The sequence below is a fragment of the Semicossyphus pulcher genome, unplaced genomic scaffold, assembly GCF_022749685.1.
Source record: "Semicossyphus pulcher isolate SPU_LCO1_2020_fin unplaced genomic scaffold, fSemPul1.0.p SCAF_23, whole genome shotgun sequence".
NCBI classification, from domain to species: domain Eukaryota; kingdom Metazoa; phylum Chordata; class Actinopteri; order Labriformes; family Labridae; genus Semicossyphus; species Semicossyphus pulcher.
The window spans coordinates 4,057,490-4,190,325 of NW_027211697.1; the positions used below are offsets into that span (position 1 = coordinate 4,057,490).

A 132,836-nucleotide genomic window follows, 5' to 3' on the forward strand; every position below is an offset into this window, starting at 1 on the left:
GATAGTGTGTCCCATTCCTGATTTTTATGCAGTTCTCAAACCCTCACGCACTGCATGTCTGACATCATTTAAGTCTGTGTGGGTTCAGCGCTTAGGCTTAAGTGTGGAGATTGGGATTGGGTCACTGAGTTGTTCAACAGCATGGACGCCACGTTGACTTGTACTTAGTAAATCCACTTGCTGTCTTCAGTTAAGGTTCTGTTGGCGTCTCCACCCCCAAAAATACTGAGCTATTAGAAATGTTCATGCAATAGTTCACAAGCTTCAGTCGCCCATCTAAACTTTATTTCTCCTTTTATTTACTCACCAGGTACAAGTGAAGTAAATTGAAGTTATTTATTTATTAGTAGCCTAATAAGTTATGAGTGAGTGTTGTTGAGAGCTGGGATGAACACACACAAACACACACACACACACACACACACACACACACGTTTTTTCAGTGGGAATTTTTAATGAGCTTTGAGGGCCAGTTCTGGAAACTAATGTCAAAATAATATATTTTTGCTTGGAGCAGGTCTAGTGAAGTGAATGTGGTGGAATATCTTAGACTGTATACATATTTGCATAGTGATTGAAGTGATTTGATTACTCTTTTGCCATTTTTTGTGTAGTAACTAAGCCTACTAATATCTTTTTTCAAAATTTTCTAAGTAGAATTAGTAGTCTCTTAGACAAATAACTTGAATGAATTGCCTTTGTAGGGAAATGTGCTATGTAAATCAATTCCATTGTGGGTAGCTGTAACATACGACCCGTTATTTAAACCATCTCAAATCATTGGCCTATAGCAGAGCACGTGGAAGATTAATCAGCTGTGTTGTACAGGCACTGTGGTAGTCACCTCAGTCTCCGGGTCCTTCGTTGGGGTGAAGAAAAATGGCGGCCTCCATGCTGTGCAGGAGGACGGCGGTGTTATGTGGGACTTTAAAAGGAATTTCATCTTCACAAACTTTACTTTCCGCGAGCTCTCAAAGTGGGCTGCTATTGCAGACGGCGTCCTATAACCCCAAGCCTTTAAAGCTGAACCTCCGAGAGCCCTTTATTCCAGACAAGTACAGTGAGAAGACGCCAGAGTGGCAGAAGACGGCCCGCTATGACAAGAAGCTGTTCGGTCGCTACGGCTCAGCTTCGGGCATCGACCCTGCTTCACTGTGGTCCAGCCACGAGCAGCTAGATCAGATCATTGCAGAGGAAAAAGAATGGCACCCTACGTTAGAGGTGATGCTGAAGAATATCGAAGTCAAGGAAATGCAGGAAACCCAAAAACGGCTAGCAAAGTAAGTAATGTTGAAGCGACTGGAGCTAACGTCATTGTGTCAATTATCGGACAGGCATTAGAATACTGTGGTCTGTTGACTCTCAGGACTGTGCAAGGCGAGGATGTGTTACATCTCTTGTATTACCTTCATGTAACAATTACTACATTAAATACAGGATTTTAGGGGCCACAAAATAAGACACAGGAGTAAATATTGAGCATCAAATCCAGGTAACATTAGATACTCTCTACCGCCTGACGGATTATGGATAAGGGCTCATATCAAGTAATACCGATTTATCTTGGTAATATCGACACTTACAGTGAAAAAAGAAAAAATAACCAAAAATTGTATTTAATTTAATTGAGAGACATTTCACTTTTGAGAAAAAGTAAAATCATATCAGGTATGCACGATATTGTGTGGAGTTTTTTTGCTGATATCCGATATGCCGATATTTTCCAACCCTTAATGCCGATTGCCAATTTCGATACCGATATATTAGGCGCATGTTTTTTTCCCCAACCTAATTGCAAAGAACATCAAGTCTCCTCTGTAGTGGAATTTATATCATGCCTACTCTTATTGTAGTGGCCCACTGGCAGATGCAGAAATAACATAATAAAGTGCTTTTCAAAATGTACACATTCACTGAGAAATATAAGAAAAATACTTAAACTAAGGTTATGTACAAAATACCATATTTATTTGTATGTAAATAAAAATGTCAAATAAAACTGTAATATTCATAAAACTTAAAGTTTAAGCTTGGATGATGAAATTTGCCCCCTCCTCACATGACCCATGCTGAGCAACCATTGCAAGTAGCAACTTTGCTGTCCGTTTCAGAACTTTAAAAAATCTGCCATACCGCAGACATCTTGCACCCTTCTTCACTTCTTCCTTTTAAAAAAAGCAGAATCCTATATTTTCTATAATGCAACTGGTTAGTATCTTAAAGATAATTTGACGCAATAAATCGACAATTAGATATACTTTTGCACTGTCATCACAGTGGTTTGATTAGTACGCACAAACACACAGCAAAATAGCTGTAACTATTTATTGTTGTTATTATTGTTGTTATTATTTTGTAATAAAAGATGTGAAAAATACTCATCACAATTTCCTAAAGCCAAAAGTGATGCCCTCAAATTCCTTCTTGTGTCCAACCAACACTCATAAATGATGAAGAAAAGTAGCAATTCCTGCATCAAAGAAGTTGGAACCGAAAATGTGACATTTCTACTTTAAAAAATGTGTGAAACAATTAATTGATTATCAAAATAGTTGGTCATTCATTTCTAGGTGTGACAGCTCTAATGATGCACGCATGTTTTGTTATATTTGTGATGTATCTTTTGTGATTTTAATATGATCCAAAGAATATGGACTGGGAGACAAGTCTTGAGATGGAAGAGACAGGGGACCATCAGTTATTACAAGGCTTACTGACTGGGAACAAACTACCAATTGTGTTGCAATCCATGAGACATAATGTGTTCTAATGTAGCCAATGTACAGCTTTTGACACATGCACCACATTAACATTTGTTACTCTAATTTTTTCCATTATCATTGCAGAGAGAAACTCATAGCAGCTAACATGGCCAAGATGCCAAAGATGGTCGCTGACTGGCGCAGAGAAAAGCGTGAAGCCAAGCAAAAGCAAAAGGAGGAGAAAGCTCGCCGGGAAAAGTTGCTTGCTCAGGCCAGGGAACGTTTTGGCTACGCAATGGACCCCCGCAACAAGCAGTTCTTGGAGATGGTTGCAGAAATAGAAAAGGAAGAGAAAAAGAAGCAGAAACTTATGAAACGAAGAATAAAAGAGGAGCAGGCGGCAGCTCCTACCACACCTCCTGCTGCCTCCGCGTAGTCTCGGACTGAGTCGTTTCAGACGTTCACTTCTGCTGGGACTTTGCAACAGGTGCAAGGTGTTCTGCGTAACACACTAAAGTGAGACAGTTCTTTCAGAGACTATGAATAAGTTAAAAGCTTGTTTTAGTTACTGAGTGCATCTGTAATACCTGGATGTCAGAAAACAATCTATTTTTTTCTCATCTGCAAAAAAGAACTTAATGTGCTGTTTTTTGCAATGTTTGAGCGTATGTCAGTTCTTCTCTACATATGTATTTAGTCCATACTGAAATAAATTTCTCTGTACATACTGCAATGTGTCTTTAATATTTTTAAATGACAATTAATATCATAGGAATCCATTGCAAATTTAGACCAATCACACTTACATCCCTTGTAATGAAAAACCCAAATCCCATGCAAGACTTGCATGGCTGCAAGACTGCAGATTTTTCTTCAGCTTTTAACATGATGCAGCCTCGTATTTTAATTGAGCGATAGCTTCTTTTCTTAAAGTGCTTAATCAGATCTTACTGTTGCTTTTAAACTTTTTAACTGACAGAATTCAGCAGGTCTTTGTGAATGGTCACGTGTCCAACGTCATTATCTCAAATACAGGTTCCCCTCAGGGCGGTGTCCTTTCGCCCCTGCTCTTTATCATGTACACAGACAGCTGTGGAACTTCCCAAGAGGGCACCTGTCTTGTAAAGTTCTCTGATGACACTGCCCTGCAGTCACTTCTTCAGGGCTCAATATCGGGTCATAGCAGTGCCTTATCAGCCTTTGTCCAATGGTGCGATGACAACTATCTTGACCTTAATGTGACAAAAACTTTAAGAATTAATAATTGATTTTAGGAAAAACTGTTAGTATCTAGAAACAGTGGTTGACTCTCAACTGAAGTCTGGTGAAAACAGAGTCAATTGTGGACAACAAAGACTTCATTTGATGCAGAAGCTGAACTCTTTTTGTGTCTCTGAAAGCATTTTATGTAGATTTGATCATTCTTTCATTGAAAGTCTTTTAACCCTTTCTTTTATCTGCTGGTTTAGTGGGTTGTCTGTAAAGGACTAACAGTCTTAACTACATTGTTTATGTCTGCTCCAAAATGATGTGACTTGAGCGCCCTCTGGAAGAAACGTGTGGACCAGAAAGCCAAAGGCATTATAAAACAATCCGACCATATTCTATCATCTGAATACTCTTTAATGCCCTCAGGCAGGCGCTATCTTGCCCCACCTAGGAGAACAAACAGATAATCCTTCTCTTATATTCCTTCTGCTATCAGGCTGCTTTTTGGAATGTTCCTGTAAACTTGTGTTTTAAACTGTTCTTATGATCTGTGCGACCCGTGTGTCTGCAGCAATGCTCTGGTTCACAATCCTTGACGTGTTGTTTATTTCTGAATGCTGCTGAGATTGCGTTTGTTTCGGTTTTGTTTTTATGTGACTCGGTAGGCTGTGAAACTGAATTGCCCTCTGGGATAAATGAAGTTGTCTCAAACTCAAACAAATGATTGCCAATTCTGTTGAACTTAAAGACAAAACACAGATATTAACATGTAGAATTTATTTGTGCTATAATAATATATAAAGTGCTTTCATAATGATGCACAAAAATTTAATTTTGACCATTACAAACACAAAGATGGTAAGAGTGAGTTAGTACAGCAGTTAGCAGTTGCTTCACCTATTCTGCATCCTTTAAGTGTGGCAATGCATGACTGAAGGTGCACAGAAAACTGGCTGCAGACTGTGGCTCACACGGTTCTTCAATCCAGTTAACTATTTTCGAAAACAGTGATGGATAAAAAATTTTTGCTGTTGTATTACAAATACCAAAAACATCTTTACACCTTAAATTGTCTTTATTCCAAAACAGCACAACATGCTGAATCTACTAAATGATGCAATAATCGCCTGGAACTCTTTAAAAATAGTGAAATTAAGTCATTAAAATACACTTCATTAAGTCATAAAATATCTGATATATAAAGTAGCTTTCAATCAAATGTTGATTAAAATTTAGTGTCTTTTAATTTTCAATGTAAACAATAAAAACAATTTCCATAAAATATAACTGTATATACACCGTACCTCAACTTAAGGTGTCAAACTCTTTAAAGTACTTAAAAGCCAGCCTGGGAAGAATGAGCTCTTGTAAATATTCCTCCATGTTATATATCATTTTCTTTTTACAATGCTACTGAAGACTGGTAAACAAAAATACCTCAAGAGGTAAACCTGAACACAGTGGTAAATTACCCATAATTCACCTGTTGAAAATGCATTATGGTTAAAAACTGTGCATCAAGTTAAAACAGGCACATCTGTGAGGGAACCAAAGAGTCCAGTGGATGGAGATTTTCCAGACGATGAGAAACGTCTTCCTACATATGAGTTTCATCTTCCTCGACGTGCTCAGCCTTGAGTTTGGCCAGGGCAGCGTGTACCCTGAACTGCGTACGGGACTCCATCGAGTATTCTTTGTAGTTGTGTCTACAAGGAAAAATAATGGAAAGCGTTAAAGCATGAAAAGTAACATCTAATTTCACCCCGGGGATTAATAAAGTAATGAATCCATCTATATGTCTTAAGGGGGCACTCCATCCTTTTCCAAAGTGTGAAATAGATAAGTTTTGGTGGTTTATAAATTATTATTATACTGAAAGGTTTCTCAACACCACCTACATATTTACTTTCATGAACACCTGCTGTTCTGCCTTCAAGAACCCAAATCATTCAGAGGATAGACATTTGTGTTTGGGACAGCCTTTCAGAACTCAATTCAACAGGCAGAGAACGCCCTCGTGTGTCTATCGAGTGTCTCTTCACCGAGTAATCACAGGGCAGAACCAGTACATTGTTGTATTACTATCCTGTCCAACAGTCCTGTAAGAAAATCTTGTGAAATAAAGAAAAATAATGGGTTTTATTTATATTTGTAACTTTAATTAAATATTGAATACATTTATACCATATAAATGAGAAAGAAATAGTTCAATCTCTGGGAAATATACTTACTGTTTCGCTTTCTAGCTGAGAGTTAGCTGAGAAGAATGATACCGCTCTCATGTCTCTGCGTTAATATGAAGCGTTAGCCAGTAGCCCCTTAGCTTAGCTTAACTTAGCTTACAGGGGTAAACAGCTAGCTTGACTTTGTCCAAAGCTAGTCTAACTAAAAACTCTTAGCACCTCACCTGCTAATTTCCCTACCAGGGATAAATAAAGTAAATAAAGTACTCTATCTGTCTATCCATCCAAGTCTAGTCAAATAATTTAATTAAGTAAAGTACAAATACTGCAATAAAAGTAACAACCCTAAATCCAAAAGCCTTCTTAAAGAGAAGTACTGATTCGCAAATGTAGGTCACATTTTTTGTTTTTTGTTATTTGTAATTTTTCTATTTCATTTTGTTCCCTTTATCCTTGATGCTTTGTGAAATATTGGATCCTTGAACAGTTATTAAAAAAACCATGTAAGCAGTGCAGAGGGGAAATGTACCTTTACTAACTCACAACTAAAATGTGACATGGACCAACAACCACACAATTTTTTTTGTAGGGGTTTGCATATTTTTTGTATTTGCATATGTTTTAAATGTAAATTCTTTTGAATTTCGTAAATATGCCAAGTAACGTGTAACTATAGCTGTCAAATGAATGTAGTGCTGTTAAAGGTAAAATATATCTCTGAAATAGAGTGGTGAAAGAATATAAAAGAAGTGTGAAATACAAGTAACTCAAAATAATATTATGTATTTGTTTTACAGTACTTTGGTTAAAGCACTTAGCTGCTAGCCACCGCTACAGCAGTATTGCAGTAATAAACCCAGTGTCTGCTTAAACCAACAACAGAGCTCTCATAAATGAGCTGTTTTGCAAGGTTAATTTTTATACCACCAGTGAGTGTTTTGTTAAAGTACATAAACGTGTACCCTTACAGTAATCCATGCAAACAAGGCCTGTCTCCAACAACTTCTCAACTCCAGTTACATCTCTGCTTTTCTGTATTAAATGCACATTTTCTATGGGCACAAGGATGAAAATGACATACAGTATATTCTAGTCTGTTCTTACTACATTTGTGTCTTTTGCGTGTTCATAGGAGTAACTTACTTGGCCTTGTGCAGCAGTTTAATGGCCTCGTCTCTTCTGCCTTGGTCTATGTATAGTAGACTGAGCTCTACCAGAGTGTTGGGCACCAGGTAGTGGTCAAACCTGATCTTCTTTTCACTTTGCACACACAGAAAGAAGGTGATATGTCTCTGTCATGTACAGTAACAATTTACACACATGTTAAATCAACACCCCATCCTTACATGGACATCCACAGTAATAATAAGAGTTTTTTCCCATGCAGATGGTCATTTAAATAGAAAATTAATGAAGAAATAAATGTTTTGCATGAGCTTGAATTAAGTTATTTCATCCTGTATTACAATGTAAACACTCATCGTATGACTTGATATTATCAGTACATGCAGGTAAGAGCTGCTATGAAACAGAAACTCTAATTACAGTTTTCACTCTTAAGTTAGGGAAAGGCAAAAAGTAAACCTTAACGCACTTTTAGGACAATTTCCATTGGTGCTCACCTGGACAACACTTTGTTAAAGCATTCCTGGGCTTCCCGGATGAGACCCTGGTTCTTCAAACAAAGCCCCTTCAGCAGGTGGATCACACAGCGGTCATCCAACGAATACTCATTTTCTGTAAAGAAGGGGCCAGATGTCATTAGCTCTGCAGAATTGTTTAATTTGTCGACAGTGGTGTTTACACTGAGGAGGTTTTGTTCAAACTCATGGTGCAGGATTAGCCGTATTACCGGGAGACTCCAGCAGGGTGCGCTCTGCTTCCACCAAAGTCTGCATCATGCCTTCAGTCAGCTCTGGTCGCTTGCTGATCATACTGAAACCGTTCCACATGTACATCATTTCCTGAAAAGACACAGAGAGTACTCTTGAAAGGCTCTGTGAGTCAAACGTTAGGCTCTTTGTGTGAGTGTGTGTTTTTGAGCAGAGTTTTACCAGCACAGGCACTGACAGCCTGACTGGGCTGGGAGCTTTGTAGCGTTTGGCTTTACGGATAGCAAACTTCTCAGTGGGAGGAGACTTCCCTGCTATCTTCTGCTTGAATGTGGGCACTTTTCTAAAGAGAAAGGAAATAACAAAGGCAAAACTTCTGATGTACTTGTTTTAAACAGCATCACTGCAAAACAGTTGCATATTAACACAGGCAGCAACATTTACATGGAGTCTTGTCGCTGTCCAGCTAATAAATTTAATTCCAATGTTCATTGTCCACTAAGCCTGAATATGGCGTCGGAATGATAAAAAAAAAAATACTTTGACTCGGACAAATTGCACAAAAGTTTCCCAAAGTCAGAACAACTTCTTGAAAAAGATATAGACATATTACCAAGCTGACAAACTTGATGTTGTGTTTGTTTCTAAAGTTTATCTGTTTTATATAATTCCATTCATGAATGTTGGAGGCTGTGTATTAGGATGAGAAGAGACAAACAATTTTGCCACTGTTGATTCTTACCAAAATCAAAGTCTTGCACCGATCAAGAATGTGTTTTTTTTGGTTCATTGACTTAGATGTTGAACTGTCCATGGTGTATGTGTGAAGTTTGACATGAGACATTTGAGATGTTTCTCTGTGCTTATCTTACATTTAACACGTGTCTGCACTTTATATATTTTATAACTAACTTTCACAGTAGGTTCACTCAAAGCAAGAGTACACAATGCTACTCACCTCACAGCTGCTTTTCAACATATACACATTGGTTAAACAATAGTATACCATGAGCTGTCGGAGAACAGCATTGTGTTTGAGTTAAAACATTGAACATTTAATGTGTGTTTACCTAAAGAGCTCAACCTCGTCCTCCCCAAAAGGTCTGGCCTCATCTTTTGGCAGCATGCTGAGGTAAGCAGCTTTCATGTAAATATACATAGCCTGACAGAAAAAATAAATGTCAGTCGTTTTTTCTCAAGATAAACGCACAGTTTTGAACCGACACATCATCATACCATCAAGCAGCTACATTCATTTTGAGATTCTCTGGCATGTGTGTTGTCTACCTTGGACCAGCGGCTCTCCTGGCTCAGCAGGTCGGCGTAGAAGTACGCCATCTTCCACGCACGCTTGTAGGTGAAGCACCACATCAGCTCCCAGTAGCACATGTGGTGGAACTGCTTCCACGCCTGCTGAGCCTTGCAGCCATCTTCAAAGAGTGCCACTGCCTGGAAGCCAAGCGATATTACGACATAAAGAATGTCAATAAGAATATCTAAAGTAACAGTAATGATGTATTTATAAGAATTTGCATATAAAATATTAACATTATTAACTGTAGCTCTCTGTAGCTCTGGCCAGTAATATTATAAGGGAAACAGAAGTATTTCCTGCTTCACTATTTTCAAGAAGGTATGCAATCACTTAAAATTCTGGAAGTTAGTGAGAAAAATTCCTAACATTAAATGTAAATGTAAATAAAACATTAATCGTCGATCTTTCTAGCCATCTTAATGACACATTTTACAAAACCCACCTCATCAATGTTTCCCTTTATCTCTTCAGTTCGGCCTGCAAAGAAGAGAAATATTGCTCCCTGGATAAAAGAGAAAAATACAATTTAAGCAATTAGATTTTAGCCTCTGGTATTGCAAAGTAACATATTTACATGCAGTATTACATGTAAATATACATCGTGTTCAATCCTTATATAACTGCACGCAGTCCTACTGTATGGTAATAACTCTTAGAAGTGTTTAGCCAAGACATTTCCATCTCTTGGTAGGGTACACATTGTGTCAGAGCTCTGAGTTTGTTCTCTGGGATGGGCTGCCATGTAGGTAAAAGGTGGAGTGGAAACAGGGGTTGTGAATTTACTGGGTCAGGTGAAGTGGAAGGAGTGATAGCATGAAGGTGTGGAAGCGCATTTAAAACAAAGGTAAGATGATGGATTTAGAGTGCAGGAGGGAGTGCGTGAGTGACAGGGGGAGTGAGTATCAAAAACTCAATGACGGTGTACAAACAAACATTAAGAGAATACAAGTTTGAATAAGAACAATGTTATATGTGTAATACAAACATTACAAACCAGTCTAAGTTCAATGGAACTATAACTACTACGATAACAACTACTATAATTTCTGTCAACTATAATACAATGTCCTTGCTGTTGACAATCAAACTTGCAATTGCGACAGGGCAGGGAAACAATCACACAATTTAATAATCTGTCATTGTACCAAAAAAAAAAGTGTCGCATAGAAATAGCTATTACAGTAGGTCAAAGTTGTGCTAGAAAGTTGTTGCTGTTTTGTTCATAATAATTCATTTAATCAATGTCTATTTAAACTGACAGAAAGTATGGCCACAACAACAGAAATTAAATCTACTGTTGTCATAAAAAAATCATCCTATAATGGTGTAGGCCTACTTCTGTGATATATTGTTGCATTACCATAAAGTTAGGGTTTTTGCAGGCACATAATAAAAACATGGTCAAAATTCTATTAGTCCCTAGAATGGATGAAGCCCCAAAAAATGCTGGCTCCTACATTTCCCATAATGCAACAAAAGCATTTTTAGAAACAAAGAACAATAACTGTTAATTGATGTTTAAAGTCATTGTAGTTGCCAATCTGTCCTCCATGTGTCCTCGTTTGATTTGTAAGCTAGCTGGTGAACTACCGGGGATTCCTTAAAAACACAGTATTTCATCTGGATGGTCGTGGCTTTGCAGGACATAACAGTGCACGTGCTGGCAAGCTCTGTGACCGTCAGCTGTCACAGCACTAACTGTTAGCAAGCTAACTTTCCTTTGAAACAAGCCTCACGTGCAGAGCGCTTGGTAACGTTTGCCCCATGGGGCTATAAAGAATGAAGTTACCTGAGGATATTGTTAACGTGGGTTAAATGCTACAACTTCAGCATTTTGTCAACAAATTGAAAGTGAATTGCACCTCATGTATGTGAATGGAGGCTTACTGCCTTACAAGCTCATTTGAGCTGGGCATTTATTGAAGCAAGATTCTACACTGACAGCAGAGTACATTTTTGTTGTAGTAATTTAGTTTAAATCGTAATGTCAATATATTTTAGCACTGTTTAGTTGTTCATATTTTCCAGTATAATGTTATTATGGTCAATTTGAGAATTTGTCAACAGGGTAAGGTAAAAGGGTAGGTAAAAGGTATTTGAAAATCTGCCGGGAAGTCTAGTCACGGTTGTAGCCGTGCCAGCAGTACAAACTAGAATTTAAGTGTATCTTCGTAAATCAATGATCACACCCCAGGGGGAAATACCTTGTTGTTAAGGAGTCCTGAACTACAGCTGTCGGGGTAACTGCTAACACGGTAGCCAGTAAACAAGCTAGCATGAGTCAGCTAGCAAGAGGAAAATTGGAAGATTTTCCAGTTTTTGTACGTGAAACTTGTTAAAACCACTACACCCAAATCACAGGAACTGCTAATGTTCAGGGCTTAATTTATGTTTTCGTGATAACTAATTTCTCTGAAAAACAGTACGTGTTGCAGATAATAAGAGCGTATGGTTAAGATATCGGTCTTTGAAGCCACATTTGCAGCTGAATAGCACACATAAGCACTAACACCTTTGACTGTGTAAACAGATAATGCTTATTGCCACCATAGACTGTATAAAAAGATGGACGACATGACAGCTCCCTAAAAGTGAAGCCAAAACATTTCGGGCGCCCCCCTGCTGACTGGCTGCAGTATAGGTCATAAAGCCTGCCTCCCCCATGTTAACAGGTGGGACATGGGTCAAACTATAAAATCAAAATACACGCTCGATACATTTTTCTGCTATAAGTTTCTGTCATTATAGCTAGTTATTACCATGCTGATTTACATCCAAGTGTTCATTTTTCTGACAAGTTTATTTTTAATTAGTTATTTGATGCTGTCAAAATGATGATTGACAGCTCTGTTGACAAATTCGGCTCCTGCAGCCAATCAGTTCCAGGTGAGCAGAGTAGAGGATGATCCGCAAGTGGAAATGTAACTAAAACAATCACTACAGTCATTGAAGTTTCCATACCTGTGAACGTTAACCTCAGACCAACACAGAGAAGCTGTTCTGCTGTTAAACACGCCGGCGTGCAGGATCCTTGCTGTTTTTTCTGTAAGTTAAGTGTGCGTTTGGGTTAGCTACCGCCACTTCACTCGCCGATCTCTACTGCGCAGACTCTGGCTCTGTATGACGTCACCATCACAAGATGGCAGCGCCTATCGCAGGGGCTATTTTGGCACCAATTACGTACAATGCGAGCAGATGGAGACGCATTGTCCATCTATATATACAGTCATTGATTGCCACTGACCCGGGGGTAGCGGAGCCGGAAAGGTTTCAGCAGGCTTTCAGCTTCAGCCACCTCTCCCTCACCCGTCCCTCAGAGGATAAAGCAGAGATATGATATGATTAATCATAAAGAAATAGTCCGACAGGCAAATAATATATGGAATATCAATGACAGGTCATTACACAATATACTGTAAAACATCAGATGTATATAAGGAGACAAATGAGTATTTCACTACCTAGTATGAATGTGAGAAAGGTGTAGTAGCAGAGCAGGAGCAAAGCGCACAGCATGGAGCGCAGATTCATCCCTGTTGCACCATCACGCAGCAGGGACAGGCCATATTCCTAAAACAGGACCATATGTAAAAAATATCCATGGGTGTGTCAGTTAACAAGTAATTCCTGACAAAGGAAGTTTATATATCACACCTTGTCTCCAGAGAAGCCGGCAAACTCCAAAAGTTTGAGTATCCGAGGGGGAAATAGAGAGAGTGTCTGTAAATAAAGATGATCTGATGAACTGTATATCACAAACACATACTCCACAACATAAAATTTAGTATTGGTGTATGAGGATACTTTCATGACGTACCAGATTAAACGCCCCAATTCCAAATGATATTCCTCCCTCTAAGTGTAAGTGGCTGGGTCCTTTGAGAAAGTTTTGAGATTTTGTGAAGGAATGCAGCTCTCTGGAAAATAAAGGGCAACTATGTCAATGGTTTAATGACACAAATCAGCATCTAAATACAATACTGTATATGTGAATTTTAAAAGATTAAAGGGGCACTCTAGCAACTCAACATTCACCTTATAAAAAGTTTGGAGAGTTGTAAGATTAAAACAAAACTAATTAAAATCTTTGGCACAGAGGCCAACATGTCCTGACTTTTACTTTCTTGTATAGGTCAAACTTCAAATTGACTTCATCCTAAATTTCCCACAATGCAACTCAACAGAATTCCTTTAAACCTCCCAAGTGCCACCTTGTTCAAACTCCACAATCTCAGTTTTTTTAAAAGGATTAATGGTGTTAAATTGACATTCCAAAAGAAGATAAAGATACCCCTGATGACATCATGAGGGTTAATTAATGAGTTTCACAAAATCTTCATAAGATATTGGACAACTATTTTCTTTGGCTTGATCATATTTCTCATGACTAGTAAACTTAATGTAAGTTTATTTGTAAAATTGGTGGAGTTCCCCTTTAATAAGAACAAGACAAACACTTTTAAAACAAGTACTGCCAGTTTGGCTTTGAAATAGACAGATTATGTATATACCATAACTGCGAATTGACAACACATGGCATTCAGTAAATAAAATGTTTATCTATATTACTTACTTGTAAATAAGGTAACTGTTCCGTACTTTGATTCCTCCTTTGATGAAACTCACCATGTTCTCATCCTACAAAATAAATAAATAAGTGAATTAATACTGGACACTTTTTCAGACTGTCTTGAAAACCTGGATAAGTTGGTGTGCTGTTAAGAAGGAAATACAGATATATATATATATATATACATTTTTTTTAGAAAAAGCTGACTAGCCTACTGTACCTGTAGGAAGGTGAGAGCAGCTCTTTGGAGTTGGCACTCTGCATAACACGCTTCCGCATGAAGCTGCTCTGGAAAACACATCCGTATATACACACATAATGTAATAAATAACACAATCATACTCTGCAAGCAATACAGCACAAATTCTGGCCTTGGATGTTAATATATTTGATTAGTAGAGAAGATAAGATACAAAATAACACGGAAAGAAAACACTTCTGTCTGAGTGGGCTTATTCCTGGTGTCCCACAGGGATTAGTGCAGGGACCACTGTTATTCATTTCCGCTTTTCCAAATATAACGTATAAGATGACAATGCTTAAATGTTTTTAGCTACACTAGCTGCATGGCTTCAGGGTTGTCAAAGTTGGTCTGTGGGTCAGAAGGTAAGTCTGAAATATCTCAATAATTGGATGGATTGCCATGCACATTTCTTTGCAAATAAATGTCCTGCCTCAAGATGTAGGCTATTGTAATTCTTTGGTCATCACCTGACTTTTTATTTGGAGCCATCATTAGTTTGGTTTTTGTATTTGCCTAGTACTTTGGGTTATAACCACATTGCCTTCATGAATAATGACACTCCTATTAGCCTCAGCAAATCTTGTTATGTGCTAATTGGCAATGCATGCTAATACGTTAAACTAAGATGATGAACTTGATTAATAATATTGGCTTAATGTCCATGTGAAAGCATTTTATTGTGGGCATGTTAGCAGGCTGATGCTAGCATTTAGCTTAAAACAGTGCTGTGCCTACATACATCCGTGGATTTTGAATATCAGGGTAAAACTGTAGGCCTGTTGGAAACAGAGAACTTAGCAATACCAAGGTAGTTAGCACTGACCTTTGCAACACCATTGCAAATGTACTTTATACATGACATCGTACACAATAAATTATATATTTTATCCCATTGAAAAAATGTAATTACAATGCCTTTTTTCTCATTTATACTGCATGGGCCATTTTTAAATTGGACATCCAACCCTTTTACCTTCAGTGAGTGATTCCCCTCCTGACTTGTTAGCCAAACCTGGGGATTTCCGTCGAAACCTGAACAAAAAACAAACAAGATTTCATAATACAGTAGACATTGTTTTGCTGACCACATCTTGAATGACAGAACATAGAAATGACACTGTCGAAGTAGCCACTTTTATGGCTCCTATCATGCAAACACAGTCAAATCGGTCATTTTGTCAGAAACAGCTCATGTAAATGCACTGATGTATATTTGCCTATTATGGTTCACGGACTGTTGAAGAAAGGTTAGCGGCACCTTAGAGAATAAAGTGAGATGTTTTGTCTGACCTCTGGCAGACTTCCTGAGCACTCTTCATGGTATTTCCTGCATTGCTGATGTCATCATGCTGGAAAGTCATCATAGCCTGCATTTCCAGCACTGTGGCGTAGATGAGAGCATGATACATACTCTCATTCACTCTACATAGGGAATAAGGAGTCCGGATCAACATCATACATATAAAACCACAAGCAAACAGACGTCATGCAAGAGGCAGAGCTACTGTCGAGAAGACATAAAGAGTAAATATCTTGTTCTCTTTATTATTTCTATCTTATCTACCATCCGTGCCTGTCTTGTGCACAGTGTTTGTTTTGCAGGGCTCCATTTCTGTCGGCTGTTGAATCAGTCAGACCTTGGGCGTCAGCTTCAGCAAACACCTCATATCCTGGAGAACTGAAGCCTACAAGTGCCACCCTGATGTCTTGGCTGACAGGAAGCACAATACTTGACAGTTCACACCACAGACGATTCTTGACATTGCCTGTGGCCAAACACTGCTGATATCATAATTTTACCACCATGAATGTGCTAAAAAAAAGCTTACAGTGCACTAAAAAGTGAACTCAGACAGTAACAGCCCGGTTGAAGCCCCTGTGGCTCAGGATTATTCTGTTACCTTGGACGCAGCCTCTCCAGGCTCTCACTGAAGTGGTTGTTAAGGAAGAGATCCAACGCCTCCATACACTCATCCAGGCACTCTTTCAGTGTCATCTGTGAGGAGCTGCCACACAAAATCAAACATGGATAGACAAATGCACACAGAAAATTCATATGCGCTTAACTGTGTGTGCTGAAGGGTTGTGTGAACTGATAAAAAGGCAGGATCCATGTGTGTCCATGTAAGAGGTTCACAGCAATGAGCAACTTTGAGTTACAGTGAAGGTCTCCCCAATATACCGACATAATCACAAAAAACACTGCAGCCTATGTGTTTGTCCTGAATATTATATCAAATAATAATCATTAACATATAAGCTGTGCCATGTTGTGTGGCAAAGAGTGAACTATGGTGGAAGTCAACAAGGAAACGAATAGGGTTTTTTTGTTTCCTGCGCAGGAGTGAGACACAAAGCCACAAAGATAGAGACGAAACAGGTTTTTCAGCCACATTAAGAATTGGGGAATCAAGTCAAACTTTAAGCGTCTCAATAATTTTCCAGTTTCCTGTACTCACTTTTGCTCAGCATTAGCGTCTTTCCCATTGGACATGATCTCCCTCCGGGCAGCGTGCCCCAAAACACCTGTTAGTAGCTCAGCAGGTCTCGCAGAAATTCAAGATGCATTCACGACTTCCACTGTGGGACCAGGCTTCCGCACGAGACCAGTTGCATAGAGGTTGTTGGCAGCTCACATAAACTCAGCGTTGGTTATTTTGAGTTAAAGTGCTCCGGAGTAAAGGCATGCGTACATCTGTGTTGATCCAACAGATTGAGTGAGCGCAGCAGACTCCTCCTCTGTGACATCACTGCCACGCACACATTAAAGAGCGTGAATCACAGGAGCAGGTGCGAGCTGCTCTCAGGTCAGTGCTCGAGTGGAGAGGATCAGGTTTCATATTTTGTCGATAGGCTACTATAAATTCATTGAAGTTTAAATAAAACAGTTCATATTTGGTGACATGCTGTCTTATGAACGTTTTATGTCTGTGCACAGCTTTCCAAACACTTCAGAGATCTGAACTGACTGATTTGTGTGATTCCAAATGGTTTTAAATCCAACTTAAGGTATGAACAAATAATGTAGCACAGTTCAGTAACTGTGCTACATTATTTGTTGTCAGATGGAACAAAACTGACAGAAAATGTAAATTTTGCCAAATTTTTTCTTCACTTTCTGAAGTTACCGCCTGTTTATGTCATTGGATATTATTTAACACTGTGGTTTATCCAATTGAGAGTTATTTGTTTTTCTCTTTTAAGAATAGCGTGGTATCAACTGCCAGTTGCAATATGTTTATTACCTTAACAAAAACTCAGATCCTTTGATGTACAAAATTAATAGAAAGTACCATAATTCTGTGACTAAAGGAGATACAGGGCAACATTCCCTGATCCTATATTAACTTGGAATCTTTTAGAGGTATTAAAGATAATCATTACCGTTTTTTTGTTTTTGTTTTTTTACCACAACCAAACGCCTTAAGTGACTGATAAAGAAATATATGCTCAATTGTATCAAAGGCTTTATAAAAGTCCAGTGTTTTTGAACAAACTGCATCTATGTAATCCAATAAATCCAGAATGAGTCTGATATTACAATCTATATATGTCCTGCTGAGACCAGCCTTGTTCTTTTGGCTGGGATCCATATCTATGATGTCAGCAGTATTTGTCAGCCTGCAATTTCAAGACCAAACAACCAATTTGACTGTGTTTGCATGAGAGGAGCCATTAAGGTGGCTGCTTTGATAATGTCATCTCTGTGATCTGTGTCATTAAAGATGAGCTTAGCAACACAACGTATTCTATATTATGAGGTATCGTTTGGGTTTATAAATATATTTTAGTGTATAAATATAAACCAAAGTATTAGGCAAATGAAATAAATGAACTGACGTTGGCGCCAAATAAAAAGTCAGATGATAACCAAACAATTACAATAGCCTACATGTTAGGGGAGGATCAGGAATGTGGACACAAACTTACATTGCATCTATAAGGGTTGAGATATTTCAGACTTACCGTCTGACCCACAGACCAACACTGACAACCCTGGAGCCATGCAGCTAGTGCGGCAGAAAACATGCATACGCATGGTCAGCATGTGATACATGGAAAAGCCAAGATCAGAAATGAAGAAGAGTGGTCCCTGCACTAATCCCTTTTGAACACCAGAGAGTCATATTTAGCAATGACTAGTTTGGGCTGTTAAAAATCTGGTTCAGTGTTTATTTTCGAAGTCAGTGAGATTGAGTGACAGATTTTCATGAACTAATCATTACCAAATAATTCATTGATAGGCTGGATCTGCCTGTCTCTGCAGTAACTCATCATTAACTACTAGAAAGTCCTCCATTAAGAATAACAAGGTATATCCTTATTAATGATTCATATTAATTTAGTTTCCCACTCATTTTCTAATCAACTCATTATTACCTTATCATTAGCTCAAGTTAATTAATTGGTACTCATTAACTAATTGTTTACTAGTACTTGATTTCTTCCACATTCACCCTTTTAAACTAAATGATTTGTTTACTGAATTATTTTAGGATCATCTTTGTTTTCTCTATTAAAAAATAAATACCCAAAGAAAACAATATATTAACTTATACTCAGTAACAGCGTTGGGATCTCTTTCTAAAGAATACACTGTATTAGGTTGGAGTTGCTGCCACCTAGCGTCACATTTGTTAATTGAACTGAGAGACAAGAGCCAGATAACTCAAGAACCTGCTCTAACACACTCCGAGTATGATTACAACCACTCTTTTTTTCAAAGATTGTTGGATGTGCCTCAACTATAACAACAGAAAATAATTCACAGAATGGGTGCCGTTAATAGATTTTTTTTCAAGATATCATCATTTACTGGTTTCAAATAGAACAAAGAACATTGAGTAAAGAAGATATGTCACTCTTTGCCCACTCTGTTTGTGAGTAACTGCGTAATTGTAATTGACCTTAAAAAAGCAAGACTATAATTGTAAAATGCATTTGTGAACCGAAAATAAAAGAGGATCATGAAAATTGTCCTGTCTGAAATGTCACAGCACAGTTACTGGTCACAGGGAAGACACGAGATAAGCTCAGGTCTGTCAACAGTGCTACAAATAAATAATCATATTTACTTTCTTTTCACAAAACTATCAAATACAAATTTGTTTGGCTGACAAAACCTGTTTCATATAGATAACCCAAGAAGAACAACAATATTTCAGTGTGATCCTCACAGATCTGATGAAACATTTGAAGGATTCATGAAGTTTCCGCGGCTTTGCTATGTGCCTAAACTACGGACTGCACTTGGTGACACGCGTATCGATCCTGCACTGACGTTAACTGACAGTTAGAGCTGTACATTTATAGAGTAAGATATGGACCAGATGTGTAGAAAACGGACGTTGAGGATTCCGCGGTTGCTATGGTTTGTCTCCAGTTTATCATAAAAACAAACGGTACCGGGCAGGGAGTTTTCGCAATTTTTCTTCAACGATAGAAACAGGTTTGATTAGCCTACTGTGACTTTAACTGCTTGAAGATGGAGGAGTCTCATCAAGATTATGAATCGGACATTCGAAACTATTTCAGCAACTTGAAGAAATTCCGGAGGTTCATCGGCAAGAATAAATTTACGCTTTCAAATTTGATGGCTGCTGCCCTGGGTCAGTTTTAACAAGGAAAACTAATGATGCTTACACCGCTTTTATTTGAGAACTAATAGTCCATGAGCCGGGGGTTGGTCGGGCTAATTTGGAGGGACCATGTCTCATAGTGATTTTTACAAAGGTCTATGTCCCTAGTGTTGGAAAATGTATGATAGCATTACAGCAATGGTAGCTTTCTATGTGCTTTCACTCCTTTTTTCATCCCTCCATCATTACAATTTTTTCATGTTCTTTTTACCATTTTTAACATAGAGCCAATATAAAAGAGGTTAACATACACAGAATATCATAAAGTCATATATCATTGTACTGACTCATGGACTAAGGTATCGTCGGCATTAGCTAAGCTAACAAAGAGTGATGTTACACTTAGGTTTATGCTAATTTTTCAGTGTGACCTAAATTGTGTTTAAGCGCAAGTGAATGACAAAAAGTTAGCTAATGCTATCTCAGCGAATTAACTGAATTATTTTTGTTAGACTTCAAATTCATAATTAGGAATGTAAAGAAAGGAAAGGGTAAAGGTATTGTTATAATAAGTTTGATAAGCTACAGTTCATCTGGGTTTAGTATAGTAATGACAATATTTCATGATGCCAAAGCAAAAGATTAGCATCTGTCAGTGATGACGTTGCCAGGGCAACGCATAAAGGTGATTGACATATATGGCGGCCAAAGTCTGTCCTCTTTTTGAATCTGTAAACATGCACGCGACGACAGGCAGGTGACACACAGACTCTGCATGTACAGAGGTCAGTTTAGTCTGTGCTCTCATTAAAAGCTGCACTATGAGATATCAGACGGACTTTTCCTGTTGTTCTATGTGTGGGAAACACTGCTGTGGGTGTTTAGTGGCTCATCAGCGTTTGGGGAAGTAAATCTCCCTCGCGTGTGTATGAAAACAAAAACGTTTGTGTTTATGCTAGTCTGCGGTAGCTTGCTAACATCAATTGCTAACGTTAATTAGCACTCGCGACAGAGCAGCGAGTAGCATGTAACGTGTTGTTGACAGCAGCAGCCAAAGCACCTGCAGTGATGCTGACATCGGACTGAGATTACCGCGGGATTCTGCGTAGAAAGTTATTCGTCCCGTTCTCCTTTGCCGAGATAATCCGTCCACCTCACAGGTGTGGCATATCAAGATGCTGATTAGACAGCATGATTATTGCACAGGTGTGCCTTAGGCTGGCCACAATAAAAGGCCACTCTAAAATGTGCAGTTTTACTGTATTGGGGGGTCCGGGGGAGTCAGAAAACCAGTCATTATCTGGTGTGACCACCATTGGAGGTGAAGATGCTGGATGTGGAGGTCCTGGGCTGGTGTGGTTACACGTAGTCTGCGGTTGTGAGGCCGGTTGGATGTACTGCCAAATTCTCTGAAATGGCTTTGGAGACGGCTTATGATAGAGAAATGAACATTCAATTCACGGGCAACAGCTCTGGTGGACATTCCTGCAGTCAGCATGCCAGTTGCATGCTCCCTCAAAACTTGTGACATCTGTGGCATTGTGCTGTGTGATAAAACTGCACTTAATCTCTATTTACAATGTAGAAATCTGTAGAATCTGTAGGCAGGGACGTGGATTTTAGGGAAGTGGTCTAGTTTCAGTTTCTACACGCTTGTAGCCCGAGTAATATTGACCAATCACATGTCAGCAGGCTGCGGCGTATGCAGGAAAAACAGTCTGCGTGGAGAGCAAAAGCAGGCGGATCCCATCAGCAGTCATCTGACAACCGTTGACCTTTTTATTAATCTCTATAAACAGATATCTGCATGTAAATTCAGCTAACAATCCGTTCTAGATCTAAAATTCAATATGAGATAAATTCCCTGATGCTGTGTCACAAAAGCATTTCAGATCTCCAGACTTCCTTGTTAAAACAGCAACAGCCTTGGCAACGACATTGACTGACATACTGTATACAGACAAATCAGTGTTGTAAGCATGATGCATTTCTTTAGTATTTCAATTGGTCAAAACCAGGACAGGGCCTGTTCAAAACCGGGACATATTAGTGTTTTATAGATATTTGTTGGGACTCGGGTCAGAGAGCTTGAAAACGGGACAATCCTGGTCAAATTGGGGGATTGGGGTTGGGGGAGTTGGGGCGTTGGGGTCTAGATGGGGGTTAAGGAGGGGTCAGAGGGATCAGGGTGAGGGTGAGGAGTTGTGAATGAGTTTCTTCCACCTCTGTGGTTTCCTCAACCCCAGAAAGTGTCTGAATCTCTTCCAAAATGACTTCTTTTTAGTCACTGGGACAACATCCTCCTGGTCATCCTCAGTCCGCTCTGCAGAGTCGTTGGTCCGTTCTGCAGAGTCCGCAATGGGAGGGACAACTCCTGACTCGAGGACTTGTCTTGAGAGTCTCCAACACTCTCCTCCTGCTGACATTGTTCCGTCTCATGCTTTTCCTCAAAGCTGGTGACATTTGTTTGAGGAGGCATATGCTTCTCTCTCTCAGCCTTAAGCTTGGTGGAAAGCTCAAGGTTGAGTGAGGTCTGGATGCTCAGCTGAGTTTTCAGCTCCTCCAGTTTTCTTGCATAAAATGCAAGAGATTCCACATACTCGCGTCATTGCATTGACTTTGTATGGAATCTCGCCGCTCATTCGCGTCTATTCGCGTTTGGTGAACGCACAGTAAGAGTGGATGTCGTTAGGATAGGCTAATGTTATGTCTATGTTAGGCATCTCCACGATTTCTGTTTGGGTTCAAATGTTGGAAAGAGATTTTGCAAACATGATGCAGGCATGTGAAGTGAACTAGATATAGGCCTACTAGCCTACTAAATATCTATGCACTATTTTCTCTGCCTATTTTGTACATCTGCCTTGAAAACTTGAATGTGTCTGTATATATCTATATATATTTACATCTATTAGGTTGTTTTATTTGTGAAATTATCTATATTATATTATAATATATTCAATGTTATTATATTATATCTTGTAGGCTATATTATAACTATATCTATCTATCTATCTATCTATCTATCTAGAACTGACTTTTTAGTCACTTCGGAGACATCTTGTTTTAGCAGTTATACTTTTGAAATTAAAAATTGAATTAGAATTTTTACAAATGATAATTTTTCTGCTATTTTCACACAGGGGTTATGTTCGGTTTGATTGTCAAGACCTGCTGGGATCTTTCAGAGATTGTCATAGACTGCATTGCCCTGCCTGGAGAAATCCTCAGTCGTCTGCTTCAGATGGTCACTGTACCTCTTCTTGTTTCAAGTGTTGTAATGGGTAAGCCAGATGTGTTTTTTTTACACTGTTTATCACGTTATTCAAGTTATACACACACAGCATAAAAGCAGCATTAAATGTAAATGGTGCCCAATTAAATTTTAATTGTAAATAACTTATAATGAAGGCTCCCTGTTGGGGTAACGATGTTGGAAAAAAAACTTCCTATCTTTTCCAATGTGGCAGACTCATACATCTGAATCTCCCTTTAAAAAATGTGTCAACTTGTATGACAACATGTTTAATGGACTTTAAACAACACATATTAGACACTTGTAATTCTTGAAATTATCAATGCAACATAGAAGTTTGTCCCCCAAACTAATCCGTTATTGTGCAGTGATGTTTACATTTAGTCATATATGACTTTAATGGTCCTCTAATCTTCAGTTTGTATCATGTTTTATATTTCTTTTTAGGAGTTTCTGGCCTGAGTGCTGGCACCTCCAGAAAAGTAGCAATGCGTGCAGCCGCATACTTTTTCTTGACCACTTTAAGGTCTGTGGCTACAGGTAAGAGAATAATAACATTACAGTAAATACATTCTGCTTACTGTCACCTTTTAATTTTGAACACATGACTGCAGTCAAGCCAGCGTCCACTTCGAATAACACAGTGAGCCACGTTGTTTTGGAGTGCGCGTATATGCTCGGCATTACGGTAAGCATTTTTTTAATATTGATCAAAAAGCATGTACAAAATTGCATCGAAATGTATGTAACATGTACAGAAATAAAAGGGTACAGGTGCAAATCCAAGACAAATAAAAGAATAAAACAATAATAACATATAATGAATATCCAAACATAAATGAAGTAAATAACTTAAAAGTTAGGGCTTTTGTCGTAAATTGCATTTCCATTTTTCATAACTTTAAGGGCCTTTGTGTAAGAAAGAAACTCATTAAAGAATATACAAAATTTGGGTACGACTTTTAAGTTCTTAGATTTGTGTATATGTATATTTTCCAAGGATGAGAATATTGTTCACAATAATAAGACCATATGAAATGTCCTTTAACAAAAATTGTTCTAGCTGGAAAATTCTGGGGTAAAGCCAGCCATGTACATCTTGCCAAAAAGCATCAGAGTTTTTACACTGAAAGAACAGATGAACAGTCTCAGCATCATCAAAGAATACACAATTGTTTGTATCAAAACCAAACTGCAGCAAGTCCCTGGATGGATATACACCATTCAAAATCCTAAAATAAATTTACTTTGCGTTTAGGGTTATGGGAAACTTTAGATATTTTGTACGTACAGTATGAATATCACTGTCAGAGTAAAACTGAGCGATAGGATTTCTGTAGGATTTTGTAGGGTATGAGATATTATTGAAAAGATTTCTAATTGTTTTATTGGGAAATTTAATTTCACTGTAGTTACAGCTTCCAATTTGGGAGTTGAGGGGTGTTCAAAGTGGAGTAAGTTAGAGTTTCTTTGATTAAACAGATAATGGAATTTAGGATGGCCTTTGTCCATCCAGTCCTTGTTGCACAGCGACCTGTCTCTGAGTGTAATATATCTGTTATTCTAAATAGGTGTATTATGGAGGGTGAAGTTATGATTGTATAAAAGTTTCTAAACAGGACATGCTGGTGAAAGAGAGATCATTTGTTTGGGAGTTTTTCAGTCATGAAGTCACATTTGAGCAAAAAATTCTATACCACCCACATTCAAAAAAGAAATTCTGGGATAATGGTACCAAAAGCTATTATTGTTCAATGGCTTTTAAGCTCCCTTCTTCATATTCTTTGGTTAATAAGGCTCTCTTGGTATAATGAACTTTTTTCCTCCAAATATCAACATTTTTTTGATTAATTTTTTTGATTGCCCTGTTAGAATTGCCATTGAAAATACAGGGCAGATACATCTTGATATACTCTCCATTTTAGTCAAAAAGATTCTACCTACTAAACTAATGTCCCTCAAGAACCATCAGTTAAGTTTAGATTGGCAATCATTGATTATTTCCCACATGTTCCGATTTTCACTTTCAACAGAATCTTTGGATATAGACTGAATATTTCCAAATACTTTACAGTGGATTTTATAGGAATGCTGTTGGCCTCCGTTAGATTAGTTTGATAAATTGACATTAGCTCACATTTGTTTAAATTAAGTTTCAAACCCGAGGCTTTAGAAGAAGTGTCAATCAATTGTAATATCAATTGTATATCAAGCTGACTGATTACTAATGGCATGCCAGGTGCATTCAGGGGAGCAATATTTGAGTATTTAATAAAAAAATCACAGAGACACAAATAAGACAGAAGGGCTAATAAACAGTAGCTATATGTGCGGATAGCCAGTGGATAACAATGCATTATGCGTTTTTTGCGTATCCAAACACCATAACAACATGTCCACAGATAAGTTGGACAGTGCTGTGCGTATGGCTGATTTAATGAGACACAAATAAGACAGAAGTGATAATAAACAGTTAATACTACAGCTTTCATTTCCTGTTGATGCACAGAGATTATGAGGTCAGAGTGGGTGAGGTTCCTCCGACTTTCTGAGTCGGAAATCCGACCTCAGGGGCTGAGTGCAAATGGAACGCACCATAAATACAGCAAATGCAAAGGCTTTCATCAGTGGGCCATAGGCTCAATCACCATTGTGTTACCTCGCAATAGATATAGTGACTTAACAGACATTTATTTACATGAAAATCTTAGATTAATCAAGATTATTACATTGAATTAAATACATATTAGAATGAATTTTATTTTTTAAAATTTTATTTATCACATGTGCACATCAGAAACACTAACAAAACAGAAGTATTTACAACAAACAGCAAAAGTACATAGACATATCATAAATAACAACAACAACAACACCAAAAAGGTTGGGAAGATCTGGGGTCCGTTTCACAAAGCAGGTTTATTGAAAACTCTGAGTCTGTTAACCCTGAAATGAGGGAAACTCTGAGTTTTCCGTTTCACAAAGGGAGGTAACTCAAACCAGAGAAAGAGGGGTAACTCTAGCCTGTTTCACAGAGAGAGGTAACTTAAGCTCTCGGTCAGTTACCATAGTAACAGACTCTATGAACATAACCTGGTCACGAGCAGGTTTTCTTCAGGAAACTCAGAGTTTCGCTCTGTCTCCTCCCTCTAGAATATAAAACCCTCATTCGACTTCCTCATTCATTCAGCCCGTCTCACGTGTGTGTTTGAGCGGTTACCAAATTAAAAGAAGAAACGTTGCGTCTCTGTGGTGCTCTGACCCCTTTGCAAAAGTCTTTTATATTTATGATAAAAAAAGAATCAATAGACAAATCTGTGTCAAAGTCATCATTTGTAGATTTTCCACCACCACTGCCGAGAGCACTCAAATAAGACGCCGTAAGTTATTGGACTTTTTTTTTTTAACTAACACATTCAGTTTAATCAATATGAATTATAATGTATGTGAAGTCAGCATCATGTTAGGGATAAAGCTAATGCACATTAAAACAGCCACTGAATGATATTTCATTAGTTTAATATTTAAAATATGATTGAAGTGCTTCCATGTATGTTTTTTTCTCCTGCTGAATTGCTCCTAAATAAATATAAATTTTAGCTTCCGGTCGTGATTAAGCATTAAATAAATAGACCAGTTTAAACTTGCGCATTAACTCGAGCTCGAGCAGTTTCTTCCCACGCCGCTTCTCTCTCTTTTGCAGCTGCCGCCGTGTTACTTTATTTTTCTAAAAACATGCTCGTATTCGCTGAACGTCCACGTGAGGATTTCGAGCTCCGCTGGTGTGACGTAGGAGGACCTCTTTTTGTGTACTGTTGCCATGGTGAATCGTGGTGGCTCCATTAATGCTGGCTTTTTACAGTCAGCGTGCACGCACTTAACTCTGGCTTAACCTACTCAGAGTTGATTGAACTAACTCTGATCCGCTGATCTGGAACCGAAAACTCAGAGTTTCCTATCTCAGAGTAGATCAACTCAGAGTTCAGGGTTAGACTCAGAGTTGTTGAACCTTCTTTGTGAAACGGACCCCTGGTTGAGATGGTGTAAAGAGGAATCAGCTCTGAATGAACTGCAGGAAAAGAGACCAGGTGTTGTTGAATGTAACCAGATTGTCCTGTAGGGTCGATGTGAGCTTTTCTAGGTTGCAGTGGTCTGTTAACACATTCAGCCAATGGTTTATTGAAATTTTAGTTCTGTCTTTCCAGTTGAGTAAAATAGTTCTCTTAGTCGCCGTTAATGCTATCAGGATGAAAGTTTGTTGATGTTGTGGGATTGCGAGTGAGGAGTTTGCCCAAGAGAGAAATTGAGGGGGAGAGGGAGATGCTGAGGCTGAGGCTGAGGTTCTCGGACAGCTCTCCCATGACCTCCGATCAAAACCGGTGAACTGGTGAGCAGAGCCAGAATGCATGGAAGTGGTTGTCTATTGCAGTGGGACATATTTTACAGGTGTTGCTGTCTGTGAAGCCCATATGGTGCATTTTGTGAGTGGTGATGTGTACTCTGTGAAGGATCTTGTATTGAATTAGTTCAGTTATCGAGTTGTATGACATGGAGAATGTGTTGTTGCATATGGTTTGCCAATTGATGTCTGTATCATTTATATTCAGATCAGATGTCCATTTGTGTGTTGGTATTGAAATAGTATTGTCATAATGAGAGAAAAGTTTGTATGGTTCTGATAGTATTTTTTGGGTTTGAATGAACATAATTTGAATAGTAATGGAGGAGTGAAGTTGTGGAAATTATGGATATTAGAATTAATCTCATTGATCACGGTGATTCTGATGTGTAATTTCAAAATTAGAGCCCCCTACAGTGGCTTACATAAAATAATTTCCCCCTGATTTAAAGATTTCACTCCAGAGTGATAGTACAACACCTCAGGGTGTCATTCAAAAAATCTCAGGTCATTTTGATGTGGAATTTCAAAATGAAAGCCCTCTAAAATGTAAAACAAAATAAGCACCTTTTCCTCTGATTTCAGATTAGGATTACAAGGAAAGTTCCTGTTTTCTCACACTCATTTCACTTCAGAGTGATAGTACAACACCCCAAGGTGTCACTCAGAAAATATCCAGACATTCTGATGTGGAATTTCAAAAGAGAACCACAAGAGAACAGCCTGGTATTTTCTGATGTCTATGTCTATCTATCCATATCTATGAAAAGTCTGATTCATTTTAATATGTTTTTAATTCAGTGTAATAATTTCAAGATTTTCATCTACATAAAATCTTTAAAATTGCTCTCAATATCATTTAACTATCACATAACAGTGAATTTATAGACATTAACAAATGAAATTGATAGCATCTAGCCTTAAATGACAGTGAAATGAGGAACACATTTAATCTGTATCCAATCTTCCACATTTCAATTTGTAATTTGGTTTATTTTAACTTCTTATAACTTCTAACTTTAAAAACTAAAGCTGATTTCCACAAGACAGATGTGAAACAGTTGAACATTTTCACAACCATTTTGCTTTTGAATGTTTTCCAACTTTTGTATTTTCCTGTATATACTGATTGAACTCTTTCTATCCCTTTTTTGTCCAATGGCTATGTAAACTGGTGTCTGATCACCCTCTCCTTAGTAGCACCAGCTACTAAGGACCGCTGTGCAGCCCACAGCGGTGGAGGCAGGGACCGCTGTGGGCTGCATGCAGGGAGAAGAGGCTTCTAAGGTGTGGATGCCACCTGAGATTAAAACAGAACAGGACAATGATAAGTAAAGATTAGGTACTTAATGATGTCCTCTCAATATATAATTATATACAATAAGACATTACTATTGAATTAGATTAGATACAATAAATATATTCCTGAGTTCAAACCCCGATGTGGACATCCCCTCTGTAAATTAATAAATTATGCTACTACATATATAGTTACATAAAATTGAAGTGTGCCAAAGTGGAAGAATATTAATTGATCCAGAGCCAAGCCCCGCCCTGTCACAGGTATAAGGCCCGCCCATGTGACTGACATAAGCCACGCCCCCCAAAACAAGCCCCGACCATGTCACAGGTATAGGCCACGCCCCGTTGCATGCGCAGGCCACGGCCCTTACAGGAATAAGCCACGCCCCCAAAATAAGCCCCGCCATGTGACAGGCAAGGGCCACGCCCCCAAAATAAGCCCCGCCCCATTACAGGTAGAAGCCCTGCCCATGTGACAGGCACAGACCACGCCCCCTAAATAAGCCCCACCCCATTACAGGCATAAGCCCCACCCATGTGACAGGTAAAAGCCACGCACGAATACAGGCATAAGCCACGCCCCCAAAACAAGCCCCATCCCCATGACAGGTACATGCCACGCCTCTAAAGCACGCCCCGCCCCCGTGACAGGTATAAGGCCAATATATTAATATTAAATATGCAAGCTGTTGAATTTACAGCATTTGAATATGCATTGTGTAGTTACGGCCCTGTCCGCAACCTCAACTTTCCCTGTGTTTTCCCATCCCCCTTGTGTCTGTCTGTTACTCCCTGTCTGTCTGTATTTGTCTGTGTGGCAGGCATGGCTCATCACTCTAGTCCCTCCGCCATGTTACCTGGTCAAGCCTCTCCACCTCCTCCTCCTTGCTCCTGCCTCCCATGCACAATCAAGCCTGCAGTGTTTCAAAACTCTGGCCTTTCTTCCACTCTTTGCCAGATCCTGTGCTCACCAACAGTGGTAGTTAGTGTCGGCCGCTTCCGTAAGTTTTTGCTTGTTCTGTTTTTGAGAGTTCTTTTAAAGTCAAATACTTTGTCTCGTTTTGCACTAGTGTTTTTACCTGCCAGCCTGCAGTTGAGGGATTTTTTGTTGGGTTTTTCCCAAAACTGAAAGTTATGAAAGTTATGAGAGGATGTTACAGACAAAATACAAGCAGTTTGGAGTCAATATATTCATCAATGAGCAAGCTATTGAAATCAAGGAAATATGCATATTTAATACAACAAGTCACTAATGGAAATCAACACATGGAAATATGCATAGCACAGGTCACTAATATGTATCATATCACTGATAATGGAGTGAAAGGATTTTCTATGAGTGATATTCTGATATTTTCTGAGTGACCTGCTGGGGTGTTGTACTATCACTCTGAAGTGAAATGAGTCTGTGATAACAGGAACTTTCTTTTTAATCCTAATCTGAAATCAGAGGAAAATTATGTTATGTAAGCCATTTTAGAGGGCTTTCATTTTGAAATTCCACATCAGATGATATTTTCTGAGTGACACCCTGGGGTGTTGTACTATCACTCTAAAGTGAAATTAGTGTGTGATAACAGAGGGTTTCCTTTTAATCCTCATGTGAAATGAGGGAAAATTAGTTCATGTAAGCCATTGTAGGGTGCTCTAATTTTGAAATTCCACACCAGAATCAAGTCACATTATATTTAATTCAATGTAATAATCTTGAATATTTTCATATAAATAAACGTCTGTTAAGTCACTATCTATCACTGATGACAAAATACCACTGAAGTGCGACTGGTGGGTCACTATGTGGGAGGAGCTAACACGCTGGGCCTGATTGTGTGCTCCTTCGTCTTAGGACTGCTCCTCAAGAAGATGGAAGAAAGAGGGCGAACCCTCCTGAAGTTTATAAGCCTTGTTAACGCGGCCACCAAACAACTGGTTGCCCTGATTATGTGGTAAAGTGGAAGCATCATCTACTGTATATAAAACATGGAAAACGATTATGCCATTAATGCATTAACCTCACCTTTAAATACGGCCTCCTACTAGTGTTTTTGTTTGCTACAATAAGTATTTCTAATTATAACTCATTTTTGCTATTTCCTGAATAAGACAAACAAATCCAGTTTTTTTTAAAGTGATCTGGAATCAACATCAGTCTCCATTGTTTGTCCTAAAAGTGTTCCTTTCCTTGTTTATTGAATTCTCTTGTAATTTTCTTGTCTCTCCCCAGGTACGTGCCAGTGGGAGTGCTGTTCATGATAGCAAGCCATATACTGGAGGTTAATGACTGGGATAGTATCTTCAGCCTGTTGAAGTTCATGACTGTGGTTGTCCTTGGGTATGTTGTCCTTTCTTTGCTTACAACTAATGACATACTCAATATCTCTGACAATACAATTCACTGGTTCGCACGAGTGTGGAGTTTGCATGTTCTCCCCCTGTGCATGCGTGGGCACTCCAGCTTCCTCCCTTAGTCCAAAGACAGTCTGGTTAGGTTCTTGGTGATAGGCTCCAGCCCCCTCCGCGACCTGAACACGATAAGTGGTATAGATAATGGATGGATGCTATGCTATTAGGTACTGTCTGTTTGCATTTAAACCGCATATCCTATGTATTTTATATTTCAACAATATTTCAGTTATTTTGTGTTACTTTTATTTTTGTGCTGTAATTTTTGAAGAAATCATTGCATTTTAATTTCCTTTGGGAATAATGTTCTGTCATATCTATGTTCTGACTCTCGAGGCCCGTGGGGACAAATATCCTTAAAATACCTTGAGTGGATTAGAGCAGGAGTTGAGTCCAGTATATTCAATTACATCGTCATCTGTCAAATGCTGTTTGCAGCAGTGTTGTAGTTGAGTCACCAAACTTCGAGTCCGAGTAGAGTCCCCGGTGTCCAAGTCCAAGTCGAGCCCGAGTCGCCAAAGAATACGAATCGAGTCCACGTCGGGTCCTCATCCTCAAGGTTTAATTATGTTAAAAGCTACTAAGCTATAACTTTAACTCTCTATCATCTGTGGGTCCTCATGTTTATACTGTACTTGGGTCTTAGAGGGTGTGATATTGTTAAAACACAGAGCCAAACAATTTATAAATTATTATAAATGATGTTGAGCAGTGCAGCTTTCCATGTGATTTCTTTATTGTGTTGTATTGATGTATGAATGTGTACTTACTTTAAAAGATTAAAGAAGCTGTTTACAGCAATTGTAGATGTTTCGTGTCCAGTAATGTCAGTGCAGCAAATATCGTGCAAAGCAGCAAAACTAAAAACTCATTTAAACTGTTATAAATTGACAGGACAGAGGAAACTCTGATGGAACTCAGGATTTATGTTTCACTCCAAACTATTTCACTGTAACCTCGGCTGACTGTGGGACCTTTTGTGTGTGTAGAAAACACTTTGAATTTCATTATAATTAGATTTGGACTGATCTTGTCCACGTGTCTAGAGATTTAAATCATCAGTGAAGTAACTGCACTGTGCGTCATGCGTAAATGCGCCCCACGCCGGGGGAGACACACTCATCGTTTCTGCTGCGGTGCGATCACTGCAGGTGTCTTATAAACTCTAAAATACCTTCAACCCACTCACTATTAACCACAATTTTTATTTTTAAGACCCCATTAGCCCAATCCACAATGACAAAACTAGGTGTAAAATGTGCCTATAAGTCTCCTACCTGTAGTATTTTGCGCTTTTCAGTATTTTGGGCCCTGTGAGTATTCATGATTACTTTACATTGTGTTTTTTAGGCTCACAATCCATGGCGCGATTGTTCTGCCAATAGTCTATCTTGTGCTGGTGAAGCGTAACCCGTGGATGGTTATTAAGGGGGTTTCTCCCGCACTACTAACTGCATGGCTCATCTCGTCCAGGTAAGAGTGGATGTGAGGTCTTGGTTACCGATGCCTGTTGTCAACTCAGTGTGATCTAAGTGTTTATTTCTAATCAAGGCTGCCAATTAAGCAAGTTACACTTTTCAGAAGGGATTTTACTCTAACAATTTCTTTGATATGACTGTGGCACTAAGAAATGATGCATTGTGTCTCAAAGCTCTGCAACAATGCCGCTCACTCTGCGATGCTGTGAGGAGGAAAACGGGATCGACCGAAGAGTCAGTCGCTTCATGCTGCCCATCGGGACAAATGTGAATATGAACGGAACTGCCCTTTATGAGGTGGTTGCAGCCGTTTTCATTGCCCAAATCGGCAACATCAATCTTAACCTGAGCCAGATAATCCTCCTGGGGTAAGAAGCGGTCACATTTCATTGAGATATTTGTAGTAAAAAGGGAAGAAAATGATCAGTCTCACTCAGAGTCTACACTACTGTTGTTTGTTTGCTCTGCAGAATGACAGCAGCAGTCTCCAGCGTCGCAGCAGCAGGGATCCCAGCAACAGGAGCCATGTCCACCCTCTTTGCTCTTACTGCAGTTGGTTTACCCGTGAAGGAAGCTTCCTTCTTGGTGGTTGTCGAATGGCTGCTGCAAGTTTAACCCATATTTTTAAGTGTCAAGTCAAGTCAAGTCAAGTGTATTTATATAGCACATTTAAAAACAACCAGAGATTGACCAAAGTGCTGTACAAGTTAAAATAAACGGCACACCAAAACAACAAAAGCAACAATATATAACAACAAAAAAAAAAAAATACAAAGCAATAATATGTGTCAAAAACACTAGAAACACTAAGAGCAACCATAGGCCATAGAAAACATGTACGTTTTGAGTTTTATCTTAAAAGAGTCAATGGAGGGGCAACATTTGATGGAAAATGGTAGGCTATTCCAAAGCTTTGGAGCTGCCACTGCAAAGGCACGGTCTCCCTTACCCACTAGCCTTGATCTTGGAACAGCTAAAAACAGTTGCTCTGAGGATCTGAGGGGCCTAGTGGTAGAGTAGGGGCAAAGGAGTTCTGAGATATACGGGGGTGCCAGCCCATGTGTGGCCTTAAAAACAATTAAAAGAACCTTAAAATCAATCCTGTATTTAACAGGCAGCCAATGCAGGGATGCTAGTGTCAGTTTAATGCTTTTATACAAACTTTCTAGTGAATTGTTTGACAGGGATCAATACAGCAGTGTATCTGCTTCTGATAGTTAGGTGTGAGGAGACAAAGCAGACACCTCTGTGTCACTGAACTGAACTGTCAGCTGTGTTTGTGATGTTAGTTCCTTGAGGAGATATTTGAGTGGCTTGGTTCCGTTTGTTCACATGCCGCTCGCTCTCCCATCGAGATGTGTGAAAAATCAGTGCAGAAACATTTCTGGTCAGTTACCAACCTGAAACCCGATGGTTAGCTATCTATTTAGCCAGCCTTTGATTTAGAGGGTGGTGAAGGCTATGATGCCAAACTCACACCTTAAAAACTGCATTCCACAAAACAAAGGGTGATATCATAGTAGCTACATCCACTTCCCATAAGAGTCTAAGCAAAGGACACACAGCGTTAAGTAGCTGTATTTCCTGTTATCGTTGTTGACTGTGATTTATTTCTTTCAGAGACCACTGCAACACTGCTGTTAACGTTTTGGGAGATTGCATCGGTGTGGCACTTGTAGACCAACTGTCCAAAAAAGAACTGAAAGAAGAGGATTAAGACGATCAGGACAGAACAAGATGTGTTTGCAATTTCATTCGCATATTTGTAGAGAATGTCGTTTTCCAGAAAGTTAGAAAAAACTAAGTTTCAAGTTTACCAGCCTCACTGGAGATCAGACTTCCATTTTTTATACAGCAGCTGGAGCTTGCCCCATTCATACTCTGGAGTTCTAACAGTGTGGAATCACAACATTCACAGCTTTGTTGTGTTTTGTCTTGCTAGGGAGTCAGGCAGTGCGGTGGGAGGGCACGTCCAGGAAGTGGAGGTCCGTTCCAGCTCCCTAAGCTCCTTTAAGACTCTTTAGTCTCTTCATGACTCCCCAGAGATGCAATCACCTCAAGACCACAACACAGCCACCAGGCACTAGTGGATTCTCCTCTGCCACTTCTCATTGGTGCCACCTTTGACCTTTTGTTAAAGTGTTAATATTAAATCTAGTTATCTCAAATATGTTTACAATGTAGTTGTGAATGTGATAGATGTTTTCGATTAGACTAATATAATAGATGTAGTTATTGAATTTAGTTATGCCATAGATGTAATTATTTAATTAATTGTATATAATTGATAGTTATTGATTACACGTATTCTACAGATGCAGTTATTAAATTGAATGAAATTAAAATATTTATAATTTCATTTTTAATGTAATAGACGTAGTTATTACATTGAATAAAATGATGTACAAAGTGAAAGCGACAGAGGTCATGTGACCTTTGAGTCATTAAACAGCAGTGAATGGGATCTGGTTCGAACAGAAAGTGTGTACAGAATCGCGACTGTAAAAATCTGGGTGAAAGAAACAGATGGTAGGTTCTTAACATTGTTGCATTGCTAAATAATAAGTATGCCAATTTATAACAACAAAAACAATAATTATACACTAATAATAATATCACCTTACATATTACAATAATAATATACAAATATAAAAATAGGTTTGACTGCAAAATGACAAGTTTATTAACAATTTCTAGAGTCCTGTTTACTTGGCACTTTTAACTTCTGTACACCACACATGTCAATAACACAACAAACTACATCCTGCAAAATGATCATAAAGTTGAATCGACACCTCTTTTACATATTCAGCACAAAATTAACATTAGTGGCTTTTCCTGTCCCCATTGTTCTTATAACCACTATGGTGGCTGAACAAAAAGTCTGACTCGACACTTCCAAGAAAAACAATGTGCAAAGAAAAATGCTCCAAAATAAAGCAATATTTATTATTAACAAAAAATGTGTACAAAACTCAGAAGGCAAAAATGTATATCAAAATAAGGATTCTAAAGATACTCTTAAGATTTCTAAACAACAAAACAGAGCCAGTCCCTGCTGCAGGCCTTGGATGTGAGGTCAAAAGACCATCACTCTCTGCTTGGCCACACCTTCTTGGCAGCCCCCCTTGGGCTTTACCCCCATTCTACGGCCACTAGATGGGGTCAACTCAGACAACAGAAATGAGTAAATACAGACAATGAGTTTGGCTCCGACAATTAGGTTCCACGAAGAGATGATTTATTGCAGTATTGTTTTATTGCATTTTCTCGAACAACCCAGGACTTTACCCAGGAGACAAGGTGTGATGTGACTCCAAAACGAATTGTTGCATAATTGTTGTAACAGTAACAAACCACATGATGTCTTCCATAACCATTAACAGTGTTAGACAGCGACTTTGTTTGGAATCTGTGGTAGAAAAGAGGTTTTAATTTGTTTTTACTCATTAATTATGAACATATTTTAGTTTATTATACTGTAATATACTAGAGTTGATACGATTTTAAACCCATGATACCGGGTCAGAGGCAAAAGAACATTTGCCCTACAGGAAGTGGAATGTGCGTAAAAATAGTCTTTCTTAGAAATACTAATTCATTTAAAATGCAAAAGACACTCAACAGCAGAAAAGGTCTTCCAGAGGTCAACTGTTGTTGGCACATGTAGCCACCTTATGACCCTATCACAGACAGCAATGCAAGTCTGTGTGTAAGGAAAAAATCTTCAAATATACGTAAGCAACAATGGCAAATGTCCGGCAACCGCCCAAAGGAGGAGAAGCAAGCTTCAAATTCAGAAACGATGCAAATTTAAAATACAAGACAAATACAACAGCAAACAAATAATGTTGTAGCAAAAAACACACAAACCAGAAAACAAATGCAATAGAAAAGCTGTATCATGCTATCAGAAACACTCCACTCTGGTGTAGTTTTTTATGGTCTTGTATGTCTCCCTCTCTCTCTTTCTCTCACTCTTTCTCTCCCTCTCTCCATTTCTTGTTGTTTTTCTGCAGCACATTTTTCATTTGCAGTCTGTTTCCAATGTTGTATTTGTTTTGGTCTTTTCTATGAATATGCATTCTTTCTGAATTTGCAGCCCATTTGTCCCGTCCTGGCAGTTTCAATGTGTTTGCCCTTGAAGGCTCGATAACCGCATCTCACACATCACTAATTTTGCTGTGAACTATGGGCAGTTCCCACAGGAAAGTCTGCATGCAGACTCAAGGAAAGGGAACAATTTGGTCTTAAAATGTCAGCTTCAGACTCCTTCCATTTTGTTGATATTAAAGTCACTGCCAGACTGTAAGATGTCTAAAAACATCTTTGCTATAGCTTTCTGATTGGGCAGATCGTGTACAACAAACTGTGTTTGTATTAATAAATTATTCAATTTTGAGTAGAGGTCCTAAAGTATAAAGTATTTTTACTTTAGATATTTTTAATTTATGGTGGGAAATTCATGAACAACATATCGACTAAAGACCTTGCTAACTTTATAAAATAGTTGAACATTAATGTTAACAGTATTATACTATAACTGCAGAATTTTTAAAGTTAATTTTTTTATCAATAAGTTTATTTTAATATAATTTATATATGTTATTATAGTTGGAGGCGCGATTTAAATTTAACATTAAAAGGGCAGTACAAAAACAACCTGACAACAGTAATTACGGTACTGGCTTTGCTCATTTCTCACGTCTCGCTACTCGAATACATTCGGCCTTCGTTAAGCCGACGTCATATCCGGTCTCTTTCGAGCTTCCCTGAGCTCCAGCATGGCGGACACCGGTGTGGTGGAGATACTTTTACAGCGGATCGAGAAGGTTGACGATGGCGTGGACAGCCTGGAAGCGGCGAGCAGCCTCGGGGTGGACCACCAGGTCATCGTCGGAGCCGTTAAGAGTCTGCAGGCTCTCGGCGACGTGAGTTTTCCGGGCTAAGGGCCAGCGGAGGTTAGACTGGCATAGTCAACATAATGCATTTATTTTGACTGATGCAATAAGGACTCAGGTTCATTGAGAAAAGAAATGTCTGATGTAGCCGGCTCAACACTGTGTTACGTGCTTTACAGTACATCACAATCCATGGAGCCGGATAGGGTCATTAAATACATTGATGAAGTTGCACTTAAATGAGCTGACAGTCGTGGTTGTTCGCTGTTCCCAGGTCATCTCGGCCGAGCTGCGCTCCTCCAAACACTGGGAGCTGTCTGAAGAGGGCAGAGAGATAGCCGAGCAGGGCAGCCAAGAAGCCCGGGTCTTCAGCTCCATCCCGCTGGAGGGTTTGGCACAGAGTGATCTTATGGTAAGTGCTACAGGTGGACACATGGAACTATACAGGTCGACCACAGTGGGAGTGACACACATCATCATCATAATCAACAGCTGTCTGACTGACATGGGTGGAACATTCAGTCACTTTTTTTTCTTTGGGATTAGGTGTGAACACAATATCGAATCAAAACCGCTCTTAAAATAGCTCCCAAGTATTGAACATGCATAAAAATCCGGATGAAGTACTGCCACATGAAGCAAGTCAATCGATTGTAAAAACCCTTCTGATCGCCCAATAGTTGTTTCAGTAATGAGTTTAGGTATTCTGGCTTTCAAATGTAAGCAATTGCTGCTTTTCATTGTCCCGAATTGTTAACTGAATCACAATGAATTGAATGAATTTGAACCAAAAGACAAAACAAGACAAAAATCAATTTCAAAATCAAGTTCATAATAAAAATAATCTTCAGTTACAGCCCTTGTTTGCCCAGTGTTAGTCTGAGATTCTGGCATGTGTTCCCTTTTTGTGCTGAACGGCTGCAACACCAGTTGTAGATGTATGCTTTTTTAGTGTGTTTCAGTAAAACATTATTTTGAAGTGAAAGGCTTTACAATTCCATATAAACAATAACAAAACCAAGAAAAAGATTAAATCTGTTGTATTTGGCAAATACAATCACCAGCCACTTCATTAGGTACACCTGAAAACTCTAATGTAATCCTATACACCAGCTCAGCCATAAGATTTGCTCTTATGTTGCCTGTAATGTACAGGCTTCTTTTTTATTTTTTTCTTGTATTATTTACCAGGCCTTTTTTGTGTCCCAAGTTTAGCTTACTTTTTTCGTACTGTTTGTAACTTAAAAAGTGAGAAGAACATTTGTGTCCACAATTAAGATACAAGAAAATATGTGTGGATGTTTCATGAACATGAAAATATTCCCATACTATCTTATGTATCTATAAATTAAAATGTTTTGTAACCTTTGTTTTTTTTAATGTGATTTTACTGATAAAATCACAGAGAGGGCTGCACACACTGATATAATTATGAATCAAATCACATGGTTGCTACTCTGTGTTTGTCCCTGTGCAGAAACTGTCCTTTGGGAAGATTGGCTTCAGCAAGGCCATGTCCAACAAGTGGATCAGAGTGGACAAGACGCACGAGGGCGGCCCCAGGATATTCCGAGCTGTATGAAAACAGTGAAATGTTATTAGACCCTTTGTGACCACCAGTCGCCATTCTAAATAAAGTGTGTGCATTGATCTCCTAGGTGGAGAGCATTGAGGACCAGGTGAGGGAGAAGCTGCTCCTGGTACAGAAAGGCAGCACCTCTAACCTGGAGGAGAAAGAAAAGAACGAGCTGAAGAAGAGAAAGCTGCTCTCTGAAGTGTAAGTCACACATGTGCTGGTTGTGTGCCATTTTCTACCAGTAGGTGGCAGTAGAAGTTTTTTTTTCTATTTGTAGTTGTTAAAAGTTGGGATTGTAGTTAAAACTGATTCATTTACAGTTTATAAAAACAATTTGACTAGTTGTGGTGGGAACAGATTTATACATCCTGGTCCTGCTGGCTGCATTCATTATTTAACTCTTTGAATAAGTATTCACCAGACATGGTGGCAGATGCTTTAGATTTGAGTCGTTCTGTTCTGTACAGTCATACACCGATCAGCCATAACATTATGAATACCTGCCTGATATTGTGTAGGTCCTCCTTTTGCTGTCAAAACAGCCCTGACCTGTCGAGGCATGGACTCCACTAGAACTCTGAAGGTGTGCTGAGGTATTTGGCACCAAGACGTTAGCAGCAGATCCTCTAAGTCCTGTCAGTTGCGAGGTGGGGCCTCCAGGGATCAGACTTATTTGTCCCACAGATGCTCGATTGGATTGAGATCTGGGGAATTTGGAGGCCAAGTTGTCGTGTTCCTCAAACTGTTCCTGAACCATTTTTTCAGTGTGGCAGGGCACATGATACTGACTGGTCTGCGGCTACGCAGCCCCATAAGCAACAAACTGCGATGCACTGTGTCTTCTGGCACTTTTCTATCAGAACCAGGATTAACTTTTTCAGCAATCAGCTACAGAAGCTTTTCTGTTGGTTCGGACAGGGGTACTGACCACTGCAGACCGGGAACACCCCATAAGAGCTGCAGTTGGAGATGCTCTGAACCAGTCGTCCAGCCATCACAACTTGGCCCTTGTCAAAGTCGCTCACATCATTACACTCCTTAATCCATGTTTTTTCACTTTACCTATCAGTGGTCATAATGTCATGTTATTGCTGATCGGTATATATTGTATCAATATTCTCTGTTGGTTAACAAATGCCAGATTCCTTCAAAAGCCTCTCTCTTAAACTGGAAGCAGGACATCAGATGAAGATATTATCAGGAAATATTGACCACAGAGCTAAAAAAAAAACATGGTTGCAATCTGACCAACAATATACTAATAATTCTGGGCGCTCACAGTCTGTGAATATAACAGACTGTTATATCACTTCTGATACTGAACGTTTCATTATGTCTTTATGATTGTTTGTCATCATTATTTGTTTCTGCTTTCAGGACTGTGAAGTCATACTGGATCTCTAAGGGCAACTCCTTCTGCACCACCATCACCAAACAGGAGACAGAGCTCACTCCTGAGATGATCGCCAAGTGAGTACAGTTGCTACTTCCTAGTTCAAATAAAGTTTTCTGCTTAACACTGTTGGATAATGTGTCCCGTCTGCCCTCGCCTGTCTGTCAGTGACTGTGTGCAGAACCTCAGACAGACGACACAGAGGAACTCAGCCCATTAAAGGGGACAAGTCCAAAGAGGGGGACTTTGTCCTAAAGGCAGGGCAGAACAAAATGACTGTGACATAAATGATGACCTATCCAACAAAGAAGAAAATATTCATTCGTCTGGCATGTTAGCCAGAAAGTAAAAATGTCAATGTTATTATAAAGCAGGTGTAGGCACTTACCTGTAACCAATATAGTGAAAATATTAGAACTTCCAATCAACAGTCAAATGTACACACCATTTATTCAGAAACTGTACTTTTGAACGAGTCATCAGGGCCTCCGTACAGTTGTGGCGTCACAACTACAAATTGCACTTGGTGCATGGCTGAGCATGATGCACAGCCCTCCCAGGTCCCGGACACACTGTCATGGTCAGAGGCCTTATCTTTTTGGGTCTTCCATCAGTAAGTCAAATTGCAATCTGGTTCTTGTGAGCCAGACGGCCTGAAGGGAAAGTCTGTGTCAAATTTGGCACAAAAGTTCACTTGGACTCAAAGATGAGCTGATTAACTCTGATTAACTCCGATTACCAAGCAGAGCTAAAGCTGTTAGTTTAGCTTTTCAGGAATGGTCACAAAACTGTTTGGCGGGAATTCATAATTTCTAGTTTGTTTAGCCTTCTTAACAACAACAACACCAAGCAGCAATCGGTGGCTGAGCCAGCAAGACAGAAAAATGTTGAGGAAACAATTGTTAGTTGTCTGAATTCAGTCTTTAATTGCACAGCTTTGCCAAGAATAGTACTACGGACCAGTGACTAAGTATATATTTTTTCTGAAATAGTCCAATATCTGTTTTGCTAATTTCAGCATTCGTCCTCCATATGGCACAATACAATGTGGGTTCCGAAATGAACCTAATGGTCAAATCAAAACACCCTGTTCCTGCTAGAGCTTCAGAGAGAAGCATGAGAGAAGAGAGGGTAAACTATACAGACATGTTTTTTAATGGGGCAGCTGGGGCTCAGTGGTAGAGTCGGTCGTCTTTCAATCAGAAGGTCGGAGGTTCGATCCCCAGCTCCCTCAGGCTACGTGTTGAAGCGTCTTTGAGCAATGACACTGAACCCCAAATAGCCAACGGGTATGAATGTGATAACTGATTGACAGTTGGGCACAGCCTCTGCCAACAGTGTATGAATGTGTGTGTGAATGGGTGAATGTGACATGTAGTGTAAAACCTTTAAGTGGTCGCAAGAGACTAGAAAAGCTATATACATATACATATAAGTGAAGTCCATTTACCATTTAAATAGAAGCCATTTATTTTAAAAAAGCCCTCGTCTCAGGTTAGCATGAAATTATATAGAGAGGATTTAGCTAAAAGCAGCTTACAGATGTTCCTCCCGAAATTGAAATTGATGTAGATTAAAGAGTGATTCAAATGATTCAGGAGGAACATTATGTATTGTTACTTGATTTTGGAAACCCTATGACTTTGAAAAACAGTGAAGATGCTTTTTACAGCCCCAAGATACTATTAGATTTGTACATAAGTTGGAAAAGAAATGTATTTGCCCAAGATGCATTTCTTACATTAAGAAAGACCTAGATCCTATCTAGTACAAGAACATTCAGTAAGAATTACTTATTTTATGCCTAATTTTTATCTAATTTTTCTTGGTAAATTCCTTATTTCAATATGATTGCAATAAAAGCAATACTTACGATGCTTTTAATACACTTGTTTTAGTGCAGCTGAACTGGTGTGATGATTTTGTTATGATAGCCCACATTTCCCACCATTCCTTGTGCTGTTTATTATTTATCATGGTAATGGTCATTTTGTTTTGTGCATTTGTGTTTTTATAGTTTTAATTGTTCGTGAGGAGGTTGTTACATTTTGTTGACACCATTGATGACCATCAATATGATCATTACATGTCCAACAAAACTAGGTGCATAACTGCTCTTTTATCAAGAGAAATTGCTTACAATTAAGAATTGTTCCTCTATTTTGAGAATATATTTTCTAAATCTGTCTTTGTACCTAAAAACATGTAAGAGGTTTTGGCTTAGCTGGACTGCTTTTAAGACATATTTCCTAAACATAAAGCCTAATTTCAAGATGATGGCACATTTGCTAAATTAAGTTAATTATACTTCTGAAATATTTTCTTAATATTCCTTAATTCTTCATATTCCTACAAATATGTACTTTTTTTTGTTTAGCTGTCCTGGTTTCCATTTCCAAAATAAAAGGCGCATTTAAAGACGCATTTTCCTGAACGCACTAGTTATTGTCTTGAAAGTAGATTTTCACTTGTTTAAAAATGCATTTTCTTGTTTTGTTGGCTGTAGTTTTGAATAGTTTAAGTGTCTTGTCTTTACTCTTGTTTTGCATTTTGTTTTGTTTCAGTGGCAGCTGGAAAGAGAAGAAATTTAAGCCCTACAACTTCGAGGCCCTGGGCATGGCCCCTGACTGTGGCCACCTGCACCCACTGATGAAGGTGCGAACACAGTTCAGGCAGATCTTCCTGGAGATGGGGTGAGTGTCTATAAATAACACAGTGAAAAAGCCATTTTTCACACTCGCATACCCACACACACACACACACACACACACACACACACAAAAGGCACAAAACAAGCCCTTTGCTTTTTGTAGCTTCACAGAGATGCCAACCAACAACTTCATAGAGAGCTCTTTCTGGAACTTTGACTCCCTGTTCCAGCCCCAGCAGCACCCGGCCAGAGACCAGCACGACACCTTCTTCCTGTCTGGTGTGTGTCAAACAATACTCTATATAAATCCTCAGTTGTATTAAAGTCATCTTCACGATCATTTATTGTGTACATCCCGTTTCAGACCCAGCACTTGCCCATGAGTTCCCGCAGGACTACCTGGAGAGAGTGAAGAAGGTCCACTCAGAGGGAGGCTTCGGTTCACAAGGGTGAGACATCATCACACTGCGAATAACTTTAATCAGGTTACAGTGTCGTTAACATCCTGCTGTCTTTCAGGTACAAATACGACTGGAAGATAGAGGAGGCTCAGAAGAACATCCTCCGCACTCACACCACAGCAGTCAGTGCACGCATGCTGTACAAACTCGCACAACAGGTGAGTAATACCAAGTTGAAGGTCTCATCTTTCTCTCATCAAGAAAGTTTTTATAGTTTGGACTGACCAAGTAGGCACATTTGGTTTACAAGTGTTGTCTTTAACTGTGATCATCAAACCCTCCATCAGGAAAAGTTCACCCCCGTCAAGTATTTCTCCATTGACCGGGTGTTCAGGAACGAGACTTTGGATGCCACCCACCTGGCTGAGTTCCACCAGATCGAGGGTGTGGTGGCTGACTATGGACTCACCCTGGGGGACCTGATGGGCATCCTGCATCAGTTCTTCACCAAACTAGGTCAGGAAGGCTCCATACAATGCCAATGTGATTTGACGAATTATGATTAAATCGATTAGACTGTTGGTTGGGGAAGTGTCTTTACAGGAGGGCCCTGACATTCCTGAAGGGTAACAAATGCATAGTTACACAGAACCGATACATAACAGTCCTAAACACTACATTTATTTTAAAAAGGCAGCTACCTTGTACCTGCAAACTATAGAATGAACACTGTAATTGCAATCTGCAATTGTGTTGTCGCTGCCATCCTGTGTTTTCAAGCAATACAAATCTTTTTTTCTTTCTTGTTTCTTTTCTAGGAATCACCAAACTGCGCTTCAAACCTGCCTACAACCCGTACACAGAGCCCAGCATGGAAGTGTTCAGCTACCACGAAGGTATAGCTCCTCTATATAATCTATTACCATTCACAATCTTTTAGTTTAGCTGGCTGCCAATGGACGCTACAACGTTCAACCGATATCTCTTTTTCTAATTTCTGTATAGCGACTTTCTAAAGGTTCTTTGCCTTCAAAAGTCAAAAAGCAGTAACACCTCATTCTGACTTTTTGACACCATCAAGTGAAAGAGAACGCTACAGTCAACTTTAACTGAAGCCAAAGCTACATTTTATTATTAATAATTATATTATTATTAATGGTTATATTTCAATTATTTTGTTATACCACGACTTAACAAGGAAGCAGATAAAACTAATGACAATTGTGGAAACAACCCAGATAAATTCATGCTAAAGCTAACTTTAGCAGCTCAGCAGATCACAGCAGCTACCATCTCAGTTTTTGAGTCTGATTTAAATGAATGCGATTTGGTGAGGTTATGCTTCCTTTAAATCATATTTAACCTCCTGAGACCCTGCGTCCTCATACGGGGACATTACATTTTGGCTTCACAGCACCATAATATTTAATTCTGCGAAACTTAGACCCGTTGGTCTCATTTATGGACACTTTGTCCACCACCCTGGGGTCACAAAAGCAAATTACACTGATCGGTGTACATTCAAGATGGCCGTGATCCTGACCAAAATGTGTTACAGTCGGTCTCTACAGAAAACTCAACCAGGTACAAAACCTCTTCAGATTTTATGATTGAAACTTGTTTATTTAATGCGTTTTAACAGTTGTAGCTTGATATGGCAGAAAAATTTGACTAATTTTATCAATAGCAACAAGCTACAACACCGTTACACACAAGGTGCTCGCATGAGGACATTGGGACTTTTTCAATGTAACACAAAGACAATTCTTAGGTTTTATACCTATTAGGTCCTATTAATCCCCAAAAGGTAGGAGAAATTAAAAATGCATACCAAACAAAAGCTCGGGTCTCAGGCGGTTAAATGTTCTATACTTTACATGAATATATGTACATCTATTTAAATATATAGTAATAGCATATGGACACAAAGACGGGCGACTGTGGCTCAGTGGTAGAGTTGGTTGTTTCTCATTCAGAAGGTTTGGGGTTCGATCCCTGACTGCTACAGTTACATGTCGAAGTGTCCTTGGGCAAAAGCCGTCGGTGTATGAATGTGGTCAGATACTGATCGAAGAATGTGACATGTAGTGTAAAAGTGCTTTGAGTGGTCAGAAGACTAGAAAAGAGCTATACAAGTACAGTCCTATACCATTTACAAAAAGCAAAGCAAACTATATTTGATCCCTATAAGCTGTGTGCTGTAAACATCTAAATAAAGTTATTTTGTAGGTTATATTTCAGTTATTTTTGGGTTTTATAATCAGCCTCAAAAACAGGATAAAACAAATATTACAACCCTCTATTTTTAACCATTCAATAGCAAGAAGGAAAACTTTTTATTTTTCAACTTCTTCTGCCTTTTCAGGACAATTATTCTGTGCTATTGTTTGCAGTTTTAGTGGGTTTTTACTAACTGTAGATAATTTCTTTCGCTACATACAGGACTTAAAAAGTGGGTGGAAGTGGGAAACTCCGGGGTCTTCAGACCAGAGATGCTGCTGCCCATGGGTCTTCCTGAGGATGTGTCAGTAATTGCCTGGGGACTGTCTCTGGAAAGGTGAACTCATAAAACACAAAATGAATATATATACGGAGAGAATACAGACTGTGTCCAGTGGCATGCAAGGTTTTAAACGACCATAACTGACCTATTTAAAGCGATGTTGTATTTTGAAAATGGGAGCATATTTGTCTGTGTGTGAAAAGTATACCTTGTTAATAATCTCTGTCTTTCCATTTAAGGATTAGAGGCATGTGATTCAGTCTGTTCGTACACATCATCAGTTCTCTGAGCTCACATTCGACCTAAATTTCAGATATTTATTGTCTGATGAGGATTATTCTCATTTATGAATGTTTTAAATTTACCAATAAGATTATATATTTATGTAATTTTTGACACAGACTGTTTCGGTAACACTACTGCTGATCGTAGAGAACACTTTGTGCTTGAATGGAGTTGTATGCGAGTTTGAATCGGTGACAACCATCATGGCTGATAACTATGTAGCTAAAGAGCAGGGAAAGACTCTATAATCCAGGCTGAGTAATCCTCCCTTTTTCAGCCAACCCTCTGTTGTTTTTCCTCTGACCTGTCGGACCTGGAATTAGAGTCAACCCAAAGACTTTGGCTTCTGGCTTACAACTGTTGCTCACTCAGCCTTCTGCTCTCTTTGCAGGCCCACCATGATTAAATACTGCATCAACAACATCAGAGAGCTGGTTGGACACAAGGTGAACCTACAGATGGTCTACGACAGCCCCATATGTCAACTAGACTCCTGAGGCTCACCCAAGTTCTATCACTATTATTATTATTTGGACCCACTTTACCTTTACCACATGACAGATTGACCTGAAAGAGACTAGAGCAGGAAGAGGATCCGTTTTTTTCTACCCACAACAGACCACAGTTAGCAAAGGGCTTGAGCAAAAAGTAGCAGCCATTAACTTCATACTGTGCTACCTTGCAAAACATCAGTGCAAGGTTTTTAAATGAACCTGCCCCTGTTATTAAAGCAAATGACCTACTTGTACAGAAAAAATACTACTTTTGAATGAGACAAAGGTAAAATAAAAAGCTTTTTCCAAATACCAATACAGTCTGAATGTTTGTTGTTGTAAACATGACATAGTGTAACTCAGAACTATAAGGCTTTATCTGACTTTTTAAAACTAAAATATTCATCTTCCACTTTTCTTTTTTGACAACTAATTGAGATTTTATGTAACTTTATTTTAATATTATGAATTTTTGGCCCTAAATTTCACAAAAACAGAACTTTTAGTCTCTGAACTCCTTATTCTTGGTCCTGTGAAGTCTCTAGTGCTCTGCATGAACACAGCTGACCAATCAAGTTCTGCCTCTTTACTAAACAACCTCACTGACCTCGTGACTGAGATTATAGCCAGAAAAAAAAAGTGTGGAATCAAACCTCATTTCTAAATCTTGTTTGAGCTTAGTAAAGGCCCATTTTTGCGATGAGCTACCATGCTATACAGCTAGTTTGCTAATGTTAATTACACGGCTCATGCTAATGTTTGTTAGCATAATTAATGATGTTGTCTATAGACCTTTTTAACAGGACATTTTGATATACAGACACGTCATAGTTTGGAAAAAAACCTGTTAATGGTCGCTGTATTCCTCTGCTCCTGTCTTGTTCTGTGCATGTTGGATCAGTGGAATAGTAACTGAAACACTCAGCCGTCTTTAATGTGAAGTTTTCCTCCTAAAACAAGTCAAAAGGTCTTAGAAAAATCCTATAACTATACAAAGTGATGACAGCACTGAAGGCTAAAAAAGTCATGTAGGATTTAGTGTGCCCACTGTGAATTTGGCTTTTGAAAGAATATAACAGCTAGTATGAGCATTTGGCACTGTACACGCAGAATGTGTAAATGCATCCTGGGATGGAATATGTTGTGTTATACCCATGTTGTCCTTCATCATCCCATGTTACTACTTTAACTTTTACTTGCAGTGATTCTTATATCTGCCAATCTCATCTTAAATCCCACATTTATCTCTAATCCAATGAAAGCATCCTGTGATGTTTTGTTTGTCCCTCAGTTCCAGACTCAAGTTCAAAGACAGGTCAGTCCTCCAATTAACTCACTAAGCTCCGATTGCAGGAACTGGCCAAGTAACATTAGTTAGACTGGAGTTGAGAGTTTTACTGGTGTAAAAACTGTTGATTCTTACAGCAAATGATCAAAATTGATATTGTAGCTCTATGTAAAAAAATGGCAACCAGTAGCTTTTAAAAAAAATGCAAGAAAATTACTTCTAAGCTGGTGAAAGCTGCAAAAAAGTTCCTTTTTCAAATGACCTTCAAGTCGAAGAGCAGGAGCTAGTTTGAGCTGGTATGAGAAATTAGCTCATTCCACCAGCATGCCACATAGTTAATACTTTTGTGCTATAAGCTGCACTGATAGGCTCAGCGAACTAGACAAGGGAATCCATGAGTGCGTGTGACACCTGCGAGAAAGGCTGCAGGATAAAGCCATGTTGTGTACATGTTGAATTGCTGGAACTCCGTTAAGTCTTCCTCTTAAGCTAATCCCTCGGTGTCTTGAAATAACGTTTTCCTGAAGTGTACGAGACCGCCAGCTGGTTAGCTTTACAGGCTGGAAGAAGCTTTGTTGGTGTTGTGATAATTTAGTAGCTTCTAGTAAGGTTCTGATCTCCTACAACATTTTCGCAGAACACAAGGTACGCATTAAGAGGGTTAACCACTTGTACGTTACCATTCAGACGCACTATATACTAACAAAGACGTGAATCTGGGAGCTTCAAGCACTGGCTGAATTTAAAGTTAATCTCTTATTGCACCTGTTGATTATTGGTACAACCGATACACTATCCTTAAATCCCATGCTGCCAGTACAAGCACAAGTCACTCACACTGGACATACAGTAGTTCTACTCTTATATTGTTATACTTTGATGAGGAAAACTTTTATTTCATCCAAAAAGTAATCCAACATGTTGCGTCTGTTTAACCTAATCTAACAGCTTCTTTCTGAAGCTCAGGCACACAGAGACAATATCATCTTCTCCAGTAATCCATGTTTTACGTTGGTTCCCCTTGTCATGGGGATATGACATGTTAAAGGGAACAAAATCTTCAGTCCCATTCCATAAATCAGAGATTACATTTAAAACGTAAGAGAGAAGGACACAGTGAGGTCATTGAAGTAGATTATGCAGAGTTACTGGATGTCTGTTGGCAAAGGAGAGGAACATGAGATGGTGTTTCTACACATTGCATATAACAATGTTCTACTATCAGCCACATTAAACACACCACAGTCTTGTGAATGTCAGAAGTGATCTGATGTTCCAACACGTCGTCGGCTGTTCATGGTCACCGTCCTTGTAAATAATCAGATCTCCCTGGGGCCGCTGATGTCCCTGGCTGCCCCCGGGCTGACCGAGAAAGTCATAGAGCTGTGACTTGTAGGGCTCTGTGTGTGGGGGAAGAAGGAGGGCATGTAAGGGATGGCCGCAAGCAGCATCGGGCTTAACTGTGGGCTTTCGTCCTGGTGCAGGGGGATGACTACGTCGTCCTGGTCCCACACATGAAAGGCATTGTGGGCAAATGGATGCCCTGGAGGAGGATAGCTGGCGGCCATTCCCTTCTGGTTATTGTCCATGTTGTCCTCATCACCAGCAGGACCCAAGAGACAATCTAAACAAGGGAGTAATGGGTTATAGATCTAGAATGTCAGATAGCAAAAGAATAAGAAGTCATGGCTGCCAAAGAGCTAGCTTAGCTAAACGTTAGGAATAAATGGTTAAAACAGATATCTAAAAGTAATTGGATGGGATAGTGAAATAACACTAATGGGTGAAAATGCTAAATAGTTAAATCAGTTTTCAGAAAGTAGCTTGTGGAACAGTTGAAAATCTGTGAGCTAAACATAATGGATAAATGGTTGGTTAAAAGTAATGGATTTAAACAGTTAACATACTTTGTTTGCTAATTGACGGATAGATAGGCTAGCTAAAATAGTTAGCTAAAAACTACTGTATTGAACAGCTAACTGTTAGCTAACGTTAATGGTGAAAAGTCCAGCTTGTGCCATCATTGACTCTTAGTGAAAGCATTAACCATATCAACCCAAATACCGACGGCTCAATTATATGTATTACAAACTCTAGCAACATCCTGTTTGGTCAAGTTAGTAATTCTAATTTATAATCCTGATTAAGATCCAGTGAACTCATTTTGAACATGACACATGGAGTTGATGGAGGGTGACATCTGTTAAGGCTACGAGAGTATCCCTAGTGGGGAAAGAAGGTTTAGTAACTCCTGGTGATAAATAAAATGTACTTGAAGAATGGCTACTCTCTGCTCTTGCATTTTTATAAGGGATGCACGATATTGGATTTTTGCCAAAATCCGATATACCGATATTTTCCAACTCTTCTTGCCGATTGCCGATTTCTATACCCATATAGTAACCACATGTTTTTTTCCACCTAATTGCAGAGAACATCAAGTCTCCCCTGTAGAGGAATTGTTGCCTACTCTTTTTGTAGCGGCCCACTGGCAGATTCTTGAGATGGCCGATTAAATTTGTAGTGTTGAGTGAATGAGATTTGGCCCCTCATGACCCCCCATGACCAACCCAACCTTGCTGTCCGTTTCGGGGAACTTTGAAAAACTGCCATACTGCAGATATCTTGTACCCTTCTTCACGCTGGACGGAAGAACTTAGGTAATCATCGAGCATTTAGGCATAATTAAAGCGTTGTATTATTGGCAGAAAATATAGGCAGAAAAATTACACATCATGACAACTGATATGTCAGGATATATCATGAGAAAAGATATGAAAAACATATCAGAAAAATGACATATCATGACATATTGTCCATGCCAATATATCATTTTCAAGCCATAATCTGCAGATACCGATAACGTGCCAATAATATCATGTATCCCTAATTTTTATTATAAATCTATACCCCAAAACTAGGCAACTAAGAAATTAGAATGACAATCCATACAGTTGACTCTATTTGATTGATTACTGATGCTGTAACATCTAAAACTGTCAGAAGGCATTACCTGCTATGTCGATGGCCAGATCCTTGATGAGATGTCCAACGATTGCATAGGCAACTCCAACAACTACCATGCCAGCCATGAGCAGATAAACCACTGCCCTTGGTAAAGCGATGATGTCCTTCGTTTGAGGCTTGTATTGCTTGTACAGAGGTTCGTCTATTGACAATGAATACGGATGAAGTTGGGATTCGTAAGTAGAGTTGAAGCCGGTGATATTATAGCCATTCATGATGAGAGACTTATTATTCCAATTGAGATTGTTTCCCTTGTTGCTTTTGCCTCCCTCCTTAGTTAAAACTCGACGGTTCTCCACACATGAGAGTGATATTCCTTTGATGAGGAAGTCACGCAGAAAAGGTTACTCTCACGCAGACGAAACTCCACATTCTGCAAAGTAAACAAGAGACACATAATTAATGAAAAACGTTTTAGAAACAGCAGTCAAACTGCATTTTACTTAAAAACCGTGTTTTTATAAGTGAATATTCTTACTTGTTAGCTAAAACCAACAAGGTAGCAGTTGCAGGGTTACTCTTTGGGTCCTTATGTAAGGTGTGCAGGGGCTGCCGTGTCCCTCGCTGTCCTTGGTGCTGAAATGATGAACACCCACCGGCGCAGCAGTTTTGAACTGTGTGGTCCGCCCACAGGGACCATTCGTCCATCCTACTCCATCGCCACTCTGTCCACTTGCATGTCTAACACGGGCTGCCGCTGTCGCCGTGCCCTTAATTCCCTCAAGTTACCGAGAAGTCGTCTCTTTGGAAATTGAGTCATTAAAGCTTTCCTATGCGTAAATAGTAAACTGTGCTAATCCGAGCTGTGCATAATTTTCCTGAAGGGCTGCTGTCTGACGTGTGGATGAAAGAAAACTCATTATTTAACTATGCACAGTATTAGAACGCCACTTAACAGTAGGTTTAACACAATAAATTGAAATACCTGGCGGTCAAGGTGACAGTCTCGTGGACAGAGGACGCTCGCTTACAAATTGTTGTCTTAAAGGTGCAGTGGGTTAAAAATAGAGCAACTTAACTTGTTTTGTTGTTGTTTCAGTGGATTAAAGGTGTCTTATGGAGATTTATTGTAAACAAACAGAAGTTGTTTGCCTTCTCACCTTGTATACACTCTGTGCATATCCTTGGATATGCAAAGCCAATATAAGGATTTATATGGTCTATTCTAAATCCTCATTTGTTTTCCCCTAGCATTGCCTAATAAAATCTTAGGCCTACAGATCTGTCAACTTTTTTCATAAATATTTTTTCTTTTTCTTTTTGATAGGACAGCCAAGCAGAGACAGGAATTGAGGGGAACAAAGCGGGGGGGGATGGGGGGTTGACAAGGACTGGATACAAACCCTGGACTGCAACGGCCAGGACTCTGTACCTCTGTATATAGGGCACACACACTCTACCAACTGAGCTACCTGACTTCCCCTGAATTGTCAACTTGTTACACTCTGAATTGTATCTTCAGTCTGACATTGCCTCCACTCAATCAATTTACGATTCTACTTCCAAAAACAATCACTATAGATTATATTTATTTTAATGTAATGTCTTTTTCGAAGCTGATGTGTAGCCATGTCAACAAACAGTTTTTCCAGTTTGTAGAGTAAAGCAGATCAAAATAAAAATAAAATACTGTCTGTGTAATTCTATGTCAAAATAAGCATCTCTTCTCTACAGTGAAAGAAATTATTTCTCCAGATGGACAACACTTGTCAGTCACTTGACTGTCAGTCAACTCAGTGGAGTCAACGCATGCAAAGGCCTGTACCTATAACCTTCCACCAAAATGTTGTGATGTCACATTGTACCTCAAGGTGGTCAGTATACCATGACATCACTCATCTGGACCCAGTGTCAGGTGTGGGATGTGCTTCCACCGCTGGTTGTGCACAGGGACAGGGCCTTATCCATGTAGAAGGCGAGGCTCAGTTACTACTTGTTTTCTAAGTTTTGTAGATATTACCTTCATGGATTAAAATTCATAAGATGAAAAGTAATAATTGACCATAATTGACCATGTTTGCAGTTATAAGTGTCCTGTCAAAAGTTTTTTTTAGAATTCTCTTTTATAATGGGGGTCTGTGGGGATATTCTATGAGACTGTTTCCATCGCAGGTCTGCTACTGGCAAAAATCTGCATCTGAGTTGAATGGCAGCGCCATAGCCAGCTCTCCTGACATCCATAGATAGATTGGACCCACCTCTGGATGCAGGTCCTAATGTTGAAGCATGCAGTGGTTGGATCTTGTCTTGGGAGGCCTGGGACCACCTCTGGGCTTGATTTCACAGACTCTTTCATTGACAAAGATCAAGCTCAGATCCATTTGTGAGGGCTGGCAGCTGACCTGTGATGTGCTACAGATCATCCTTACAACAATTGGACAGATGAGGACGTGCAAGTTGAACACCTTCCTGGTCAATACACACTCATACTATATCCTACTGAATACATGCTCCAATTCAGTTTCCACTTCTGGTCACCAAGTCTCCAAAGGGGTTTGAACCTTACTCTATCCTGCCAGTGCTTCACTTTGAGAAACATATTTCACCATTGTGGAGAAAGAGACCAAAAAGATTAGTCTTCACTTTATTAATTGCAAATAAAACAATCAAATGTAATGCAGTTTTCAAGTTTTATTACAGCCATCCTAATCCCAGATTATGGTCTTAAATCCATGACAGAGCAAACAGAGAATCACATTCACACTGTCACCTATGATCAGAATGACAAACCCATCATGTCTGTGGACAGTAGAAGGTCTGGGAATATCCTAGAACTATCTAGCTGTGAGGTTGATCCTGCCAACCCAATTAACACTGTTACGTTTATGTCCCAATTAGGGACATAAATAAACAGGGTTTCTGAGAGAGTGAGAGATATAAAAGGAGACAGCAGTTCATTTCACATCACAGGGGATTCATCATGCCAGCCTCCATAATCCAGAGAGGACACAGAGCACAAAGTCTATTCAGGGTTCAGTTAGTCGAAGTGAATCACTTCAACAAATAGCCAAAAATGAAAGGCTATTGGTCCAAAAGAAAAAAATGGAAAAGCAATTTCCTAATGGAAACACCATGTGTAATATGCTTGGGCATCATGTAGGGACAGGGATTTGCTGGTAATTTAATTCTCTCCACTTACAAGTGGCAGTGGTGGACATGCAATGAAGCTGGAGAGGATGATCTAATATCTGCCCAGCAGCACCGCCCAACCCAATTTCCTGTGTGTGGATGTCAGATCAAAGTAGATTTATATGTTTATGAACATGTCAAAGTGATATAAGTGTATTATGAATTTGAATCTAATACACATGTTTACATATTCCCTCTCTTAAACTCTTTAATAGCCATATCCGACAACATAACATTCTCCCTACTGACCTTAGTCTCCTATATGTCTCCTGGCAAACTGAAGCCCAGCCATGTAATTTCAAATTACGGTCTTCCTCTAACCACTCTCCCATAAGGTATTTTTTTTTCTCTTTTACTCAGGGCCTCTGATGCTTTGAACTTTTTTATGTAAGAGTTCTTGGGCGGCCTCCCTCATGAGTTCCTTTTCAAGACAGATATACGGCTGTGCTGCACAAATTTCTGCTTCTAAGTGGCTGATTCAACTAGACTCTAAAGAAAGACTTTTTTTGTCTTCATGCTGTAGAGTTTGCCAGAATAATCAGACACTAAAAGTTGGATCCTCTACTCACAGCTGTATTTGAGGTGCATTCATTACAAACTTGTTGACTACATACAAGTTATCTCAATTTCTAATAACTCGAATTTTGTGACTTTTTCGGAAGCGGCAGTGATAATTTATGTCCTATTAAGGGTGTTGAATATCTATGCAAAAAATTATTATTATTTTAATTTGGCCAATTATCACCTATTAAAAATAACTAGTCAGATGTTTGTCACATATATGAGCAATGTTTTATCTGTTTGACTGAAATCTGACTTATTTTTGTTCATGTATCAACTATATAATCATTTAGTCTTCCAGCAACCTCTTTCCATCTCACAAAGCCTTGTCAGTAACATTAGCTTCTGTTCTATTTTCAGCCACTAAAGTCTTTCCTCCCATCTTCCCAACTGAACTCATGATAATGGCAGAGTAGCCGGGGTCAGACTGCGATCGAGTGAAAGGAGGATTAACAGTTCAGTCATCACCCAAACAGCACCGGCAGCTTATATGTAGAAAGATATGCAAACTTGGGTTACAATAGAGTTGCTACATTGATATAAAGTAATGAAGTACATTTACTTTAATATTGTAGTTTTGTAAGATGGTACAAATGAGATAATAATCTTATCATATGAAATGTATTATTTAAGATTAATGTTTAATGTTCTTTAATCATTTTTCATTGCGTATGAGTCATTAGTAGTTTTAAAATACAAAATATTGCACCTTATCAAACTTGCATGTAACATTTGGAATATTAAAATAACTTTTATTGATGATTTGATAAACATCCTTAACTGCTGGCAAACCATGCAAAGTAAAGACATCTTATTGACAGAGCCAGTAAAGTGCCAATAGTAATCACCATGGTGTACGTAACCATCATACAGTAACAACTGCTGCATAATTAGTTCAAATTAAAACATCACAGGCATTTCCAAACAAGTAGTGGCCATTTATGCTGTAATGATTTATAATTACAGTAAGAACTCATGTTGCACAAAGGTAACCAGCAGCAAATCTAAGTCTTGACCTCATTAATATTAGTGTCCATAACAGTAGATACAGATATGAATTTTACAGCTGGGAGACAGGAACAAGAATAGAAGTCCGGTGGTGGGATTGAGAGTAGAAAAATAGCCCTTTTTAAATTAATTACACTTCACAAAAGTCCACACATGTTGTTCTTTTCTCAACAAACTGTCCTACAAATCTGAGTGAACACAAACATTTTCGATTGAGAATTTGTTAAAAATCTGCCGGAGAGTTGACATGCGTGTTATATAACTAACTGCAGGCTCCTGTTGGCTGGGAGCAGCAATGTGAGTGGGATTTATTTGCCCACTGTGAAGGACTGCAGGCCGGTGATGACTCTGCCCAGGATCAGGGCGTGGATATCATGAGTACCTGCAGGAGGAGACAACAGACATCAGACAGGATGAACAGGTGCAACTTGTGTGTAAGTGGGACATAAGTGGGTTAATATACACTCATGTTGAACTAAAGTCAATTTTAAACCCCTTTAACCCCTTACTTTCTCCTCCTCACCTTCATACGTGTTTACCGCCTCCAGGTTCATGACATGGCGGATGATGTGGTACTCATCTGCAATTCCATTTCCTCCCAGCATGTCTCTGGCCTGCCTGGCGATGTCGAGAGCTTTACCGCAGCTGTTCCTCTTCAGCATGGAAATCATCTCAGGGGCTGCTCTGTTTGAAAAACACCAGATTTTCTGCATTAGATTTCACAAAGTTAGAAGAATGGCCGTATGCCTTTAAATTTTGTACATACATTCATGGTTATGGAAAAAAACATGCTTATGGAAAATTCAGGAGGAATGAATCCTTGCACTACCAGAAGAAGCATATTTCTAATGACACATAATGAAAAATTATCGGATATTCAGTCTTTCTGTATGTATCCAAGATTCACAAATCATGAATTCTGGGAAGTCCAGCATAATCGTACAAAAAGTCTCATTATACTGTTAAGAACCACAGGGGAGAATATTCCACTTGAACCTGACAGACTGAGGTCAGAGTAACTATGTAGTCTGATGAAAAGACCCCTGAAGAGAGCCAATTCCATGCCACATCCCGTCTAATACACTTCAGTAAGAGGATGAGTTGTTACTTTTTCTCATCGATGAGTCTTCCCAGTTGCAGACAGGACTGAAGGCCGATGGTGATCTCTGTCAGCATGTCGGCCATTTTCTTCTGCATCAGCTGATTCCTTGCCAGAGGCACGCCAAACTGGATTCTAGTGTAAAAAACAACATCACGTTGTAATCCTTATCGTTACTCTTCTTAAGTAGTAATCAAATCTTCTAAACCACATTAAAAACATATGTCCAAACTGAACTGAAAAAATATTGCAGTTTTTTGAACGAGACTCTAATACTTATTTTCATCTAGCACCAAATCCACTAATAAACACAGAGATGATTCAACAATAAACAATAGTGTTAATTCAACAGTGCACAAAATTGTAGATCTGACCTGTCGAGTGTGTACTGTCGAGCTGCATGGAAACAGAACTCTGCAGCACCCAGAGCGCCCCATGCAATACCATAACGAGCATTGTTCAGACAGCCAAACGGACCCTGGAAGCAGCAAAAGGAGATCAATGAGCAATTAATGCTGCGTGTCCTGTAAGAGTGAAGAATTGAGCCACACTATAACTTCACATTAAGCTATAATACCTGAAAGCCAAGCTAAAAATATTTTCCATAAACACATGAGTAAATGTACAGTGTTTATAGTTTCATTGCACTCACCCCCAGGCCCAAGGCTTTAGGTAACAGGTTCTCCTCAGGAACCTCCACCTCGTCCATGAGGATCATACCAGTGGCCGAGGCTCTCAGGGAGAATTTACCCTCGATCTTAGGTGTTGAGAAGCCCTTCATGCCACGCTCCAAGATAAAGCCTCGGATCTTCCCGACATCACATTTGGCCCAGACTACAGCAATATCTGCCACAGGGGAGTTTGTGATCCTGAAGGATAAAGCAAAGGCTGACGTTAGGGTAATGCATTTTTTATTCACTACAGTCCTATATTTATACAAAGATATGCACAAAACTGGCCAACAGATCAGACAGTATCTGTGTATCAGAAAAGTTCAATAAAGATATTTTAACTGTGAAGGGCTCCACCTTGTGGACAACTTGTGTCATATAGAGCCCTGTGACGCATCAAAATAAATTTATAAGTATATATTGGATGAAGGAAAAAAACGTTAAAAAAATCTGTCTGTGGCTGTTGGGTTCAATACAGTTTAAAGAGAATAAATTCAGGATAATGGGGTGTGAATATATCTACAAACATGTCTTCATTATTCAGGTGATTACAGATATGCTGGCACTCGATTCTACTTTTATATGAACACTTATTGTAAATCTTTCCTCGCAGACACAGCACACAGTTTCTGTTTACTGTTTCACACTGCCTTGAAATAGTCCTGGGCTAAAAATAATCTTGGCTGGTTCAGTAACGTGTAATAAACAGCCTGATTTGTAATCCTATATGCCTTTTCTCAAATGTTTACATGACAAAAAAACTGATTAGAGTCTGGATTGAGTAAGTTTAAAAACAAAGCACCAAAAAAGGAAAATTATATATCTTTTTATTTCTTCCTAAAATCTGAGAAAAATATTGGGTTTTTTTACGTCTTTTTGTCTCTACTGTTGCAGAGAAATTTACTTTATATCATGACTTGAGGCCTTTCATGAGAGTGACATTTGAATTACACAGTATCTTTTTTAATAAATAGATTTTTTTTTAGGCATAACTACAGAAACATGTCTTGATGTTTTGCACATTTCCACTACTCACCATGTCTTTGAGCCGCTGAGTGTGTAGGTGCGACTGGATGGATTGTATTTGGCTTTGGTTTCCATGCCGCTAGGGTCACTGCCATGGTTCGGCTCTGTCAAACCGAAGCAACCCAGGATCTCTCCACGAGCTGAAAAACACAGAGAGGAAACAAACCAAGAGCCCGTTCACTCATTAGTGTTTTTAATGGTTGATATATCAGTAATACAGATAGTCTGTTTTTGATGGATAATGTAATTGTAATTGTTGTAAATGTCTCTTCTTACCTAGCTTGGGGAGGTACTTCTGTTTCTGCTCCTCTGTGCCATAGGCATTAATGGGGTGCATGACCAGTGACGACTGCACACTCATTACTGAGCGATAGCCGCTGTCCACTCTCTCTACCTCTCTGGCGATCAAACCATAGGCCACATAGCTTGTCCCAGCACATCCATAACCTTTATAACAAGGACAAAAAAGGGGAGATTATTTTCAGCATTACTGAAAGTAGAATTTAAAGCATTTCATTTCTTAAAATTGGGTAAGAAAGTCAGGTTTAACAGGCTAAAACTCATAGAAACACTCTGAGATTCCTCAAAAAACACACAGGTCCAGTGAGCACGTGGCCAAAGTCCAGTATAGACAGGCAGGCAGGAAGTATGATGCAGTTTTACAGGTCACAATAAAATGCTACAATAAACACACATATGTGGGTCATTCTGTTTAGGTCAGCAGGTCAAAAAACAACCTTCTCACCTTTAATGGTCGGGCCCAGGACACCCATCTCTCCCATCTCTGACACAATTTCTCTGTGGAATACTTAAAAAAAAACACACAAGCAGCTGTCACATGAGGTTAAGTCAGATGAGTCACAAATAGATCAAGTTATACAAGTGACTTTGGACTCTTACCTTCATTTCTGTTTGCCATTATGATGCGAGGCATTAGTTTCTCTTGGCAGTAGGTCCTGAAGGAGTCTCTGATCATGATCTCGTCCTCTGTCAGCTGGCCCTCAAGGTCCAAGGCATCGAGCCAGTTGAACTGGGCCTTCGCTGCAAGGCATTTAAAGGAGGAACAAATTAAAAACGTTAAATCAAGAGTTAAAATATGTACTTGTGGGATTTAATAATAATGATAAGCTCTGACATAGATTTCAGAATAAGGAGATATCAACACGTACGTGCTTTAGACTTCTCAGACTTCTCTGCATCTGTGGAGATAAAAATAGGAAGAAATTTAATGATTTAATTTGATACTGACTTTTGAAAATTAAATGAAGATTTATAGCATAGTGGGAAAATTAAACATTTCTGTAAAAATCTAAAGTAGACAAGGAAAAATCAAGTGTCACTTTATAATATTATCTACTGTGCAAGTTATATTAAATGATAGTTTCTTAATCTTTTAAAAAGCAATTATAACTCCTTTTTACATTCTGCATCATATTACAAACTGTACTGTGTCAAATATAGCTTAAAATTACATGCCACCCTGAGTCTCCCTGTGGTGGGTGTAAAAACTCATTAGATACCTCGTCAAATGAGAATGCAACTAGCGAGCCTTTCCTTTAAACAATGTTATCTCTGGGGCTGGCATGGTGCCATAACACTTACCCCATCTGGCAGGTGCTGCAGTTCCCTGTGCTCTAGAAGCTGAGATGATGGCACATCTCTGAGGGTTAGCCAAGAGACGGCACAAAGCGCTTCTCAATGCCATGATGAAGATTAGCCTGTAAACAATAATTTTCAAAAATGTCAAATCTGACAACAACAGCTTGCACTGAAAGTAATGGCAACAACGTTTACAACTGTCTACTATTGAGAGCCTCCAGAGTAGAACTGATGGTGGCATAAGAAGAAGTTGGTCTATTATTCCTGAATGAGTGTCTGACCGATTCCCGTGCTACTAATTACTAATACCGATAATTAAATACCTATTTGTGAGTTAAATTTGTGGATGAGAAATGTTACTAGCCTTGTTAGCAAATTGTTAGAAAGGCACTAACTATATGCCAGTAATTGCTGTGAAGGCTGTTTCATTGTCACTGTACAATGTCAAACTGTTCACTTTACTATCTTACAAAGAAACCTGTCATAAAGTCCATACAATCAACCCGATTCGGTAAGTAGCCAAGCTTAACTAGCTCAGCTAACAAGCGTTAGCGTTAAATGACTCTACTGCAGAAACAAGCTAACAGTGCTAGCTGGCGGCTAGCTAGAGACTTCGGTCTTAACAGGCTAGTTCTCGAATAAACTTTTTTAACAACGTACTGTTAGAGCGCTGTGCGTTGAAAATAGCTGTAAACGTCATGATGATAGTTGTTTAAGAAGTTTTTACCTGTGTTAATAGGACAACAACCCCTGTCCTGGTTTCCCCTTTCAGCCTCTCAGGTTGACAGCACAGCAACACTGAACGTCAAAAAACAACCTGACGTCATGACGTACAGCAAATCAAGCTGGGGGGTGTGTTATTTGTCGTCTCTACTTTTTCTTCTTTTTCTTTACGGTTTTGCGTTTGCCTTACTCCCATCTTCAGGTTTCAGTTGAACACATTTCCATTTATTTTAAAGCCGTTTGTTCAGTCCAGTCGCTATTAAAAAGCCAATATCCCCATTGCACTGTCTCCATTTTAAACATTTTAAAGTTTCCCTTTACCTGCTCTATTGTCCCTAATTTGTCGTGCATAATACCAGGATAGATCATTCTTTTTCATGGTTTAATAATTATTTCAACAATTGCATTTTTTACTGCTTATTTTTCCACTTCGTCTGCCCCTCAGATCCCTAAGTGTGCTGGGACCCACATGAATATGATATTTTTTGTACCTTTTCTAGCAAATCTTGTGTCTTAAATCAAGATTTTAAAAAGCAAATCCTGATGTGATGGATTTAAGCTATCTCTGTATTCATGCTTTTTGGAACTGTTGCATGATAACTACAAATAATGTTTTGCTGGAATTAACCTCCCTCCATTCTTTTAGCGTCAACATTGCAAATGATTCCACTACAAACACACTGATATAATCGGATGCTCTCTTGTTACATTGCAGTTTTGCAATATTACTGTTTGTAGAATCTCCTTCTTCCAACATGTATGCTGTACCCTTTTGAGTGGTTCTCTTCATGTCTTCATGTGGTTCTTCTCGAAGTTAACCCAATGGCTTTTCAACTGCTTAAACTATAATCTCTATCTTGTATTTTTATTTTTTTTTATCTCTGCTTTCAACATTTCCCCCTCTTTTCAACAGGCCCCTGTTACTTGCACACAATGACCTCCCCATATCCACTGGAACATTTACAAATATATAACTGATCATAATATAAAATAAAGTTGGACTTTTCCCGCATCCCATTTTCCACAACATATTGACAGAATTCAGATTATATCTTCCCTTGCATGGTTCCTCTTCCTATAAAGTCCATAACCCAATTAAACACTTCCCTCTAATCCCCAGTGCAGTTTAATTAGTGCCCTCTTTTCCACATGCCTTTTCAACGTCAAAAAACACTGTAACCACTGTCTCTTTATTTACTTGTGCTTTCATCCTCAAGACGCAGCACTAGATCAATCGTACTTCTCCTTAATTGCTTTGATATGCCGCCAACATACCTGTGTTTTCTAATGTGTAGGCTACATTAATCTCTTTGTTTTCATACCTTCTATGACTTTATGTGTTATGTCCATTGATCCATAGTTTCCCTGCCTGCTTGCATCTTCTCCGTGTATCAGAATAATTATTGCTTCTTTCCATCTCTCTAGCATTCTTTCCTCATCTCACACTTTGTTTAAAGCATCCATAGTTTATTCAGCCTTCCTACTCTTTAACGTTTTAACATGGTACAACATATGTAATCCTTCTCCAGTGCATTTTCCCTGCTTTATCCAGCACCCTTTAATTCTCGCATGCTTAAAAGGGTAATTTTTGCTTTTCATCAATAATGTGTATGAAAGGCCTCAATGTTGTTAGACTTTGTTTATTTCTGCCTCTTTTTCCATCGTCAGATATATTATTTGATTTATAAACTTTAACAAATGTGTTTTTGCTATCAAATCTGCCCTTTCCTTGTTTGTTACTGCAGTCTCATTTTGTTCAGTCAGAGCCTTCACTCCCTCCTGTCCACTCCCATCTTTGTTTTTAATCATCCCCCACATCTCTCCTAGCTGAGGTGTACCACTATCTTCTTTATACTGCCTTTACATTAAGGAATGCATTCTAATGTAGCTGACATCAAGCCTTGCTTTAGTGTTTCTATGTTCATAGCATTAATATGACTGGTGTCTGGGTACAGACACTTTCACTAATACATATTCTCGTTCACCTCTAGTTGCACATCCTTCTCCTATATCCTACTGCCTCTTTCCTTTTTTGCCACACTTCCACATAACCACATAAAACAAACAAGGAAAAAAACAGATTAGGTTTAATCAGGACTCTTTGACACTCACAATGCCTGGTGATTCTCTCATGTTGTCTGTAAACTGCTTGAAATCTTGTCCATTAGCAGTCAAGTTTCTCACATTCTACTGGAGAATAAAAATGAATGTCACATCAACCCACACATGCTGTCTCCTGATTTGATTGTATCCTGAGTTCATCCCTTACTTCTTATCATTATAAGCCTGTAATATCCTAATGATGACCTGCTGCCATATCTATAACCTGAATGCCACTCTGGCAACGTAGTGATTTATAGGACTGCACTTTCGTAAAGATGGGGGCAAGACATGCATTTGAAGGATAATTGTCAAAGATTCAGTGGTGAAGATACCCTGTGTCAAACACTGAGGTGATGATCCAGCCTAAAAAAAACATTAGATCCTACATTTCCAATAATGCATCTCAAATGTGTTTTTTATTACACCCCCACTGTCTGGTAAATGTCCACTTTTTATATTGTGGTTTCATGTTTTACTTCAGTAGCCTACATTTAAATCACAATTCCTCTTCCCCCTCTGCAGCCTACTTACCAGCTGTCGTGACTCACTCTGCAAACCAGGCAATGTTGGGCCTGTAAGTTGAATTATAAATGGAAACTTTGCTTTTATAATTAATGTTGTCTTGAATTTCGTCAGGCAAATACAGTTATGCCATGTGTCATTGATTTACTGCACATTTATCTGATGAAGACACATTTTCACACTGAATGAGTAATTATACACAAACACGACCTCGCTATCATTCATTAAATATTGAGATGATTGTATTCGGTGAATTTGCAGGTGCTTATTAGACCGGTACAATAGCTCATTGCACAGTTACCTCTGCATTAGTTAACGGTACTAGAAATGAACCCAGTTGCCAGGACTGTAAACTCCCGCCTATGCTCAAGGATTGGCTTAGCGCCTGTCAATCACTGCGTCCTGTGTCTTCATTGGTCGGTACTCTCGTCCAAGGAATCTCCCTTTAAACGGTAGCAGCACAGTCAAGATTTTGGAGCGGATTTCTACCAAGTGTACAAGTTGACTGAGGGACTGCACGAAAACCTCTGTGAAGGCTGGAAATATGCTGTAGTCGTCGTCTTTGGTCCAGAAGAAACACTCTGTCGTAATGGAGCTGGAGGAGAAACCGAAATATGGTATTTATTTTAAGTCCGACACGGGCACGTTTCACTTCATTTTGTGTGGGATAGCGAACTTACCACTTACTTTAACGTTCATATAACCTAGGTCAGCTAGTTTTGTTTGCTGCAAGACTTTACACGAGCGCAAATAGTTTTTGCAGTTGTTTCAGTAGCTGTTAGTATGTTTCTTATTTTTCTGTAAGTTAGGTGGTACTAGTGAACCATTTTCTCTTATACCCTTTGAACTTATGCCGATATGCCAAACTTAATATTAACTAGCTTACAGTCGTGATGTACAGTCATTGATACAGACACATTGCATACACAATTAGTTATAGTCTGTCGTGGTTGCAAAATGTAGGTTATATTTAGGTAAGCTGGTGGTACACTGGTGCCCCGTATATTGTCAGGCTGTACAATGTCCCAATATATCTTGTGCTTGTCCAGTTGCTGCCACATTCCTCAGACTGGTATGGCAGGCAACGGGGGCTTAGCTGACGCCCAACTATGTATAGAGCTTATTAGAAAATACCTCAAACATGTGGAGAGGGTCTCCGTTTGTTGATGCCCTTAGACTCACTTGGTAGTAACATATTATGCCTAGTTTAAAACCCACGTTGCATGTCTGTTAAAACCCTTATTCCAACATATCTGTAATAATCAAAACAGCATGTCATTAGATGTTTGTATTGTGTTCCCTCTTTGTAATTATGCCCTCCTTACCCAAATATTAATGATTGTGTTGTAGTGACACACCCTGTCATATGCTGTGTGTCATATACATGTTTTTTCACTAGATAGGGGAAGTGCATTTCATGAGAGAAATTAAGCAATAATAAATCCATACCAGTGAAGAAGCATGTTTAGTGAGGAAAGAAAGCAGGACTTGTTTTGGGTCCATAACCAAGGCTTTTGTACACAATAATACTTTAAATAGACTCGTTCTATTTTTTTAAAAAGCGATTTAGTTGTTTACATTGTTCTGGAGCGAAATGTTGAGCATGTTAAGCTTTTGCAGGATTTTGACAAGACAGAATGGATTTCTACACGCAGCACTTTCATAATGTTTTTCTCCTCTTCTCTGCACACACCCTTTTCCACTCAGCCTGCCACATGATGGCTAATTGACTTCCATTACCAACCCCTAACTGGAGACAGAGCCATACGTTCAGTGCCTGATTGTAAAATATTTACGAGAATGCCAGGGATTCAGACAGTTTGACTCAGAGTAAGCTGGCAAATAAGGAGACAAAGGGGATGAACATAGTTGTGTTAAACCCATGAGAGAGGATGGTTGTGACTTGTAGAGATTGGCTGATGACGAATTTTTGAGACCAATACGAATTTTAGTGGGGAAAATTCCACCTAATATCAATATATCATGGAGCCGGAATCAAAATAGACCCTTTACTATGTAGATTTTACACAGATTTCGCACAAATAATTTTAGATTTATAAAGTATTGGTATTATCATTATACAGCTCTGTTGCCAGTAGTCAGGCAGTTCCTTTTACACAGCCTTGCCAAGATTGGACTGTTGCGCCTTGCTGTCTGTGTAAAAAGGTAGGTCATACCGCTGCTGAGCTGGCATCAGAGGTAGTAACAAAGGTGTAACAGAGGTAAAACAGTGTCTGTGTAAATGGCGAAGCTACATGATAACACCGTTACAAATCACCCCAAGCATTGTTTTCTGCATTTAAAACGTTTTTAATAGGCCTATCAGTGCATATCTGAAAACATGTAGACTAATAATGATATGAAAGGCCCATATCAACCCAATAATATCAGCGAATCAATTTATCAGCTCTAGTGACTTGGCAGCAAATTTACCTCATGAACAATAATTCGCTGATTTTCAACCTCAGTACTATCATGCTATCATGGGGAGCTAATGCCATTATGGTAGAAAAAAAATGCAATTTCGCTCTGTGCCTTTGAAGGAAACTATCTGCTTCTCCAATGGGCCCTGGAAAACTTCCGCCAGACTACGTAAAACATGTCATCTGGCGAAGGCCAGGGAGCTTGCTAAACTACACTTCCTCAATCAAGGACGCTCGCCTCAGATGTCATGTCTCATTCAAAATCGTCAGGTTTGAAATGTAGACTACAGACCCGAAGACTTTTTAGACAATCCACCGGTATATTCTCGTCGTATTTCGGTTGTGTACCACTCTGAGCCATTGCCTGCAGCGAAAACGGTAGTATTTTAGCTAGCAAAATGTCAGCGAACAGTGTTTTTCCAAAGTTGTATCGGAGGGGCACATGGTATCTTCTAACACTCAAGTCTGGGGAATGGAAAAGAAAAAATGGCATCGGAACATTTCTTTCTCAGTGCATGTTAAGACAAGATTATTGTTCTTGTCTCTTAAAAATAGAGCCAAGAAGAACAAGCTTTAGTGGGGACATTTCTCAACATACTGTAGGAGCCACCACTGTTTCAGATGTTGGAGTAATTTCAGGCTCCCATATATATATATATATATATATATATATATATATATAAAGAAACCTCAATGACAGGATTGGAAGCAGTCAGGCAGCCATGCCCTGGTGCAGATTAGGTGTAATTATAAGCCATATTTAGGAGAGTTGGTCTGAAACCTGATGCTGAGCTTCTCCAACCTCTCTTTGATGTTCCTGCAGTTAGTTTGAGCTTTCTTCTCACAGATTTTGTCAAGTTTCATTAGTTTTCAGTTCAGTTTTGTACTCTGAAGTTTTCTTCCACACTACTAAGAAACAACCTCAAACCTCACTGTCATTACAGCCACCCGTTTCCATTTTAAACATACTTCATCATACCCTAACAACCCAAACAGAATCATGTGACTTGTCTTAATGTCTGCCAACTGGCCTACAGTCTGAAATACAAAGGCATGTTCAGAGCCGTGTGAGACTGATTGGTTATTAAGGTCAGGGAAAATGAGTTTGGGTATGAAGAGATAAATGCTAAACGGTTTGATGTGGAAAAGGACCACGTCAGTGATCCATCCTCTTGGTTTATGGCTGTGTTAGTCAGTTTCTTGTTCCTGTCAGTAGCTGTGTTTTGGCTGATCTCAGTGACCCCTCCTTATTGACAAAGAATGTTTCTTCCTGTAAATAGGAAAACAACACATAAAAAGGAACTGTTCCAATGCCTGTGTGTGTCTTATAAAGTGTCTTAATGTTATGATGAAAGAAAGAGATAAAGTTTAGAAAATGTCCACTTCTTGTTAGATTATAGAATTATAGGCTTGTTCTGTATAACTCAGATGTATTTATAAATCTTGGTTTCGCTTTCTGTCACCTGTGTCTGTTACTGAAATAGCTACACTCGGTGTAACAACAGAGATAAGGGCTTGGTATTACTGGAAGGGGAATCAGAGAGGTCCAATTAGATCAAGTTGAGATAAAGTACTGTTCCATATGCTGCTATCGTGTGAAATCGCGGTATGTCCACAAGTTAGTTTTTTTTGGGATCTTTGCCTTTATTTGATAGGAGAGCTGAAGAGAGACAGGAAATGTGGGGAGTAGAGAGTGGGGGGTGACATGCATGCACCAAATGATCTGCAGACCAGGAGTCAAACCTGCAATCAGTGCGTTGACGACTGTAGCCTCTATACTATACATGGGGCGCCTGCTCTACCAACTGAGCTAAACCAGCGCCCCATGTCCACAAGTTAACTGTTTTAGAAACTGGGAAACATTTTTTGCTGCCTCTAGACATTATGTGACAGATATTTTGATGTAAGGTTACCACATCTTGCAGTAGATGAGCTCTGTAGGTTTGTTTGTGTGTGATTGTTATGTGGCTTCCTTTTAAAATAGATCTGAACTTCTACTTGAACACTCCACACCCTCTTACTGTAATGAAAGACATGTGGGAGGTGGGCAGGGAGGTCAGCAGCCCTCAGTCTAGAAGAGTCTGCTTCACTTAGAGTCTGACTTCTGTATTGTTTGGATATAAGATCAGCTCTTAGATTTCGAGAGTTTGAGCCTTTTTTCTTTTAAACCTTAGCTGTTTTTATTTGACCTTTAATGTAGCTTCTTTCATTTCTTAAGAACCAAAACTAAAAAGTATAGTCACTAGCAAAAGGGTGGTTGGAAAATATTAGCACTTGCATGGTTACTGCACTAGTCACAAATGTTGGAACCCTGACAGCCGACATGCTGAACTGTCACAGTTGTAACGCATAAGAATTAATTGCTGGGCTTATTGTTATTGTCACAACTCCAACAACTACATTCTATGACAATTCAAATGTCCTTTGTCAAATAGGTATTGTCATTTACTGCAAGTGTAACATGGCTAATTCTGTTTCTAATATACCCAGTATTGTCTCTGGTTTATAAAACTATAATTAAATGTATGTGCTTAGGGTCGGGGTAAGTAAGTATGAGTAAGTTAGTATGAATAAAGGCCCAATCCCAATCTCGATCCTGAAGTCTAAGCACTGAAACTAACAGACTTTAATGATGTCAGGCGTGCAGTGCAGGAGTCTGTGAGGGTTTGAGAACTACATACAAATCAGCAATGGGACACACTAACGTTACATGATGCCTGGAAACAAGATGCGCCATTAAATAATTAGAAAAAAAACTCCAGCATGTAATTGTGTCTTGCATTACAGCGTTTACATATTTTAGCAAACTATCAAAAGTCATTTTTTAATCCTTTGCGAATGTTTAACTTAAAAACATAAATATAAAAAAACATGCTATAGATAAGTGACGAACTGTCGTCACTTACAGATACTCAATGCTCGCTTTGTTTACATTTAGACTTTTTTTTGTTCAAACTTTATTTAATACTACTTCAATAGATTCATTTACATTTAGTGAGGGCTGGGCAATCACGTTTGTATACGTCACCAAGTTGGCTATGAACTCTGGTTAAGTCCCACAGGAAAGTCTGCAGATATGTGGACTCAGAAAGTCCGCAATTTGGCGTTGAAGTGTCCACATCAGAGACCTCACGCACTTGGCGGTTTGACAGCGGGACAGCACTAAGCACTCACACACTTTCCGGGAACGCCCCTTAAAGTCTGTGACTGTGGGTTGGCCAATACCAGAGTCCTGAACCTGAAGTAGATAAATGCAATGGAGGCATCAATAAGGGGCTTTATTGTCGTGTCAATGTCTTCCATGAAAAAGGCTCATCAGCTTTCTTGCATGTAAAGAAGCGGTAAGAAAACGTAAAAAAGAGAAAGTCAGGAATGTCACGAAACATAAGAGCAAATTCAAAGTTAGTACTGCACCTTAGAAAGACACATCCAGGGAAACAAAGAAATCAAGGTTTTACTTCCACTTTTGATTCTTCAAAAACACAACTCTCCAACACAATATAAACATATGATTTAACTATTTGTGTTTTTAAGTTTTTCTTCCTTTCTTATAATAAAGATGTAATTGCTTAATGATTAAAACCTGAATAAACAGAAACATTTATATTGTAAGTGCTATAATAAGCCAAGCACAACAAGAATGATCTCTGTAAATGGTTGCCGAGACGTATTAAGAAAACAGTATGGCATTTTATAATCAAATCAAAGCTCTTCCACATGTTGCAAATGTCTGTTAATATTTCCTTAATGCTATATTAGAGAATGCTCAAGGGTGGTCTGGTTGCACAGAAGTGGTCTGTTGGAGTTAGATCCATTAACTGATTAAAATGTTGCTCAATGCCACAAAAAAATAAAAAAGACAAACAGTTAATGTAGTGCATTTAACAGATAGCAGTGGGTTTAAACTTCACCTCACATCACTCACTCTACTGTCTCACAAAGTATCTTTCTGCCAGTCTAAGCAAAAGGTCCAGGATTAACAAAGATCCAAAAGTGAAGGACAATAGTTGGAAGTAAGTACTTGTTGTGATGTGTTGTCTCTTGTGTGGCATGTCTGGTGTTGTTAACCAAAAAATCAAATTCCCTAGGAAGTACAAGCTTCTGAAACAACCCCGTTAAGCAGGAATATTGGCCGAACAACTAAATCAAAACAGATGGAAACTTTTAGTCATTCCCGCTGAATTGTCTGTTTCAGCCAGCATCTGTAAAAAACATTTACAGCATTTAGTCCTTCTGTGGGCTCTTTGTGAAACTCACAAAGAAACTCTTTCCGCTTCCTCTTCTGATCTGATAGTCAATTATTGTCGAATGCAAAACACAGAGTGATCGCAACTTTTAACTACATGAAAGCACTAAAGAAGGAGAAAAGGAAGAAGCTGAAAAAGATTTGCTTAATCTTGGTGAAAGTGTAATACTGCCATGTGCCCACCAGATGGTAGAAAACACTCTGACACAACAAAGGCATTGTTCCAATGTCCATGTTTATATACTATTAAGTCTCCTAGGAAAAAAAGTTTTAGTAAGCCCAAATATATGCAGCAGTTTGTCCAATGCAGTATGCCATAAACATAGCTTTGTCCTACCTGTTGCATTTTGCAGTATGCAAGCCTGCGTTTTTTTTTAAAGCGTTTCTGTCCAGCAATCCTCAGAGCAGGATACAAAACCCTGGGCCTACGAACAAATTCTCGTACAATCTTTTCTTATTTTGTTCGTACCCCTTGATTTGCGGGATTCACCAATGTTTTCCTATCTTTGCTCTTCTCTCACAGATCTTTTGCTATTGCTGCATTTTTGATGTCCTCTTAACACCACATTTACTTTGCTTAAGTTGATTTGAAAGTATTTTGATCTGCTACTGCTGTAGTTCTTCTTCTTCATACTGTGGCATTTCTTCTTCTTCTTCTTGTGCCTGATGTGGACACGCCACAACATGCACCTGGTCTTATATATAGTTTAAGGGGCGTTACCTATGCTAGTTACAAAAAATCAACCATGCGCCTTCAATTTGAGATCAAGTGGGATTCATCATTTAGCTCACCTGGGTAAGAGCAGATTGGGATGGTTAAGAACGTTTGGTGCATCCGTCGTTGTCTTCTCTTAACAGAAAATTTAAGAGATATTCAAGAGACTGTTGCCCATTGATTGTGCCCATATGGGCTGATTCATTGACACATTTGTCTTTAACTTCATTGAAATAATTAAATCCATAGAGAATAAATTGTAAAATATATTGAATTGTTTAACAAATAAAAAATAGGGTATACATCCAGAGAATACAAAAATAGCCTGTCTAACAAAAATACATTGTAGGTACAGAAAAGAACGAGAATAGAAACAAAAACATCTGTGGTCTGCAAAAGAAATGGAAAAATTAAAAAAGTTTAAAATATATAGTTTTGCTAATTTTTCAGTTTTTAATTTTCAATAGTGATCACGTAAGAGAGCACAGACGGATGCAGACTTCACAAATGTATGAAAAATAGGATCAAAGTTCAGGGTGTGACTTTATGACAAAGAAGCATGTTCCAATATGCGTACTGCATCCAAAGTACCAACTTTGCAATAGCAGCTGCAGTATACTGTGATAAAAGAAAAATTTTAGCTTCGCCATTGGGTGCTTTAATGGCAATTAATCAACATCACAAAATTATAGATCTTCCAACTTCATTGTGTGCTTTAGTTCACTGTCGGTGATGGTATTTGCAGCTCAAAATAGCCTGCACACCTGATTCTAATCTCTCCTCCACAGCACATGCACCGAGAACCACTGGAGGCGACGTTGCAGTTGCTATTTTTCCTGTTTACTCCAAACACATGGTTTTGATATCCTCCATTCTGCCTTTAGTTTCCCACCTCTTATACAACAGCAGTCCCCACCCTGTCTGTCGGCTTTTTTGAGACACAAAAACAAAGTCGGATTTCAGATAAAGAGGTCATTTTGGAAGGGGGAGGAGACACAGAGAGAGATGCACAGGTGGGGCACAGATTGGAAAGAGGCAGTTGTTTCAGGATAAACACAGAGGGGAAGTGTGTGGTGAGGTGGAGCGCGGCTATTCAGGGACAGGTCGGACTGGTTTCTCCCTTCACAATACTCGTGCTCTCAGTTGTACCCAAGGAGGGAGGAACGAATGAACCAGAAACGGGGAAAAGAGTAAAAAGGCTCCACAATTTATCTCAACCTTTGGCCCTGAAAGGATTTTAAACATGCCTGAGGATGGAGAGTTTTATGGAAAGCACGGTAAAGGCTCCTTTTGCTTAAGTTCTATATTTATTTGCGTTTTTTGTTCTTTTTGTATCTGAGAAATGTTAATCTAAGACATGTCACAGGACTTGCATTGCATTACTGGTTTGTCTTTAGGCTTTGCTGCTTTGACTGTTTAAAAAGTGAATCTGTCTCATGAGGTGTAAATTGTTTTGAGTGAAACTTGAGTGGCAGTATCAGCATGTCAACATTGTGGGGGGGGAATGGGTGTGTGTATGAACCGGCTACTGCTGGCAGCTCTGCTGATTATACAGGTGTGTGAGAGCAGGGAGCTGTTTTATCAGTGTTTTTTCTAGCACACAGATCACTCCCGTGTGTGTGTGTGTGTGTGTGTGTGTGTGTGTGTGTGTGTGTGTGTGTGTGTGTGTGTGTGTGTGTGTGTGTGTGTGTGTGTGTGTGTGTGTGTGTGTGTGTGTGTGTGTGTGTGTGTGTGTGTGTGTGTGTGTGTGTGTGTGTGTGTGTGCACTTTTAAAAGCAGAGCAATACTGGGTCAAGGCTTCACTCAGCCTGTCGCTGATACTACAGCTCTATGTTGAAGTTAACAAGGCCTTCCTTCTGTTTGAGTCCTCAGACTGATTACAGGCATCACATTAAGCACCCATAGTCTCTCTGACAGGAAGCTCTGACTTCTCTAAAAGCTTGTCTGGTAAATGCTTGCTGCAGCATTATTCTCTGGAGCACATGAATATTTCATGTGCAAATATCCACAGAGAACATCATACTTCTGTCTAGACTCAGTGTCCAAAGCCGCATATGTACGTACATGATGTAGCAGCATGACATTCATAACAATACTTTTGGCCATCTTAAGCCTTAACAAGTCAGCCATGATGTCACCATATTCACATGGCTGCCATTTTCCTGTGATGTCACACTCAGGGTGGGAAGCTCAATCTATGTGTTTCAGGTTTGCAAATCATATCCGTTTAGGCAATCTGACAAATTGTCATCCTTTCATGCTTCCTGACAGAAGCCATATTTCAAGAAAATAACGTGTGAACTCATTTGGTTACGTTAGACGACAGCTAATGTTAGCATTCAACCACCTCCTAGCTAACATTACAATTTGGTGTTACATAATATAAAAGGAAAGGTGTTGCCTAAATTCTGAGCCAACAGTTTTTTTAGTGCTTTTAAGCAGTCATGTTGTATAGGAAGTTCTTAAAGCTAACGTTTGCTGTTGTGACTTCGCTCTGAGTTATTCAGTGTGTTGTTTCACGTTAAAATGTGGCCCAATGTCCTCTGTGGTTGTATGATTACTTGTGGTGATTTTGGATACAGAAACATTATTATGTTTGCTCTTCACCAATAATGTGACACATGATTTTCTGACCTGCTAAGTGAAACTAATGAATTCATGCTTGAGCCACACTTTGAATTTGCTTAGATAATGAACGTTCTGCCTCATGCTAATGACACGATGACCTCAGATAACCTGCAGCACAAATTACTTTGTGCCTTGTATGAAAATATGATGAGATCCCATGGAACAAGACTTAAATACTCGGAATCTCAAAATGACATTAAAGGCATGATGGTAAAACCACATGGATGATTTATTGATCATGTTCAGACAGGAAACTTTGCCTTAGCTTGGAGGGTGTTTAGCTATTCTCACGTCAAAACAACAATAACATAAAAAGATATGAAGCAATTAATTTTATTAATTGCACAGAATCATCATGCAGCCTAGTCCCAATACAACATACTACAGTTGGATTGAATACATAGAAAAACATACTGTGATAGAAAAAAAGCAGGCAGATAATGGATCAAAAATAAATGTTAAATGTAGACCACATTAGAGCCAATTGATGATAAGGAAATGTTTGATTAAGTTAATGGTTGTGTGAAAAGTGGTTTAAAATTTTGATTTCCAAATTTGATTCAAAAAAGAATTTAAAAAATTACATTTAATTAATGGGGTTTACCTCTGCTAAAATTTCAACATCATGATGCAGATTTGTAAAAAGTAAAAATTAAGCTTTGAAGGTCTATCAACAAGAGGAGACGAACACTACTTCTAAAATGCTCTTTTGTTGAACAGAAGTCGGATCGATCATTTGTGATGCATTCAAGGAAGTCAGGGAAATCTGAACGCTGACTTTCGTGACACCGCGTCAAGTTGAGTTTTAGATCTAGAACAGATTGTTAGCTGTTAGTAGCAGATGTTTGTTTATACAGATTAACACGAAGGTAAACCATCAGATGACCCCTGATAGGAGCCGGGATGTCATTGCGGCGGATTACGTTCCGCCTGCTTTTGCGCTCCACAAGGACTGTTTCTCCTGCATACGTCGCAGCCTGCTGATACGTGATTGATCAATATTACTCAGACTACAAGCGTACTACAAATGGAAACCAGAACACTTGCCGCCCAGAAATCCACATCCCTGCCTACAGATTCTACATTTCTATGTAGAATCTGTAAATGGAGATTACAGAAAAACAGAAAAAAAGTGACACTGTCTCATTCTCAGTGCTGTTTTGGTTTGAAGAACCCAAGTTTAACCCTAACAATGTGTGCACCATTAAACTCTTTGGCATATATCTTGCATCAACATGACATTAGTGCATTTTCAAACTATGTATTATACAAAACATGATGTTGGCCTTGTTATGTTGCCTCTGACTTTCACATGGATTTCCTGCTTCTGCTTAGTCACTGGGGAGGAATTTGTTGTGTTGCCAGGCGTGTCTGCCCGGAGGGAAAAGTCATCTGACAGAAGAAAGAGAGGAAGAGGGAGGGGGGGGCGTAATGTGTCATAACCTTAAACAAGCTCCCCTTTAAAAAATCAGTGCTCATCTCTTTTTTTAACAAATTACGTTGCTCTAACACTCGTAGACCTCTTGCCAAGCTAAAGTCACAATACTAAGATTTCACCATGACTAACATGCTGCTCCAATCGTCACATTTACCAAAGTGGGAGTGGATTAAAGCTTAAAATTGTTATGTGGAAACAACAAGGATACTACAAAGAAGATTTGTTGTGTTTTATTGCTCAAAAATAATAAAGGCCACTCTACTGAAACAGCAGTGTGCTTATAACTAAATACTATTTGACGATTAACAAATGAATTACTAAATCATTTCTTATAATCAAGTTGACATTTACTTTCCTCTGTTATCTTTTAATGTAATATATCTTCAAGGCTCTCAACTCACTCTTTTTTTCTCCTACATAGGTGAGCCGAGGAAGTATGACCCGACCTTCAAGGGCCCAATCCAGAACAGGTAAGATCAAGCTTTTACTTCTTGCTTTTACTGTGTTTAATTGTCTGCGAAGAGTTCTTTGAAACTTTGCTGTCTTCATCCCAGGGGCTGCACGGACATTGTGTGCTGCATCCTCTTCATTATTGCCATTCTGGGTTATATTGCAGTTGGAATACTCGGTAAGGAAACAACAGCAGTTTGGTTTACCTATAAAAATTAAAATGTAAAGCCTACCTATAAAAGAAACCTTGTAAAACTATGTTTGTTCTTCCAGCCTGGTCCCAGGGTGACCCCAGGAAGGTGATTTATCCCACAGACAGCCGAGGCCAGTTCTGCGGGCAGGCCGGCACCCCACTTGAGTAAGTTGCTTTCCAATACCCCTTATCCACCAAAATTAGCGCGTTGACGCAGGTTTTTCAGACCTGGGAAGACCTGCTTATAAATACCGATTGTCTCTTTTCCTATTGCTAGTGGAGTATTCTCCTGTCAGTCTCTTTTCTGCTGCGTCACCGTCTGACGTCACAAACGTGCCGGAAACGGGGTTAGTAAACAGTGAAGATGTTACGGTGGTGAGGTCTTTATTGTATCTAATACTCATTCAGTCTATTTATAAAACTCGGCACCGACAAATTTGGAACAATGTTTGAGCGCTGCTTAGACGGAGATGGGCGGAATTTGTATCTGAGATGACAAGGAGTCGCAGAAGTTACCGACGGAGCATAGCATTGCAACGGAAATGGGGCAGAGATTAGCGTGTCGATACAGGTTTTGTCCTCCCATCAATGTAATTTGAGTCATTTGACCCGGGTCTGAATGCCGATTGTAACCTTTCCCACTAAGCAAGAAAGCCGGGTGTTAGTGGGTCTTTTGACCAGTGGGAAAGGGGCTTAACTATAAATTATTGTCCCAGTTTCTTTGCTTTCTGTTAAAGCTTTCACACCATAATGTTCAGAACAGTGTGAGCCTCAAGTGTCAACACTTCAATGCAGTTCTTCTCACAACACCAAGGTTTATACACATTTAACATTTGAGGTTAATAAAATCCTGTATGAAACCACACAGATAGCGCTTGTATTTACCACCACTCAGATGAAAGAAATCGAGACAAAAAAAACGAATAGGGCATGTTGCACTAGAGACCTTTTTTTTGATGGACCCTGAAAATCGTTGTAAGTTTTCTTTCCTGCAAGCTTTTTCTTCCTCCTGACAACTTTTTTTGTATGTTTCAACAGGAACAAGCGTCAGCTGTTCTACTTCAATATCATGAAGTGTGCCAGCCCCATGGTGCTGCTGGAGTTCCAGTGTCCGACCACACAGGTGTGAACTCCACTAATCTCTCATCATATATTCTTCTCTGATCATCCACACCATCCAAAGTTTGCTCCTATTGTATTTCTTGGTGGAGCGTTTGAATTCTGGTTGTTTAAAGGATAAACACATTTCAAACTCAATCTGTTGTTATGTATTGAATGGATTTGGAGGGATCAGTTTGTTTTTGCATTCTCTCTCCCTGCTGTGCTGCTTTTTGTATCCAAGTGTCATGCTCTTTATCTAACTGCTTCCTGCTGTAAATGTGGCCCCCTCCTCAGATGTGTGTGGAGAAGTGCCCTGAAAAGTTCATGACTTTAGTCAAAGCCTACACAAACAGCAAAGACTTTGACTACTACAAGCAATTCTGCAAGGAAGGTGTGACAAATAAGATGGTGAGTTCAAGCTAATAGTTATTGAGACACTAAATATAATCCTTGTTGGATGCTTTTTCTTTGCTGCCTTGACTTCTTTTTTCACTAATGCACTTTTTCTGGATATGATGTGTTTCAGGGTATTCCAGAAATTCTCAGGTTAGGCCTCTGTCCTGCCATGCTGACCCCCAGCAAGCCCTGTAAGTTAGATTCCTATTCATCTTAATATTCCTCCTTTAATTACATTTAGTTTACATCCAGAGAGCAACTGTAAAAAGTTATTTCATATAAAAAAGTATTTACTTTTAAAGGTTTGACATGTCCTCTGCTTTCCTTCAGTCACTCGTAGGTGTTTCCCGGCATTGGGAAAGAAAGGAGGGGTAATAACTGTGGGAAACAACTCTCACTTTGACGATGGAACTGGCAAAATACGAGATGCCAAAGATCTTGTGGACGGAGTCAAGTAAGTACATCACTGTAATTATAGTAACAGAATGATAATATTGTGTCACCTTTGAAATAGCTGTGGTCTGGCCTGTCCCAGCCTGCCACACTGGTCCCCCTATAGAGTATATCAAATAGATGAACTTACAGGATTCTCTCCACAGGAATGCCACTGTGGTTATTGAGGCTCGTCAGGTGGTCATGAAGATCTTTGAGGATTACACGCAGTCCTGGTACTGGATCCTGATGTGAGTTGCTCAGCTCCATTTGTAAACCTGCATCTTTTAACTTTGATCCGGTTTGTCTGCGAAGAAGGAAACCTCACATCTCTGTGCTTCCCTCCTCTCCTCACACTGTCATCTCTCTCTCTCTAGAGGGCTGGTGATTGCTATGCTCACCAGCCTGCTCTTCATCGTCCTCCTGCGCTTCTTGGCGGGGATCATGGTCTGGGTCATGGTTGCCTTGGTGATTCTGGTCATAGGATATGGTAAGGGACCAAGCACAAAAGCCTTAGTTATTCTCTTTGTCATACTTACCACAAAATAGTTCAGCACATCAGAGCCTGTTTCTGGCAGCAGGTTTAACAAACTCTACATGTGTATGTCCCAAGTGTATCCCTGTTCAATACCGCAAACCGATAAAGTATATACTTATCTTTAAAGTCGTCCGATTTTACCGTTAGTATCCCAATAAACCCAATGCTTTAGTGTTGTATATACAAAAGAATTGAAACATTTGCTGTAAGACTTCTGCCCCTTTTTAGAGTTAAACTCACAGAAGAATGTTTTCCAAGAATGAAATGTTCCTGCCAGACACAAATGGTTTAGATTTTTTTACAGCTGTGAGCGGCCTTCCATTTCCTTTTGTGAGTTGTATTGTTTGAGTAGTGCACACATAAAATATAAACACCGCTGTCTTCTGTTGCCAAATGGCTCCCTAAAAACCTCGGCTTAGCACGGTAGTTCATCCACATGGGCCTGGTTTTAAGGGAAGTAGCAGTGAAATTCTGCAAGCTCCATAACTGGCTATTTCTCTTTCAACCAGGAAAGCACTGGGACCTCTTTGAAACCAAAATACAACATTGATATTTTCTTTTTGTCCTTGCCATAACCTTTTCTAAACCTAGCCAAAATAGACAGCCACATTTTGGTTAAGTCAGGCACAAACAGTGCTTGGTTAGTTTTTAAAATGGATCAGGGTTTGAGCTGAATTAACAATATTTTGGATTACATGGATATTTTAATACAGACCCCCCCCTAAGCAATATTAAGTTGAGTAGTTGTTTTCCAGTATAACATTTGTGATGGTCAATTTTGGAATTTATTAACAGTCGGATCAAATTGATTTGACAATCTGCAGAAGATGTAGGTGCGGTTGCAGCTGTTTTCAGCAGCTAAGTTAGAAAGAGCAAGAAATCTAAAGGTGTATTCCCAAATCAACAATCACAAAAATATACTAAAGCATCCGTTAGATGTAACAAGGCATTAGGTCTCCTGAGCGGATATTCTTTGGATTAAAGCAAAGAATGATTGATAATCAATTCTTTAGAAATCTGTAAATGTGCTATCATGTCTGAATCCAGCTGCATTAAGCTTATGTCTGCTACATCTAAGAGAAGCGTAAGCAATTGAATATTTAATCTGCCATGTGTTTGTTTTTGTGGCGTGGCTGTTCAGGAATCTTCCACTGCTACATGGAGTACGCCTCCCTGAAAGGAGAGCCAGGCGCTAATGTGACTCTACAAGAACTGGGCTTCCAGACCGACTTCACAATCTACCTGCAGATCCGACAGACCTGGCTGGCCTTCAGTCAGTACACAGCTTTTTATTTAGACATTTCACATCATGTTGCTTTTACAACTAAGACACTCAAAGGACCCCCCTCTCTCTGCCACTCTTCTCCTCTAGTGATTATCCTGGCCATTCTGGAGGTCATTATCATCTTGATGCTCATTTTCCTCAGAAAGAGGATCCTCATCGCCATCGCTCTGATCAAAGAAGCCAGCAGGTCAGACTTGACATTAGAGTAGAAAAACAGATCAATAAAAGATGAGATGTTGAGTGGTTTTGTCTTAAAAAATAATTTTACAGAGGCTCATATTATTGATTAAAGTGTCAGGCTAATGGCACACGCACAGATTAAGTAATCAGAATGTTGCTCATAGTGGTGATGGATTAGCTTCTCTGACATGTTGTTGTTGTGTTTACAGAGCCATCGGGCATGTCATGTCTTCCCTTTTCTACCCGCTGTTCACTTTCGTCCTGCTGGCCATGGTCATCGCCTACTGGGCTGTTACTGCTGTGTATCCTTTCTACTTTATCCATCATATAATTGTTTTTAAGGCAGATCAAACACAATTGGATGACATAAAAAGAGGATGAGAAATTGGCCTCCGTTCAAACTTGCAGACTTGTGCCACAACGTCAGAACATGAAAAGGGACAGGACTTCAGACATCAGTTGTTGGACATAAAGCAAAATTCCAAAGTATAATAATGGTTCTTAATGGAACATTACGAATGTTGGCAATTTATGCAGGATGTATGCAGGGTCTGCAGTTTGATGTAGCTATTAACACTGCTAATGCATATGCATATTTTGTACGTGCAATATCACATCTCACTGTATCAGTAAACCTACATTTTGCATCCATATTGATGCATATCATAAGTCAGAGTATGGAAAGTCTGCAGACCAAGCCAACTCTCTGGATGTTAGAGTCTGCCTGACGCTCCTTGTGGACTTCTTGTTGGAGTCTACATTTGGATTAAGCCTTAGTTTTGCAGTTAGAAGCTCCTATGTGTACGTTTGTGCAAGTGTATTAAGCAGATAAGCCGTAAGATGTTGACACCTAAGCTCAGGTCAGGTCAGCCACTCATGACTTGACTTGACTTATGATAGCTCTCACACACTTTCAACAAGACATTTTAGCTCGTGTTGAATGAGGTTGACATTTAAAGTCCTGATTGTTGTCCTTGACTGCACTGATCAGCTTCTTGTCTACCTCAAATGAACCCATCTACAAAGTTTTCAATGAGACAGAGTGCGAACACTCAAGAAAAACCTGTGACCCAGCTGTAAGTTTTCCCACTTTCTTGTCAATTAATGTTTGAACCTCTAGGCAGCATTTGAAACCTTCCTACCAGAACTACAGGCTTTGCTTGATCCAACAGTTTCTTAAAGTTATTTGTTGCTCAAAATTTCCAAAGTGTTTATACAAAGTCTCTATATAACCTGTTTCTGTGCCCAGAACTTCACAACCAGTACTATGAAAGAGCAGTGCCCCGAGTCCGAGTGCCTTTTTGCTTTTTACGGGGGAGAGACGGTTTACCACAAATACCTGATCGGCCTGCAGTTCTACAACGTCTTCCTCTTCTTCTGGTGTGCCAACTTTGTCACGGCTCTGGGACAGATGACCCTGGCCGGGGCCTTTGCCTCGTATTACTGGGCCTTCGTCAAGCCGGATGACATGCCCGCCTTCCCTGTGTTTTCTGCCTTGGGGAGATCTCTCAGGTGTGTATGCATTTGTGGAAGACGTTTCTGCTCATCTCACGTTTACGGAGGAAATGTAGAAGAAAATCAACAAATGCTTGTGTTTGTCTTGTAATTTTTCTTATTTCTTATTTGTGTTTTGTCACTAGGTCTTCTTTCAGTTAATAACTAATGACATATTTGTGTCACTTGTCATCTTGTTTAGGTATCACACAGGAACTCTGGCATTCGGCTCGCTCATCCTCTCAATCATTCAGATCATCAGGGTTTTGCTGGAGTATCTGGACCACAAGATGAAAGGTCTGCTACTGTTTTTGACTACAGTGAGATGAAGATGAGATGATTAGTTTATATAGTAACCGTGGGAAAATTCAAACATTTTTCTTTATGCAAAGTTATAAGATATAATCTCCAAGATTTTAATTTAAATAAATGTCTGTTAAGTTACTATCTATTGCTGAATGAGGTAAAACAATGGTGATTGAGCCTCTGGCCCACTGATGAAAGCCTTTGCATTTGCAGTATATAGTATTATTATGGACTGGGTGTCTGTGGCGACATTCATAAAAAAAATCATAAATCATCGCCCAGTTAGTGACGTGTTTTCCATCACCCAGCAGTGGTTGGTCTGCCAGAGAGGGTAGGTGGAGCTAAGCGGCTGCTTTTCCAGTCTCTGCAAGTGTTGCGAGTAAACAGTAATCTTCTATGGCTGAACAAACAAAGAAAAGATCGATGACCATAGGTACAACTACAAAATTAAGTGAAAATCCAAAGAAAAAGAGACAAATTTAATGCTCAGATGAAGGCAAACACTCTAAAAAGGAAATCGACCGTCAACAAGGAATTAACGAAAATTAAGAGTTACAACCCAAACAAAGGGAGCCAACTGGGACGTATGTACCTGCAACAAAACTTCGAGATTATATCTTTAAATAAGTAACATCAAAAAATTAAAATACTGTAACAAGCTATTAAAAAATGTAAGTTCTATAACCCACATTTTATATATATAATTTATATTTATATTTAATATGAATATTCCTCGTTTAAAGTGTTTCACAGTTACAATTTTATTGAAATTCAGACATTGATGGTGCAGCACTGTGTAATACCTCGTTATAAAGTTTTAGTTTTTTTTCCAACCAAATATATTTGCCCTGCTCGAAGGCAATTATCTGAAAAAGTATTTCAAAGGGGGTACATTGTTGAAAACTATTGAAATGCATCTTTATCTAACAACCATGGTTTCTATCTCAGGAGCCAAAAACAAGTGCACCAGGTTTCTGATGTGCTGTCTGAAGTGCTGCTTCTGGTGTCTGGAGAAATTCATCAAGTTCCTGAACAGAAATGCCTACATCATGGTGAGTGTCTATATGTGTATTTTTCTGTACTCAGACCACCTTTAAAGATTCACTGGTTTCATTTGTAATGTTGAAGTATTTGAATGTAATGAGTGTGTTTGGCCTCTAGGTGGCAATTTATGGCAAAAACTTCTGCACCGCTGCCAAAGATGCCTTCTTCCTCCTCATGAGGAACATGATCAGGTGAGTGTATATAGTGTTTTTGATTGCAAAAAAGAGACTGCCAGTCGTGTAAGATTTAACATAAAATTCTGATTTGTGAAAAATTATTGAACAGATAAATGATTTTCTTTAATTCCCTAGGGTTGCTGTATTGGACAAAGTGACAGACTTCCTCTTGTTTTTGGGGAAACTGCTCATTGTTGGGCTCGTGGGTGAGTCTCTTTATCTCACCCTTATTCATCCTGCTTTAATTCTTAATTTACCATATACTGTATTTCATACTAGACCAGCTTTTCATGTACATAATTAATGTTACATACATTATGTGTGCATTGATGAGGATAAGCACGATTTTTGGTTTTATCATGATATATTATCATATGAACATATCGATCTGAATGTTACTGATTCGGTCTTCTGCTTCTTTTAAGCAGTACACATTACACTTTAAACTTAAACTGCATAGGTCCTCATAATGAGCTTATGGCAGTCACTGTGTAACACAGAGCAACAGAAAGGGCCTCCATAGACTTTAACCATAAGAAAACAGACCGTCCACAGGTGGTTGCAGTAGTAGTCACTAGAGCTTCAACTCCTTTTGCAACACAAAGATAAGGCTTCTGTATTTTGCATCATCATGTTGAATGTTCCTCAGTGGCCTTTTTACATTCCCTCATGTTCGTTGATTAACATTGTGATATTGTGATTGTGATTGTGATAATGCTCAGTGATTTAAAATATAAACTATAACAGCTAGAGAATAACTTGCATAACTAACAACCTTTTAGGTTAAACAAATTTGAGGAAAAACACATCTGAAATTACTCAAGACATGATTAAAAATCAAAATACCTAAACACTCAAAAAAATGCACATATCTCAAAGATATAGAAAAGTTTATAGTTTGAATGACTTATGGAATGTTAAGAAATATATTGTTTGTGTCTCTATATTCAGAATTGTAAAGTATAGATATGTTTTTGCATTTATTTAGCAAATTTAAGAATAAAAAAATGGTGATTTTAAATTCAGTCAATAAGAGGAGTCACATTAGCTGTGTACCAACAACTAAACATGATTTGATTTGTGAAACGTGTGTAAGCTTTCTATGGTCTTCGATCCACAGGAGTCTTCGCCTTCTTCTTCTTCTCCGGCAGAGTGAAGGCATTTGAGAATACAGCTCCCCATCTCCACTACTACTGGGTGCCAATCCTGGTGAGTCTGACGGTTCCTCCCTTTCTAAGAGTTAAACACCACTTATGTTGTGTTTTACAATGTTGTTCCTGTTTGCTCTGCCTTTTTTTGTTCTGATCCATGGTGTTACTAAATGTGTGTTTTTATTAATTAAATGTGTATGATGTCCTCACCAGACTGTGGTGATTGGCTCCTACCTCATTGCCCATGGATTCTTCAGCGTGTACGCCATGTGTGTGGACACTCTCTTCCTCTGTTTCTGTAAGTAGCTGCTCCACAGCCATCGTTGACTTCATGTGTATATCTGAGAGATTGTTTCTTTATGTGGAGTCCATCTGACACTTGTTTGGACAATCATATAGTTTTATTGAAGATTTCAAATGCAAAACTTGATAATCAAATCAAATCGTGAATCGAAACTTTCCTCACTTCCTCGATTGTTGCATTGCTTCTGGTGTTGGGCTGTCACTAATTCTAATTTGCATGAAAAATGGTGCCACACGTAAAAGTTTCCACCATTTCACATTAACGGTCTATGACAGTATGTTAATCTGGAAAGTGCTGCTGCTTGGTGATGAACTGTTAACTTTCAATGCTTGTGGGTGCCTTTGCTTGCTTGCTATTTGACCTTCTTTCTCTTTTTGTCTCTCCCTTCTTTTTTTCTCACTCCCACAATTCACCACTTCATCTCCCCCTCCCCACTGCTCTTATAACACCTTTTAAACCTTGATTTCAATACTAATTTTTCTGTTCCATCCATAAACACTTACAAATACACACACACACACACAATATAAGGTGAAGACCTGGAGCGCAATGATGGTTCAGCCGAAAGGCCTTATTACATGTCCTCCACTCTTCATGAGATTCTGTGGAAGAACAAGGCAGAGGATCCGCCTGCGTCTTCTGCTCAGCAGCAGGGCGATGAAGACGTCCCGCAGAAACAGCAGCTGGATCAGGAGGAGGACGCAGCTTAGAGAAGAGGAGTTTTGTGGGAAAAAGGCAGTTTGCGAGAGCCATCACTTTGTTACAGTAAAAGACGATGTAAAAAAGTAACACTAAGGAGCTGGTGCTGTTGTGACTTTTCCAAGATGAGCAGGTTGGACACAAAGGAGAATTTGCCAGAGGCAGATTATAGAACAACTGAAAGATAACATGCCTTAAAATTGAAGGATGCAGTGTTTTCTTACTCACAGCTGAGTGGTGCATATTTCCCTTAATCTATTCTGTCCTTAAATACAAGGAAACATGGGGAAACAAGTAAAGGATTTGTTGTTCATTGACCATTCGCTAAACCTAACCCAACAGTGCCTGACAGTAAAATCAACCATACCTCGGCACTGCAGGTCTTGGAAGCTTTGATTATGTCTACATTCAGAAACGATGGTTTTCCACTGCAGTTTAACAAGTTTGTTGTGTCTTCTCTCGTCGCTTTGTGCTGCTTTCAAGAAAAATAGTGGCACACCTGAGGCCACAATGCAAAATAGAGTTTAATAATTCAGGTTATTGTGGCAAACAACAGCTCAACAAAGCTACACATTTGTTGTAAGAGGAATCTTCTCCATATTTTTTTCATATTGAATAAACAGACTTAACAAAAAACAAACCCACTTTGATCTGAAATGATCTTGGAAGTGGGGATTTAAAGAGATAACCATATCTCTGTTCAGTTTAAAAAATGCATTAGTGGTTATATAATTGTTAAATAGAAGAAAAAAAAATTACAAACCTATAAGCAAACTTTTATAGACTGGATTTAACTGCTTATCATTAGCATGTAAGGCTAACTAGCAGAACAAAATACTAACTCATTGTGCAAAGATTTTTACATCTGTACATTGTCAAAAGCTCTTAGGAACTAGTTGTACACTGCAATAGAAGAACAGAGCTGTTGTTGTCCCCATGTCCTCTGCACTGACAAACAATTGGCAAGGATGCTGACTCTTCACAGCTCAAGTATCAGACTCTCACCACAATAAAGTAGGTCATAAACTGCATATTTTGGATTCTTTTTTTTTCCAAACAAGCGAACACAAGTTAATGCGTAGGCAGTCTTTCTAACTGACCCACTTTTGTTAGCTTAATTTGCTTGCCAGTTACAACTGATACAATCCTCCTGTGACAGACAGGAGCCAGGTCAGATGGAAAAATCTCACGTGTAAGAAATGAAATGCCTGCTTTTGTTTACCCTTGCCTGAATTCAAAGATCTATTGTTTGAAAACATAACCAGGAAATACAGGAGTATCCACTAGGGGGCGGGGCTTAGTGAATGGTCTATTGAACATCAAGTATATGTCTTGGACTGTGCGCTTTAATATATGCACAGGAATATTGTTTGTGGGTGATTTGTTGCATGAGTAAGATGATGAAAAGTCGTCTCATTTTCATTTTTAAATGAGTTCCTCATTTAACACTCTTTCTTGAGTTTCAATACCATTGTGCTTGAAATGTAAGTAGTTAATACCTGCTCCACTGAAATTCTGGAAATTGTATAAATGGCTTCCTCCGAGGCTGATTGACATTTCTAGACTGTGTTTAGCTTTTAAATAGTTCCTCCCACTGCCACTCTCCAATAGAAACTTGAAGCCGTTAATGTGCCTAATAACAGTGTTAATATTGGTCGGTTTGCACCTTTTAACTTACAGTTTTAAGAGGTCATAGTTGTTTACAGTTTTATGCAATTACACCCAATAATCATCAGTGCTTCTTCTTTAATATGCTGCACTCTTGATGCACTTTACTTTCTGTTCCCAACAAGTCATAACCGGTTTTATATTGAGGTTAGTTGCTCTGTACTCTTATGTTCTGTTATGTAGTTCTGCAATTTTTACCTCTTTACAAATGTATGGGAATTTTGTTTGTTTAATAAACAGCATTTGAGAAATTTCCACTGCATAAAACACAGGGTTTAATGGAAGCATGTTGTTGTAAACTACCAGATTAACTAGTTATGACTATTTATTATGAAGTTTAACCCTAAAATGCTTATTTGTACTTAATCTGCCCAATGTCTGCTTTGCAAAAAAAAAAGTTAAAGTTAGAATAGTGCGTCAATTTCCTAATTTAAAAGCTGTTTTATTGAATCTCTTTCCAGTGGAGGATCTTGAGAGGAACGACGGCAGTGCAGAGAGGCCTTACCTGATGCCCGAGAGCCTCCGCAAAGTCCTGAACAAGAAGAACAAGGACCCACCGGCTGAGTGAAGCACCTCATCCCACAGTACAAGCCTTCGTGAGGCGAGTCTGTGGGCTTAAATGGACTGTGGGTTTGTTCAGTGGACACAGGCTTGGACATGAACCTGATGCCATCAATCACCAGGAGCCTGCAGGTGACAATCAGTAGTGTCATCCATTGTTACTCCAAGGTCTCTGTTTCTTTTGAATCAGACACTTTGGTTTTTCATTATGTCTGCTATTCAATGTAGAGGTTTGAAGATTTATTATTGAACTATTTTATAGCCTTAAAACACTTTTTAAGTATGTTGTAAACATTTTTATCAAAGCTGCAGTGTCAACTGTTTCATTTTCTAATATTTAAGCATTATGTCAAAGTAAGCTTAAATGTAATCTGTTGAGGTTGTTTATAAGCTTTGCATTTTTATTTGCATTTGTGTCTTTTTAAATATGTAATCTTGTGTTATATCTAAATATATATTTAACCTTCTGTTACCAAAGCCATTCATTTGCCACTTGAATGCACAGTGGAGGTTTACATCTGCTGTTGTAGTGCATCTTTTACATCAGACCTATGCAGAGAAATAATAATCGAAACAAAAGCAAACTATAATTTAACTGATGTTTATGGTTATACTTGTTTGTGGAGTTGAATTGAGGGAGTTTTTGAAATAAAAATAGTTTTTTACACAACTGTGTGAGACTGTGTCCTTTGGGCTACAGTAATCACCATTTTCATTGCGGATCAGATGCTTTGTTATATTACCTGGAGATGATTGTGAAGAAGAGAGTCTTTATGAATGGGGAATAAAGGGACAAAAAGGAGTCAAAGCATCACCTTTTAGAAAAAAACATCTGTCAAATAGTAGAATAGAAAAATAGTAAAATTGAAAGGAGCTCTGTGAAGCTCAGGCCTGCTAGTGAGATGCTGAAATGGGATCTTTCAGGTTGTTAAAAGTGTAATCCTTGACAGAAAGGGCCAGTTTCTTGTCAATCTCAAATGAGGCTCTCTTCAAAGTTTTTGAGACAGCATCATTTCATTTGTATGTCTGTGTGTGTTTTTTTGTTGTTGTTGAACATATATGTTGAACATAACATTTGAGTGCAATTTTGTATAGTAAAAGTTGTGGTAATTAAGCCATCAATCACATCACAAAGAGAGTGATAGGAGTGCAAACCACTGACTCTTACCCTTATAGACTGAAAACGGACTGAATACATTAGCAATAAAAAGTTACCTCTCTGGTCATATTATAGCATTTTCAATGCTACATCAAACTTCTACCTTGTCACTCATTTTGAAAGGTGCATTATATCTGTTACCCTACATTCACACAACACTTTGAAAGCCCAAAAATTGTACCTGCTGTTCTATTATTGACCATGAGAGGGAGTGTGTATTATACATAACATGTTGAGTTGGTCCCAATCTATTCTCAGTGCAAGCCGTGCAGTGTGACACTTATCTTAAATTGGGCTGCCGTGCTGGCTTTATGTAGAACCTGCTTAGATTACTATCATTTTTTCATCAGGGTCATATCTACACGGAACATCAATTGTGTTGGTGTGTGACTACTACTGACTCTGTGCCAACACATTAGTCAGGTGCGTCAGAGATTCTTAATGATGTGAATTGATGACACCAAACTACCTAAAAGGTTAATAGGTTGATCTGTCTATACGCAGATCTATTATTCTGCCACCTTGACTAAGGCCTTAATTAATAAATACCTTAAGAAGTGGATGACCTGCAACCAGGAGCTGATATCAGGGTTTAAATCCTAGTTGGCAGTGTTGCGACATACACGTCAGGAAGTGTATTTAGGACTGAAACATCATCACAATCAGAAAATCAATACACTGGTGTATTACAATACACTTCCACCCCTCCTGTATAATTAAAGCCAAGTCTTGGTGACATTAAGACACTCCTCTGGTAATACATTGCAATCGTATTTCAACATAATTTCGATTGGCCTGTAGCTAGTGTCAAAAGCAAAATATCATCAGAGGCTACGCTCACTGTGCTTACTGTTAGCACCTAACATGTACAGTACCTGGCACTGCTAGCTTGGTGACCAGTGTTGTTCACAATATTACCTGCTTACATGGGGCATTCATCTTCAAAGTGTTGGTTATTTTGTGACATTAGCTGACAGACACTATGTGGTGGCATTAGCTTACTGTTGTACACAGTTTACTTGTGAAAAGTGACATCTGTGAGTGGAACATATGCTGTTTTTACAGTCAAAAGTATGTAACTAGGAATTGTCATATGCCAGTGGAGAGTGCTACAGTATGTGCTGTATGTATAGCAGTGACAAACCTAATCAAAAATCAGCATAGGACCATTAAGAGTGGAACACCACCAGTATGCTATTGGAAAGTTAGCCTGGTAAATCCAAACCAATTTGCTGACACAAGTTTTTATACCGAAACCATTGAGTAAATTTTCAAGGAGCGTCATTAGGTGACGGCTAGGCTAGGTAGCTAGTTCCAACATCCAATTCAGATGACTTTTATTTCAACATAATACACAGACGTTTGGTACGACATGGTCCAACTCATAATCATCTGTATGTAATGTGAACTACCATCCGGTTCATTTACTGAAGCAATAGCTAATTAAGAACATTCCACACCCGCCCTATATTACATAAATGGTTGTGATTGGCCCGACCTAAATCGGGCAGAGAATCTTTCAGAGCAAATTAAATATGAACTCGCAGATTTGTCTGATTCACGGGCCAGAGGACAGTTGTACCTTCCACTAAAGTGGGAGTGACAAGTGTTTTATGGGGACACAAAACATGCACTTGCGCAGCAGTTTCAGTGAGATTGTGTAACATAATCCATTTTTATTGTTTCATTTGACCTAGAATTGATCTCTTTGTCGTCTATATAGAGGGAGCTTTAAAAGGATTGGGTTTATTTCTGTTTTTTATCACAGCGTGCCACACCTCTCCCAAACGTTATGTTCATTCAGTGCAGACAGTCTAAAACTCTGCACGGTAAAGTCATTGAAAACAGTGAGGATCGCAGCATCATCAGCGTTCCCAAGGAAAGGCTTCAATTCATTTTGTTTACAGTCAAACAGTGAGCGATAATTCAGGTGTTGGACTACAAAAGAGGCTGTTTTCTTAGCAGTTTTGCGTCAGAGGTCCTGAGTGGTTCCCAAGGCATGTTGTCCTGTGAGAGCTTTAGGATATTCCAGTCTCCATGGAGAACACCTCAACAGCCTGAGTGGTTTAGTCATAGCAGGTGTGGTGAAGTTCTTGAGAACTACTAGTGTGCACTTGATATGTGTCACTGTGGCCTTGGCAAGCCTAAAAATTGTGAAACAGCCTGGTGGTACTTCAGACTGTTTCCATTTCAAACATTTTCAGGTTAACGAAAGCTGACACTGAAGTTAAAGAGGTCTCATTTTACTACTTTTTTCCTTGTTTTGTTTTGTTGGGAGTCATCAGTTTGCATTTGCATTACATTTGCATTAGTACCCTTAGTTTGAGCTCTGTTTTGGAGGGAAATTTCCCAGCTAACTGCGAACACAGACGGCATTGAGTTTATCACATTCTGAGAACCCAACAGCTATCGTCTGGTAACGATATAGCCATTGGGAGTGAGGTCCAACTTGTCAGGGCTTCATTTGTAGCATGTGGGTCAGAAATAAAGGATTTCCTTTTCCGTGTGCTGCATTGTTCCGTTCACCGACCAGCAACTTAAGAAGTGAGGATGGAGTTGGTCTTGAGAGGCAGCGTCTAAGACTGGAAACTCCTGAATCCAAATTTGCCAAAGCAGCAGAAATACTTTTAATGAACTGTGCATTAAGGACAAGCCCCTGTCATGAGGCTCATGCATGCGAAGAGTTTCAAAAGGCATTTGCCATTTGTGATGTGTTGATAAAGAACTGTCTGTCTGCATTCCTTGCCACTCCTGTAACCACTGTGTGTCAGCCTTCCCCTAAAGTTTTTACATACCTGAATTCAGGGACCAAATTCCCAAATTCTATAAAGTGACCGAGATTTTAGTTTGTAGTTTGTATTTTATCTTTGCACATTGCTTTCATTTTTAATATACCAGCTATCTGAACTCTAACAGACAATATTGTTGCTTGAAAGGCATCTCTTTGACCCAGTCACTAGACGCATCAAAAGTAGAGATCTCAGGCAGGTGTTCATGGCAGAAAACAGACTTGAAAATATTCAGGACTGCTGCTCAAGAGCCTTCAACAGTTTCGAGAGGTCTCGAGAGAAGGCATGCAGAGGATGGAGAGTCCTCAGCAGTGATTGGATTGTTTGGTATGTAGCCTATTTTTTTTTTAGCCATACTATTTGGAGAGGGTTGGTCCAGACTCAAATATCCCAACAACTACTGGACAAAGTTTTCACACTAATGGCCCACAGAGGATGAATCCTATTGACTTTGATGATTCCCTGATTATAGTAACGAGCCAACATGACTCACCATTTTTTCTGAAATATATAAAAGCTGATTGCCCTGAACTTCAATACAGACGTTGATGTTCCCCTGAGGAGGAATCATACATCGTTGTGTTAGCAAATGTTAGCATGCTAGTAAAACACCTGTTAAACATATTAGACTTGTCATTTGTGAGTATGTTAGCAGGCTGGCATTAGCATTCCGCCCAAAGCACTGCTGGGCTAAGTAGCCTCACAGAGCTGCTAGCATGAATGTAGACTCTTAATCCTGTTAATGTGATGCCTAAATTGTCTTTCAGCTTAACTGTTGTTGAACCCTACAGTTGGAAAAAAATATATTGCCTACTCTTGAGTTAGTCGTCTTTGCTAATGCCTTCAGAAAGACCCATCAATTGAACTCTTATAGTACTGTATATTGAAAGAGGTGACAGGTTAATAGCAGGCGTAGGTTGGGCCCGTATGGTTTGGTTTCTCATTTGTGTTTACGACCTGCTATCACTATCAACTATGAAAGGGACTCAGGGAAGAGCCACACCTAAAGGCGTCACAGGCAGTGGCATAAATATTCCGGCTGGATAATGAAAACCATATCTGCGCCAAGTTAAAGACGAAACATGAATGTCACTAGTGTCTGTGCTTACTGTGAGAACAAAGGATTTAATTATGACCCTTGTGGTGCATGGTGTATGAGAAATGAACAAACAACCTGTAACCCATGCCAAAACATTTGATTGGTAGTTAATTGTACCAGTTTGGTCTGCATGATGAGCATGTGATGTTTTGTTGTCCCTACCATTTGGTCGGGAAGACATTTTGGACTACTCACAGCTGTATGAATAGTATGTAGCAAAATGTCACATAGAGAAGGTAAGTCATGTTTTCTCTTACTTAGAAAAGCCAGTGTCATGGAGGCTGTTTTGAGAAGTTGTTGCCCGAAACAGAAACACCCACAAATACGCACATTCAAACAGACAGACAGACAGACAGGGGAAAGAGGGCACTTCCCATAATGCAACTGGATAGCACATTTTTAAACCTCATAAAGACCCTTGTCTCTTCAACTCTATCTTTATATTTCTTTTAAAAAGGTTTACAAGTCTACAAGCCAAAACTAAGCGACACATCTTCTGTCTGTTTCTCCTTCATGCAAATTGAGGACAACAAGAAAGTAAGCCCCGTTAAAAAGGATAACAAAGACTGTTCAACTAAATGAGTCAGACACATTGCAACAACTCACATCATAACAACAACAAAATAATTGGCGACAGGAAAAAACTTGGATATAAAAAGACATTCGAAACTTTATTAAATGATATCAGACATTAAATACAGTAACTGTATTAAGAACGCCATGTTGTATCTCTCTAGTTTGTGAGTAGAATAGCCTTTCTCCTCTCAGACATGCCCCTGGTATCGCCTGTTGTAACAATAGATCATTTTTATAAAAAGAGCAAGACCACAGAAAGGCCCCTGTCTGCTGGAAGATTCAGACCAGGAACCTTCTTGCTGTGAGACGGCAGTGACCTCTAGTCCAGCCTGTCGTAAAAATAGGTCAAGTGCCTACCACCTTATCACAGCGGTGCTGATATTCCGTACAACTCCCTAAAAATAAAGCTTAAAGCTTATCAGTGCAATATGATTAATGCAAATATGCATTTATGCAACGTCAGGAGTCTTCACTATGTATTTAGTGTGTCGAAATCTGCATTCCCATGATCTCTGTAATGTCCTACTGTCATGTTATCAGTGTAAGAAATCACCAGGAGGAGACATAATGTTCTGCCACTTTAAACTTTTGATCAAATTGAACTTCAGTACAGCAGGAGAAAACATTTAGACTAAACTGACGCCTTTAACTAAAACAACTTTACAAATGTGCATGCTTTGGGCATGTCAACAACAAGCTGAAAAGAACAGTTAAAGTCCCCCTTCCAAAACGTGTTTTGCTGAATGTTACTTCACTTGGATATTTGAGCGTCCCAGGACAGAACAATGTATTCACATTCATCTGCTGAAGGAGAAATGTTTCTCTCTGTTTACGTTAAATCTCAGTTTAAGATGTGTTCCTACAAGCATTTTGTGACATTATGTTGTGACAGCTAGAAGCCAATCATAGATAGCACCCATTTTACACGAGTGTGAGGTGGAAACTTCAGCACACACTGAAAGCGCTTCAGTGAAGAAGGAGGACCCTAATGTGTAACCAGGCTCATGCTAACTTATATGTATGTGTCTAGATAAAAAAAGAAAAGAAGAATACAAATTCAAGAGATTGCATACAGAAAGAGAAGATGTATCTTATTGGAATAAAAGCTGTGACCAAAACAACAGGAACCTTCATATAAGTAGGAAAGTTTGTCTGGGGACGAGGGAACGGTCGGTTTAACAAGAGGTAGGGTCATGGAGAGCGTGAAAGAGATAAAGCACTGAAAATCCAATCCTTTTGAGAAGATTTTAGTTGTGTAACTTCCAACTTCGTAAAGAAAATCAAGTGTTAAGTTGCCAAAGACAGTCAAGGTCAAGTCTTTTCCTGATAATGAAGATATGTGTGAAGCAAGAAGACGGAAAAAAAGATGAATTTATGTGTGAGTGACATAAACTTTTTCTTTTTCTGTTGTTTTTTATGGTGCTTGTTATCCATTTTTGCTGCAATCAGGCTACCTACTGGATATAGATTCACAGTGGGCTATCTTACAATACAGAAACAATGATACACAACTCCTGCTAGCTAGCACATAACGTTAACTTACTGTATTGCAGCTCGGTCAGACAGTCCTCAAACACCTCATTATCCTCGATCTGGAGCTACACAATGTGTCCAACATGTTAGCATTCTCATTGCTGGAATAAGCAGTCTGTGGTCGTTTCCATCAACATCATCCACTTTCCTTACTTTTAACGGTCGCCAAAGTAAAGAGGCAGTCAGCCGATAAGCTTAAACACACTAGAACACTTTGACTTTTTAGTTTTCAGTGAATTGCTATGACATTTGGAATTACTTCTTCAAGGAGCTACTCACTATGTAAGTGAAAAATCTTTCTACTATGGTCTGAGTGAATGGTTGATTCTGTCTGTTCAATATTCTAAATTAATGCACTGGCTTTGTATCAGACTGTATTTAACATTAATTACCATAGCAACTGGGAAGCAGTCAAAGTCTCTGTTTAGAATTTGTGCAACTCTTTAACAAACTAACATTACATCTAATTAAAACAATTTCTTTTAACCTATTTGAAAATTATGAAAAGGCTGTAGAAAAACAAACTGAAAAGTGTTTTGCTCTGATAAGTCAAACCGTTGGGCTTTATCAAAGTGACAGAGTTAATTAAAACACTTTAAAAAACTCAAACACATGAAAACAGAATGTTAATGGTCTTTTATTTTTTCTTACACTATGTGACAATAGATTAAGCTGGATAATGCGTTTTGAGGTGTCCATTATCAGGGATAATACATTTCTGATAATGGACACCTCAAAGGGCATTATCCCTTCCCTATTAGCCAAATGAAAGTTTCCATATGTATAACATTTTTATATTCCATAAACATTATTTATCAAAAAATGACTACTGCCTAACTACTAAGCACTAAACAAGCTTAGGGGGTACTCAGCATTTTTCAGGGGGGCTCTAAGATCCTGGTACCCCATAAACACATCCACACTCACAGGCGGACACACCTCCTCTCACTCCTCCTACAGGCAACACTTGCAGAGTTGCCTCCCACTATAAAGCCTGGTGAGTTTCAGTCACACTGTCCACAGCCGCTTAGGAAACCTGTCGAGGAGCTCCGGTGGAGCGAACAAGTCGGAACACTTTAGATCTTTTTCGCTCTGTAGGTGACACCGTCACATGGGAGCAGCGTTCGTATGCAGGCAGAAAATGTAGCGAACAGTGTACACTGAAACTCGACCTTGTATTGTATTACCGGCGCGCTAATGTAGTCCCAAACAAGAGCATTTAAAAAATCGTATTTATTATATCAAGATGCAGCCTTAAACTACTGATCTGCCGGGTGGAGGTTGATTTTCAGTCAACAATTCCTGTCAAGATGGACAGCAACACTGCCTAGGCAACTGGACGAGATGGGCAAATGGGAGCTAACAATGGTAAGACAATTGTTTGGTATGAGCCAAAAAAATACTGATCGATGAATTGCCAACCAAAGCATGTCAGATTTACTCTCTTTAAAAGATTGCAAACACATTTTGTTCCTAGAAATATGTGCAAACTGATCACTTGGTCAACAAGTCCCAGTCTCTTGGAGCTTAGACTTATCCCAATATGCAAATCAATTTTTTATTGTCTCATCTCTGTAGGCCTATCAAATGTGTCCCACAGCAGATCTAGTTTAGTTACATAAGAGCCTGTATCTATGTGGATCTGCAGACCAAATACTGTTTGTACTGAGAATGCAAAAGAACCAGTCTTAGTTTGTGCTTCCCATGTAAAACTCAAAGTTTGCATTATATAAGACAATAAACAATGCTTTATCGAGCTTGACAATCACTGGTGTTTAAAGGAAAAATCTGGTTCATGCTGTACAAAATAAGGAAACGTTGCATCTGAGCTAAAAATATTTGTTGAATAAGGAAATAAAAGACACAACTGAAAGCATGTTATTCAATCTGGACAATCTTTCAGGGTTCTTGAGGTTTCTGTTAGTACTTCTTCAATCTCTTTTAATGTATTTTTGACTGTTTTTAATGTATTCCTTAGAAATGAGAAACACGACAACTGGGGCTACAAAAGATCAACTTCTATTTTCACATTTAATACTATTAATCAACTCTTTGGCTAGTATTATTCTGACTGATAATAAGCAATTTGTGGTGCTTTGTACTACCATCGCTGCCACTGACTTACAGTAGGACACAATGCACAGTTTCCTGTCTGTGTAGCTAACAAACAATCCTGGTTTCTATGTGGAACAATAGGGTTTGTGTGAAACAGGTTAGCATTAGCCAGCCCTGTAGAAAAACATTTGCCTTCACAAAAAGAAATTAAAATAATAATTTACATAAGAGGATCCAGGTATCTTCATGTAGATCACTGAATTTAAATAATTGTCTTTCATCTCCTCTGAAGTAGGCTATTGAGTCAGTATTGCCGGCTGTGTTCCCAAATGATTGTGACATAAAAACGTTAGCACAAAATACTATTTAAAAATAGTAGTTGTAGAGAATGATTGAAAATGATTGAGATTGAAAAGGCTATGACCCAGACGAAAATCTACGTGCTTTTCAGGGCCTCTTCATTTGTAAAGCATTTGCATGTAAAATAGACTGCTTTCAGAGTAGTCATGTGAGAAATGTTATTGAGCCATGTCACTAAGTAAGGCCTTAGGCACTCAAAGGAGCACTCCCGCAAATTGTACACATGAAGTTTGGTTTAGCTGTTATGGTTAGAACTACTCATCTTCTAAAAATATCTATATACTGTCTAGGGAATTCTGAAGTCTGAGAAAACAACCCCGATGATGTCATCACGGTGACAGCGGTTTGGGACATATGATTTGATAGTTTCAACCAGAAAGCCTGTGTACCAAACTTGGTCGTAAAGCTTGAAACCCAGGTTTCTTTTCAAGTCAGGGGAAGTGTAATTAAAGATGCTGTCAAGGTGCAGTATGGGAAATGTAGTATCCAGCAGATTTGGACTTCATTCATACTGTATGTATCCATAAGTATGTATTACCTGTTGTTCACATAACAAGGACATATGTTGTTGTTGTAACAAGAACATATGTTTTTGTTGCTCTCTTTGCTTGTCTCTATCCTGCATCTCCTTCTATCCCATTTTCGGCCCATCCAGTCGAGGCAGATGGCTGTTCAACATGAGTCTGGTTCTGCTCGAGGTTTCTGCCTGTTAAAAGGAAGTTTTTCCTTGCCAATGTGTCGAATATTGCTAAGTGCTACTCATGGTGATTCATGTGTGGGCCTCTCTTTAAATAACATAACAAAGAGTCGGTCTAGACCTGCTCTTTTTGTAAAGTATCTTGAGATAACTCTGGTTATTATTTGGCGCTATACAAATAAAATTTGATTGATTGATTGATTGATTGATTGATTGATTGATACTAGAGAAAGGAAAAAATCTGAATATCTCAGCCTTAGTTTTTGTGTGTCTCCAACATCATTGCCCTCCTTTTCAAAGTGTTATACCAAATCACTCGAGTGTCCCTTTAATGGGGGATTAAAAGGGGAGCTATAACTTTCTTACAGCATATCTTGTGGTATCTGGTTTAAAAGACTGGTGATGTTTAATCTACTGAACTTTCTGTAAGGATAAATGTGGACACAAAGGCCACAGTAATTACGTGTTTGATGATGAGGTAGATGTGGTTTTGATTTTATTTTGTTATGAGAGATAAATTACAAAGACCAAAGTTGTAAACAGATTTCAAAGAGAAAACCTTGTAACGCATTGGTGACATTTATAACATCAAAATATAAATTGCATTTGTTTTGGTAGCTCTTTGGGCCTTTAGCTGATAGGACCTTGGAAAGAGTCAGAATTATTTGAAGAGAGAGTAGGGATGATGACCTCTGGGCTGGGCCTCTGTACATGGGCGTCCACCTCAGCCACTAAGCAAAACCGGCGCCCCACCTTTTGGGCTTTTTCATTATGTATGACAGCTTTTGTCTTGCTCAGTATTCACATTTGATGAGTCCTGTTAGTATCAAGTGCTATTGAGCCTACTTGAAAAGCACTCGCTCAAACAGTGATAAATATCTCTGGCTCAGATCAAACAAGGCCTGACCTCATGTCTGTATTTGTAATGAAGAGCCACAATGTTTGATCAAATTCACACAAATCACGTCACTTGTGCTTTACTAACCGCCTACAGTCGTCAAAGGTTGTCTTTCATTGGTCATCGGGGAAACTGGGAGCTCTCTGACATTTAGCCAGTGTTTTGCATATGTTTGGAATTTAGCTTGAATGTACTATTCAAGGTGCTAACCTTTTGATAATCCTGTATTTGTCCATAAACATTTGTTTTAACCTACCTTCCTTCCTTTTGGGAAATTTCAGGTTGCTGTGTGGCAGGGGATATTTTTAAAATGAGACTAAGTACTGTCTAAAACCAGCATGTGGAATGGATGACCATCTGATAATTATCAACATTACACACTAACCTGTTTGTGCAGTAATCTTTGGTTTGCAATGATGGTTAAGCACTATTACGTGGTTGTTTTGACTCATATGGGATCATTATCAGTCTTTGTGGTGTTGTGCCAATTGTTTGTGTGAGTGTAGATTCATCTGGTTGTTGAGACATTGAGGCTTGCAGCTATTCTTACCTCCTTGAAGGCCCAGGCTAACCCTTCTGTTGTGACCAGTACCATAACTAGCAATATTTGTTTTTGACCCATACTGTATTTATTTTTAGACATAAGCAGAGCGTTGGTTGGTGGCCAGACTGACCTTTACTTTACTGTGTGTGTGTGTGTGTGTGTGTGTGTGTGTGTGTGTGTGTGTGTGTGTGTGTGTGTGTGTGTGTGTGTGTGTGTGTGTGTGTGTGTGTGTGTGTGTGTGTGTGTGTGTGTGTGTGTGTGTGTGTGTGTGTGTGTGTGTGTGTGTGTGTGTGACACCCATACCTGTATTATTTTTTTTAAACACAAACAGGGCGTTGGTTGGTATCCATTCCCTCAGTGTGAGCATTGGTGTAAACATTTTTTTCCCCTCCTTTACCTTCCCCAGAACCCAGTGCAGGAATGGGGTGAGGAGTTTGAAGGCGGCGCAGTGTATGGGGTCACTCTGCGTCGGGAGCCTGTCCCCTCCTCTCCGAACCCTGGTGAGACGAGTCCATGCTGCGCTTTCGTCCACTACCGAACCTGCAAGGTGCGGCGTCTGAAGGCTGCTTCCCTGGATATCCTTGTGAATCACCTCCTCGACCCCTGCTGCCAGGAACAGGACTATGGCAGGATCTTCCTCTCCACATACAGAACCTTTACTGGAACATCAAAGCTCATAGAGATGGTCTTCCAGAGGTACTTTTTTGCCACTTTTTTCCTGGTTTTGCCCTTTTTTTTTTTTTATGTAACAGTTTGAAATTTGGTAAAATACACTACCTATTGGCTATCTTACTTAAAGCCTTCTTACCGAGAGGGACATAACAAGCTTGATAGCACTCATTCTGTGTGGTACTCTGGTTACTTAAAGCTACAGCAAGCACAAAGGAGCAAGCCTGGCTCTGTCTCAAGGTACCAAAGGCACATTATGTCTCATTTGTTTATCAGTAGGCTACTTAAACTGAAGTGTAAAAGGCTACACTTAGTGTTAACACTAAGCTAGGCTAACAATGCATCTGAATGTAGCTGTGAAAAAACAACACTTGGTTTTACTTTTAGTTCTGTGGTTTTATTTCCTGTGTCCGGCCAAGGAATAGTTTTACATTTTACTTTAGGCCTTTGTATGTTTTAAACATACAACAAAATCTTAATTTAGCAAATAGAAACGGGTTTGAGACAGCTAGACATTCTAGTACCATAATATGCTAACATCGAGACGGTTAGCTTAGTGTTTTGACCTGAGAGTGGTATCAAATTACTAAATAAACTCTCCTCAAGAAAGTGAGTAAATGTGTTTTCAAAATGTCAATCTCGGCTTGGGCTTTGTGTTTCTCTTTTAGCTCCTGCAAATGCTAACATATTAGCATGGTTTATCTGCCCCTGATTAGAAGGTACAAGGTTATTTTAAATACGACGAAGAGCTGCAGGCAAAGAGCCTGTTTTATGTGCTTGATTCTGGGTTTTTGCAGATGCAAAGTCACCATGTTGCGTATGGATCTTTTTTACATCGTTTCCCTGACAAAGCAGCCATCTCCTGCCAGCTTTGATGTAATAACAAGTACCTAGCAGGTGCTCATTATCTTGAAGCTTTCAACAACAACAATTATGCACAGAGCAGTTTTAGACTGTGGTTGGCATGATTTAAGGGTCAGGTGAGCTGCGGGAGCAAACAATAATTAAATATTTTATTAAAATGAAAGGACAAATATACAAAAAACAGCCTTAAGAGAGTGGTGCATGATTTTGTCCATGTTGTTTTTTCCCTGTAGAGACAGTGCTGCCTCAGATCTTGACAACAGTGAATGCTACAGGAGGTAAGTGGATTACCTTTTAGTTAAGAATTCTGAATAAAGGTTGATTAATTACATAAAACGGAACCTTTGCTGGTTCATTTCTTATGTCACTGTTGCTTGTTAAACCTTGATGATTCTTCCACTGCCCCCTCAGCCCTCTGTTGGCCTTTGTCCAGACATGGTTGGATGAGTACAGTGAGGACTTTAGGGACCCTCCTCTGCACCCATCACTTAGGCTGCTGTTGGATCACCTGAGAATCAGCTCTGCAGTTTATGACAAAATTCGCTGCCTGCCCAACTTTTGCTCTTTGGCTGGGCAAGCTGATGACTTGCTCAAGAAGTTTCAGAATGAAGGTGATTCTCCAACACATACTATGATAAAAAGGGATAAGTCCTTTTTACATCTACCATACCCTCATGGAATCCCTTGGCAATCCTCACTGTTTACTTAATTCCTACTCTGTCTTTTTTTTTTTTTTTTTTAAAGCTGAGACAAATATCAGTCCTGTCAAGGAGCATGTCGAGGAGGGTTCTGGTGATGAGGATTCAGGATGTGATAACTCTCTGGATCAAGGTGGCATCATGGATTTCTCAGCTGCAGCCATTGCCGAACAGCTCACTCGAATGGACTCTGTATGTTAGAGGATCTGTTTTATGTTCCAAATTTCTTTTGTTTAACATTGATGATTGAAGGCTGATGATTGGTTTTCATGTGTATTCAGGCTCTATTTGCCAAAGTTGTGCCCTACCAATGTCTGGGCTGCATGTGGTCGCAAAGAGACAAAAAGGCAAACATGTCTCCCACCATCCGAACCACCATTGCACAGTTCAACGCCATTACCAACCATGTCATCATGTCGCTGCTCTGCCGGCTGCCTGATGCCACCTTCAGTCCCCCTTCCTCTCGCCGGACTCCCACTACACCAGCTCAACGGGCCCGCATCATAGAGAAGTGGATCAGAGTAGCACAGGTCAGTCAACAGGTCAGGCCTTGTTAGTGGAATATTTGATTTGAAAGTTAGTGAATCTAAGGTATGCAACTTCTTTCTTCTGCAGGACTGTCGTCTACTGAAGAACTTCTCCTCTCTCAAGGCGATCCTGTCAGCCCTGCAGTCTAATGCAGTATACAGGCTGAGAAAGACCTGGGCTGCTGTTAGCAGGTAAAGTCGTGTTATAGTAATCTCAAAGGCCAAAGCTTTTGTACGTGTCTATTGTCATGTTTATATTGTGTTCTACATAATCATCTTTTAATGAGGCCATTGCACCCTTTTCAAGGGCATTTTCGTGTAAATGCAGCAAGTCAGCAAATGTCTCTCTTTTGGTTGACCCATATCCACTTTTATGAACACTGTAGTAAACTATTATAATGTTAAGTATAACTGAAGCATGACTTATGTTGGTCCATGACCAAACATTTACATAATAGACAGAACAAGTTGTGACATGTCACATTTTAACATCAGCTGTTGTGTAAAATTTGTTAATTATTGTATCTGGCAAAATGTCTGCACATTTACTACATGTTGTCTCGGCTCCTTCCTGTAGGGATAGCATGGCCACCTTTGATCTCCTCGTGGAAACCTTCCCTGATGAGAACTGTGTTCTGACCAACAGAGAGCTTCTGGTGGAGGTTAGAAGGAAACTTTTGCTGCATGCACAGGCTAGATTTACTTCTGTGTATAGTGTTAACATTTAAATGGAAAGGTTATTTGAATGACTTTTTACCCTTAGCGGCTCAACATTTTAATTTGCATTCCACAAAAGCATATTTCAACCTTTCTAATATTTTTTTTATCGTTTCATCTTTGAATGTTCAAACTTGCAATTATTAAGTTGACGTTTCTAGGTCATGCTACTTAGCTACTAAGCTAGCATTACTACCTCCAACTACAAACTAATGTTGCTTATAAAGTAGAGTAATTTCATCGGATTAAGAAATAATAATTTAGAGTAATTGTACAGTCTCTCTTTAAGTTATACTTAGCTAATTAAGCTAGTGTTTCTAAATTCCTTGGTTATGGCAACAATTAATTCAAACAACTAAAGTAATGTTAGTTAGCTTCTTTAGTTTAATACTAGTTTTAATACTTTGCTAGTTAGACTAATGTTACTAAGCTTCTTTATGGCAACAGATCATCGACATCTACGGTTATGTTAGCTAGCAAAGTTTCTTAGCTTTTAGGTAAAAAGGCATTTTATAGAAACCAGAAATTAATTAAAGAGTAGCCTATCACTTTTTCTGAGGTGAAAAGTAGATTAAGATATTAAATGTGTGTCAAATGTAACTCGCTGTGTGTCTCGCTGTGTATTAAAACTGTAATGTTATTAACCTGAGAAAAATAACTGATAAAGGAGGAACTTTTTGGATAACATTCCATAAGAAATGAAATGCTCTTAGTTCATCTTTGACCTTCGCATGCTTCTAAGGGTTAATGTTTACCATTGCAAACAGGTCAACCAGCTGCAGCTGTTGCATGCTTTCAGACAATTTGAGGGGGGGGGGGGTAAAAAAGCCTTAACTGGTCTGAACTGAACAGTGATCTTGACCAAATACTGGATTGAAAGATAAAGATTTTTAAAAAAGAAAAGAGTGCAACTGCAAACATAATTTGTTATAAACACTAGATTTAAACATGTTTGGAAATGATTATCTTTTTTGCACTCAAAGTACATATATTTCTCTTTTTAATCATTAAAAACATTCATCTTTTAGTTAAACGTTTAACACAGTGTTAATGGTAAACTAGAGGCCTCAAGCACAGAATGTTCCCTTTTTTCTTTTATGTAGTCTCCTTTAGGCAACTGCGTCAGAGGAGGCTTGTTGAGACTGAGGCTAGTTAAAGTGAAAGGACTCTAAAGTCAATAGATCATCAAAAGACAAGTACTCTCTGCTAACAACAACAACAAAGTCACCTGCACTACTATTTGTTGCTTCACAATAACATTTAAATGTTAAATTCCCAACATTTGTTTACTTGTTCCTGTTCTTTTCACTTTACATTGATCAAAGGCAGCATCTAAATACAACTACAATGAAAACGCAATCACTCATACAAAGTCCTTTATCACTGTACTTTTAGACAGATATTGCATGTAAACACTTAGAGAGAAGGACTGGAAGTGGCCCTTTCACAAGATAATTATTAAACAGGATGTCCAAGTTAATGTATCATAAATATTCTTCTTGTATTGAAGAACAGTTAACCATTTGCTAACGTTGTTTATTAAAGCCCACTTTATGTGCCCTTCTGCATGCTTACAGTTAAGGGTTCATACACAGAAACACACATTAATTCTGAAGAGGAAAAACCATCATAACTTTATACAAAAAGTCGATTGATTTATCTATAACTTCCAACTGAACATGGCTTGTCTGACCTACTTTTACAGGACAGAGGCCAAGCACCTGTGTACGACATTTCTCCAAAGATATCCAAGCGGAGTCCAGTCCCCAGACAGATGGTAAGCAATACCCCAGGATGGGAAATGAGTGACGACATAAGAAGAAGCCCAGTGCCATATATCACCAAGTGTTCGGCTAATAACACTAAACGGCAACCTTGATGTTCTGCCACACCAAATGCCAGTTATATTGTTAAATATGATCCTTCTGTCATGTGATATCATCTAGGAGTCATTTTACCTAATGCAGGGTTTAGTTTAGTCCCTTTCATATTGTATAACACCCAATGCCACAAGAGAGCTGATTTCACTCGGTGTGGGTGGAGTATCTTTGGCATGGCAGAGACCCAAACCTATCTTTAACCTCGCTCTGTGTAACAAGTTTCAAATGGCCTCAGATCACCAGGATTATAGGACAGTAATAATAGACCAGACCAGGGTCTTTTTATGAGTCATATGCACATTCTCCTGGGCTGTAACATGAACCCACAGTGCTGCTAACCGGGACTTGCCGTTTGAATACTGTTCGATCCCAACCCAGAAAAGCTAATGACTGTATTTAAAACACATAAATATACAGTGACACAGCGAAACTGCTGCTGTGAGCCTAATGGACAGTGTGCTTGCATGTCTTTCTGCAGAGTACCTCCAATGGAGTGGTTCCTTACCTTGGCACGTACCTGACAGTCCTCACCATGCTGGACACGGCTCTGCCAGACACCATGGAGGTACATAATGTATATCTATATATAACATGAGAAACAGTTCCTCAGGACATATTTAACATTATATATATTTAATGGCTCAGTACATACTGTACGGTTAAATACATCATCATGTTATATTTTTTACTCCAGGACATTAGTGGGGAACACTTCACCTTGTTGAGCAGTCTACCCATCTATCCAGTGTTGATTTTCTGCTCATGAATGCTTATCTTGTAAACTGGTCGTAACCCCTTGTTTTATGCCCTTTGGGTAGACTATTTAGAATGCAAGAGGGTACATATGAGACCATTATGATATATAATAATTTGCAATTTTCTTGGTGGATTGTAACCAAGTAAATATACTTAAGTACTACACGTCAGTAAAAGTTATTCAAAATTGTACTTGTTGTACTTTTGACATTCTCTTATAAAGTTTAAAAATGTTATAGTTTAATAATAGTTTAAAATTGCAACACATTGCAACAAGTCTTTACAATTAGCCTCATCTTTAACAGCTCTATAAAGTTATGTTTACATGTCCCAAAAATTGTTTACATTTATTTGTTTATTTTACATTTTGTTCCTTTAAGTAGATTTTGCTGTGCCATTTTTAATTTAGAGAAAAATTGACTTCCTCTTTCAACACCACAATTCATCATGTGAATTTTAATGTTAAAAAATGTTATCCACTGGTTGTTTAACCTGACCAAATTGATTAATTCAAATTGAGTTTCAGCTAAGATGGTAGGTAGTTGCTGAGTTCGCTAAGCTAAAGTAGCAGGAGTAAAGTGTAGTCATCCATCATTATTGACTTATGTGAAATTAAAAAAAATGATCAATGTGATAGTTCATTGAAATTGATAAAAAAAAAATTCATTATCAATTGAAATTGATAAAAAAAATAATTCAGACTTAAAGAAAAAACTCTTTATAAAGATACAGTTTTAGATTTAGTGAATGCTAACTGCTGCTATCCCATCTGCTAGCTTAGTTGCCTTTAGCTGTGTAAAAAGTTACTTCGGTTTTTATCTCCATTCTGTAGATGTTTTGATATCCTAAAAGCTAACAGAAATTGCATCTCTATCTACTATTGAAAAAACATATTCCTAATCCAGATGTAGGTTATAAGTCAATTAGACATGTCAAACAAAAAACATTGATGCAAACTTAAAATTCATATCTCCCCTTAAAACTACAAAATACGTATTAATTGATGTACAGCTTGCATGCTGAATAAGGGATGTTCCGATATAATATAACTGTAATGTCTTTCTTTTATCTTAAGCCACTTCTTCAGTGATATATGCATTAATAAAGTCCTGTAAATAAATGCAATAAAAAAGTACCTTCCTAACGCTTCATTCTTTTCTCAGGGCGGGCTCATAAACTTTGAGAAGAGGAGGAGGGTAAGTTGTTCCTCTTTCTCATCTTTTATGTATTCTCCTTTATTTATTCTGTTTTATTCTTAGTTGTCAGGAACCAAATACAAAGAGTCCTCATAACATTCTGTCAGCACTGCAGTACATACTTACGTGGTTGAGCGTGAAAAGTGTATTTGCAGTGTCAAAGTAAACAGAGTGGGATATTTTCTGACCCTTGTTTTTTAGTACATTATGTCATGCTAAAAGCAGCCGACCTTTTGTTATCCTTTATAAATATTTACATACCTCTTTAGGAACACTTTCCTACAGCTGTGTTGCTGTTGGAAATACCAACAATTATGCAACCACACAGATGTCAGCTGTCAGGACATTCTGCAGTCTGTCACTCTGTTTATCCTCAGACCTTTTTCCCTCCCTACAGGAGTTTGAGGTTCTGTCACAGATCCGTGTGCTGCAGTCATCCTGTTCCCAGTACAACCTGCCCCATCACCCCAGAATCGCTTCCTGGCTGCAGGGACACAAACTGCTTACTGACCAGGAGAGGTGAGCTTAATAAAGTTTTATTAACCCCTTCACATAACACATCTGTCACTGGATTACACGCAGAGGAAAGTCTGCTGAATGCCCTATAAACATTTAGTTACATAATCTGAAATATGCAGTGTAAAAATTCTTCTCCCATCATTTAAGAGGTCATTCTCTATGTGGACAAATAAAGGTGTGTTGCTACAATAATGTTCCTCTTAAATGTATGTCATTAGGTGCAGTATAACTGATTAAAATGCCCTATCATACTGAGTTATGGCATCAGGTTAGTAAGTCAGATCTTTTTATCAGTTGTGAGAAGGGTGTAACCCTGTAACTATCGCAGCCATGTCGCAAAGAAACCGCTTCTTTGACACTTTTAATGTACTAATTAGTTACATATTCATGGAATTTATCTCTGTTGATGATGCAGCTGATGCTATACAACGTTCATAAAATCTTTATTGTTTGATGTATTTTTATTTTAAATAGCAGATAGGGGTGATTTCTGTTAGGGGGAGGGGGGGTATTATGCTAATTTCAAGCTTCATATTTCAGTTTGATACCTTTGGAGTAGCTGAGCATAATTTACAGTTAAAAAAAACTCATCATACAACCTCTGCCTGAAACGACTCTGTCAGCTCTGTCCCTTTTAAGAAACCCCGCCCCTACAAACCCACTTTCATCTGATTGGCCAGCTTGAGTGCGGCGTGTAGAAAAAACTGTGTGAAACCTGGCGTTCACAGCAGCCTGCAGACTGAGCTGAAAAGCCTTGGGATTACGCCAACATACTTTTACCTACAGATTTGAAACTTCACCCATGTTTAGTATGGACAACCAACATTGTAAAATGATATGTCTTAAAATGTGAAAGAGTATAATACCCCCTCTTTTAACGCAAACTACAAAAAATACACACAAGTGATGCAAAAAAGGTGAAGAAAATATGACAAGCAACTAAAGTTGTGCTCCATAAGACCTTTAAAGAGTAAATGCATTTAGACGGTCATAGTGGACTGCAGTACTCATTTTTGTTTCTGTTGCAGCTATGAACTGTCAAAGCAGCTGGAGCCTCCGGTGGACTTGTGCTCTCCGACTGCATGGAGCCATCGCACTCTAACAAAGAAGCTCTCCTCGTGAGTATCATTGCTGCAGTCTCATTTGAGTATTCAAACACACAGTACATGCATATTTTACGATACACACAGACATGCACACAATACACAAACAATGAGGTCATAGTGGGTAACAAACAAAGCATTTTGTAAGCCCCTTTTCTGCCACAGCATTAGAGGAGTCAATGTTTGAGACTGGTTTTGTTCTATGTATATGATTATACATAACAGCATAATTATTATAGTATAATAATGAGTTTTTGTTGGTGTTTTGTTGATACAAGCTTAAATTGAATCTGTCTTCAGTCTGTTGGCAGTGAGCAATGGATCTAAAAATATCCCTGCTGACCAGATTAGTGTTTCATCTTCTGGATCCAGTGCGTCTGAGATGGAGGATCTCTCCTCCCCAAACTCGACCTTTTCCATCAGACTGCAGGTAACCCGCTTTGTGTGTCTGTGTTTGTGTGTATCTGCCTCATTGTCTCACAGCCTTGTTTTCTGTCGATCCTTTGTCCTCAGTTGTGCCAACAGAGGCGTCTTTGTTAAAGCTGAGTCATGATGTGCCCATATCCAATGAGTCTCTGTGTTCAGGAAAACCTCTTCTATTTCCACTTCACAAAAAAACACCCCATTTCAAACAACAAAACAAGTCCCTACAGTACTTTTGTTGAGGAATATGTGCAAATACTATTATTTAAAGCTGGGAGAGTTGCATAATCCTCCTTCACAGAAGATCCTTTTTAAAGGGCCATCGAAACCAGCGCAAGCCCTCAACAAGTGAAGTTTTAATTGAGCCCTCAGCTGGGCTGGAGTAGGGTGTGTTACAGTGTGCCCGCTCTCACTGCTGCACCATTGCTCAATAGCAGAACAATCAATCCTGAAGCATGGACAATGGCTATGACTGCTAATCAATAATCTATTGTTTTTGTCCTCCCTGCAGACCTTTCACAGCTCCTGCAACAACGTGTCCGAGGCCTTCTCTTCCTCCTCGTCCTCCTCTTCTTCCTCCTCCACCCCCTTCTCCTCCCCGGCTTCCTCCCCGAACTCCTCAACTCCTTCCAGCTCCTCCTCCAACAGCCCGGCAGATCACTGTGGCAGCGCTCGGTCGAAGCTTGCTGCAGCCTCCCACCACAAACGCTCCGTGTCCATGACCTCCCTGCCGGTGTATAACCGCCAGGTGGACGACTCCTGTATAGTGCGTGTGAACGTGGACCTGGGCCACAACAACGGCAATATGTACAAAAGTATCATGGTGAGTTTGTCCTCAAGGTATGATTTAAAAGCTGCTCTACTTGGTGTTATTTACCCATCAACTGTATTAACCTGGCAGCTGTAGTTATTATTTTACAAATTAAGATTTTATAATCACAACATATGATGATTTACATGATATATAATGGGGTAATACCACCTTAATACCACTACAGAAGGGACTTGATGTGTGTATGTGCATATATTAAGGATTCTGCTCACGCAATGGGCAAAAATTTGGTGGAAAATATCGACAAAAATACAATCTCTGCTACCCTATAGTAGACCACTCACAGGGAGCATTTCAGAGTATTTTCTTAGCCATATATTGTGCCAGTTTGTTCATCAAATGTTTCCCCTAATTTAGGCTCCGTAATTTAAAAAAGTTGTTCAAATTTGTGCTCATTTCAGAGTCAAAGGTGTCAAATGGCTTTTTTGACCAGACAACATTCTTAAATCCAAAGTTTTACAAATTTTTACAGATTATTTTTCTGTCCAATTGACCAAGCAATTAATCAACTAAATGTAAAAAAAAAAACAGGATTGTTACAGTGTGGTAGTGCTACTTTAATTAAAAGATTCCATTCAGAAAGATCCTAAGACATTTAGGAATGATCTACTTGGAAAATTTACTAGACTTAAATGTTTCTTCTTTGTTTATGTGCACTGAAGACTTTTTCCACATTACATTTTTAAGTTGCCTTCTCTCAGTGATAGGCTCTTCAACTAGTTGTGATGTCACAAATCATTCTTCCAGAAACACATGTTGAACTCAGATTTATGGTGAGCCGAGAAGGCTTTTTACCGTAAGCAGGTAAATGTGTAAAAAGTTTTCTAGTGTCAAACTCTGCACATACAACATTCTGCAAAGAGAATCTCAAAAATCCAGGTTACATAACAAGAAGCAAAAAACGTTTTTGAGTGAAGGTTAATATAAGAATCCAAATACTTATTCTACGACTGTCTACTCTCTGTACGTCATTGTTTTAGTTCCTTTTAAATGTGCAATCTGTAGGTTTGCATTTGACCTTCTTTTAAAAAAGTTTCTTCTTCTTTAAGTGTGTAAACAAACATTCTATGTCTTCCATAGTTGACCAGCCAGGACAAAACTGCACATGTGATTCAAAGAGCACTGGAGAAACATCACCTCGAGCACATGAACTGGCAGGACTTCTCGCTGTCGCAGGTCATCTCCCAGGAAAAAGGTCGGAACAACAAAATATCAACCTTTTGAAAGAATTCTACAAATAATGCTGAAAAACATCCATTCTGACATTTTATTCTGTGTTTTTATTCTTTGCAGAGTTGCTCATACCAGACAAGGCAAACGTCTTCTATGCTATGTCCACAGCGGCAAACTTTGACTTAGTTTTGCGCCAGTTCAGTAAAAGCCAGAAGAAACCGCTGACGGTCACGTCGAGTCTGGGACGATACACGAAGAGGAATCTGGTGTCTACAGATTCTGCACCTGGAAGCTGAACTGAGCTCATGGGACACTCCTTTTAAAAACTTTTTATGTTTTTTAGTTGTTGGTTTCCAAGACGGTCCCGTCCTCTTTCTGGATACTAAATAGGATAAATGTAATGTTTCTATGGAAACTGAGAAGATGATGAAAAGGCACTTTATGATGAAGAATTCTCACCTCAGTGGACACTGATGGAGCTTTAAGAAAAACAACTGGATTATACAAGTTTTTATTTCCTGTCGGAATAAACTTACTATGAATCCTTTTAAAAAAAACAAAAAAAAAACATCCCTAGAGACATGTGGTAGTGCACACGTGGTTTTCGGTGTGTTGATCCATGTGAAAATACGTATTGATTTTTCCGAGGCTGCAGCTAGGTGTCACTTCTAATAACAGTATAGGCTTGAACACACACTCTCTCCCCAGAGAGCAACACGTGCCTGCATAAGTGACCTAGTTATACATGAACATTGAGAAATGCCTGGCCATTTTCCAATGCAGCTGGGAGCCACCAATAACCTATGTGTTTAAAAGGGAATGGGGGTCAGACCCTGTGTGGGGGGCGTACAGTCGGTAATGAACTCCCTGGGCCCCTCAGCAAGTTGTCACCCACTCGATAGGACATAGCCGGGTGTGCTCATGTGTTGGCTTGCAGATGCCATCTGAGGAGTGGGTGGGGACTTCATCACCAGGGATCACAGTGTTCCCGGACAGTTTCAGAGTGCTGTTGCTGTGACACTCATCGTGTGCAGCTGGCAGCCACAACTGGAAGGATGGCATTCCTGAGCCTGTCTAACCATGGAGACTCCGATGGACGGGACAGGATGTACACATGCAAATTGCTACAGCATCTAGATGATAAGGTTGACCTGTTTGTGCTTTAAATGTTTGTGCTATGACTAAGTAAGTTTTTAAGTAAGACTTTTAGTCAGTTTAGATTTTTTTATAATGTTTCTTATTTATTTTCACTGGAGTTACAATGTAGTTCACTTTGACCCCACTGTTCTGATTGCACCTTTCTTTGACTGGAACATTGTCATGATTCACTGGATGGCGTTAAGTTCAAACTTCACTGGTTCACATTTTAAAAAATCAAAACCAAAGGTTATTTTTAAACCGCTTTATAATCTTTGATGTCTTATTTTATGAAGAATACAGAGAACTTAAAATGTTAATTAAATTTTACTTAAATTATATGTAACAAATATGGTTGACTTGTAGAGGGCGGATGAAACTGGTGCTTAAATGGCTTGAATTTAGGCAAAAGGAGGAGATTAACATTTCAATTACATCAACTGGCGTGTGTATTTGCAAAGAGGGTGAGTTTCACAAGGAACTGACACACTTTGTAAAATCACAAGTTCTATTACTCAGAAGTATCTTTGGCAGGTCTACGAGGCAAGAGCCTTTCTCAGGGTTTGAAAGCTGTCAAGGAAAGAAAGTGAAATGTTTTGTCGAACTCCTCTACCTACACTGTACCAAGAGATCATTTAAACTGTAAACAACTTCTCAAAAGCTTACTTCTCTTCATACTCTTCATCTTCTCTGTTAAAAAACACTGTTTTATGTTGACTTATGTAATTAATAGAGATAATATCATTGTTGTGAAACAAAGAGTAATTAACAGTTCCAGGATTTAATATTCATTTCCACACTGTATTGACAATTTCCTAATAAATGCATACACAAGGTAAAATGTATCAACCTCATCGTTGGATCTGTTTGCTGAGCAAGATTTTTGTTTCTGTCCTCTATTGTCAATATCAATGTCAATATGATTTTTCTACCAAATGCATGTCAACATGAATAATAAACCCCAATAAAAAGTTTAACAGTATTGGCAATATAAAACGTGATATAAATTCATTATAAACCAAAGTATAATAAGAATAAAATGAAAATCTAAAAAAATGATCAAATAAAAGACTACACAGAAATAGGATAAATCAGTAACTGCTATACATAGTACAGGTTTTATAAAAAGAAGCTATGGTACACATATTGCAATATGGTTGTAGTTTTTGTTGCCAAATATTGTAACTCTGTAAACTTGCAGATATCTGTACCATCCCATAGCCTTTGAAGTTAGTTGTCAGTTGCTCTCATGATTTAGTCTATTCAATTAAGAAACAGTGCCTTCCTAAATCTTGATCCAATATCAATAAACTACTTTCCTATCTAGGCTACATTCCTAGTGAAGTGCATACAGTATGTCTGCCTAAACATACTTCAATTTTTCAAGGTAAGTCCAGACATTCTTGTCCTTCCATCTTTTACTGAATAACTAAGAATAGTAACTACCATAAAACAGCCGATGCTTCAAATAGATGAAACATTTTCTTCTTACAGTTTTCTTTTCCTGTTTCGCTTGATGTCACTGACCCCTACAGTCGCTCGTGCGTGGTACACTGTAACCTCGCTAATGCTATAAACTTTTTCTTTTACTGTTTCAAACTGCTAAAAAATAAACCACACCAGCGCATACATTTGGGTAAAAGAAAAACGGTTTCAACGTGTTAGCACCAACGAGATAAGTACCCTCGAGGCAGTAATGAAGGAGGCGGCTTATGAAACCTGGCGTGCAAGGTTTTACAAACCTGCTAGCTAGAAGCTAACCGCCTCTTACTAACAATTTTAACAGAAGTGTCCTAAACTGTCGTCCTCTTGTTTACAAGCCCCCGACAGTAACGCCGTCCGAAACGCCGTCACAAGGTGGCGCCAGAGAGCTGTGTGCACAGCCTCTGGTGAGCCCTTTTACAATTAACTGTATTACCATTGAGACGCCACCAGGAGGCAGTCGTATCTTATTAAGTTGCTTTAAACACAACACAGGTGTTTTGTGTGTAGATATTTGATCCTGTATTCAACCTTTTCACTCCACCAAACCTGAAGTAGAAGTATGCTTTGATAAAAATATAGTAATATGTCCATGGGGCCGGTTAGTTGCTTACCTTCCCAGATCATCAGTACAGTGGAGGGTTTCTGTCCGGGCTGACCCACTCAGTGCTCTTGGCTGCAGAAGATGCACACTCAGCAGAAGCAAACTGGTGATGCATTCATTAGATCAGTTCTTTCACACAGTGTAAGTGTGTGTTCAGGGGGGATGCACCGGTCAGCAGTTCTGGAGGAGAAACAGGACACTGCCCCTCATTTTCTCATGTATTATGCATGCCTGTGATGATGTCCAGCCGTGAGCTTGGCTGTGTGTGTTTGTGTAGGCTGCATGTCTTCACAAAAGCACACATTGTTTCAATACTTAGCTCTTAACCTTGAGAGATCCAAACTGGTATTTATCTGCCTCTTGAGCGGTGCTTTGTAGGCCAGATGAAATTCAAGGTCTTATCCGGATTTGTCCAGGAAATCAGTGTTGTCATTCTCTAATGAGGATTGATGAGACATGGAGTTGCGGTGTCAATAAAACAATAATCTTTACCTTTGTTGACCTTAGAGCGTTTGAGGAAGTCAGAGACATTTCTGTTCAAGGCTGTTTGCATCCTCAACGTGTAACCTGTCATAAACCCAGGAGCAATTTTCACACAATCTCTGGTCTGTTTGTTTCCTCCTAAAATTATTTTTAGGATTTTCATATGATCATAAAATGCTTACATGAATTTACATTGTTTACATCTAAAGTGTATTCCCTTGGCATCCAAAGCAGCTTACACAAGGTGTGCTGACATCAGAGCTTTACTCTGAGGGATAATAATCCTCAATTTTACTCACACAAGGATGAAGTTGAGCATGTGAAAGCCAAAAATTTGTCCTATTGGAAACCTGTTTTGTTTCAGCTGTTTCATAACCACACAAATTCCAGGCACATGTGAGGGTGTGGAGGCTATGAAAATGTTAGGCAACAGTTCCCTCTGATCTGTGATCGGGTTGAGCCTGTAAAGCTGATGACAGACAGATGCTAACCTTGCTTCACCTGGGTTTCTCCCCCTGCGGAAGAGAAATGCATTCAGCTGTTTTTACAGCTCGGAGCCAGAGGAGAGGAGGCATGTGTTAGCTGTGTGTGTGTGTGTGTGTTTGTGTGTGTGGTCATGTGTGTTTAGGTCAGTGAGTTACTGCTGTGTTTTCAACATCTATATAGATGTCACACATGTGCGGCTGTGCACACTGTTGATAGACTTTGTTCCCCATTCTCAGAAGAGGAAGCAGGGGGTTGAAGGGTGTCGAAAATAACTCACATACTGACCCACCATATACACAAACATTGAATCACCATGAGTGACAGTCGTGCCTGTTTGCACTCACGCACCCCGAGATATTCTTGGCAGGGTGCAGATTGGTTGTGCCATATGCAAACATGCTATGCATAAGAACGAAGGGCTAAATATGACTCCTCACTTCCATGCAGACTTTAATGTGTTTGCATGCACATTCAAACTCGTACACCAATATCTTGCTGCCCTCGTGAGTTATGTATTGCTTTCTGCCCTTCAATGAATCTAGGATGTTGATCAGGATTGTTAACCCTTTCCCTGCTGTAGTGTTTACACATAGTGACTTCCTTGTTACATACTGGAAGCTCACACAGAGCCTGCTGTTATACTGCTGTATTTTTAGAATGTTTTATCAGATGATTGTATCATTATAGGCTTTCAAAAGAGCAAATCAGGAAATTCTCAGCTTCAAACTACTGAAATGTGATATTGACGGAAACTTTTTAAAGTTGTAAAAAGCTTACTACCAAGTCCGAGTTGTATGTAGTGACGCGTTCCAATACCGGACATTTACTATGGCTCACTTTTTGTTTATAGTTTGCTATCAATGTATGTCAGTGTTTAAAGGTATAATACACATAATAAAACACATTCAAACTGGGCCACTCCTCCTGGGCTCTTCATCACCAGAAGCTCACTCTCACTCTCTCGTGCGAGAACACGCCCAACACCGACAGCATCATGGTTACCTTTGTGCTAGCATGCTAACTGCCGGTTACAGTTGCGCTAGCATGCTAACCGCCGGTTAGCTTTGTGCTGGCGTGCTAAGCGCCGGTTACCTTTGTGCTAGCATGCTATCAATCAATCAATCAATCAAATTTTATTTGTATAGCGCCAAATCATAACCAGGGTTATCTCAAGACACTTTACAGAAAGAGCAGGTCTAGACCGACTCTTTGTTAAGTTATTTAAAGAGAGGCCCAACATGCTAACCACTGGTTAGTTTGTCCTATCCATTTTGAGGCACCAACCTGTCCAACAGAAAGAAGGCCAACTATGCATCGCTCTTTTGCCATGTTCGCCGGTCTAAATGGGGCCCGGTTGCTAATTTGAACCACTCCCACACTCACCTATATGCTGTGATTGGCTCAGGGAACCACAACAGCGCCCCTCCTGAAAACGTCCCGTGCAAAGCAAAACAAGAGAATAGATGCAGAGGGAAAGGTCTCACAAGGGTCTGCACACACACTCACCAACACACATGTATAGAGGCCCATAAGTGATGATTTATATTATATTATATTTGTAAAAGTCTATATTTTATTTTTCTTAGAAAAATATACCTTTAATGTTTAAAGTGAGTCTGTTAAGTCACTATCTATTGACAAATTAGGTAACTCAATGGTAATTGAGCCTATGGCCCACTGATGAAAGCCTTTGCATTTGCAGTATTACAGACTGGCTGTCGGTGGCGAGTCGCAGAAAAAATCACAAGTGGCGCCCAGTTAGTGATGCATTTCCATCACCCTCTGGCAGACCAACCCAGTCGTTGGTAGGCGAAGCTGACGCAAAGTAAAGCAGCTGTTTTTCCGGTCTCTGCAAGTGTTACAAGTAAACAGTAATCTACTATGGCTGAATAAACAAAGAAAAAATCGATGACTTCAGATACAACTTCAAAAATAAGTGAAAATCCAAAGACAAAGAAACAAATTCGACGCTCAGATGAAGGCAGCCTAAAAAGGAAAGCGACCATCAGCGAGGAAAATCAACAGTTAAGACCGTTACAACCGGAGCCAACAGTGGACGTCACACATGCAACACTGTTTGGATTTCTGGGAAGTGTGCTCCCGGATTTACTGTTTATCACCATAGGTGCGGAACTGAGATCATCGAGATTACCACTTTAATGTAGCTTTGGTCATTATGGCACAAAATTTGAACACAGTATATTTTTCTGTATGGCTCAGTCTATGTATTAAAGACAAAATATGATTGGAGCACGGTGCCAGTTTTAGGAGAAGCCTGATGAAGATGGAAAACCTTAAGAAACCAGAGAGTTCAGTAGTTAAACTAAAATAAATATCCTGCACTTAAGTTTCCTTCCACACATTTTAAAAGTAGGCCAATCAGTTGAGACAAGTAAATAAAGATTACTTATTACAACAGATGACGTGGTTTTGTGACTTGACAGAAGGTCTTGGACTCTATGGAGATTTTGTGATCGAAGGATGCCTGTTGTGAGCGTCAGCTGGATAAATCCCCCATGGAGTCCAGACACTGGTGGTCATGGCTGATGACTTTGCCAAGACCGGATGGATGATGAATTGATGACTGATGATTCAGCATGAAGGAACTAAAGGCAGTGAACAAATCACAATTATAACAAAGAGAGCTGAAAAATGGTGCCTCTGCTGACACAGGACATCTGGAGCTGCTGTTAATTTTTTGGTTAGGCCCTTCTGTGTTCATAGTTCACAAAATTTGGACCATCTCCCTACCCAATTGATTTGGTAATTGAAACCAAATAATAAAGCAGTTCCATTTTTAGAATCTATGTTTCTCTGACACTCTTTGGTGGACAAGATTTCAGGGGCGACTTTAAGCTGGAAATGGTGACAATGATGTCACTCATTCTAACATTCTCAAGGTTTTTACCAGAAGCTGACTTCCACACAAAGGTCTCCTCCTCTACAAAACAAACTGACTCGCTGAGTAAAACTGGTAGAAACACTTAATAACGCAGTTTCAGTTGTTTTCCAACACCCTTTGGTTGTGCTGTGAGCCAAACTAGCGCTAACTTCAGCGCAGCTTGTTTCTCTCAAAATTTCCAGAAGCCAAAAGAGTAAAATGCCTCATCTCTCAGAAAGTGATGGGGATGTTCTTTAAAATGTTTTTAAATAGCTTGTTGGTGTTTTAATCCTCATCCTTCCATTCCTCATGCAAGCTTAAAACTGCACACTAACTGGCTGTTTCCTTTTAAAAGAGATTCAACATCAACATGAATTTTATCAGAATTTTGTATCCATATTGTCTTATTGCCTAGCTGCAAGTCACACATTGAGTACCACGTATTAGTTTGCTTTTCTTTTGTTCTGTTGGCATAATATACAGGAAGTAGTTTTATGTAAGCCCCTGTGTGCTGGGACACTTGAATAGGAATAATTCATTCATAGATTAAACTGTACCTTGCCCACACTGGTCATTATTCATGCAATGTATGTTCAAATAGTCAAAAGAGACTTGACTCATGTGGAACATTAACATGAGCGACATACTGCTTAATAATAATTGCATTTTCTTATGTTCATTCATATGTTCATATGCTCTTCCACACAATTGGATTAATGTCCTTCGCTTAATTTTGTCTGTTAGTTTGTTGAGTGTTTTGGAAACCTTTGTTAGCTGTGTGTGCCTGGGTGTCTATTTTTAGACGGTTGTCTACTGGCACAAATTACCTTCATGGAAGGATTTATATGTGTGGATGTGAATGGAGATGTGTGGAGCTCCTGCCTCCTCCAGAGTGACTCATCCAGTGACGTAAACAGCTCCACTCACTCACACGCCTGGCCTCAGCACATGGCTTTGAGACAACACACTCTCTGCCTTCACGTGCTGTCCTTCGGCCTTCCTCTCTCTCGCTTTTTTTTCCATACCAAGAACCCACCCATTTCTCTTGCGCTGCCTCTTGCTTCACATACAATGGCAACCATCATTATTCCTACGTTTAAGTACCTGTTGATAACAAGAAGCTGAATAAGTGAGTTATTTTTTTCAGTCTGTTTTTTCATTTTAACATTTCACAGAACTCATCTTTTAAACTGTATTTATCTACATGGCGTTTTCACTTGTCCTGCTTTCTTTCCAGATTCAATTCATCCTGCTGTTGGAGAGTTTTCATCGCCTTTGCCGCAGCTCCTGTCCGTGTCCGTTTGCTTGAGCTCATTGTAAACACGTCCCAACTGTTCACGCTGTTGCTGCCATTAATGAGGAGTGGCCTGTGCTGGGGTTGCTTAAGAGCTGGAAAAAACATTTGCCACGAGTTCCAATGGGGGTTGTTGGAAGGGGGAGGGCTTCTGAGAAAATTGGGTAAAGTGAGGACGGAGTTGAAAGCAAAGGAAGCCTCTCAATCAGCTCACGTACATAAGGCACTACTTTCTTAACATGAGACAGAAAATGTTAACAGCTACTACATTCCCAGCCTGTAACAAACAGGTATTATAACATGTATTTGCTCATTTCTGAGGCTGAAGGTCACTCAGCAATAAAATGTGTGATCTAACATGTACTGTTAGCTGTCATCGGCAGCATTAAGAGATAGCTGTAAACCTGGAGCTACAGGTTCAGTGACCCACATACTGTACGTGAAATCCCAGCTTAACCTTCAGGAGAAGCAGCTGGTGTATCTTGTCTCTCTCTCCTTCTTACTTCTGTTATGTCAGTCATAGTAACATACTTGGACTCCAACTTGAAACCCTGCTATTATTATTAGTTACTTCCTATGTCAAAACCTCTCTTTAATCTGCCTTGTATTGTGTTCAATTCTTCAGAATAAGGGATTTCCACCTTCTCTGGAACCATCTCACTTCCAATGAACCTGTTGAACATTAACTGCTTTGGCTAATCTGCCGTGTTAACAATGATGGAGCTTATGGTGGCACACTTTATTGCAGCATGAGAGCAGCAAACAAAAACAACAGCTGATACTATAAATCCTCTCTGTTCCAGTTCGCTCCCATACTCACCGGCGAACCCGACCGCCCCACCCCTTGCCCTTGGCCCAGCGCTCTTGTGTGTGTCTGCGCTTTACGCAACCGCCCGCCTTGGCCCCAGAAAAGGTGTTACTGTAACACGTTGCGAGCCGACTGCATGTGAGCAACCACTCACATGGGGCCTGCTGTTCGCTCTCCTCCCTCCCCCTCCAGGTGTTTGGATTAGAGGAGGAAGGATTGAGTGGCGGGGAGGAGCAGGGAGGCCCATAATGTAAACTGACTGCTCGGCTGTCGCTGTGTACACTTATAGCCCACTTCTGCCTCTCTACTTCCTTCTTTTTTCCAATTGTCTCAAGGCTTTCTGACTTTTATGTGTTATTGCTCGACTGCTGTGACTTCACACTTTTTTCTGCTTCTGCTTTCTTCTGAACTGTTACTTGAGCTTGCTACAGCTTTTTCCAAACAACCAGTGAGACTGTCACCACTACCTAAAAACAATGTTCTCTCTATTAAGGATGTTGAGACCATGTACCTGTTGACTCTAGGATACACTCCAGACTTAAGCAAACAACATAACAGTGGTAATACATCACATCTATTAAAGGTTTGCAAATATATAATATAATGGTAAATACATAATTTATTACAATATAACTATAGTTTACTAAAGCTTTACAGATCAATAATTATTAAGAACAAACTTTGGGTTGACAGGACGTGAAAAGTCACATGTATTTGTAATCCTACACCACTCACGAAGGACTGCAATTTACCATAATGATTTCTAATTGATTTTATTACTGTCTCAATTCAAAACTCTTTTTTTCTGATCACAATTTAAAGACCAGCTCCAGTCATGTTTTGAGACACATAAAATGCTCTGCTTGAACTAATAAATTGTGTCTGAAATGTTTTTTCTGTAAAATACTTTAATAACCATGTGAAAATCCTCCTAAGGCATCTCCTCGTCCCTCATTAAAATGTCCTGAATCTGCATAGTCCCCGCCCACTATGCACATTTCCAACCACCCCTTCCGTCGCGAAAACAAAACACGTCTCTGCCATCGTTTAGTGGCAACTTGTTTGAACTTAGCAAGTTTGAAATGTAGTAACATTAACGTTGGTAGTCAGTTGTGAGTTTGCCAAAATTACGATGATGGTTACAGCTGGCTCGCGCATCGCTGAAGTGGTTTCCAGGTTGCACATAATGATATTCATAGCGTCACCCCCTCCATTAACGGGATTGGCTCCTTAGGTTTGTGACATCTCAAACCTGCCAATCTGAAAACGTGTTGTTCAGCCTGTCCTTGGTACGCAGTTTAAAAGCTTAAAAAAAGTTTGTGACATTAGACTGTGACGGAGCAGAAAAGAGACCGAAAGCAGTATACTGCAATGGGAAACAGACAATTGACATCTGTAAGCAGGTCTTCCTGTGTCTGAAAAACCTGCGTCAAGGCTCTAATCGCGGTGGGAAAAGGGTATAACTCGACTTTGGTCACAACCAGGCTACACAAATAAATGATTTATTACAATGAATAGAGCCATTCGTTAAAACTCATAAACTACTATGGCTACTAAGGCTGCACCTGAAAAATTTATTTGACCTAGGATATGTTCTTGGAATATCTGATTGTGTGAGAAAGACCAAAAGAAAGCAAATATATATATGCACAATCAATATTGGACTATTTATCAGGAGGCCAGAAACATGTCCAAAAAACCCTTATGTTGCTCTGTAGTTGTTGCAGCTCTTTTGCAGTTTTCTTCTTTTCTTCTTTTCCAAAATACACTCATTGCAGGTTAAGTAATAACTCAGTAAATCAGTTAAAGCAGTAATGTTGTATTTCGCTGCACAGTTTCTTTTAGCCGTTTCAGTTCAACACTCATTTGAAGCAGATAATTCCTCTGTTGAACTCTTATCATCATTCTGGCTTAACTGGAAGTTGCATGTGAACACTTCCTGTGTAAGTGTTTGTCAGTAGTCAGCACACTCTTGAAGGGTTGTTTATGAGGTTATTGCACAGGAAGCCCCCTCCCTCTCTTTTGTCATTGTCTCACAGTTCAGTTCGTCCTTTGAGACCCTGAACAAGAAACAGGAAGTAATCCTTTTGTCTGCTGGCTGTTTGCACTAATTCAGCATTGAGGGCTACAGGTGTAACCTTACTGACTCAGTGTGCTGTAGACCACACATTTTGGGTGTGTGTGTGCGTGCGTCTTGAGCATATGGGTACAGGTCGTGTGCATTGCACACAGATATATTTGTGGTTATGTGGGGGGTTAACAGGTGGGTGGGTCCGCGAGTCCCTGCTGCTCTTCTTACGGTCACTTGAACCAGGACGGATCTAGACAGATGGATGGGCCTGTTGACACTAATCAACTGTATGAGGTAATGGAGTTAGCCTGTTTGTGCACTCCTTCCCTGCCACTCCTGACTTAGTGACTGACCTACTTAACCAGCGGCTCACGTGGCACTCAAACAAGCTCACACATATTTGGTGTTTCTTTTCCAGAAGTTCAGAGAGGACCAAAAGATAAAGTGTATGTGGGTTAATGTGTGTGTGTGTGACTCACATTGCCACTTCTGCTTTCAGAATACAGATAAGACCCTGAATTCCTGAATTAAACAAATAATAATTTGAATAAATTCTATTGTATTCTATGTGTGTATATGTGTGTGTGTGCGGGTGTGTATGGGTCAATGGTCGAAGTTGTGCAGTGACTCATCTGTTTGTCATAGAGGAAACTAGAGCATGAGTACAATAGTACGTAGACAAAATCAGACAGGTGTGTTTAAAAAAAGTGAAACAAAGTGATCTGATAAGACAATACTTTATCGTTGTTAATGGTCTAATTATTCTGACATCATTTTGTCCATAATTCCTTTACCTGGTTAGTAAGTAGAACAGGTCATCGTATCACAAGTGCATTATAAACAGACTTCCTGTTTAAGCAGCAATTCTGATTAAAGGTATCTATTTACCAGCATTGATAAGAAATGCTGAGGAACTAAAACTGAACTATCTGTAATTATTTTAAAAGTTTCCTGTTTAAAACCACCGGCCTAGCCATCCCAAAGGAGTCTCCAGCGTCATTGATGCTAGGTGTCATCCAGGCACATATGAGGTAGAGGTAATTAGATTACAGATACATTTCTTCAAAATGGGGATTACAATTTTAAAATAGATTTTAAAATGAAGACAGTATAATACCAAAGGTGCTCTATAACATTTGTCTCTGATCATACCATGCATCTACACGCACATGTTATGACACTTCATGACACAAGTCTCACAACACCACTCCTCAAAGTTGCCATCAACAGGTTGCCATGGCCTGTGGTGAAAACACTTTCACTGGTTAGAAGTTTCGCCACCATTTTGTCTTCAAAGGAGAAACATCGCAGTACAGTACAAGCAATGCCTTCAAAATTCCACTTAAAGCTAACCTGTCGTCTTCTCCTACTACTGCAAACTGAATTGTTTGTGACTCTCTTTGTGGAAATTCTGACCAATCAGAAAGCAGTTTCCTCGGGCATCAAAACTTTTTGTCCGCTGGTAAAAGCTGCCGTGTGAACACAAACCAAACTTGAGGCAAAATGCAACATTGTAACAATTTGGTCTTTGATTTGGATCAAACAAACCGATTTTAGGTGTGAAACCACCCTAAAATAACATATATGGCCTTTTTGCAGTAACGATATATATCGTGATATATATTAAATCGTAACCCCTGTGTTGTGATACGTATAATGACAGATTCTTGTCAGTACACAGCCCTAAATGGTATGGTGCCACCCTCTGGCCAAATTCCAAGTACATCAGATGAAAGGTTTTCAGTTAAATGCTAACATCAGCTTGCTAACATGCTAACATCACAGTGGCAATGCTGTTTACCATCTTTCACTTTACCGTGCTAGTATGCAAACCTTTCAAAGCAGAATTAAACACAAAGTAAAGCTGAGAATTGTAAATTTCAGAAATTGGACCCAAAAAAATGGACCAACTCTTGCGTTGACATTTATTTACTTGCTCCCTCATATTTTTTTTTGTTTGTGTCTCTTACAAAACACTGCCTCACGTATCTGCTCCCAAGTCTTGCAGATGTCCATGTGAACAATGACCACTTGTTACAGCATGTTTTTTTTTAATTATTGGACCTGGACTTCTGAGGGGAACTTATCAAAAGGAGTAAGGGACTAAGAGAGAAGTGTAGAAAGAAGAGCATGTGATACAGAATGATGGTGAGCTACAGCGACATGGACTGAGATACAAGGCCAGCATTGTCTGAGAGCTAGTGCCTGGCTGGCACAATAAAGCAGATCCACATGGAGGCCTATGAGGAATCCAGACTCAGGACCCAGTCCTTTGTCTGTGGCAGGAAGCTATTGTCAGTATAGGGAGGGATAACATATCCTGAAACATGTCAGCAACAGGACAATCTGTGTGCACCTGCATCCATCATGGGTTCAAATGGATCCCATACAGCTAGGAACAGGGGAGGACGTCCCTGCCCCAACCTAAACAAACCATATTTGAATTTAACCCTCATAACCATGTAAAGACATATATTTGCAAATCTTTGTTATGCTAATCTTCTCAGTTATTCAGAATTTCGAGCAATATAGGCAGCTCCAAAAATGACAGTATAGACCTGTTGGAAGGTTGGTCTGTACTTTGGTCAACCACGACTGGATCGCTTTCGCATGACACTTGGCACAGTCATTCAAGTTCCCCTAAGGATGAACTTTGCTAATCTTTAAACTTGTCACCCAGCCCATTAAATTCATAAAACTAATGACGTGACCATTAGCATTAGCTATTCTATTTGTTTATTAATAATTGGCAGATGTTAGCATGCTATTACAATAAACTAAGATAATGATCAGCATATCAAATTTTAATGGCAAGCATGATCGCATGCACTATTGTAGCCAATTACAGCCTCACATGAGGCCCACAGCTGGCCCGACTGTAGACTTTATCCTATCCTATTTAAATGATCTGTAGCGCATGGTCTAAAGTGCATGGTGCAGAGCATTTAGGCTGTGTCCAACCTCTTTTGCTAGTTAAATGGCACATTATCTAGGTGCAAAGTCAGACTCAAAAGGGCTGCATTAAGTCTCTTGAATAGTCATGGATGTGTAACCAAAGTGTTATCTTCCATTTCCTGTAAAAGCAAGGTCCATCTGCACCTGTTGCATTGCTATTTATATGGCAGATTTTAGCCCCTTTTTTTCAATAGTCTGGACTTGGGATCATTTAACTTATCTCCTTTTACCTGTGGACCTTTACACGCAGGCATGTAGGAAATATTGCAATGTGCAGATTGAAGTTATATAGGTTATGGATACTGGATTGTCTTTATTGATATTTGTGGGCATCATCTAGTAATGTTGAGACAGATCATACATTAACCTCTAAGTTGCTTTTGGCTGGAAACGGTGACACAGATGGAATGCCTACTGATTAAATACACCATGTTTCTAAAAGGGGGGTCTCTTAGGGGGTTCCAGAAGGTCCCAAATAAACAATTTTTCATCCATATGTATTACAATGACAAAACTTTGTCATGGTCCTGCTCTGAGCTGTGAAATGGCGAGTGGTTTCTCCCTCTTTCCAGGCTTTGTGCAAGGCTCAAAAATAACTCCTGCGAACCAACCTTCCAATATGGCCGACCAGTTGCTGCATCCTTTCATAATCTATACCGCTTATCCCATTCAGGCTGGAGTCTATCCCAGCTGTCTTTGGATGAGAGGCGGGGTACACCCTGGACTGATATCCAGTCAATCACAGGGCTGATACACAGACACAGACAACCTTTTATGCTCAAACTTACACCTACAGGCAATTAAGAGCCACCGATTAAGTGCTGCTGTGTATCTGCTCATAACTAACCTGAGGGTGCAGGCCAGGAGGACCAAGACCCTGAGAAAGAATCTACTCTTAGAAAATCCACCCTGTCTGTCCTTAATAATACTAAAACATTTCATGTGGATTTTTTGTCTTGCTCTGAATTTTGTTTGTGTCTATGTCCCTGTGCGGCTCCAATGATGTTTGTCCAGAGTGGCTTTGACCTCTACCCTGTTAGGAAATGGTCTTTTTTTCCCCCCGTTACCTGATCCCGCAAACAATCTTACACAAGGCTCTCTGGAATGTCCGCTCACGCTCCTCTCAAGTCTCACTCACCTGAGGGCTGCTGTTTGCTTTGTGACAAACTGGATGGAACTGGATGAGAAACTAGGTTCAGTGGCTTTGTGTGTGGGAAGAAGAATCAGTTACACTGTGACACACTCTGGAGCTGTAAGTGTGATTGACAACAACATGGGAGAAGGCAACAGACAACGTGAGCGAAACATGTATGTCAGAGTGGATGGAGGTCACAGTGTTATCTCTGTATAGGAATTAAATAAGACTCTGTACAGAACGTAATGTAATGCCTCTACTGTTTGCCTGTTTACCTTAAACATATTCACTATACAATCAGCCACACAATGTAAATGTTAAGAACGCTCTTTGAATTCTAATATTCTTTGTGAGCCTCACTCTTGTTTATACAAAGGCCATCATGGATTATAGAGCGCTATTCTCCTCCGTCAGCCTCATACAAAGAGTTTTTTTTGTGCCAAGTTGCGTAACAGGCAACTGAATGCATGTTAGCTTCTCTGCTTTCAGGTCATGTTTTGGTTGTCTTATAGTGAGACCCTTCATGGAGGTTTATCTCCTCCCACTGTATCCCTTTTCTGCTGTGAACTGAGATGAGATTTGATTTTATGTCACTAATGTAAGCAGCCTTTTAGCATGTGTTCTCGAGCTGCCAGTTTCTTGTGCAACTCACAGTGCCACATATGTCTCCCTCTCTGCTGCGTGCCTCTGTTTCAGATGCTGTAATAAATGCTGTGCTTTGAGTCACCCCAGACTGTAGACAACATTTCCAGTGGACAATAGTTTGCTTAAGGTTGGACACTGGGAACCTGAATCACTTCCAGTAAGCTGGAAAGAACACCTCACTTTTATTAGCCCTTGCACATGCCTTGAAGAGTTCGCTTGGATTTTTTTGAATCTTTAATCTTGTTTTAACCAGGAAAGAAACCTCTTGAGATTAAAAATCTCCTTTTCAAGAGTGTCCTGGCCAAGACAGCAGCCACACATACAAACATAACACAGACTATAACACAATAAAAGACATGAAATAACAAGTGAAACCAGTCCAGCTTTGTCTAAAACAACCACAATCATAAATATCTTAAGCAGAACATCTACAGTCAGATGTGTCCAAGTTATTCAAGAGCACCTTAAAAGCATCCAATGAGACCCATTACTTTAGTTCCAGGTCTTAAACGCCTTTTCCCCAGAGAGGCAGAATTGGATTCAGAAGTAGAAACCCAGTGTTTTAACCTTTTCACCAACTGCTGAATATGTGGTGTAAAAGAGAGAGATTCATCAATTAATATAACAAGATATTTGTATCGATAGACAGACTCAATCTGTGTACCCTGAAAAGGAGAGATTGAAGGAGGGTTTAGAGGTCTTGATTTTGTATTTGAGCATGACACAGTTTTATCTGCATTTAAAACAAGTTTTAAAACAAGAAAATTAGTTTTAAAAACATTTTGATTGATGTCACTGATGTACAGAATGAATAAGAGTGGTCCCAGGACTGACCCCTGGGGGACACCTTTGGTTATTGTAAGAGAGCTAGAAATGCACCCTTGTGCCTACACACACTGATTTGAATGAGCCAGGGAGGTGGGCTTCTTAATCAGGTTCTTACTGTTAAGAACTTAGATTTAGGTCCACTTTCAATCTCCTAATATCATAAATGACACAGTCTTCATCCTAGAGACAAAGTCTTGTTGATCTCAGCAACTACTAATTCCTTCCCCTTGATATTCCCAAAGAGCCACAGTTAATTCATGACCTATGATTTAACTTTCCTGTGGTGTGATTCTTTGTGGCTGTAGCACAAGTGTGCTTCCCCCTGTATATGACACACTGCCCTAAGCAGCAGACTCATAACTGCAGACACACACCCACTTTGGCACAGTCAGCTGCTGCCGGGGCCCCCGAACAGCTTCCCTGCTCACATTCCAGTCTGTGAGGAAAATAAAAATCACCCCATCGCCCACTCTTTTCATTTTGAAATACCACTTTTGTTTCTGTCTCCTTAAATGGTGACCTTGTTTCTGGTCCTTGGACAAACAGTTATGGCACAGCATTAAAACTGGGGGAAAGTAACTGGACCTGTAGATAAATAACGGCCGCTCCTAAGAGGGGTCGCAGCAGAGACACGACATTCCTGCTGTCAGCCGTTGAGGCAGAATCATAGCCAGCAGAGACACGTGACGGCAGTTTAGTCTGCTGTATGTGATCCTCCTGGCTGCTGTATATGGTCATGATTCTTGGAGCAGAGACGAGATTTCCTCAGAAGTCAAAGAGGAAAAAAGGGAGGAGGGGGGTCACCCAAAGACAGAGCCATGTTAGGAGGGCCAAATCTGAATCTGCTCCTCTTTGCCCCGATCAGCCGCCCCCCCCTCTGTTACCCCACAGCCTCACAGGCCTCAGTTGCTTTGCTATGGCGCGTGGGTTCATTTAAGGTTTCGCTGCTCGACAACTTGCAGGGCGGAAGTGAAAGAGCAAGACGGGACCATGTTGAAGAAAGTAGGAGGAGCTGACCTACATTTCGCCAGCTGCTTGCAGCAAGCAGGCTTTAGCGCTGTGTGGCTTACCACAAAGAGCTGATTGACTAATACCTATTTTTGGTTCAAGTTATGAGCGTCAGGCATCATAAGATGTAAGATTATACCAGAAATTAGCTTGAGTAACATGTAAGCATGTAACATACTGTCATGCTTTCTTTTAATTGTAGATGCAAGGCAAAACACAGGGATTTAACAGAGACATGACATAAAAAGGCACAATGTTTGTGTTTGATATAGACTACAAAAGTTTGAAGTTCTTTTTGTTGAACACCTCAACAACAAAATGAAACTCTTTCCATCCTCTCTGCTGAGTACTTATTTCAGAATGTAAGCATTGTAAAGTTGTTAGCATGCTGCCTGTGTAAAGCCTCACTGAGCAGCTAGCATGGCTGTAGCCTTGTTTCTACTGCACTTTGAAAAATACCAAGATAACCTTTACGCTTGGAACTACAGCTACGGAAGCTTCAACACTGTCCGCTGTAACTTACATCCCTACCTGCTGATTGGTCAGGGTAAAACTGAACAAACTAAGGCCCCTCCCAACGTCAGGTTTAATGAATAACGTGGAACAAAAGGAGTTAGATCACTCTTATATCATCAACCTCGCTCCATTGAATAAACATGTCCAAATAGGTTGGGAGGCCAGAGGGCAATCATGATGTTGCAGCATTTGTGATCAGCCCTCCGTGCTTACAGGTGAAAATAAGCAGACAACAACAGCATGTAAATCTATGAAGACTCACCGTAGTCTCACAGGCTGTTATTTGGCAATTGACGCCATACCTGCTGACCTGAAAACTGCTGCCACTTGCTGTTACTGATTTTATATGCTTCCATTTCACAAGGCCCACCTCTCCCCCAGTAACCACTTGTAGCCTTTAAGTCAATGATCATTGGTACAATAAGGGTATAATTCACCTGGTCATTACACCTGGTGTTTTGTATTCTATTGCTTTTTTATATCTTATCCTGCTTAAGTTCACTGACAGTAGGAGTACTACTGTTAAATAACTTTTTACTTATTTTTACTCTGCTTCTGTGTTTATTGTTCTGCACCTAAACACAAAGTCAGATTCCTTGTATGTGTCCACTTCTTTCTGTTTCATATTTCTAAGTAATGCTTAACTAATGCATGACTAAAGATGATGTAATGCATTAAGTAATACATGCAGGATGTATCATGATGCCTTGTTCCAAATAACAAATGATCAAGTCACTATGAGTGTGATAAATTCACAACTAATACATTATCTGTCAAGGAATGCTAATTAATTATAGGCCTATACTGCTAACCCTGTGTGGTAACAATAGTGCTACCCATTATAACTAGCACAGTACTGTTGTTGCCAAGCGTCACATAATATAACTTGCCTTAAAGTACATTTTTCTTCGCTGCTGTAAAACAGTGGTTGGCACTACCTGCCATAATCACTTTATGGTGGAGCACATCGTTCTGTGCAGGCTACTGTTTAAGAGCCGAGAAGAAGAATTGATTCCTGAATGATCAAATCCCATAATGTTAATGTGACTCTATCATTTGTTAATGATGGATTTGACAAATTTAAGATACATCCTGCATTCATTCATGTGTTAAATCATCATCAGTCTCAGAAATGTTCTTAAGGAGATATAACCTCTGGGGCAACGGTGAATTTTGGGGGGTTTCTTGTGTAGCCAGCAGATATCTGGATAACTGCACCCAGATTTATGTGCACTTCAACTAGCAATGTAAGCCTCAAAGATGCATTTGGACTTGAGAGGCGACATCTGACACTGGATTGCTATCTGCCTTTAAATGCAAATATCTGTTTTAAGGAATTATTAAGAGTTACATTTTAGTGTGATGACAGCTCAAGGATTGAATTACCGCCGATGCGGTCAGCCTCTTTTGTCTTTCACATGGACAGTTATCTGCATACAGCAAACACCCCTGAAAAGCTTGTGGACCACTCAGACTACAAACGGAAGCCAGAATGCTTCAGACACAAAAACATCCCTCGCCCACAGATTCTACATTCATATGCAGATATCTGTTTGTAGAGATTAAATCATCATGAGTCATGCATTGGATAAGATTTAAGAATGTTATTGGCACACCTGTTGTAAAGTGTAACCAGATCACCTTCACACCTTCACAGGACAGTATTTATCATCACTCGCCACTCCCTGATTGTCTTATTGTGATGCAGTCTGAGTCTAGATGCTAACTATTTACATTCTTTCCACATTGTCATTAATAAATATTGATGAACTTGAAAAAAATAGACAATGTATTGTTTTATTTAGTTTCATGAATTTAATTCAGAGCAAGGCCATGTAAGGTAATACAAATGTCAGCTGGGTCACTGCTTTTATTATATTTTCCCGTTGGCCTTCGTCCTTGTCATCCACTCATCCTCCCCACAAAAAAAGGAGTCAAACAGAATCCACTTTTGTCAGTATACAACTGTGAGCCTTGGTATTTTTTTTCTTTTGTTCATGCTGCTCCTCTCAGGGAAGCTGTCTGTTCACACTTATCATACGTATCATTAAATGGTGTCAAGACGACACGTTTAAATCAGGTACATCATTGTGAAAGTTAATCCTTTGCTCTTCGTTTCCTCGTTCCTGCCACTCCTGTTGCCTGTAAACACTCGTATCAGAGGTTCAGCCTGCATACATACACTCCAATAACACCTGTGATTGTGACTTTCCACAAGGTCACTGAGACTGGAGCCCTTCCAAAGTCAACAATGAGCAAATCACACGGCCAACTGCCTTTTTTATGTACATGGATACATGGGTACATGGCAAAAAGACAAAAACATTAATGTTTTAAGTGGAGAAGAATGGCCTTAAAAGTCTACACAGAGTGAATAAAGCTTTTGATTTTAAAGCTTAGAGCGTTCGTCATAGAAATATCTGGTAAAAAGGTTACGGATGTCTCGTGTGTTTTCCTTTTTTCCGTCTTTCGTTGCTGCGCTGGCTGAAACACATCACATGTGACTGCTGACCTAATTTTTCGCCATGGATGTGGAATTGAAAACAAAAACAGAGGGAAGGCAACTGAGGGTAATTTGCCGTGAGTTAACCCTCCCCTTTCGTACACGTACACACACACACGCTCACACACACGCACCCCTGTGCAGATAGACACACACTGCAGAGTCCTGGGCCCCCTGACTGAGCCCTTTCAAACCAAAACAAACATTCCTGAATCTCCCGGCCCCGATCCCACAGTAACACAGGCAGCTGTATGTTACTCAAGTATAACTACAGGCAGCATGTTGCCTAATGTTGTGTAATATCTTTCTCTGTGCTTTCCAACCAATTCTTACGTACACCACAAAACTGATGGCTTTAGATATGAGCTCAAGGAACACAGTGTGAAAAGGACGCTGTGTTTTCATAAACGACAAAAGACAAAACAACTTAAAAAAAATAACACAAGGTGGAAGATATGAACACAACCGACGTGTTGTTTTTCAAAAGCGTCACGTGTAGAAGGAATGGCTTTGGCTTTTTTCTCCTGATAACACACAGGCATCTTATCTGTTTGCACGTATTGTAGCTCCTGGCACTCCTGCGGTGTTGTACTCATTACACATTACAGTAAAAAGATCTATTATGGTGTGCGTCATAAAACCTCTGATAGCCATCGAGTCAATATTTAGATGAGATTATTGCTGTTCCGTTTACGACTCTTGCTGTTTTTAATGTCTGCTGGCCTGTTCCAGCAGCACACATTAAAACTCAGGCCCGGTGTTTACAACGCCAGTGTTGTGTTTTACTGAATTTTCCAGTAATTGTTGAAAGTCTTATCAATGATTAAATAAACACACTCCTCCTTTTCGGTTGCTTAATCCCTGTGTGTTCCTTACGGTAGGCTAAACCATTAAATCATGACCTTGTAAAGATAATAAATGCTTCAAACATTATTTATTTGACCTTTAATAAAATCATGTTTCCAATATCTTTAAGATTAAATTGTGAGATTTAAATTCAATAAAATACCTTAAAATGTTCATAAATCATTAACCAATCGAAGTGAAGTGAGGTCTATTTGTAGAGCAGTCTTGAAACAGCTGGTAAGACTGTTAGCATTTTTTAGATGTGGCGGTACGGTTGCCCGAGGGCAGGTCTGGTACTGGGGGACTCCCAGGAGTGCAACCAAGGTACGGAGGGCCGGGCTAAGCTGAGAGCGCAGGGTGATGGGGCACGGAGCTCTGCGGCTGGCCCCATCATCAGTGGCCCGTGATCTTTCTGGGCTCGCTCTGTCGCTCAGGAACTACACTCTGTGTCAACAATTATCTTAAAATTGACATCATTACTCCGCCTCAGTTGTTAGTTAACTTGGCCTCGATCACCGTGTCTCTCCATCTTTCATCCCCATGGCACTGTAGTTGTGGATGATGGCTGGCCTCAGTCATGAGGGGTTCATTCACTCCACGCAAGTGCCACCATCTACTGTTGTGAATGTACAGTATATTGACAGTAAGTCTAGAACCCTGAGTATAGGACGATCCCACTTTTTTAGATGTATGTCAAGGGAAAAAAACACTGTCTTACATTTGGACCCGCCCTTATCCTTGCGTCACCAAACGCCGCTCCAGGTAGCTAGCAGGCTAACTAGCTAGCATAATTAACGTCATGTAACTCAACCTATTATGTTAAAGATAATTTGTTTCAAGGGCCCTTTCGTTTTACAATAAACAATAAAGATAAGTCTCATTTGCGATGTTAATACGACTTGCAAACTCAGTACAACACAGCAACACAGCCAGACATTTGATAACAGGCAGCTACAATGTGATTTTCATTCTTTGATTCATTGTGTTGACCTCTGAAATGACATGGTTTAGAGATGTGACTGAGCAACAGACTCCTTTCAAAACATCTGAATGACGATGAACGTGTGACCAAAAGGGGAACTCCACCTGAGTTGGTGATTCATAGGGTGGCACCAAGTTTTGAAGTGAACCTTTGGGTGGCTCTGGAAGGTTCTGATGGAGCTGCAGTGGGGGTCTGCGCAGAGCTGCGCCAAATGCACAAACAAGTGAATTTGAAGTATTTGTGTCA

The 132,836-nt window shown here is 39.4% G+C and overlaps 6 protein-coding genes and 1 pseudogene across 9 annotated transcripts; 5 read left to right on the forward strand and 2 right to left on the reverse strand.

Moving 5' to 3' along the window:
* Positions 1-879: 879 nt before the first annotated feature.
* gadd45gip1 (growth arrest and DNA-damage-inducible, gamma interacting protein 1) lies at positions 880-3,430 on the forward strand. The gene is made up of 2 exons (XM_069674402.1): positions 880-1,280; positions 2,847-3,430. Exons 1-2 carry the CDS (start codon positions 880-882, stop codon positions 3,136-3,138), a joined length of 693 nt encoding a protein of 230 aa, XP_069530503.1. The 3' UTR covers positions 3,139-3,430.
* A 1,243-nt stretch (positions 3,431-4,673) lies between these two features.
* On the reverse strand, positions 4,674-16,752 carry LOC138602820 (tetratricopeptide repeat protein 39A). Of its 2 annotated transcripts, XM_069674399.1 has the most exons (18): positions 16,515-16,752; positions 15,957-16,061; positions 15,346-15,477; positions 15,029-15,087; positions 14,032-14,099; positions 13,815-13,879; positions 13,059-13,158; positions 12,896-12,961; positions 12,703-12,811; positions 12,486-12,553; positions 9,684-9,743; positions 9,214-9,375; positions 8,997-9,088; positions 8,149-8,269; positions 7,947-8,058; positions 7,717-7,831; positions 7,238-7,354; positions 4,674-5,617 (listed from the first exon to the last, which is right to left on the reverse strand). In XM_069674399.1, the coding sequence occupies exons 1-18, from the start codon at positions 16,547-16,549 to the stop codon at positions 5,509-5,511; spliced, it is 1,695 nt and encodes a 564-aa protein (XP_069530500.1). In that variant the 5' UTR covers positions 16,550-16,752; the 3' UTR covers positions 4,674-5,508. The 2 variants fall into 2 exon arrangements, with proteins under 2 accessions (XP_069530500.1, XP_069530502.1); XM_069674401.1 differs by lacking the exons at positions 15,346-15,477; positions 15,957-16,061; positions 16,515-16,752 and having other exon boundaries at positions 14,032-14,094; positions 15,029-15,036.
* Positions 16,753-19,540: 2,788 nt separating this feature from the next.
* Positions 19,541-34,476, forward strand: LOC138603202 (excitatory amino acid transporter 3-like; annotated as a pseudogene).
* A 2,774-nt stretch (positions 34,477-37,250) lies between these two features.
* On the forward strand, positions 37,251-46,991 carry farsa (phenylalanyl-tRNA synthetase subunit alpha). Its single transcript, XM_069674361.1, has 13 exons — positions 37,251-37,403; positions 37,648-37,785; positions 38,851-38,949; positions 39,032-39,150; positions 40,327-40,419; positions 42,907-43,035; positions 43,156-43,271; positions 43,357-43,441; positions 43,512-43,611; positions 43,741-43,909; positions 44,212-44,289; positions 45,836-45,950; positions 46,573-46,991. The coding sequence occupies exons 1-13, from the start codon at positions 37,257-37,259 to the stop codon at positions 46,676-46,678; spliced, it is 1,494 nt and encodes a 497-aa protein (XP_069530462.1). The 5' UTR covers positions 37,251-37,256; the 3' UTR covers positions 46,679-46,991.
* Positions 46,992-55,406: 8,415 nt separating this feature from the next.
* On the reverse strand, positions 55,407-60,874 carry LOC138602780 (glutaryl-CoA dehydrogenase, mitochondrial-like). Its single transcript, XM_069674343.1, has 12 exons — positions 60,811-60,874; positions 60,087-60,202; positions 59,654-59,683; positions 59,385-59,525; positions 59,230-59,292; positions 58,761-58,931; positions 58,495-58,624; positions 57,440-57,656; positions 57,162-57,265; positions 56,797-56,922; positions 56,212-56,372; positions 55,407-56,070 (listed from the first exon to the last, which is right to left on the reverse strand). The coding sequence occupies exons 2-12, from the start codon at positions 60,187-60,189 to the stop codon at positions 55,997-55,999; spliced, it is 1,320 nt and encodes a 439-aa protein (XP_069530444.1). The 5' UTR covers positions 60,190-60,202; positions 60,811-60,874; the 3' UTR covers positions 55,407-55,996.
* A 3,063-nt stretch (positions 60,875-63,937) lies between these two features.
* On the forward strand, positions 63,938-87,529 carry LOC138602667 (choline transporter-like protein 2). Of its 3 annotated transcripts, none has more exons than XM_069674184.1 (22): positions 63,938-64,048; positions 75,303-75,351; positions 75,436-75,509; positions 75,605-75,689; positions 76,563-76,647; positions 76,920-77,033; positions 77,152-77,212; positions 77,352-77,475; positions 77,621-77,704; positions 77,831-77,943; positions 79,133-79,264; positions 79,364-79,463; positions 79,666-79,758; positions 80,448-80,532; positions 80,706-80,968; positions 81,153-81,247; positions 82,205-82,308; positions 82,418-82,491; positions 82,612-82,682; positions 83,597-83,685; positions 83,841-83,925; positions 86,760-87,529. In XM_069674184.1, the coding sequence occupies exons 1-22, from the start codon at positions 64,021-64,023 to the stop codon at positions 86,864-86,866; spliced, it is 2,115 nt and encodes a 704-aa protein (XP_069530285.1). In that variant the 5' UTR covers positions 63,938-64,020; the 3' UTR covers positions 86,867-87,529. The 3 variants fall into 3 exon arrangements, with proteins under 3 accessions (XP_069530285.1, XP_069530284.1, XP_069530286.1); XM_069674183.1 differs by lacking the exon at positions 63,938-64,048 and adding an exon at positions 71,818-72,092; XM_069674185.1 differs by lacking the exon at positions 63,938-64,048 and adding an exon at positions 71,818-72,092 and having other exon boundaries at positions 84,463-86,846.
* A 7,515-nt stretch (positions 87,530-95,044) lies between these two features.
* Positions 95,045-112,063, forward strand: LOC138602726 (ral guanine nucleotide dissociation stimulator-like 1). Its single transcript, XM_069674283.1, has 17 exons — positions 95,045-95,383; positions 98,976-99,265; positions 100,336-100,380; positions 100,514-100,713; positions 100,847-100,992; positions 101,082-101,330; positions 101,416-101,519; positions 101,905-101,989; positions 103,750-103,821; positions 104,403-104,489; positions 105,844-105,876; positions 106,274-106,395; positions 107,424-107,513; positions 107,799-107,928; positions 108,433-108,744; positions 109,834-109,948; positions 110,047-112,063. Exons 1-17 carry the CDS (start codon positions 95,360-95,362, stop codon positions 110,220-110,222), a joined length of 2,280 nt encoding a protein of 759 aa, XP_069530384.1. The 5' UTR covers positions 95,045-95,359; the 3' UTR covers positions 110,223-112,063.
* The last annotated feature ends 20,773 nt before the right edge of the window (positions 112,064-132,836 follow it).

What these genes read in the sequence shown, in the direction of transcription:
- gadd45gip1 (XM_069674402.1), top strand. Translation starts at nt 880, where the DNA reads ATGGCGGCCTCCATGCTGTGCAGGAGGACGGCGGTGTTATGTGGGACT. An exon ending in ACCCAAAAACGGCTAGCAAA is followed by an intron (nt 1,281 to 2,846) that starts GTAAGTAATGTT and finishes TTATCATTGCAG; the next exon opens with AGAGAAACTCATAGCAGCTA.
- LOC138602820 (XM_069674399.1), bottom strand. Translation starts at nt 16,549, where the DNA reads ATGTCCAATGGGAAAGACGCTAATGCTGAGCAAAA. An exon ending in CTGCTCTCACCTTCCTACAG is followed by an intron (nt 13,880 to 14,031) that starts GTACAGTAGGCT and finishes TTTATTTTGTAG; the next exon opens with GATGAGAACATGGTGAGTTT. An exon ending in TTTAACAAAGTGTTGTCCAG is followed by an intron (nt 7,355 to 7,716) that starts GTGAGCACCAAT and finishes GTGTGTGCAAAG; the next exon opens with TGAAAAGAAGATCAGGTTTG.
- farsa (XM_069674361.1), top strand. Translation starts at nt 37,257, where the DNA reads ATGGCGGACACCGGTGTGGTGGAGATACTTTTACAGCGGATCGAGAAG. An exon ending in ACTCCTGAGATGATCGCCAA is followed by an intron (nt 40,420 to 42,906) that starts GTGAGTACAGTT and finishes GTTTTGTTTCAG; the next exon opens with TGGCAGCTGGAAAGAGAAGA. An exon ending in AGTGTTCAGCTACCACGAAG is followed by an intron (nt 44,290 to 45,835) that starts GTATAGCTCCTC and finishes CGCTACATACAG; the next exon opens with GACTTAAAAAGTGGGTGGAA.
- LOC138602780 (XM_069674343.1), bottom strand. Translation starts at nt 60,189, where the DNA reads ATGGCATTGAGAAGCGCTTTGTGCCGTCTCTTGGCTAACCCTCAGAGA. An exon ending in GAAGTACCTCCCCAAGCTAG is followed by an intron (nt 58,625 to 58,760) that starts GTAAGAAGAGAC and finishes TGTGTTTTTCAG; the next exon opens with CTCGTGGAGAGATCCTGGGT. An exon ending in CGACAGTACACACTCGACAG is followed by an intron (nt 56,923 to 57,161) that starts GTCAGATCTACA and finishes TTTTTACACTAG; the next exon opens with AATCCAGTTTGGCGTGCCTC.
- LOC138602667 (XM_069674185.1), top strand. Translation starts at nt 72,059, where the DNA reads ATGCCTGAGGATGGAGAGTTTTATGGAAAGCACG. An exon ending in AGAGTTTTATGGAAAGCACG is followed by an intron (nt 72,093 to 75,302) that starts GTAAAGGCTCCT and finishes TCTCCTACATAG; the next exon opens with GTGAGCCGAGGAAGTATGAC. An exon ending in GATTCTGGTCATAGGATATG is followed by an intron (nt 77,944 to 79,132) that starts GTAAGGGACCAA and finishes GTGGCTGTTCAG; the next exon opens with GAATCTTCCACTGCTACATG.
- LOC138602726 (XM_069674283.1), top strand. Translation starts at nt 95,360, where the DNA reads ATGGGCAAATGGGAGCTAACAATG. An exon ending in ACTTTGAGAAGAGGAGGAGG is followed by an intron (nt 105,877 to 106,273) that starts GTAAGTTGTTCC and finishes CCCTCCCTACAG; the next exon opens with GAGTTTGAGGTTCTGTCACA. An exon ending in CCTTTTCCATCAGACTGCAG is followed by an intron (nt 107,929 to 108,432) that starts GTAACCCGCTTT and finishes TCCTCCCTGCAG; the next exon opens with ACCTTTCACAGCTCCTGCAA.